The sequence below is a fragment of the Sphaeramia orbicularis genome, chromosome 6 (genome assembly GCF_902148855.1).
Source record: "Sphaeramia orbicularis chromosome 6, fSphaOr1.1, whole genome shotgun sequence".
NCBI classification, from domain to species: Eukaryota; Metazoa; Chordata; class Actinopteri; order Kurtiformes; family Apogonidae; genus Sphaeramia; species Sphaeramia orbicularis.
In genome coordinates this window covers 12,461,627-12,570,055 of record NC_043962.1, presented here as the reverse complement: position 1 = coordinate 12,570,055, position 108,429 = coordinate 12,461,627, and the positions used below count along the sequence as shown (strand labels likewise).

The 108,429-nt window shown below is 36.3% G+C and overlaps 6 protein-coding genes across 7 annotated transcripts; 1 reads left to right on the top strand and 5 right to left on the bottom strand.

The window, feature by feature from the left end:
• Positions 1-259: 259 nt before the first annotated feature.
• mmp15a (matrix metallopeptidase 15a) lies at positions 260-35,667 on the bottom strand. Its single transcript, XM_030137265.1, has 10 exons — positions 34,872-35,667; positions 30,080-30,228; positions 27,636-27,758; positions 27,223-27,545; positions 26,517-26,678; positions 16,784-17,196; positions 14,337-14,475; positions 10,328-10,478; positions 5,620-5,735; positions 260-1,291 (listed from the first exon to the last, which is right to left on the bottom strand). Exons 1-10 carry the CDS (start codon positions 35,010-35,012, stop codon positions 807-809), a joined length of 2,202 nt encoding a protein of 733 aa, XP_029993125.1. The 5' UTR covers positions 35,013-35,667; the 3' UTR covers positions 260-806.
• A 1,584-nt stretch (positions 35,668-37,251) lies between these two features.
• Positions 37,252-43,273, bottom strand: zpd (zona pellucida glycoprotein d). The gene is made up of 10 exons (XM_030137277.1): positions 43,143-43,273; positions 43,015-43,066; positions 42,829-42,936; positions 40,921-41,129; positions 40,633-40,790; positions 39,761-39,875; positions 38,066-38,199; positions 37,804-37,969; positions 37,551-37,656; positions 37,252-37,378 (listed from the first exon to the last, which is right to left on the bottom strand). Exons 1-10 carry the CDS (start codon positions 43,161-43,163, stop codon positions 37,263-37,265), a joined length of 1,185 nt encoding a protein of 394 aa, XP_029993137.1. The 5' UTR covers positions 43,164-43,273; the 3' UTR covers positions 37,252-37,262.
• Positions 43,274-53,478: 10,205 nt separating this feature from the next.
• On the bottom strand, positions 53,479-84,016 carry nup93 (nucleoporin 93). Of its 2 annotated transcripts, XM_030137263.1 has the most exons (22): positions 83,878-84,016; positions 82,111-82,294; positions 81,749-81,866; positions 71,748-71,810; positions 68,911-69,039; positions 68,061-68,135; positions 67,063-67,155; positions 66,430-66,569; positions 66,184-66,316; positions 65,470-65,627; positions 65,197-65,362; positions 64,956-65,049; positions 60,062-60,253; positions 59,844-59,970; positions 59,534-59,606; positions 59,269-59,313; positions 57,927-58,043; positions 57,724-57,842; positions 56,717-56,834; positions 56,465-56,548; positions 53,977-54,105; positions 53,479-53,826 (listed from the first exon to the last, which is right to left on the bottom strand). In XM_030137263.1, exons 2-22 carry the CDS (start codon positions 82,287-82,289, stop codon positions 53,716-53,718), a joined length of 2,463 nt encoding a protein of 820 aa, XP_029993123.1. In that variant the 5' UTR covers positions 82,290-82,294; positions 83,878-84,016; the 3' UTR covers positions 53,479-53,715. The 2 variants fall into 2 exon arrangements, with proteins under 2 accessions (XP_029993123.1, XP_029993124.1); XM_030137264.1 differs by lacking the exons at positions 81,749-81,866; positions 82,111-82,294; positions 83,878-84,016 and adding an exon at positions 76,207-76,515.
• A 4,625-nt stretch (positions 84,017-88,641) lies between these two features.
• On the bottom strand, positions 88,642-89,678 carry steep1 (STING1 ER exit protein 1). The gene has a single exon (XM_030137284.1). The coding sequence runs from the start codon at positions 89,533-89,535 to the stop codon at positions 88,858-88,860; it is 678 nt and encodes a 225-aa protein (XP_029993144.1). The 5' UTR covers positions 89,536-89,678; the 3' UTR covers positions 88,642-88,857.
• An 8,027-nt stretch (positions 89,679-97,705) lies between these two features.
• Positions 97,706-103,125, top strand: LOC115421395 (lathosterol oxidase-like). The gene is made up of 5 exons (XM_030137280.1): positions 97,706-97,915; positions 100,788-100,920; positions 101,032-101,132; positions 102,604-102,732; positions 102,820-103,125. The coding sequence occupies exons 1-5, from the start codon at positions 97,706-97,708 to the stop codon at positions 103,081-103,083; spliced, it is 837 nt and encodes a 278-aa protein (XP_029993140.1). The 3' UTR covers positions 103,084-103,125.
• Positions 103,126-103,845: 720 nt separating this feature from the next.
• Positions 103,846-106,407, bottom strand: anapc13 (anaphase promoting complex subunit 13). The gene is made up of 2 exons (XM_030137289.1): positions 106,025-106,407; positions 103,846-105,303 (listed from the first exon to the last, which is right to left on the bottom strand). Exons 1-2 carry the CDS (start codon positions 106,121-106,123, stop codon positions 105,178-105,180), a joined length of 225 nt encoding a protein of 74 aa, XP_029993149.1. The 5' UTR covers positions 106,124-106,407; the 3' UTR covers positions 103,846-105,177.
• Positions 106,408-108,429: the final 2,022 nt, after the last annotated feature.

Here is a 108,429-nt window from a genome sequence, read left to right as displayed (position 1 = left end):
ACGGTCCAGCTCTGGCCCAGCTCCGTTCAATCACATCTAGAATATACACAAGAATCATGTTGGCCTAGATTTGTATTACGATTCTGGTCCAGATCAGCATTACAACTTTGAAAATCTTGTCTTGGTTGTGTGATGGGAGACTGTTCTGGGCCGAATCCGTAAGCCAGCACAACTCCGGAACTGCTAGAGAGAGCTGAAAGACGGATCAGATGCAGATTTGGTCCAAAGTCAGAAAACGGATGTGAGCTATAAACGGATGTAAAGGCTTTAATGCGGATCCAGCCCAAAGGTAATTGCTATCTGGGTGTAGTTTTATTTACAAATGACAAAAAATGCCAAAAATAAAAAAAGAAATATCCATAACTTTTTATTTGTAGTGTATGTATGCTTCTGTATATGTGCATGTCGACTTTGTCTGCATTTAAGAATAGAAGTAAAACTATCCGCCCCTCCTCTGGACTGAGCGAACAGATATGGACATTCCTAGTGTGTCGTGCATCATCTTCAGTTTTTCTTTGTGGTGTTTAGGATTAGCGTGATTTTAAAGAAACATAGACACTTTTCTAAGGCACGCAGGGAGGGCACAGCAAATAAAACCTGCAAGAAACATAAACCGAAGCTCCACAGGCACCAACTGTAGGATTATTTCACTTGGGTAATAAAGGTTTCTCACAGGGTCCAAACGGTGAGGTAACCCATTCTCGGGTCCTCGGAGACACAGTGGCATGAGTAATTTTTTGGCGCCGGAGACTGTAGCAGACAGATGACACCCGTTCCGTCTCCTCTAGTTTCTGTAGTTCTGTTCTTTAAACCCAGTCCTGCAGCGAACGCTTGCAATGCACCAAGGCCCTCGGCGTCTCTTTGTTCTGCAGAGTCCTGAGGATGGCGTAGATGAGGATGAGGATGCACAGGATGAGCACCAGAGGAACAGTCACCATAATCAGGGTCATGACTTTGGATTCGTTATCGGCCACAGTCACAACCACGTTCACCTCTTTGTCCTCGTCCTCCTCTTCCTCTCTGCTGTCTGGCTCTGACTGATCCTCCTGCTCTTGCTTTGTGTCTTTGTCCTGACCTCTGTCCGGCTCTTTGCGCTCATCTTTGCCTCTATCTGAAGGGTTGACTGGTGGGATTTTGGGTTCCTGCTCGGTGTCGGGATCGGGCTTTGGGTCGGGGACGCCGATGCAACCCATGAAGTCCTTTAAAATGGAACGAGGGTAGCCTTTGTCTGCTTCTGTCCTGTGGTTGTCAAACCTCCAATAATTTGTGCCCTTGTAGAAATAAGTATAGGCTGCATAGGGGGGAGATACAAAGAGAGATTTGAGTCGTCTGATCGAGTGCTCAGCAAGGTTATTATCCTTAACGAAAACTAACGAAATGACAAAAACTAGAATTGTAAAAAAAATTTTCGTTAAGTGAAATAGATAAAAATTATAATTAAAAGAAAAAAATGATAACTAACTGAAACTGTATTGTGTGCTTATAAAACTAACTAAAATGTATAAAAATTACGGATAAAATTGCCTCAGTTTTTGTCTTTGTCAATGTCGGACTGATATGAAATCGATTTATTTCCCTCAAGCAATTTTAGCTGTTGGCACCATATGATATTTAACGGTCCGTCACTTCTCGTCACTTGTGGTTTAGAGTCGTCTTTTCGTCCCCACTCTACCTGGAAACATGGAGACTAAAGTTGGGAGAAAGCAGCAGAGTCCTGTATGGGATTTATTTAAATTTGACGGCGAAGAAGAGAAATGATATAAAAAAAACCTAAAACTAAACTAAAACTAAGCATTTAGAAAATAACGAAAACTAATAAAAACTATCAAACCTGCTCTAAAAACTAATTAAAACTAACTGAATTAGAGGAGAAAAAAAAGTCAAAACTAAATAAAACTAAACTATAATGAAAAATCCAAAACTATTATAACCTTGGTGCTCAGGTGCTGGTACTGAGAATAAATAACAGGAAGCACCAATCTCAGCATGGCAGAGGTTGGGAAACAGCAGTTCTGTCCGATTACAGATCGATGATGGGATGGAGGTAGTACTTTTGAAAGCAACATGAACAACAGCAACAGAAATAAAAGCAAGAGACAGTGTGGTGTCTAAGGCTACATTCAGACAGCAGGTGTTAATGCACAATCTGGATTTTTTTGGTGAAATCCGATTTTTTTGTGTGCGCATTCATATTACACATTAAAGGTAGGGTAGGAGATGTTTTCCTGGAGCGTTTTTTACCGTATTGCTTAAAATCCCCTTCACACCCCGATTGCAACCAATTAATTAAATGCTCTAACACAAAAATAAAAAATTTTAGTCACCTGTGGAACGGACAGGACTGAAAAAACACCATCCAATCATTTTAACCAGCCCATCAAAATGATTGAATGGTGATATGTCTATCAAATTCAAATGCCATTTGTCCCTCCCCCCTCTGCGAATACAATCAATACAGTGGAGGCGTGGCTTCGGAGGGAAGCCTGAAGAAAGTGGTTTGGACTTTTGAATTGGGTATTTTCAAAATGTAGCTCGCTCGAACCGTTTTTCCAGGATCGCCTACCCTACCTTTAAATGCGACTTCTATTAGTTTTGAGTATGAATTGAATACGACCCTGAAGCGAACCGCATGCGCAAAAGAGGTCCTGATGTAATACAGAACCACGTGTTTACAGAAGTAACACACCTAGGATGCAGAATTGTGACATTTGTTGCATTTCAATGACGTAAGAGTCTGATAAATGTGACCTGGCCGTTCAGACTGAAGTCGCATTGCAAAATATCAGATATAGGACCACATATGAAAGTGGCCTGGGTCGAATTTGTGCTGTTCAAACTGTCTTTAACAGATCAGATACAGGTCACATATAGGCAAAAAAAAAAATCGGATTTGGGCCACATTTGCCTGCAGTCTGAACGTAGCCTATGTAAGCAGTGATGCAGCAAACATTTAGTAAAGAGTAAGCATGATTAAAGGGGTGCATTCAATGAAACTACAAGAAAAACGTATTATTTATAAATACAGAATCTTCTACACAAGGGACACTGATACTGTATGCATGAAAATAATGCATGTAAATTACAGCCTACATATCTCTGTGCAACCTTTTTCAGTACTGTATCAGGAATTCTTAGTTATTATTATTTCTTATAATAGGGTGCTGTATTATCACCAACATTTCCCTGTGAATGTCAGCCCAAGAAAATCTGCCAACTAAAACTATGCTAACAATGCTAAGAGCAGCTAAGCCGCAGCTTCCTTAGCCACTACTTTAAGTAGTTTCATATTACTCCTTCCATAATATCACTAAGGTGGTAAAAATTAAGGGTGAAGCATCCAGCGTTTCACTCTCAGCTTTGTGATTTTTGTGAATATGTAACATTATGAGGGGTGTTCATACATTTTGTTTATCTTTAGAGATGTGTATTCACATTTTTTATTTCATTCTAGAGAAATAGAAACAAGTAAATATTAATATGCGCCTCTTAAAATACATTCAAAGCCATTTTAAATGAATGGGAAAAGGATAAATCCAGATGCAGATGCTTTTCTAATTGAATCAGCTTCTACTTTGAGATGCTTTTAAGGATCATTGTATCATCATCATTGTTTACATTTAATATCTTTTAAATTGTTGATGGTGTTTTATATGTATGTTTTTACTTTAGTGATTAATGTATGGTTTTAGAAATGAGTTTTACTATGTGTTTTATGTACATATTTAGCGTGAATATATGGATGAATTCATATTGTCTGTAACTTCTGCTGCTGCTGTTTTGGCCAGGACACTCTTGCAAAAGAGATTTTTAATCTAACGAGTCTTTTTTCCTGATTAATTAAAAGTTAATCGTAAAATAAAAAAAGACAGGACACTGTTGATAAGTGATCAAATGATAAGATACAATGATTTCATACAATACAAGTACACAAGTCAAATATAGAAGATAAGTGTTGTCATTTTAAGTCATTTAAACCAGTGAAGCTTCATTTTGCAGCTTTCAGCTTAGTTTTTCTCCAAACATCCATTTAGTTAAGGAGCATGTTAAATATTATTTAAACATATTATATTCCATCAACCCTTATTTTACCATGAGAGGACAGAGCAATGTGACTTGAAGTACCCTTTGGATCGATTACAGAGGTGGGTTTGGACTGTGTCTCAAGGGGGTTTAGGATACTTTATGGTGGTTTTTACTTTAATCTGTATGTAACAGTGAGAAGTTAATGTGTTAGTACAGCAGCAGACCAACATTACCTACCATATATATGTATATATATATATATATATATATATATATATATATATATATATATATATATATATATATATATACATACATACACACACACACACACACACACACACACACACACACACACACACACATATATATATATATATATATATATATATATATATATATATATATATATATATATATATATATATATATATATATATGTATATATATAGCTATTGATGTAAGAACTTAAGTGATTTTGGTTATTATCAAGAAAACCATGGAAAATGGTTAGATATCAGCTCTGAAATTAAACTCTTACGAGCTATTTTTGTTGTTATTATTATATTTGTCCAAACAAATGTACCTTTAGTTGTACCAGGCATTAAAATGAACAAGAAACTGAAGAAAACAAGGGGTGGTCCGTGATTGTATATTTGTGCAAGATTTGATTCAGGACTTCAAATGCAAAAGATATGTTTTTTTTATCTTTATCAGGATCAGTTTTGTTTTTATAGCTTTTGGGAAGGTAATACCAGACAGAATGCACATGGATAAGACTCTATAAGTATCTGCTTTTTATGTTTTTTTTTCCAGTCTTTTAATTAAATTGGTTTAAACTCTGCTTTTTGGGAAAGAGAATAAAGAGAATCAAGACTGTCTCGTTTAGTTTCCCATTTATCTTGACAAGGTAATACTAAGTTCATTTTTATTGTGCAAACTAAAAGCAGACTCAGGAATGTTTCTTTAGGGATCGTTTTAGCCTTTTCATTCTCCCCAGTGTGAGGAACATTCCTAGACATTTTCACAGTCAGGATTTACTGTGATATATAGGTACATACATATACTTGACTCTATGTTTTGACTTAAAGCTGCAAATCATGCCGATGTATTGTTTTCATGCAGTATGATTAGTCAACAATATGAAAATCCCCACATGCCATTTCCCTGGAATACATTTCTGGGTGTAAATGTGGCCATGCAGTGAAACCGAGGCTTGGAGAGCCATTCTAAATCTGGGTGGAGATGAGATCTGAGTGCTTTAAGAGCAGCTCTGCCACAAATCTAATTTCCAAAGGAAGGATGGGCCAACCCTCAAACCAGACCTCTCATTCCTCGTTTCTCTCGCTCTTATCCCCTCACCCTTCACTCTCTCTGCTCTGTTTGCTGCAGCTGAACCATTCTCAAATGCAACTTTTTTTCCTTCCCCCTCTCTGTTTTTTTACACACCCCATTTCACCCCAATATCCTCCTTTCATTTTTTCCTCCCTCCACCCTTCTTTCAATACCGCATGGACACATTTGGAGGTTTGTTGTGATTTTTGTGAGTAGACGCTGCCATGATGTTACGATACTGATTCTAAGTCATACATTTACCTCCGTCATCGCTGAGGAAGGCTCCTTTCGGTGATGGAGGGATGTTACCCCACCTGGTGAGGGGTTTGGGGAAGTCTGGGTCCGTGGTCCGAGTCGCCTCATTGTAGCGCCAGTATCTGCGGAGCCAAAATAATTATTAAAATCTTTAGATGCTTTAGGTCATAGTTTTGTGTTAACATCTACATCAAAATCTTACCAAAGGTATTTTTCTAATTTCTAGTCAAAATACGTCATCACACTTAAAATAAGACATAACCAACTAAAGAGTAACTTTTCAGTGAGATATAAGAACTTATTTTTAGACAACAGATCTCAAAAACCTTATTTCAGGAAATCTTATCAAGATAATTTTCCCTTGTCCCACTGGCAGAATTTTTTGCTTGAATTAAGCAAAAAAAATCTGCCAGTGGAACAAAGGAAAATTATCTTGATAAGATTTCTTGAAATAAGATTTTCAAGCTCTACTGTCTAAAAATAAGATTTCGATTTTTTCCAGTGTAGTTTTGTGTTAACATCTACACCAGAGGTTCATGGACTTTTTCAGCTTGAAGCCAAAATGATTATGTCTCCACAGGACATAAATTTATAAAAATGTCATAAGTTACCATAATGTCTACATATTTACTCACTATGTCAATGTCAAAATAGGAAAGGCGTATTTCACTGCAAAAATCTAAATCATACCAAGTGTATTTCTCTCATTTCTAGTCAAAATATGTCATCACACTTGAAATAAGACATAATCACCTGAAGGGTAACTTTTCAGTGAGATATAAGAACTTATTTTTAGACAATAGATCTTGAAAATCTTACTTCAAGAAATCTTACCAATATGATTTTCAATTGTTCCATTGGCAGATTTTTTGCTTAATTACCTCTGCCAAGGTGGTTATGTTTTTGCCAGCGTTGGTTTGTCTGTCTGTGTGCAAGATAACTTAAAAAGTTATGGACAGATTTGGATGAAAATTGCAAGAAATGTTGAAACTGGCACAAGTAACATATAAGTATAAATTTTAGTGGTGATTTTGGGGGCACTGATCTGCCTTGGCGGAGGTCTGTGCTCTCCGAGTGCTTTTCTAGTTCAAGGTTTTTTTTTTTAACTTAATTCAGTTTTTTTTTTACTTAATTCAATTTATTTTTACGTAATCCAAGCAAAAAATCTGCCAATAGAACAGATTTTTTGCTTAATTCAAGAATTTTTTTTTTACTTAATTCAAGATTATTTTACTAAATTAATTTTTTTTTTGTACTTAATTCAATTTTTTTTTTACTTAATTCAAGCAAAAAATCTGTCAATGGAACAAGTGAAAATCATCTTGGTAAGATTTCTTGAAATAAGATTTTCAAGATCTATTGTCTAAAAATCAGTTCTTATATCTCACTGAAAAGTTACTCTTTAGATGATTATGTCTTATTTTAAGTGTGATGAGATAATTTGACTAGAAATGGGAAAAATACACTTGGTAAGATTTTGATATTTTCCAGTGAAGTTTTGTGTTAACATCTAGATCAGAGGTTCATGAACTTTTTCAGCTTGAAGCCAAAACGATTATGTCTCCACAGGACATAAATTTATAAAAAATATGTGTCATGAGCTGCCATGATGTCTACATTTTTACTCACTCTGTCAATGTCAAAAAAGGAAAAGCACATTTCATGTACAAAACAACTGAAAGTGCTTTACATAAAAACCTGACTGCAAAGTAAAAGGATAAAAGAAAATTAAAACAAACTAAAATAGAATAGAACATAAGTCTGAGGGCAGGTAAAAGTGCAGTAACAAATAGAAATGTCTTCAACACTGATTTAAAAGAGCTGAGAGTTTCAGCAGATCTAGAGTTTTCTGGGAGTTTGTTCCATATTTGTGGAGCTTAGAAACAGAGCGGTGCCTCTCCATGCTTAGTTCTGATTGTTGGACAAAAACCAGACCTGTCCCAGATGTCCTCAGGGTTCTGGATGGTTCACACAGCACCAGAAAATCAGATATGTATTTTGTAATTTGGCCCCAAACCATGCAGTGCCTTATAAACCGACAACAGTATTTTGAAATCAATGTGGAATTAAATGCAGAAATGTTAGAACGTCAGTCACACAGAGGGAAATAATGTCAACGCTCACTTCTAACAGTGAAAAGAGACTGTTAAAAAGGCAGCAACACATCATCACTGACGTATAAGAGATGCATCAGTGTTTCCCATTAATGATGTAGACTGTGGCGCTAGGCCATAGGCTATTTCATTCCACCAGGGTCTAAAAATTATCTGAAAATTCTGTGGTCAGCAGAGTCAGAGTCTTGTGTAACCATGTTGTTAATAAAATAATTTTGAGATGAATTTGGAGAACAATGTTACCGTTACCCTCAGGGCTGTGTATCGGCATGAATGTGGCGAAACGATGCAAATCACAATACAAGAATCACAATACGATATATCATGATATATCATGATACTGTTAAAAAGGAAATTTTTTGTTTGTTTCTTTTTTTTTTTGTGATTATTTCCTGGAAGAATTGAATTACACCAGAAATATGCACAAATACTAAACACATTTTTATTTGATCACAACAGGATCTAATGCTGTATCACAAAATGTTCCTGTGTTCAAACTGAGATTCTGTTTTACAGACATTTCAGTTTAAAATCCTGTTCAAATGTTCATATTCTATTAGTTCAGAACTAATATCAGAACATTATTTTAGTTCAATCCCAACAAAGGAACTTACATTATTTAATAAAAGAGTGTTAAAGAATAATAAATAAAATATAAACAAAACAGAAAAAGAAAAAAACTAAAATGAACCTCCACAATATCTGCATTTGAATAAATACCTAAAAATATCGATACAGTACTTTTAATATCCATACAGTATTGTGAAATGAAATATCGTGATATATTGCAGAACCAATATCTTCTTACACCCCTAGTTACACTGGACAGCGATGGAAATAAAACCAATTACACAAAGTCCGTCTTCCAATAAACACATCCATCTGTTGTACATGCAAACACATACAACAGAACCAGACCCTGAACCAGCAGCTTCTGAAACCAAAAGAGTCACAGCAGCAATGGAGATAAGCTGAATATAAATGTAGATGGCAATGTTAGTGCTGTATGTTGTTTAATTGTTGAATACTTATTGTTGCTCAGTATCCAACAGTAGCAGCTAAAAAAACAATAGTATTCAGATTGCTTGTCTTCTGAAATACATTTATTTGCAGATAAATGTAACATCAACACTGCACACGAAAAAAAAAATCTGATAATATTGTATTATAGATTGTCTTCCTTTATGCCACTTTTATCTTGTGTCTTTTATGCTGTTTTATTATTATGTATTTTTCAACTGAGCCCTGTCCTTTAAATTTCACATGGCTTTAGTGAGGTCATTTCTAAACTCTTCTTTCAATCAGTTATTAAATTCACATCCATTAACCCATAAAGGCCCAATGCTACTTTTGTGGCAGCTCCAAAATATTTTTTTTCTATATTTAACTTTTTTTTAAGTGATTTATCACCATTTATTATGAAATTATCCTCTGTATTTTGCATTTTTTTCAGTTAACATAAGGTATTTTTCCATATTGAATTGGTCATGTGAATGTTCCTTTAAATCTCAGGGTAAATTCTAAGCTTATTAAATTAAAACATGCAAAAGTGAAGAAAAAGTGACTTTTCCTGAAAAGCAATGAATAATTGAATGTAAATTAAGTGTGTCCATCCACTGTCATTGATCCAACTCCATGGGTTTTAGTGGTGAATCAATGTTGTAGAAAATGACAGTGTTTCCATGGTAACTACAGAGCCTCTGAACGTCCAAATGGGTCATATCTGATGACCATGAAAAGATGACAAACTGTATTTTACACCAATTATTTACATGTACTTACAAGATTAGTGGATCAACAGGTATTAAACAGTTTACATCAGATGGTTTTGGTCAACGGTGGCTGTTTGGGCCTTTATGGGTTAATTATCATTATTATAAATAATAAATGCTTAAAACAGTATTTAGTATATTTATCATCAGAAACAATGGTAAATGTCCATGATGAAACTATTTGAGACTGCAAAAATAAACTTTCAACTATTTTACATCTGCTCAAACATGCTTTTTGGTCTTGAATATTCAGTATCCATATTATGACTTAATTTATTTATTTTTTTATTTTAATGTTGTGTAATTTACCACATATAACAGGGGTGTTAAACATGGGCCAAACGGTCCAATGTACCGCGGGACAAATTTGTGACCAGTTATAATGAAGATATTAACAGTCAAGAGTGTCAAACCTGTTTTAATTTAGGGGCCACATATAGAACAATTTCATTTCATGTGGATCGAACGAGTCTAATAATACTAAAATAACCTATAAATAATGACAACTCCCAAATTTTCTCTTACATTACATGAAAATGTGTATATCCACTGTGATCTGTAAGTTCTAATGCATATGTATAAATGAGAAGCTGAGGCATAACATTGTTAAAATTGCAATTTTCCTTTTTCGCACTAAAACAAAGACAAAAATTTGAGGTATTATTTATAGGTTATTATGCTATTGCTTTACTGGTTCAGCCCACTTGAGACCAAATTGGGCTGCATGTGGCCCCTGAAGTAAAATGAGTTTGACATCCCTGATATACAACCCAATCTAAACATCCACCAAGTTTAGGTGTTGCTTCCATTAGTGTGTCATAACTGTACCTGTCTCCTATGAAGAAATATGTGTGTCCGTTGGGTTCCCACCATATTGCTGTGTCGATGCCGTGTGCAGGAACTCCTCGTCCATACTCGTGTAAGGGCTGCGGGTATCCCGGCAACACATCAGCCTCCCTGAACACCCAGTATCTATCATCTGCAGAAAAGCAAAAGGAGCCGCACATTCATTACCGCCTTTCTCCGAAGCTTAGTGACTTGGCTAAAGGAAGGGAAACATGAGTGAAAGTTAATGAAGGAGAGAAACAGAAACAAAGAAAGAAAGAAAGAAAAGCAAGGGCACATGGAGAGAAAGCAACAGTGAGGACATATGGCACACAGTAATGTCAGGGGGGGTTTGCTCCCTCCAGAAGGAAAGCAGAAAGGACAGGCAAGGTAGGCATAACACTTATTTTCCAAGATTCCCTTCTGTAGGAGCCAAAATCTACCCTTTAGACACACTTGAACATTCAGACACTTTCCACCTCCACTGCCAGGGCACTGCAGCGACAAACTCGACTAGAAAAAAAGACAGATTTTTTTGCGCAGGAGTTTTACTAATGACAGCATTCTTACTCTGAAATGCAGTTTAACTATTAGGACTTGAGGTTTTTGCATCATCATCATTCATTTATCCATATAGTTGTGATAGTGTTTATTATATAGTTAAACAGATGGTATAGGTTTCTACTATTTGTACTAACAGTTGCAGTAGAGTATATCCGTTGTTACCCTGCTCCCCAAAAGGGAGGCAACGGGGATTATTTTTGGTTTGGTTTCTTTCTTTGTTTGTTAACACTTTAGTAGCAAAACTATTGGTTGAATTCGCACCAAATCGGGTTTATAGATTGCCAGTGACCCAGAATAGATGTCATTACATTTTGGGAAAAGTAGGTCAAAGTTTAAATTTTTTATATATTTTTAAAATCTTTTTTTTCCCCCATTTACTTACAGTCATGGAAAAAAATTACTAGACCACCCTTGTTTTCTTCAGTTTCTTGTTCATTTTAATGCCTGGTACAACTAAAGTTACATTTGTTTGGACAAATATAATAATAACAACAAAAATAGCTCATAATATATAAAACATTCACATTTGAAAAGTTAAACATGTCCAAACGATGGTATCTTACAGTTAAAACTACCTTTATTTATAAGAAGATAGACTTCTGTTATTCTCCATATTAGTTGAGATATATTGTGCTTGATATGCTTCTGTACCCATATAACAAATAAGCCACAATCTAGGTGATTTTGTTTTGTTTTGTAGGTGTCTTTCTTTTCTTTGACTTTTGTTTTCCTTAACGTGGTTATACAGTCGTGGAAAAAATTATTAGACCACCCCTTGTTTTCTTCAGTTTCTTGTTCATTTTAATGCCTGGTACAACTAAAGGTACATTTGTTTGGACAAATATAATGATAACAACAAAAATAGCTCATAAGAGTTTAATTTCAGAGCTGATATCTATCAATTTTCCATGTTTTCTTGATAATAACCAAAATCACTTCAGTTCTTACATCAATATCTATGGCATTGTACTGACAAAAACAGTGCTTTTAGGCATTCCATGTTTTCTTTTCTGTCTGTTTTAGTCACATGTTGCACACAAGAGTTAGTACTTGATTGCATAACCATTGTTTTTGATGACTTCTGATGGTTTAATAAGTTTTTCTGCAAGTGTATAATGGGCAAAATTTCACATGTATATAAAAACATCAATTTTGTTTTAATTTACATCAAACTTGGCACATATATACAGGATATTGATATGCTGACATCAGCACATGCATAGACATGCCAAAATAAGCTACAATATGTGCGAGGGGTGGGGTTTATTGTGCCTGGAACCACTTACTTGAATTGTAATACTTGTATTTGGAGTAGTAGTATTAACAGTTGTTCTAGCTATTGGTAATTACTAACACCAGCTGTTCTAGTTTTTAACAGTTCTAGTTCAGGTTACTGTGCATCCATGTGTGCCCCCCTATTTCCCCCCTTCTCCCTCCTCCCCCAATCTCGCTCTCTCTTCCTTTATCCCTCTGTCTTTAACCCCAACTGGTCAAGGAAGACGTCCACCCTCCAGGAGTCAGGGTCTGCTCCAGGTTTCTGCCTGTTAAAGGACGTTTTTCCTCACCACTGTCAACAACTATTTGCTCCTGAAGGATTCTGTTGGTGTCTGTAAATTGTCTTAAGAGTCTGGTTTTGACCGGCTCTATATGTAAAGTGTCTTGAGGTAACTTTTGTTATGATTTGGCGCTATATAAATAAAATTTGATTGATTGATTGAGTGATAAAGATATCTCAAAAGCATCAAGTAAGGTCAACCATGACAACAGATAAAGCCCCTAATGGACTTTAACCCTTTCATGCATGAATTATGAGAACCTTAATCAAGGTTTTTTTCCTGAGTGTTTTTATTCCTATTTAGGCATGAAAAAAAACAATGCGATTTAATTTTTTTTTATGAATCTATTTTTCACAGAGTTAAAAAAAAAAAGTCCACTCAGCTGGACAGCATGCATTTGATTTTTTAAGCAAAGAAACATATATTTAAAACCTATCATCATAAAGTGATATACTGTGTGTAAACAATGAAATATATATATTTTTTAACACAGCTAATCTCATGTTTTCACACATTTTATCATATTCTAATACTAGTTATGGAGATAATACACAAAAAAAAAAACCCAAAAACTTTTTGTTTGAGAAAATTAGCAGCTGATTTACAGTCAAACATGTTAGTACAGATCAGGTTTATCAAGAACAGCAAAGTTACAGTCATGGTCTGAATGTCAGTGTAGATGATGCATGAGCGTCCATGGTGTTGGTTGATATCCTCCTGAGACCCAGGAGAGTGAAAATTTTTAGCTTTTTTTTTTTTTTTTTTTTTTTTTTTTTACATTAAACAATCATCTTGATTGGAAACTGCATAATGCAACAGTTTTTTCAAGTACATTTTAAAAATTATTTTCATTTATTTATTTTTTAATGGAATGTCCTTTGCAATGAACTGCATTTTTTTTAGTGAAACTGTCAAACTTTTGTCACCTACAGAGGACAAAAATGCATTGCTGGGTCTCAGGAGGACATGGAACTAAAACAACTACACTCATGAACATACAAGAGAACAGCTGGAGAATAGGTGTCCACTGTAGTGACCAGTATGCATGAAAGGGTTAATGTGACTGACACCTCTGTAAATTCTACTAGTGCATGACAAGTCGCCTTTCATTCTGTTTGCAAAAGTGAAAGCGCTGCAAATATTCACATCTGGAGCAGCACAGCGCAGAAACTGGCTGATGCAATCCTCCACCTCTCTCCCTCTCCCTGTCGAGGCCTTCTGGGGCTCAGCTGGACTGGAGTCTTACTGGGCCAACAGCAGCTGCCACGATGCACTCATTCAAGACACTCAATGAACTCGGCAACATACTTTGATATACACTAACTCAGTGATGCAATATGATGCACATGTAATGAAAAACAGATTCACTGCTTCCAAATCTGTCTCTAAGACGTAGTTTGACAGTGTTTAAGTAAAGACTCACATGGACAGAAGAGTTGTTTTTTTTTTTTTTTTTACGTAACTACTAATGTTTTCAAGATTTCTGTGTTTGTGTGTGTGTGCGCCAGACACATAGAGTTATAGCTGTGTTGAATTATTCCCAACCTCTCGTAAATCATGCTGTGCAGGGAAAAATGCTGTGTTAGCACTGTTTCCTTTCAGTCTGACCAGTTCAAATCAAAGCACAGATTTGTGTTTCACTCCCCATTTTTGTTTATAGAGAGAACTTTTAAACAGCTCCATGCTGGCTTTTAGGTTTGCCTGGAGAACAAACTGTTGAAATGGAACTGAATGGGTTGCCGTGCCCTTGAGCAATGCACTGAAGCATAAAAACATCCTAGCGTGCTTTTCCGAGAGGTTTTTGATGCGATACAGAATCTGCTCAGCGTGTGGGTGCTCCGTTAGCAAAGTGAAAGGTTTTATTGATAATTAACTACTTTAACATACTGTACCTTTAAAGAAGACAAATTTGCCGTCGTGGCGCTCATAAGCAGCGTCGATGTCACTGGGCAGACCGATCCAGAAGACAGATATCGGCATGGGATAGTTATCCAACACCCGATTTCTACGGACCCGCCAAAACCAGCGACCCTGTACGAACATGTAAAGAAAATACACTTTTTTTTGACTGTTGTTGTAAAGTGTATTTCATAATAAAAACTGAAATTTAGACTGCAGGCAAAAGTGGTCTAGATCTGATATGGGTTACTTCCTTTTGTTGTTATAAATCAAACAGCGCTGCTAACAGGAAGCCAAATAGTCTTCATAATAATTGAATTATATTGTATTAAGTACAAAAATGTGCAAATGGGGTGAGAATATTTTGTTTGGCTAGACTCCTGAATAAAACTCTAGCCACTAAAAATGTAAAAATAAATGATTAATGAAAGACAAGTTCTCAGTTCTGCTTATTATGAATTATTATGAAATACTGTTTAAGAGTTTAAATTATTACTAAACTAAGAAATTGTGAAAACAATCTTTTTCTTTGCTCTGCAGTTTATCCTGTTACTGCCTTAAGTGAATTTCCCCATTGTGAGATCAATAAAGTTCATCTTATCTTATCTTATCTTATCTTATCTTATCTTATCTTATCTTATCTTATCTTATCTTATCTTATCTTATCTTATCTTATCTTATCTTATTTTATCTCTTGAAATAAGGAAAACAGTATTGTCCCTCTGATGGGATATTATGTAAATCATTGTTTTAATTTGTAACTGCTTGACTACAGCAGTGTTATATAGAACATGTTGAGACATGTTAATTTCTCAAAATGAGATCTCTTTTCTAATGAAAAACAAACTTAACATGATGGTTCTTTAGAGTAAAAAAAAAAAAAGGAACAATGAGAGAATTTAACTCTTTCACTTTTTCAATGCAAACTCAAAGTTCCATTGTACAGTTATATCTGAATTCATCATCTCATCCTGTTCTAGACCTTTGTTATAGTTCTGTTCCTGCAGGTATCACGTTATGGAAAAATCAAGCTCTCTGCAACTTCCATTACAACAGTGTTTCTCAAGGGGGGTAGTAACACCCCCCAGGGGGCGTTGGGATGACATTGGGGGGGGGGGGGGGGCGTTTTGAACGACAACGCTGAGAGGGGCGCACTCAGACACAAATGGGGGGGGCATTAGTGTTATTCACAGAATGTATAAGTATCAATATCAGAACAAATTTTGTTTATTTGAACATGAAATATGATAAAACCAGTATACCAGTGTATACCAGTGCTGCTTGTGCTCTCATTTTCCAACCCCTGTGCCCCCCCGGTTGCAAATTTCATTTGGGGGGGTGGGCAGGATGAGGCTCATGATAAGGTGTGTAGGGGGGTATTAGCTACTGAGCTATATAACCCTTGCACTCCACCCAGGTCTGTCACATTACTTACAGAGCTACATCCCCCACCCCCCGGTTGCAACTTTTTCTTGGAGGGTGGGGGTGGGGGGTGGCAGCAAGGTTATTATCATTAACGAAAACTAACGAAATGACAAAAACTAGAATTGTAAAAACATTTTTGTTAACTGAAATAAATAAAAACTATAATTAAAAGAAAAAAAACAATAACTAACTGAAACTGTATTGTGTGCTTACAAAACTAACTAAAATGTATAAAAATTATGGATGAAATTCCCTTCGTTTTCGTCTTTGTCAGTGTCGGATTGATATAAAATCAATTTATTTCCCTCAAGCAATTTTAGCTGGAGGCACCATATGATATTTAATGGTCCGTCACTTCTTGCCACTTGTCGTTTAGTCATCTTCTCATCCCCACTCTACCTGGAAACATGGAGACTAAAGTTGGGAGAAAGCAGCAGAGTCCTGTCGGGGATTTATTTGAATTTGACGGTGAAGAAGAAAAAAGATATAAAGAAACTAAAACTAAACTAAAACCAAGCATTTAGAAAATAACAAAACCTAATAAAAACTAGTAAACCTGCTCTAAAAATGAATTAAAATTAGCTGAATTAGAGAAAAAAAGTCAAAACTAAATAAAACTAAACTATAATGAAAAATCCAAAACTATTATAACCTTGGGTGGCAGGAGGTTGATGGTGAGGTGAGGGGGTATTTGTTCAAAAAAGGTTGAGAACCACTGCACTACAACTATAACTTATAACTAAAACTGTGCGCTCTAACCTCAGTGGCCTTCATGTTTATTTCAGTGTGACAGCGTGCTGCATGTGACGTCTTTGTCATTGTTGTTTTTGCACATGTGAGTCATTTAAGGACTGTGACCATTTCACTCTGGAATCTGGTACCAGCCACATTTAAAAACAATATGAACACCAAACAAAACTGATCTGAGCCATAAATCTGAAATGAGCACTACTACTACAGCCTTATACCTCCAATCCAAATCAAACAATTCTGATTAATGAGTCTCCTTTCTCACCTTAAAAACAAACATTTCCCCCCTCAGCATGGTCACTGTGTCAAAGTCCCCGTCACAGATGTCAGGGGGCTGGTTGCCAGGCTTCTTGGGCGGTTGTGGAGGGGGAGCAGGAGGCCTGGGCGGAGGTGGTGGAGGAGCAGGGACATCTTTTCTGATAGGCGGTGTGACAGGTTCTGTTTCACGCCGGGGTTGGGTCAGGGTGGAGGTGTGGAGGACGGGTGGAGATGTAGGGCTGGGGCTTGGATCTGGGACATCTGGAATACTGCTGGTGGGATCTGGAGCAGGAGGGGGGTCGGTGGGGGAAGAGGAGGTGGGATCATCTTCAGGAGGAGAAGGGTGCGTCGGGGAGTTGTGCTTTGGTTCGTCATCAGGGGAGGGAGATGTGTGGGGAGCATCGGTGACCAGAGGAGGACCTGAGGAGAGAACATGAAGAGCTTTAGTTTAGAACGGGGGCCACATTACAGACCAGTTTGATCTCAAGCAGGTCGGACCAGTAAAATAATAACATGATAACCTATAGATAATGAAAACTTCAAACTTTCCTCTATGTTTTAGAGTCAAAAAGTAAAATTACATAAGGTAAGGTAAGGTAAAGTAAGATAAGATAAGATAAGATAAGATAAGATAAGATAAGATAAGATAAGATAAGATAAGATAAGGTAAGGTAAGGTAAGGTAAGGTAAGGTAAGGTAAGGTAAGGTAAGGTAAGATAAGATGGGATAAGATAAGACAAGACAAGACAAGACAAGACAAGACAAGACAAGATAAGATAAGATAAGATAAGATAAGATAAGATAAGGTAAGGTAAGGTAAGATAAGGTAAGGTAAGGTAAGATAAGATGGGATAAGATAAGAGAAGATAAGACAAGACAAGACAAGATAAGGTAAGATAAGGTAAGGTAAGATAAGATAAGATAAGATAAGATGGGATAAGATAAGGGAAGATAAGATAAGAGAAGACAAGACAAGACAAGACAAGATAAGATAAGGTAAGATAAGATAAGATAAGATAAGATAAGATAAGATAAGATAAGATAAGATAAGATAAGATAAGGTAAGATAAGGTAAGATAAGATAAGATAAGATAAGATAAGATAAGGTAAGATAAGGTAAGATAAGATAAGATAAGATAAGATAAGATAAGATAAGATAAGATAAGATAAGATAAGATAAGATAAGATGGGATAAGATAAGGGAAGATAAGGGAAGACAAGACACGACACGACAAGACAAGACAAGACAAGATAAGATAAGATAAGATACGATAAGATAAGATAAGATAAGGTAGGGTAAGGTAAGGTAAGGTAAGGTGAAATAAGACAAGACAAGATAAGATAAGATAAGATAAGATAAGATAAGATAAGATGAACTTTATTGATCTCATAATGGTGAAATTTCACAGTTAGCAGCAAAAATACAACAAGCAAGTGCAGCGAAAAAGATGGGTAGAAAAAACTACAAACGAGGGAAAAAATGAAAATATAAAGAGAAAAATAACAAATTTGGCATTTATATAAATATTAATATAAATAAAGAATTAGAATTTAAAAATTAAATGTTATTTACATGATGAAAATGTTTGAATGTTTGAATGTAAACCAGAGTTACTATCACTATCTAAAAAGCAGAGAATGGACAAAACAAAGAACTGACTCCAGCAGGGGACTTCTAACGGGGTATTCAGTTGTTTATGATCTGCATTTTTACTGCATCTGTCACTAAATATTACACATTAAGCCAGATATGTCAAACTCATTTTAGTTTCGGGGTTTCAGGCCAACATTATCTCCAGTAAAATAATAACATAATAATATATAAATAATGCCATCTCCAAACTTTTCTCTATATTTTAGAGTGAAAAAAAGACAAATTACATGATGAAAATGTGTATATCTACCAACTATCCTTTCACAAACAATGTGAATAGCATAAACATCCATGAACAACCTGAAATGTCGTACGAAAAATAAGTGAATTATAACACTTTTATGCCTCAGCTTATGTGCATTACAACTTCCACATCACAGTGGATCTACAAATACACAGGACATTTAAGCATTTAGCTTTATCATCAATACAACTTGTCTAGACACAGTGACACCCATGACCTTCAATGTCTGTCCTGTGGGCCGGATTGGACCCTTTGGGGGGTCAGTTTTGGTCCGTGGGCTGCATGTTTGACACCCCTGGTTTAGAAGCTTTAGTTTGTGTCGTTTTTTTTTTTTAAATTACATTTGTTGTGTATGACATGCAGCAATTGATACACAAAGGAATTACATTTGAAATCACTTTTGGGAAGGTAAAAATTCTAACTAAATGCATTAAAACTAAAGTAAGAAGCCTGGTTTTAAAAAGTTAAGGAGAAAAAACTACATTAAAGTGCATATTTGCATAAAAAATAGGGTGCAAAAGTAAGAAGTTGGAAGATACAGTAACAAGTAAATAAACAAGTAAATACAGTAACTTGGCTTTGGTACAGTAATAAAGTATTTGTACTTTAATTTTGGATATCATCGTCTTTATCTCTCTCTCACATGAATAAAATGTCATTTTCCATTTTGCTCCGCCTCTATAAGCGCCGTTAATTGAGTGTGACTGTGCCGCTCTTTGGAAAAATCACGGCTGGTTGCTATGAGAGGAAAACACACTCGTAGTTATATAATACGTCCGGACATCTGATGAGCTTGAAGACGTATTGAGTTAAAGTGAGCCTAAAATGTGTCTCAGAATATATCAGTATGTGGAGGAATTCAATACACACAGGACTTTAGCATGTAATATGATCTATACAACAAACATGTTTTGTTTCCAGGGTGCTGCATTTGTCCGCTGAAGCTTTACGCTGTCTAAAAACAGCACCTCAAGACCCTTCCGAGATATTTTTATCCTTTAATACCACACTGTGATGACATCAACTGCTTTATTTTCCTTATAGGAAAAAACACCTCTTTGTATTGCAGCTGCCACAGTGGAACTATGTCCCTAAACAATGAAAAGAAATTAATTTTCGACATAAAAATCCCCCATTACTCCCAGTACTAAAGCAGAGGTAAAAGAATATTATCAACAGTGGATGTGCTTTGGTTCTACCGGGGGGTTCAGTTCAATTTATTGTCATTACTTGCATATACATAAAACAAAATCAGCACTCAGGACCGGCAATTTCTATAAAAATTAGTCTTATGTTAAAATAATAACAGTAAGACCTAATAATAAAGTGTCTTTTAAGCAGCTACATATTTATCATAGGTTGACTCTTATAATATATACATGAAAACATCTAAAAAGAGCTGAGAATTCCACATACTGCCCAGAACTAAACAACAGACAGAGAAATTTAGTGATTCACTGTTGAACTGTTTAATATTTAGGAGCTAAAAAGCCAGATATTTCTTTTAGGAGTCATTACACATAATAAAAATGACTTATAAGCACTGGATATTGGACTCATACGCTCTCTACCTCCAGAAGCATTACTCAAAATACATAAAAATGTTGTTCAGTGTTTATGGGGAGTAGTTTGCTGGCATTATGACCACAACACATTAATAAGCTGTTTTTTTCCATTACGCCAGCGGGCAAAAAGAAAGTAATGGTGCTTTAATTTAACAAAACATTAACTATATTCTTTCCAAGTCACTTTGTAATAGTGACTGGCTACTGTTTTACAAAAGTACACTGTAAAAAATGACTGTAGAATTAACACAAAAAAGTTGTAAAATTGCAACATAAAAAAAACTGTAAGTGACAATACAATGCAAAGTTGTTCATTTGAAAAGATTTTTGTGTTAACGATTAAATCAAATATAGCTGTAGTTCTTACAGGAAGAGTATGTTAACAAAACCAGATTTGTATGTAGAAATTATGTATTTCTATTGTTTTAGAAAATAAAACTATAAATTGAAATACAGTGTGGTACCATTTAAATTGCAAGACCAAAATGTTGAATAAAGTAAGTAACTAAGTAAGTAAGTAAAGCTTTATTTATATAGCACTTTTTAAAACATGTTACAAAGTACTTCACATAAAGGAGAGACAGATCAAATCAAATCAAATTTTATCTAGCGCCAAATCATAACAAAAGTATAAATAACGGTGTATTTGCTTTTTTTATGAATATGTAAAAAAGTTATAAAAAAGTAAACATTTAACAATGTAACATTTTAAATTTGTGAATTAATGGGTTGGTAGAGTTGGTAGAGTGACTCGTCCAATAACCAAAGGGTTGGTGGTTCGAATCCTGGCTCCGACTGTCCATATGTCAAAGTGTCCATGGAAGACACTGAACCTTAAATTGCTCCCAGTTGGACCTGGTGGTTTTGGAAAGAGCTTTGGACACCATGAAGGCGTATAACATATGCTAAATAAGTGCAGTCCATTTACCAGTTAAATCTACATGTTTAAAATGTTAAATCTACTTGTTACTCTGTAAATATGTTTACAGTTGGATGTGGGTTTTTTTTTTTACAGTATTGTTCTGGAAACCACAGCTGCCAGTTTTTTTTTCTGTTAAAACAAAAGGATATTTTTTTGCAGTGTAGCAAAGTGAAAGCTTCACCAAATACTGCGAGATGACCTTGCTGATCCTTCCCCCTTAGTTAAACTGTAAAATGTCAACAAATGACTGTAATGAGGAAAACTCCACCGGGTCTGCTGACAACTGCAGAGCTGCTTGTCCTTCACATGAAAACCTCTACAAAGGAACTTGCATGTTTGTTTCTCACAGGACCGTTTACGCCTTAGTCTCTATTTACAGTCTCCAGCTCGTATGTCTCATCCAATCATAGCTTTTATCCAACACAGTCTTTTAGATCTGTTTAATAAAGGAAACTACTGTATAATTTGAGCCAAAACATTTACCACACTGTATTTAGAGCACTTAACCAGCGAGACATTACTTTGGAAAATTAAACAGCCAAAAATCTGGTTTACTTCGAATAAAACGTCAAGTTTAGAGGGATCAATAGACCACTGTTGAGGGTGAGGAAAGATTAAACTGAAACCATAGAGGGGATTCCTAAAGGGAGTTTTGGATGTTTTGGTTATGTGATGTTAGAGATGTGATGAAGCCAGAACAATAAGAGGGAAATAACACATGGGAAAGTCCTTATTTTAAAGGGGTCATATTTGGCTAAACCCACTTTTATTAGTCTTTGGTTCATTTATTTGTGTATTTGGATCCTAATAGTGAAAAGTGTGTGGTTACTTTCAGTGACCTTGTATTTGTGCACTGATTTATTTATTTCTGTTTGTCACATTGCACTTAGGATGCAGTGACGTGCAGTCAGAGGAGGCAGGGGAGGCAGAGCCTCCCTTGTCAATCTTGAAAAGAAAAAAAAGTTAACTATAAAATATAATAAACGTTGATAGTTGTCAGCTGGTATGTCCTATAAACTCATTTTCCGTTCGAATCCAATTTTGTTATTATTATTATTATTTTTTTTTGTCAATTAGAATAGCAGAATTTCCGCATGCTCCATTCAAATACAGGGAGGAGATGCGCCGTGAGGCAGCGCTGTGCTGTGCCTCCAGAACTGTCTCCTCCCCTCATGAACTCTGCTGGTACCGATGAAAATATTGTGTCGCTGTCCCTCTGTATATCGCAGTTAAAATGCTTTCAAACACTCTGATTATATGCTCTATCCTTCCATAATCTGCATAACGTATGGAATGTATTTCTGTAATGTGTTTAGGCTCGCAGATTAATCATAAAACCACAGTGAAAAAGTCACTAGGGGAGGCAAACAGTACCCCTGCCTCATGATAGATGGCGCCTGTGAGTCCACAGATTCATGTGCTTATAATCTTCTTCGTTCTTTTTTATACACTTTAATTCACCTCATCAAAAATGGAGGATTACATTTCTGAGCTGAGAATGGATGGATTTCATGTACAAATAAAGGTAAGACCATAAACTTTTTTTTATTTTTAGTTTGAAATGGCTCTTTTTGAAGGTTTCCTGTTGAGTTCCTGCCAGTCTACCTATGCTGACTTGATGCAGAGCCCATATACCCAGGCCATTCTTTTTGCTCACTCTCTATTCCAGTTTCTCAGGCCACCATATATTTGTATCTGGCTCTGAAAGAGTCAGTGCCTCCCCAGCCATGAACCCCACTGCACGTCACTATTAGGATGTGGGCTGATGTCTGTGGTAAGCTGCAAATTAATTGCCCGTATGGGATAAATAAAATTTTATGAATCTGAAAATAAAGTTTGAATTTGAACCCTCCAGATGCTGCGAAGATATCTTTATATTCATTTTTGACAAAAATCAAGTGGATTTCTATAACCCGTTTAAATTCCTGTTTAAGCCTTTTATGCATCCTGGTCACTACAGTGGACAGTTATTCTCCAGCTGTTCTCTTGTATATTCATGGGTTTTGTTGGTTTAGTTCCATATCAGCGAACACCATGGCTGTTTACGCACCACCCCATTCACTGATATTCAGACCATTACAGTCACTTTGCTGTTCTTCATAAACCTGATCTGCACTAACATGTTTGAGTGTAAATCACCTGTTATTTGTTAGACACAAAGGTTTTTTTTTTTGCATGTTATTTCCATGACGTGAGTAATAACTAGGACTAGAACATGTTAAAATGTGAGAAAACATCAGATTTGCAGCATTAAAAATATTTTTATTTCATGGTTTTCACATTACTTTCTTACCGAACAGGATTAAGGCCACTGGACTTTAATCTCAGAATTCTGACTTTAACTCAGAATTCTGACTTTAAACTAAGAATTCTGACTTTTTTCTCAGAATTCTGACTTAAACTCAGAATTTTGACGTTAATCTCAGAATTCTAACTTGTTACTACGAATTCTGACTTTAATTTCAGAATTCTGACTTTTTTTCTCATAATAATAAGAAGAAATACATATTGGACCTTAGTTTATTGTATTTTTTCCCAGTGGCCCTAATCCTCTTCTGTACTTTCTGATATTGGGTTTTAAACACACGTTTCTTTACTTCAAAAATTAAATGCATGGACATTTTTGTAACTCCATGAAAAAAAAATTGATCGCATTGTTTGTTTTTCATGTGTAAGGAGGAATAAAAACACTCAAGAAAAAAATCTTTACTAAGGTTCTCGTAATTCATGCATGAAAGGGTTAATTTGTTATGTTTTATAACGTTACGTCACGACATTTGCACATATAAGGTCAAGACTTCCGACGAACATTTCTCTGAGTACGACATAACTGTTTATCAGCAGCAGCGGTTGTAGTAAAAACTGAAAATATGTCCAAACTTCGAGCCCATTGCCTAAAATGTTCAATTGTTCGTTGTATAAATGAACACAAGTGGTTGAACGAGACAGAGCAGCACAGTCAACAAACTGGAGGGGGTGGGGTGTGAAGTGGCTCATTTGTATTTAAAGGGCCAGTGCTCAAAATGACATTTCTGAGGGGGGGTGGAGGTGGCGGGTTTAGGAAAAAAAGAAAAAAAGACCTTTCTGGTGTCATTATTCATAAATAGGGTTGAAGATGGACCTGTGGAGTTGAATTAATGAAGAATTCAGACCTGAGCATAGCATTTTCAGTTTACGTAGACCACAGGGAAATGTTTTAAAATGCATAATTCCATTTAAAAAAAACAAAATATCACTCCTTTAAAGTACAATCTTAGCTCAACAATGCTGTTCTGTTCAGATTTCAGATCTGTAGGTTTGTTTCTATTCAGGGCTCCAGGGCTAATGCACCAGAACACATAAGCATGTTACACTCTGATACACATATGTTCTCTCTCTCTAGCCAACTGCACACACACAAAGATGCTATCTGTCAATTAACAATGCCATGCATTCACTGGGAGAAGGATGAGGACATCATAACGGCATGTGTGATAGGCTATTTGGAGTCAAGTCCACTGCTGATTATTGTGTTCATGTTCGTTACAAGGCTGCTTGTCTTTCCTTGACTAGAGCAGCGATACAAGTGCATGATATAACTCAGGGGTGTCAAACTTATCGCTCGTGGGCCAAAAGTGGCCTGTGGGAGGAATTTGTGAAAAGCAAAAATTCCACTGAAGACATAAACCTATTTGAAGACTGCCATTATATCAGGCCGCCTAGGTGTCTTCATGTTTTCTTTGCAATAAAAACAATCCGAAAAGTCTTTTTTGGCAATTCCTCTGCACCTTTGTTTTCAGGAAGAACTTAACTTTCAATTAACCATTAACTCGTAAAGACCCAATGTTACTTTTGTGGCAGTTCCCAAATGATTTTTTCCTCTCTATTCAACTTTTCTTAACTGATTTATCACCATTTATTATAAAATTATCTCCAGAATTTTGCATTTTTTCAGTGTAAATCATCTATTTTCCTATATTAAATTCAGTGATCATGTAAATGTTCATAAAAGCTCGGATTAAAGTTGAGTGATACTATGTCAAAACAGAGAAAACTAAAGAAAATGTGATTTTTTTTCAGCAAAGATATCAATATCTGAACATAAAATAAGTCTCTCCATCCGCTGTCATTGATCCAACTCTGTGGGTTTTACAGGTGCATAAATGTTGTAGAAGATGACGATGTTTCCACGGTAACTATGGAGCCTCTGAAAGTCCAAATGGGTCATATCTGATGACCACGAAAAGATGACAAACTGCATTTTACAGCAGTTATTTACATGGATTGATAGGATAAGTGGATCAACAGGGATTAAACACTTTAGATTAATAGATCCATTTACTTGTCAGAGGCTGTTTGGGTCTTTATGGGTTAATTATCATTATTATAAATAATAAATACTTCAAACCATTTTTAGCATATTTATTATAAGAAACAACAGTAAATATCCATAATGAAAGTTTTTGAGATTGCAAAAATAAACTTTCAACTATTTTACATCTGCTCAAACATGCTTTTTGATCTTGAATATTCAGTATTCATATTATGGCTTCATATTTTTTGCTATGTTTAGGCGTTTTTTAACCTGTGTGGAAGTCTCTGAAACAGTTCCTTTACACTTGTAATAGAGTCCCACATTGCTGCTGTAAAGCTCAGGATCTCAGCTTTCTGATGCCGTTTGAATTTTGTGGATAGCACAAATGGTTCAGATGTTACAGCGATGAAGTAAGAGATTGCCGTTGTTAATGGGTTAACAATCAAGGGTATCATTCAGGGGCCAAACACAGCCCAATTCAGTCCCAAGAGGGTCAGATCAGTAACATTTTATCATAATAACCTATAAATCATGGCAACACCAAAGTGCATTTTCCAATTAAAACATGTAGGATACATGAATCAGACATGTATATAGAGCATTCAGAGGCCAAAAACCAGAATAACTGTGCATGTAGTCAGTGAGAGGAAGAATGGAATAGGTATACTTTAGTATATTACTGTCCCAAAAATAACTAGGGAAAACTGTATACATGTGCAAAAACAGAAACGAACATGGCCCATAAATAAAAGCACCTGTCCAGCACTGAATATCCAAAACAGATATGTCAAAAACAGAATGACTACATGGTCCGACTCCAAACAAGTGGGCTAACTTAGCTGGTAGCCAAATTTCCTTGCACACATCACCCAAAAGTTATGAATAACAAGGATATTTATTTTTCCTGGAGCAGATGACTCACAAAAATGTTGATCTAAAATGTATATACAGCAAAATGTATATTAACAGCACTATTCTTTCTGATAACTGAAAAAAACTAAGTAGCATTATTGCAGTTGAATAAACCAAACACTGTTGGTATTGCATTTGCATTTTCTCACCATATATATACTGAATGCCTTTGATGTCATCCTCATGCAGTGTGAAGTTATGAGTGTGAATCCACTGGTAGAAAGGAGCCATGATGGCGCTGGGGTTATCCGAGTGCTCCAGACCCAAAGCATGACCAAGTTCATGGACCGCAACCAGGAACAGGTCTATACCTGCAACACAGAAACAGCAAATAGGGAACAGTTTTCAGACATAATTAGTTAACATGGTCTATTTTTGTAAATGACATAAAGCAAGACCATGTTGAAGATCCAACGTGTAGGATTTGGGGAGATTTAGGACGTTTAGTTGCAGAAATTAAACTTAATGAGTCAGAAGTAGCTCAGAATTCAACGTTGTATTCTATTTTATGGCAGGTGACATTTTGTGTTTAAGGGGTCATATTTTGCTAAACCCACTTTTGTTCGTCTTTGGTACATTCATTTGTGTATTTGGACCCTAATAGTTCATAAAGTTTGAATTTGAACCCTCCAGGTGCTGCAAAGCTATGTTTATATTAATCCCGGCAAAAATTTAGTGGATTTCTGATCATTTGTTCCTTGTGCCAGTATCAACATTTCCTGAAAATTTCATGAAAATCCATCCATAACTTTTTGAGTTATTTTGCTAACACACAAACAAACAAACCCTGATGAAAACATAACCTCCTTGGTGGAGGTAAAAAAAAAAAAAAAAAACTCCACCCAGCTCACTAACCTTCTGGGTTCTGGTTATCCAGTGTCCAAGGCTCATCTGCATCAAAGTGTGTATCTCCACCCATTCCTGGTCCGGGATAGTAGGCATGGGCCAACGACCCCCCCTCACCATCAAATAAGGACATGTCACCGTGGAAACCAGAGGCAAACAGTAACAGGATGTCAGCCAGGTCAGTGTGGTTGCCATTGTTCAGGATGGTGTTTACAGCAGGTAACTCCTCAAAGGTGAGCGGCGTGACCCGCCTCCACACGTCAAAGGCTTTACGGATAGCGTCATACGTTCGCTTCTCTCCCAGCGAGGAGGGAATGTGCTGGTTCACAATACTGAAACAAGAAAAAAATAGAAATTTGAGTCAGTACACTGATGTAAACTGCTTTACTGTTGTAGTAGTTCTAAATATTGGCTCAGGAAACCTGTAAGTGATGTGGTCTTTGCTCCACTGCTGTCCAGTGAGAGCGTAGCGTTTTTTTCTCGCTCCGTCATCCATCTCATCAGCTTTTCTGTCTGGGAGGCCACAACGAGGCCGGCGCATGGCACTACGAACCAAACAAATGCACAAAAACAGAATGTAAACAGTCTTTTAGCTGCACCAAATCACTGCAGAATTTAGTCTGAATGCAGTTACTATGTAAACTGACTGTATTAAAAGGTTCATCATGTAATCTTCTGCAGATGGCAACCAACTGAATACCCACTGTTACCCTCTCCTACATCGACCACAAAAAATGTGAAAACACTAATTAGAGGAACTTTTGTTTAGTCAGTTTTGTAGTTAAGGGGATGATAAATCTGCAAGAACAGGAGGTGATGCTAATTACCTTAACACTGTAATCCGCCCATATTAAACAGAAAAAAGGGAAAACAACAGGTCAGTTCTGAACTACTGTAAAAACATGGTGGTGCAGTTTAATGTAATAATATAATCATGAATATTATGTGCAATTACAGCTTCTTAAATCCCCCTAAATCTTTGGACCTTTAAATTAACCCTTAAAGACCCACAACTATTTTTGTCACAGCTTCCAACTAACTTATTTTTTGTCTTTCCTAAGTGATTTATGACCATTTAATCTAATACTATGCTCTGCATTTTACATTTTTTATATATATTTTCCTTTATTTAATTTACTGATCCTGTAGATGTTTGTAAAATCTGAGTAGATTCAAAGGTTATTAGATCAAATCCGAAAAAAAATGCAGAAAAATTTGCTTCTTCAACAAAATATTTCATTAAGTGAATATAAAAACAAGCATCTCCATCCACTGTCATTGATCCAACTCCATGGGTTTTACTGGTGAGTCAACGTTGTACCAGATGACAGTGTTTCCACATTCTCTACAGAGTCTCTAAACGTCGGAACGGGTCATATCTGATGACCACGAAAAGCTGAGAAACTGCCTTTTATTTGAATTATTTAGATGTATTGATAGGATGAGTGGTTCAAGAGTTGTTAACCTCCTGAGACCCAGGAAATGTCAGCAAAGTACAAGCTTTTTTTTGTTTTGATTAAATAAGTGCCTATATTGGAAACATCAGGATACAACAGTTTTTTCAGATGCAGTTTTTAAAATTTTTATGGAATGTCCTTGGTGGTGGACAGTTTTCTTTTCTTTCTTTTTTTTTTGTATGAAGTTGTGAAACTCTTGTCCACAAATGTGGACAGAAAACCCATAGCTGGGTCTGAGGAGGTTAAACGTGTTAAATCAGTAGATGCTTTTGGTCAGTGGTGGATGTTTGGGACTTTATGGGTTAAAAAAAAAAAGAAAAAAACATACGATAGAATGCATGAATACTCCACGGGATCAGTACATTTTGCTTCAGGTCACTGTATGTACAGTACATTAAAGGGGTCATATTTTGCTAAACCCACTTTTATTAGTCTTTGGTTCATTTATTTGTGTATTTGGACCCTAATAGTTCATAAAGTTTTAATTTGAACCCTCCAGGTGCTGCAAAACTATCTTTATATTCATTTTGGCTAAAAGCAAGTGGATTTCTACAACCTGTTTTAATTCCTGCTTAATTTGTTGCGTTTCATAACTAGTTACATCACGACATTTGCACATATAAGGTCAAGACTTCTAACGAACATTTCTCCGAGTACGACATAATTGTTTATCAGCAGCAGCGGTTGTAATAAAAACTGAAAATGTGTCCAAACTTTGAGCCGATTACCTAAAATGTTCAGTTGTTGGTTGTATTAATGAACTCAAGTGGCTGAACAGGACAGAAAGCATGGTCAACAACCTGGAAGGGGAGGGGCATGAAGTGGCTCATTTGCATTTAAAGGGCCAGCACTCAGAACAACTTTTCTGGTGTCATTAGTCATAAATAAGGTTGAAAATGGACTGTGGAGTTGAAATTAATGAAGAATTCAGACCCAAGCATGGCATTTACAGTTAATGTAGACCACAGGGAAATGTTTGAAAATGCATAATTCCATTTAAAAATGCAAAATATCACACCTTTAAGAGAAGTCATTTTACCAATATTCTGCCTGTTACTAAATGTTTTGCATATTTTTAGATCCACTGTGATCTGTAAGTTGTAATTTCCATGTGTAAATGATAAACAGAGGCATAATATAGTTAAAATTGTACTTATATTCCTTAAGACATTTCAGGTCGTTCATGTTATTCACATTTTTAATGAAACTTGAAGATGGACCTGTGGAGTTGAATGAATGAAGAATTCAGACCCAAGCATAGCATTTACAGTTTATGTAAACCACAGGGAAATGTTTGAAAATGCATAATTCCATTTAAAAAAGCCAAATATCACTCCTTTAATACAGTAAAGTTTCTGACACAGATCCTCTGCAAAGCATGTGCAGATACAAAACAAGAAGGAACTCACGCAACAGTGGCAGCATCCATTTCACCCGTCACCTTCAGGCCGTAGAACTGCTGCATGTCGCTGATGGCTTTGGACAGAATCTGAGCCGACTGCATGGTGGACATCTGTCTGCTCGCTTGGGACAGGTAGCCAAAGTTGCGAAGCCATGACTGTGAGGAGAAAATGAGAAGTCGGTTAATACATGTGTGACGAATGGCGTATGCATCGTGTACGTTAATCCGGGAACAAGCCGCTGTCTAATAATGCATCTGAGGAGTTAAAAGAAAAAAGAAAGTAGAGACAGAAACCAGATGGCTTCTATTAACATCGCAGCATTCCTGTGCCTTCTGCTCACTGACAGCCAAGATGAGGAGGAGAGGAAACGAAGAGAGGAGAGACGTAAACTACATTTCAGTTTGACCCTAGTATCCACAGTAAACACACAATCCTGCATTTGTTTGTGCATTAAATGACAGGACTGGCTCACAGTTTAGTGACATATCGTGAATTTTCCCTCTTTATTTCATGTTCACTGACAGAGAAATTGAGCGTACGGAGCCACGTAGCCAGGAAAACAGGAGGATGGCTCCTGAGGGGGGAAAAAATTCTTCTGTCAAGTTTTTAGGATCTGCCCTTTTAAGAAGCCTCAGCTCAAAAACAACCCCATGGGCCCTCTCACACAGCTGCATCATGGGAGTCGTATACTTTCAAGCCTGCGCAGCAACGTGCACAATAATAGACTGTCTATGAAATTCCTTAAAGGCCATCTGCACAGCATGACAAGCCACAGCTAAACTAATGCATAAGCAAGATGATTAGACGTGTCATTAGTGTAAATGATGACACTGCAGTAATGCTCTTCAATCAAGTCTGCACTAGTTGGCAAGGTTTTAAAAATACACCATCATTATGAAAAATACTACATTGTTAATGAAACTAAGGATCATTTTGATTATTAACTAATATTCTTTAATAAATATATGGTAGAAATGAATATTATTTCTTAAAATGATGTCAAATTATTCCCTGGTGTTAAGAAAAAACACCATATTTACGTATAAATTGGACTGTGCTTGTACTTAAATGTGATGCTTTTCTTTACATTCAAATGCTAAATCAAACATGCGCCAAATGGGCTAAAACCAGCCCACCAAAGGGTCCAACCCAGCCCATGGAATGAATGTTTGAGGTACAAAAATTACACTGAAGATATTAATAGTCACGGGTGTCATTTTAGTTCAGGTGCCACATACATCCTTGTTTGATCTGAAGTGGGTCAGACCAGTGAAATAATATTCAATTCAACTTTATTTATAGAGCACATTTCATGCACAAGGCAGACTCAATGTGCTTCACAACAGGTATATAACTTAAAATATGGATATGAAAACAAACAACAAATAAACAGTAGAAGAAAGGAATCCCCCGTCCTTAGACCCTCCTTCTTGGCAAGGAAAAACTCCAAAAACCCAGAGGGAAAAGATAAAATAATAGCATAATAACCTTTTTTTTAGTGTGAAAAAGTTAAATTACATGATGTTTACATTTACAAACTACTATTTTACAAAAAAATTTTAATAATCTGTAAAACCTGACATTTGTTTCAAGAAAATAAGAGGAATTTTAACAGTAACTAGCGCGTTTCTAAACATGGTAGTTTTTATGCTAAAGAGAGCTGACTTTTGGGAAAAAATCCCCTGGCATTTTCAGTTGAACAACCTCTCAGCTGGCATGTCAGTTTCTGCACATGAAATCTGACACCATGGCAATGTGGTCCTATTGTTTATCTGTTGCTAGGTAACCCAGTTCAATGATGATTCTATGATTCTGGGCATAGCAACGTGATTGTAAGGCTGTTGTGTTCCAAAATTACTAATATCTCCCAAAATATTGGTCCTATCAGCTTGCTGTTTCCGTTAGTCTTTGCCTTGACCAAAAATATATAAATCTGCCAAACTGCAGCAGTCAGCTCTGTAAGCCTTTTGTGTGATACCCGAGACACACACACAAACAGAGTCCACTTCCCTTTTATAATATACAGTCGAGGAAAAAATTATTAGACCACCTATGTTTTCTTCAATTTCTTGTTCATTTTAATGCCTGGTACAACTAAAGGCACATTTCTTTGGACAAATATAATGATAACAACACAAATAGCTCATAAGAGTTTAATTTCAGAGCTGATATCTATCCATTTTCCATGTTTTCTTGATAATAACCAAAATCACTTAAGTTTTTCAATATCTATGGCACTGTACTGACAAAAACAGTGCTTTCAGGCATTCCGTGTTTTCTTTTCTGTCTGTTTTAGTCACATGATACACACAGGAGTTAGTACTTGATTGCATAACCATTGTTTTCGATGACTTTTGATGGTCTAATAACTTTTTCCCCGACTGTATATCCCTATTTGATCTCAGGTGGGTCAGACCAGTAAAATAATAGCATAATAACCTCTCTTTTAGTGTGAAAAAAGTAAAATTATATGATGTTTATATTTTCAAACTACCTTTTTACAAAAAATGTGAATAATCTGTACAACCTGACATTTGTTACAAGGAAATAAGAGGAATTTATCAATAAGAAGCGCGTTTCTAGACGTGGTAGTTTTTTTTTTCCATTGTTTTTGATGACTTTTGATGGTCTAATCATTCTTCCCCGGCTATAGATATGCCTGTCACTAAATATTCTTCCACTGAGATTTATAAGTTGTAATGCACATGTAAATGAGAAACTGAGGCGTAATATTGTTAAAATTGCACTTTTACTTTTACTTTTTTGCCCTAAAACAATAAGAAAATGAATATTTATATGTTTTTATGCTATTATTTTACTGGTCTGGCCTGCTTGAGCTTAAACTGGGTGGTATGTGACCCCTGACCTAAAATAAGTTTGACACCCCTGCACTAAATCTTATTTTATACATTATGTTTATTGCTTTTTGAGTAGCTCATATGTGTGCCACATGTGCAGTGTTATTTGGAAACAGGTCATAAGGTCAAACAACACCTTCCTGATGTTCTGATGTTATGGAAACACAACAAAGATGAGGTAAATCACTTATTAAAGACTATATTACACTAAATCGCAGGTGTCAAACATGCGCCCCGGGGGCCAAATTCGGCCCTCCAAAGGGTCCAGTCCGGCCCTTGGGATGAATTTGTGAAATGCAAAAATTACACTAAAATATTAACAATCCTTTGAGTTCAAGTTCCATATTTAGACCAATTCAATCTCAAGTGGCCAGGACCAGTAAAATACTATCATAATAACATATAAATACTCACAACTCCACATTTTTCTCTTTGTAAATGTAAATATTTTCATGTATTTACACTAAAACAAAGTATAATTTCGCAAAAAATGTGAATAGCCTGAACAAATATGAACAACCTGAAATTTCTTAAGAGAAATAAGTGCAATTTTAACAATATTCTGCCTGTTACTCAATGTTTTGTGTATTTGTAGATCCACTGTGATCTGTAAGTTATAATGTACACATGTAAATGATAAACTGAGGCATAATATTGTTGAATTTACACTTATTTTTTCAGTTTTGTCATGTTATTCACATCTTTTGAAAGGATAGTTTGTAGATGTAAACCTTTTCATAATGTAAATTTACTTTTTTTGCTGTAAAACACAGAAAAAAGTTTGGTGTTGACATTATTTATATATTATTATGTTATTATTTTACTGGTTCGGCCCACTGCAGATCAAATTTAGCTGAATGTGGCCCCGGACCTAAAGTGAGTTTGACACCCTTGTACTAAATGAACTGAATGCATGCAAGAAAAAGGATCTTCACGGTCTTAAGATTAAGACAGGTGTCAAACATCTGGTCCGCCAAAGGGTCCAGTCCAGCCTGTAGGATGAATTTGTGAAATGCAAAAATTACACTAAGGTATTAACAATTCTTTTAGTTCAGGTTCCACATTCAGATCAGTTCAATCTCAAGTGGCCAGGACCAGTCAAATACTATCATTATAACATTAATAATGACAACTCCAAATTTTTCTCTCTTTTCTCTCTTAACTCTCATATAGTTGATAATGCCATGATGTTTAAAGTCTGAACCGGTGGCCTAATTGAGAAAAAAAAACAGCATAGGCAAGCTACGACATCAAGACATGGAGGTGTGAATGAAAACTTGATAAAACAGAGATTATGGCAAAAATCAGAGGTTCTAATAAGCTAAATAAATTATTAGGCTATTGTTATTGAGCTAATTGGGCTATTAAATTAAAACACAAATTATTATTAAATATAATATAGAGTAATTACAGTATGATATATAATAAATAATGTGCTAAGCCTAATATTTTAACTATAATTAGGCCTACTGTTCAGTTCTTCTAGCCTATAGCCTATTCTCATGGTCTACACACATTTTTTAATGCTGCAGGGTACCTTATAGTACAAATTTGTACTTTACATAAAGCTCAAGACCCACTTGTTTACTCTGTGTTTTATGTCTTGATTTGTTTTTACTGTTAATGTTTTTAGTCTTTATGTTTTATTGTGATTGATTTTATATCTGTACAGCACTTTGATTGAAAGCGCTTTACAAATAAATTATTATTATTATAACTTTGGACCCTTTTTCATAGTCTAAAGGTGCAATTCTGGCCTCCTAAAGACCAATATTGTACTTTTGAGAGAACATTCTTAAAAAATTATACAGGTACATAAATGTTCTGATCTCGAACCTCTATTTTTGAGAGTGCACTTGAGATTATATTGGGGTGAATGTGGCCCCTGAACTAAAATGAGTTTGACAGCCCTGTCTTAAGAGGTTCTTCAGGTACTCTACCTCTGCGTTGAAACCCTCCTCCTCCTCCTGGACGTCTGCTACTGCGCCGGACAGGATCTGGGTCAACAAGGACGCTGATGTGATGGTGATGATGATGATGGTTTGTGTCCAGGGATGCTGCGGTGCCATCTTCTTCACCATCTGCTGCTGCTTGTGGTCTCAGATTTGTGGAGGAAAAAAAAATGAAGATGCAATGACAACAACAAGCAGGGATACAGGACACAGCGCAGGATTGGATTTCCTCCCTTTCTCTCACTTGGGAATTTTACGCAACAAGTCAGTTATCTCTTCATTTTTGGTGATGCGCAAAAAAAGTGCTCCAAAGGCAATACACAAAAAAAAGGTGCAAGTAAAAGAAGACAGTGACAGTAACAAAGTGACGCTAATCCATTCCTGGCTGCAGACAGTCTGATGTGCTCCTCTTCAGCCTCATGGCACATTCACACAGCCACCACTCAGCTGTTTCTTCATGCGTACTGACAATATAATACTGGGGATCTGGAGGGTGAATCCGACCTCACCGCTCTCCGCCGTCCGAAATGGCTGATCAGGAGCAGAGACAAAGCTGCAACAAGTCTCCTTCCGCTCTCTGCAGACCCGGAGCGGCTGCGCGTAATTATCAGCGCATAAAAAGTGCCTGAATAGTTGGACAGTGAACTTGATCTTGCGCACGTTGCGCCTCTACAACCGGTGAATCACTGCTGATTTTCCCCTTCAGTCCACAGAAACGTGTTGTCCAAATATTCTTTAGATCACACAGCTGTGTGGCCATACGAGAAAAGACTTTTTATTGTTTCCTATGAGAAGGACCCTCCTCCTAATAAATCAGATCCAGAAAGGCAGTGACCAGTGCGCCATCTGCTGCTCCTACAGAAAATTACACATATAGAAATTACAGAGCAGTGGTGTCAAATGCATTTTAGTTCAGGGGTCACATACAGCCCAATAAGATCTGAAGTGGGCCGGACCAGTAAAATAATAGCATTTTAAACCTAGAACTTATTGGTGGTTCTTTTCAGTTCAACTGGACTGGTTTAGCTCTTTTTCAAAAAAAAAAAAAAAAACCCAAAACAACCCCCCCCCCCCCAAAACAAACAAACAAACAAACAAACAAACAGAGCTAAACCAGTCCAGTTAAACTGAGAACTATGAAGAATGATGACCTGGTCAAAGAAGAACCTACACAGATATAAACCTGGAACTCATGACAACTCCAAACTTCTCTTTTAGTGCAAAAAAAGTAAAAATACATTATGAAATTGCAACTACAGGAAGCTCAAATGGACAAAAAGTGGAACAAATGACTGTTTATAGAGCTCAGAATGGTGGAAAGACTGGATAATGCAAATATATTGAAATATGTGTAATGTACCAAAGCAATGTTGGTTTGTTTTTTGTCAAATATATGTGCAAAAATGTTGACAAAAAAAAAAATTATGAAAATGTTTGCATTTACAAATTATCCTTGCACTTAAAATGTGAACCTGAAATTTGTTATGCCTCATTATAGCATATATGTACACTAGCATGTTGACCCATGGGGGATGTACAGGTTCTAGACGTGTAGTTTTTATGCTGTTGTGTATTTGTGCATGCTGTACCGCATTTGTCCTGCAGTCACCACCAAAGCATTCTGGGTATAGCAATGTGATTGTAAGGCTATTGTATTCAAAATTTACCAATATCTCCCAAAATACTGGTCCTATCAACTTGCTGTTTTCACTAGTCTCTTCTTTGACTAAAAATACACAAGTATGACAAACAGCAGCAGTAAGCTTTTTCTGGATTTTGTGTTAATCCCCAGACACACACCACTTTGCTTTTAGAATTTAGATTCCAACCCAGTGGTCAACAAAAAAAAAAAAAAAAAAAAAAAAAAAAAAACAGTTACAGACAGGCATAGTATTACTATAATTGCACTAACTTTTCTAGATGAATTTCAGGGTATGAAAATTTTTGTGAATATTTTCACAAAATTTCTCTTTTGTAATTTTCCCCAAACAAACAAAAATTTAGCTGTCATTTATAGCTTTTTACACCATTACTTTACTGGTGTAGCCTGCTGGAGATCAGATTGGACTGTATGAAGTCCCTGGACACCCTTGATCGTTTACATCTTCAGTGTAATTTTTGCATTTCACAAACTCATCCCACTGGCCGGTTTTAGTCAGAGGATAAATAAACGGATTGCTCCTTTTGATGAACCCCCCCCCATTCAATTGAAGATAAAACTAGAGTTAATTAAGGTTCAGATTCATTTCCCTGGGACTGTATATGCACAAGTAACTTAGGGCCTTCTTGAATACTACTGCTATATGTAGGATGTCTTTTAATGACAAGAGACTTCATTTATACAAATAGAATATTTATTCAAGTTGCAGATGATATTTATCAAGTCTCTATTTCTACAATCCTCTTCTTGCCTGCCTTTGCCACGGCGACAATGACGATGAGTGAGATGATGATTATCAAGACACAGGCTGCAGGCACCACCACCGTCCATATGTCTGAGAAAATGGAAAAGTGATTTAGTGGCAATATACACCGCAAATGCAGAGAAAAGCCATAAGTTAATGGCAAACATGAAAAATCTTCAACATGAACGGTGTTAAATGCCAGTGTAGCATTGCAATGTAAGAATCTGAGGTAATACAAGATGCTGTAGCAGTGTTAATAAACCTGATTGAGGTCTTTCTGGTTCTCCCAGTAGGATGGGTCCATACGACACCAGGGCTTGGGTATAGTCTGTTCCCACCGCTTCTCGCTTACTGATGGAGTTACAGTTCTGTTATAAATAAGAATAAAGTCAGACTACAGAGTGAAAATACGCAAGTGATGCAGATAATCAATGCAAGCAAACTCCAATGACATGGCTTATACATAAAATTCCGAATTGCATGATAGACCTCTAGTATTAATATTATGATCTCACAGGAGTGCAGGAAATGGTGTCTTCCAGCTCACAGAGTTGCACAGTGCAATGCAGATAAATTTTAGGTTCCGTTTTGAAGCGAAACATGTCAAAGCTGTAGCGAATGGTAGGACCCTCTCCATTTCGGCTCCCGTTGATGAAGGAAACCGTTTTATCACTAGCACACCTGGGTGAGGGGAAGAGGAGAAGCAGGGGCTTTAATTACACAGTTCATTTGATATGACAAATAGGTCATGATGTCAACACTGGGGTGTGCTCTGACCCGTCCAGAAGCAGAGCGTAGGCAGAGTCCTCTGTAGTGTTAGCCGTGGTCTGAGGAGTCTGCGTGGCCCAACACTCACTGACGAGAAGCCGAAAGGAATCTACAGGCTCCGTCTCTGCCACCTCCACATAAACCTACAGACATTTGTAGAGAATTTAGGCGATAGTGTAAACTGCAGGCAGGAAGTTTATATATTTTTTAAGTTGGATGCTTATGACCTTGTGTTACCTTTAAGGGTGACAATGAAACATCTGTCCTGGGACTTCAGATTAACAACAGTCACTGTGGTAAATATGAATTAATGTAAACTGTCCCTGTTAAATAAGCCAATAAAATTAAAAAAAACAAAACTGAATTTCTCCATAGAAAACACCTGTAGTTTGAGTTCTTTAGTGTTGCTATAGCCATTCAGTAAGCTATAGGGAGTCTAACAGGTGCTTTTTAAAAATATTTTATTTTGCAGTTTTCAGTTACGCAACACACAAAAAACAAAACAAACAAAAAAACCCCACACAGGCTCAGATGTGTAACAACTAATCAATTAACTAGCCAGCCCTTTTTCAAAGAAAGAGGGGCAGGAGACAATCAATGGTATACAGATATAATCCTTAGTCCAATTTAACTTCCTCCAAGTATGTGAGAAACAGTCTAAGCACTTGGAAAAGTGTTCGCAGAACATGTCCTCAAAGACCTGAGCTTTTCCATCTGTATTAATAACATATCCTTGTCCCACACTTGAAAAAGATGGAGGATTTCTTTTAATATCAGTCTCTTAGCGATCATCATTCCAAGTTTAACAGGTGCTTTTAAGGGGGGGGGGGGACCGAATACCAGAAAAACTACTTAAATCTTTGTTTCAGCCAACTGTTGATTTAAAAAAAAAAAAAAAAAAAATCAAAAAAGGATAACACAACACCTAAAAATGAGGTTAAAAGTTACACAAAAGGCCTGTGGAAACTGTAAAACTGCCCTCCACCTCCTGGACACATTTAACTGAGCACTGATTTATTCATTAGTACAGTTGTGCTCATGCCATCTATGTTTTAAAAGCAAAATAAAATTACTTAAATGCAGCAACACAAACCTAAGGTAGGAAAATGAACTGATTAGTAGAATTAAGTTGTTTAAATGTAATTTGTATATGAATGTTTCTTTCCGACTCTTTGGCTTTTTTTTTTTTTTTTTTTTTTTATTAAAAAAAATCCATCTACATCAGTTCTGTATTTGACCAGTGTATTTAAGTGACATTCCACTGGACTTCTGAGACTCCTAAATCCAATAGGTTAAATTAACTGCAACGTCAACGTAGAGGCACTGAGGTGGTCAATATTTGTTGTGGAGTTAATTCACAGCTATCATTTGTCATCTAGAGTCATAGTAGCAGTTTCTGTATTGTTAAGAGACATTTTTAGGTCAGCTGAAAAACCACACCTTCACTTCATGTCATTAGGATCACATCCAGCATTTTAATTTATGACAATATTTTTCTCTGCAATACTGCCTAAACTAACAGTCCACACTTCCCTGAATCTCATCTATTCTACTATTGACTGTGACATACCTTCATGCAGAACAAATCTACCTACAGGTGCCAATCAAGTCACTTTGACCTCTGAATTTTTCCTCAGTCACATGGTTGCAGACAACATTACAAACCACATGAGTGAACTGGCGATTACCTGCACGTTTACTAACCTTCGCTCCTAGTTCGATAGTGGGGGCGCTGGTGTAGACCTCAGTGTACGTCTGGTCCGTGTACAGTGTCATCTGTATTTTGGCGTCGACGTCATCTACATGTATCACGGTCTCACTGTCCAAGAGTGTCCAAGTGTTATGAAAACTTAACAGTGATTAATGGTCATGACTAAAAGTGATAAATTCACTACCATCACCTGTGGTCTGTTATAAGAGTGACATTTTACCTTTTAAATGGAATTATGCATTTTCAAACATTTCCCTGTTGTCTACATAAACTGTAAATGCTCTGCTTGGGTCTGAATTCTTCATTAATTCAACTCCACAGGTCCATCTTCAACCCTATTTCTGAGTAATGACACCAGAAAGGTGGTTTTGAGCGCTGGCCCTTTAAATGCACATGAGCCATTTCAAGCCCCACCTCCTCCAGGTTATGGACTGTGCTGCTCTGTCCTTTTCAAACAACAACTGAACATTTTAGGTAATTGGCTCGAAGTCTGGACATATTTTCAGTTTTTACTACAACCGCTGCTGCTGATAAACAATTATGTCGTACTCTGAGAAATGTTCGGATGTGTTGACCTTGTATGTGCAAAGGCCATGATGTAACTAGTTATAAAACATAAGAAATTAAGAAGGAATTAAAACTGGTTGTAAAAATCCACTAGATTTTTGCCAGAATTAATATAAAGATAGCTTTGCAGCACCTGGAGGGTTCAAATTCAAACTATTAGGGTCCCCAGTTACACAGATAAATGAACCAAAGACTAATAAAAGTGGATTTAGTAAAATATGACCCTTTTAAAGTGAAAGCCTCTGCAATTACTGTCATTATATTCTGCTTATACTTGAATTTTGAGGTTTGCATTTACCTAGAAAAGGGGAGGATTGGAAAACCCAGGCTCACATTTCCCATGAAGGGATAGACACAGGTGTAGTCGATCTCCATGACTTGGTCTCTGATGATATTTTCATGCATCCGAGGGTCTGACAGTAGACTGAGCGAATACAAAATATGCGTGGAGTTGACCTGTAGGAAGGAAAATTGAATTGTTGTTACATTAGTTAGTTAAAATGTTAATTTGCTTCAGTAATATCGTCACTGAATTGACAGTTTAATTCACTTCCATGTGCTGTGGGTGTGAACGCTGCTGTTGTACCTTGGGTGGTTTGCCTCCACATTCCAAATACTGTTCCCTGGATACCCTGGACATGTAGTACGACACACCGTGGATCTTCACTTTTTGTAGATGACACGATTTGTTCGGTAAATGCAGGGACTCCAGCGGTACTTTGTAGTATTTGAAGTAGTCCTCTAAAGCTTGGATGGATATGTAGTCCTTCCCACACATGACCTTAATGTGTGCATCTAAAACATTGAGGAGATGAAGAGGGGAAATGTTTGGTCACAAAGTCCAAAAATGATCACACATCAGCTTAGCAGTCACTGGTCAGGATGGAGAGACATTTACATGAAGACATATGGGTCAGATCAAAGGAAAGTAAACATGTGCCAGAGCTAATTGTTTGACACCAGAACCAGTCTACTGAAGTGAACAAAGGCTGAGTTCAAGAATGGGCTGCAGAAAGTCACGTTTATAAAAAGGTTAAAATCATGATTTAAAAAAAAAAAACAAAAAAAAAAAAACACTGAGCCAATCAGATGCTGTATGATCAACTTTTGAAATAATCATTAGGTTGTCAGTAAACATTTGAAAGATGAACCATAGTTGGAAGATTGAGGCATTGTTACTGTACAGTATATTGTTCATTATATCAAAATTAAGACCAAAGTGTGTGTGTGTGTGTGTGTGTGTGTGTGTGTGTGTGTGTGTGTGTGTGTGTTTTTCTCCTTCAGGTTAGATTATGTAGCAGGTGGAACTAATGTTTTAGCATTGGAGCACCCTGGACTCATTTTAGGGACGTACAACAAGCCAATCTATCGCCATGGTAATCTATCACTAGACTAGACAAAGAATTTAGGTTTGGAGAATGGAAAGGAAAAGAAACATGCACAATGTTCCTGTTTTTGCACAGTTTGTCCTTTAACGTTCCGAGATGTGCAATGGAAACAGGCTCACTGCAGCCACCGATAAGAATACTACATTTTATTTGTGTAGCACTTTTCATGGAACTCCAAGACACTTTACATACAGCAGATAAAAGCAGAAACCAAACATTAAAAATATTAAAATGTTCATCTGTTAACAAAATTTGTTTAAAAAACAAACAAAAAAAACAACTTTATTGTCATAGTTGTAAGATAATTGCACAGTTCCTATTTTTATTTGGAAAATGTTGTCTCAGGGGCAGTCTGGTTGAGTTTATTTGTGTTGTTAAAGCAAAAATTTAAGTTATTTTTAATTTGGAAAAAAAACAAAAAAAAAAAAACAAGCAAAAGCAAAAAATATTGTTACTATATTGATGTTTCTGTCAATAAAGAGTTATAATTGCTAATTGTTACAATGTTGTTGGGGTTGAGGGGGGCCTGAAGATTTTTGTCCCCCAGAAGAGGGCAGGAAGGCAGGGGGTGTTAAAGACAAAAAAAAAAAAAAGTAACTTTATTGTCATAGTTGTAAGATAATTGCACATTTCCTATTTTTATTTGGACAATATTGTCTCAGGGAGCAGTCTGGTTGAGTTTATTTGTGTTGTTAAAGCAAAAATTTAAGTTATTTTTAATTTGAACAAAAAAAAAAATAAAATTAAAAAAAATTCAAGCAAAAGAAAAAATATATTGTTACTATATTGATGTTTCTGTCAATAAAAGTTATAATTGCTAATTGTTACAATGTTGTTGGGGTTGAGGGGGGCCTGGAGATTTTCGTCCCCCAGAGGAGGGCGGGGTGGTGGTGGTGTTCGAAACAAAAAATTGAGAACCACTGATTTAGAGTTATGGTGGCGTTCTTGATCTACCAAAAAGTGACCCATATTCACCTGATCCAGATGAGATATGCCTTTATTTGTCCCACAAGGGGCAAATTCCAACTAATAAAGGGAGGTTTAAAAAAAAATAAATAAATAAAATTTTAAAAAAGCCAGTTTTAGAAGCAGAAACCTGTGCCTACTTTTGTCGCACTTGTCCCCATAATAACCCCTGATGCAGCGGCAGTTCCTTCTGTCCGTGGACAGGACACATGTCGTGGGGTCGGTACAGTGCTTCACACTGCAGCGTCCTGGACACACACAGGCTCAGAATAAAACACAGATCCACAGACATTTACCGCACAGGTGCAGACATGTGGTCCACTTACCCAAGACACTGTGGAGCGTGAAGCCGAGGAGGAAGACCAGGGCCAAACTCAGCTGTGGGTTAGAAGGAGGAAGATGAAGCCTGAGGATAAAGCAGGAAATAAACAGCAGGATCTGAGTCCAGACTCACCTTCAAGCCCAGTGGGATCATGGTTGTTCGGTTTGGGCTCTTAATACTGACTTTATATGCACTTTGTTTCTATCAAATGGGGTCGTTCCCGCTGATGACGTCGTTATGATCACCTGCTGCTCTGAAATTAAACCCACCTGGTACCAAAAAAAAAAAAAAAAAAAAAAAAATTCAACCCATAGGGACTATCTGCGCGTTTTACACAATCCGTTCTTTTTATTTTTATTTTATTTTAATTAAAAAATATATTTGTGTGTGTTTTTATCCCAGCTCAGCTCCTACAGTAACTCATAAATAACCTGTGTATGAACAACGTGCAAAAATGTGCCATTGAAACCCATTCAAATCAATAAATGAAAATCACATTTTTGTATGAATATATTCAGATAAAATAAGATTAGATAAGACAGTCAAATGCATTTATGTACCTGCACCCAATAGTAAAACAGAAAAAATAGAAAATGCTGCACACAAGTTTAAAAAGTAGTCTGCATATATGAATACATATATATCCTGTATTTAACAAGTTAAAAAAAAAAAAAAAAGCCTCATTCAGATTGCGAATCTCTTTTTCAAGAATGACTTGGCCAAGAAAAGCAGCATAACACAGTTTCTGACAAGACAAGACATAATCAAAACAATATAAATATATACATAAAAAAGTAGCTATAGTTTGTATCAGCAATTTATTTGATACTGCTCAAAAAATAATTATACCTTAAAAAATCAAAAATGAAAAATCAATGTTGCTGCTAGTCATTGTCAAATAAGAGCAGGGGGCCACCACAGGTTTGGGGCCCCGCCAGTTCAAACCACGCAAACCCTAAAAATATAACACTCTGGATCAATATTTTGCATACAATAGAATTTGCAATTTCATACAAGATGGATGAGAAAGAGTTAACTCTTCAATTTATATTTATTTTATTATTATTTACAGAAAAACTGAAAAAAAAACAACCTTTCTTTAATACAGGTATGCCTACAGATAACCTTTGTTAATCTCTAAGTTTACAAAAAAGAAAACAGAGCATAACATAAGTCAGTTTAAAAAAAAAAGGGAATGGGAATTGCATAAATTAAATAGAAAAATATGTCTTGTCAGTGATATTTATACATATTTTATCTCCCATTTAACCTGCAAGACAAAAAAGTAGCAAATGCACTTTATTTTTAAATATAATAATTAAAATTCACAAAATAAATTTTTGTAAGTAGATATAGATGTAGATGTAGTATATACTGTGTTGTTTGCATTCAATAATTGAATTTGAGAAAAAGCACATAAGTTGAAAACAATTGGACCTAAAGCCTAATTTATGCCTTCATTATCATCATTATTAAATTTCAGTTAAGTGTATTAATTAGTGAATTAAAATTCTACGTAAGCTATGACTTCTGCTAATGATCTGACAATAAGCAAAACAAATTTTTGAAAGTTGTGTGAAATTCTATCAAATATTTAATGTGATTAAATATGTGTGTTATTGCAAACCAATAAATCATATTTAAGCATAGTGCAGAATGTTTGCCTCATGTTTCCATTTTCTCTGAAAGAAATTTTAATAATTTTTTAATAATTGGTAATTTTAACTCATCTGAAACAAAAAATGCACAAAAGGCGCTGACAAGGATAACTCAAAGTGTTCAAATGCTTCTTTTTTTTTTTTTTTTTTTTTTTTTTTACCTTCAGTCATAACCATATTGATCATCTTAAATCATACAGGCTGAACTGACATGAGTCGACATCATGAAGGGTTGACGGTGGGAGGGGACAGTGTCTGTGGGGAATGCCTTAACTGGGACAGTGTGTCTCCTCCACTGCCAACTGGTCTCACCCTGAGGCCCAACGCCATGTTCTCAGACGTCATCAGGACCAGGACCCCTCCTGTTTGGGACAGCCATCTGTTTTTAAAGGATAGAACGGAGTATGTCCCTGATGATGGACACTGATGAGACAGGCTGAAATAATGATCAATCTGTTTTATTGCATGAACATTTTTAATCTATTCTTGTATTTTGTTTTTTTTTATTCTTCTGTACAATACTGATTTTAATTGTACAGCTGTTTTTATATCTTTAATCTATTCTTGTATTTTGTTCTTTTCTTCAGTCCACTGTGGTTGTTTCAAAGTGCTTTACAGATAAAGTAGAGAGAGAGAGAGAGAGAGAGAGAAAGAGCTTAACTGTTAATCTTCCCCCTTTAAGTCACTTTGGAAAAAAGCGTCTGCCAAATGCATAAATGTAATGAAAATGTAAATTAATGTTTTGTTTTTTTTTTTTTTTTTTGTTTCATTTGATAAGGTTAATGCCCACTATCCTATCTTGGACAGATTATATGTTAAATCAAGGTAGTCATGTTTTTTAAAGCATAGAAAAGCATAAGAATAAGTTTTGTTGTCCTATTCATAATGATAATGATAAACTTTATTTCAAACGTAAGTATGATTTAAATTTAAAGGTGAATAAGAGGCAAAGAAAAATTACAAATTTAAATGGAACGCTTCAGAATGCTGAAGGTAATAAATTAATCAAAAAAAGAAAAAAAAAAAATTAACACAATGTACATCTGTTTCATTGTGGCTCTTAAACACTTTATGTCCAAAATATAGAAAGAAGCCCAATTTTATATGACTTGGCTAATCAGTGAGAAGACAAGTGCCAAACATTTGAAACCGACCCATCAAAGGATCCAATTTGAATTCGTGAAATGCAAAAATCACACTGAAGGTGTCAAAATCAGTGTCAATCGAAGATGTCAATCAGTTTAGTTCAGGTTCCACATAAAGACCAATATGATCTAAAGTAGATCAGACCAGTCAAATACAATCATAATAACTTATAAATAATGACAAGTCCCATTTTTTCTCTTTGTTTTAGTATAAAAAAAAGTAAAATCACATGAAATTGTTTAAATTTAGAAGCTATCCGATCACAAAAAATGTGAATAATCTGAACAAATATGACCAACCTGAAATGTCTTTAAGGGGTCATATTTTGCTAAACCCACTTTTATTAGTCTTTGGTTCATTTATTTGTGTATTTGGACCCTAATAGTTCATAAAGTTTGAATGTGAACCCTCCAGGTGCTGCAAACTATCTTTATATTCATTCCAGCAAAAATCCAGTGGATTTCTACAACCTGTTTTAATTCCTTCTTTATTTGTTACGTTTTATAACTAGTTACATCACAACATTTGCACATATAAGGTCAAGACTTCCAACGAACATTTCTCTGAGTATGACATAACTGTTTATCAGCAGCAGCAGTTGTAGTAAAAACTGAAAATATGTCCAAACTTTGAGCCGATTACCTAAAATGTTCAGTAGTTGGTTGACAGATCAGCACGGTCAACAACCTGGAGGGGGTGGGGCATGAAGTGGCTCATTTACATTTAAAGGGCCAGCGCTCAAAACCACCTTTCTGGTGTCATTACTCAGAAATAGGGTTGAAGATGGATCTGTGGAGTTGAATTAATGAAGAATTCAGACCCAAGAATAGCATTTACAGTTTATGTTGACCACAGGGAAATGTTTGAAAATGCATAATTCCATTTAAAAAAAGCAAAATATCACTCCTTTAAGAGAAGTCATTTTTACCAATATTCTGCCTGTTACTAAATGTTTTGTGTATTTTTAGATCCACTGTGATCTGTAAGTTGTAATTTCCATGTGTAAATGATAAACAGACGCATAATATAGTTAAAATTGCACTTATATTCCTGAAGACATTTCAGGTCATTCATGTTATTCACATTTTTAATGAAACTTTGTAGACATAAACATTATTATTAAGTAATTTTACTTCCTTCCACTGTTATTATTCTACTCGTCCGGCCCACTTCAGGTCATATTGGGCTGAGTATGCAATTTGAACTAAAATGAGGTTGACACCCCTGAGCTAAAGTATACAATCCATAAAAAAAATCATTAGTAATTAATAAATTGAATAGCTCTTAAAAGCACATTATTGTTCCACACTTAGTTTCCCTCTTTACACTTTAAAGAAGTTGTATTACAGCAAACAAAATGACAAAAAAGAGACGCATTAGCAGTATTTTTTTTATTAAGTGATGCATGTGGTGTGAAGAATTAACTGATTGGGTTTGTGCTGGTTAAGACTGATGGATGTTCTTGCAGACATGTCCTGATATTTATGTAAATGTGACTTATTTCAGATGCAATGAACATGTTTTAAACATACATACTACAAACAGGTAGTAAAGACACAAAATTACAGAACAGAAGCTACACCCTGATTGGTCGGATTATTCAGATTCCTGTGTTTTATGATCGTGTTCAGAGATAAAAGATGAAACCCCGTTTTTCTCGCAGCATCTCTCTTTGCAGCTTCACGCCGTCCTCCGTCTCATCTCGTCGTCAGTGGTGGAATGCCACCCTGGTGTTGTGAAATAGCCGGGTTATTGGAGGTGTCTGTCATCGGCCTGATTCACAACACCAGCTGCAGCACACACACCTGACAGTCTGGTCTTCTTCAAACACACACACAATTTATGGAGTTGGAAAACCAAGCCTTTTTTTTCTTTCTAAACTTGTCTTGTCCAGCATCATAACAGCAGAGTAGTAGTCTGGCTGCCTTTTGGTGCTGAACAAATTTGCTTTGCCAAGGGAAACTTCATAAAGTACAGGGTGTCCCAAAAAATGTATACACACTTTAAATAATTGTAAAGTAAATTCATTTAATTTTCAAAATGTAATAGAATTTACAAATGTTATTTTATTGTTTTGTCTGTTCCGCCTGTTCTTACACTGACATCCATTCTGGTCCAGACACTGCTGACAACACCAAGCAGTGGAATCACACACATCACCAAACATTTCCCTTGGTATTTGCATGCATTCACGTTCAATGGCTGCTCTCAATTCAGCCACTGTTGCAGGTCTCATAGAGTAGATTTTGTCTTTTAGGTATACCCATAAAAAAAAAAAAAAAAAAAAAAAAAGTCTAGTGGTGTGAGGTCTGGTGAACACGGAGGGTATTCAACCAAACCCCTCCGTCCAATCCACTTGTTTGGCAGGTTCATCAGACCTCACACCACTAGACTTTTCCAGTGTCTGGATGGGAATGGACATCAGATTTGAGAACAGGCAGTGACAAAACAATAAAATGATGTTTGTCAATTCTATTACATTTTGACAGCTAAATGAATTTTATAAACATCTACTTTACAAGTATTTAAAGTGTGTATACATTTTTTGGGACACCCTGTATATGAGGCTCCCCTTGATATCACTGGTCTACAAGGAAAATGCTTCCAGAATAAAAGTAATGAAATTTTACCACATGAGAGTCACTGATAAAGAAAAATCAGGTAAAAAATGCTGGTTGGCTGAACTTTCCAAGATACAGCCTTGGGTCAAAATGTGAAATTCAAGAATTAACGAGAGAATGGGTTTGAGTCAAAAGGAATATTTGTCTCAGAGCTACAAGATCTACTTCAAAACACTGTCTGCACATTAGAATACATTCACTTTACAGGTTCTATTTAGTGGAAGATTTATAAAACTATTCTATAAATGTACATAAACCAATATATATGTGTAATAACACTTAATCATATACCTTGAAAACATCAGCAAACCGGCACTTTTGTCATTTATTTTCCAATTAATCTTATTAAAATACATAACATTTAGCACATTTAATCTCTGAAGCAAATCATTTCTAAAAAATTGTAGACCAGTGTATTCTACTGCACAGGTGTCAAACATGTGGCCCGGGGGCCAAATCCGGCCCACCAACTGGTCCAGTCTGGCCTGTAGGATGAATTAGTGAAATACAAAAATTACACTGAAGGTATTAACAATCAATGGTGTAAAAATCACTTTAATTCAGGTTCCACAAATGGATTTCAATTGGGTCAGATCAGTAAAATAGTATCATTATAACTTATAAATAATGACAACTGCAGATTTTACCTTTGTTTTAGTGAAAAAAACTAAAATGACATGAAAATGTTTACATTAACAAACTATCCTTTTACAAAAAATGTGAATAACCTGAACAAATATGAACAACCTGAAATGTCTTAAGAGAAGTAAATGCAATTTTACCAGTGTTATACCTGGTACTGTATGTTTTGTGTATTTGTAATTGTAATGTAAGTTTTAATGCACATGTGTAAATGATAAATTAATAAACTGAGGCAAAATATTGTTAAAATTGCACTTGGTTTTCTTAAGACATTTCAAGTTGTTCATGTTATTCAGATTTTTAAGGAAACGTTGTAGATGTAAACATTATCATGATGTAATTTGACTTTTTTGTTATTATTTACTGGTCTGGCCCTCTTGAGATCATATTGGGGTGAATGTGGCCCCTGAACTAAAATGTGTTTGACACCCCTGTTCTACTGTCTTTATTTTGAGTTTCATTGAGCCACATTTCGATGCTGGACCTGACATGAAAGGATGAGAAGGGGGAAGGAGAAGAAAGGAAGAAGATGGTGAAGACCCTGACAAGAAAATATCAACAATACTAACAACAACAACCATGGTGGTAATTATAATGGGAACAATAACTAGAACCAGAACTGAGTAAACTGGGTGGAAAAAGGAAGAAATTACAATGAAGTAAAATAAATAAGAGAGTTATAAAAGAGGAAAATACCAAAAATAACAACAAGCCTTCCAGCCATAATCCTGTAACCAAAAAAAAAAAAAAAAAATAAATAAATAAATAAAAGCAGCATGGATCCCATAGTACTGGGCTCAGCTCTGTCTGTGGCCCCAAATAAACTCGACATGTCTGTACAGTATGTGGAGCAGCCAAGACAGAATGAGCCTCCATCTGTGTTCTCTCAGGCCAGACTGAAGGACACACAGTGTTGGCAACAAATGTAACACACAGGGGATGGTGGGTGATGGCGTTTGAAGATTGGCACATGTGTCTGCTGGGGCTTAAAACTCCTCAGCTCAAGTCATCTTTTACTGTTAAATGTCACTGGTAAAATGGTTGCAGTGGTAGCGGTGGTGATGTTGGTTCCCATTTCTCTGGGTTTTTAATATGATTTAAGCTCAGTTTAACTTTCCTCTTGTGTAAAAGGGTCGGTACTGACCCATTTTAGGGTCAAAACTTGGTATCCGAAATTTCTCTGATGGGACATTTTTATAGACCATTTGACAGATTAGTGTTGCTAAATGACCCACATATTTACTTTTAAATTTATTTTTGCTTTAGTTGGACCATAAGGGATTATCCAAAACAAGGAGCTACTTTATATTTTAAAAAATATATATTGGAATGGCAGTTAATCAAAGCTCACTCTCTGACGGGATATTCCTGTGTTCTGACCCTTTAGGTTTTTTTCTTTTTTTTTTTTTTTTTGGAATCAGCTGTTTTTATTGATTTTAAATTTCAGTTTGCAAAAATAAACAAACAAATTCAAGATAGTTTTCACTTGTTTCATTGGCAGATTTTTTACTTGAATTAAGCAAAAAAAAAAAAAAAAAAAAAAAAAAATCTTGAATTAATTAATTCTGAGATTAAAGTCAGAATTCTGGGAAAAAAGTCAGACCTTTTTTTTTTTCAATGGCCCTAATCGTCTTCCCTATGCTGCTGTGAGGTACACTGCAAAAATCAAAATTTGACTAAAAAACACTTATTTTTAGGCAGCTTTTTTTTTTTTTTTTTTTTTTTTTACTTAATTCTAGCAAAAAAAAAAAAAAAAAAAATCTGCCAATGAAAAAAGTGAAAATTATCTTGGTAAGATTTCTTGAAATAAGATTTTCAATATCTATTGTCTAAAAATAAGTGCTTATATCTCACTGAAAAGTTACTCTTTAGGTGATTATGTCTTATTTTCAGTGTGATGAGATATTTTGATAAGAAATGAGAAAAATACACTTGGTAAAATTTAGATTTTTTCAGTGTAGTGCACATTGAGGGGTATATTGACCAAAAAAAAGGCCCAGAGGCTCAAACCAAAAATATCAAAACCAATATTTTCATAGATAAGGAAGCCTAACAAGGTAACCAAGAGATGAGAAACAAATTGGATGATTAGATAATTGTTTTTGGTGTATTTTACAGCTGATTTAACACATGGTTAAAGAAAGAGTGCAACATGATTATCCATGACTATCCTGATCACCTATCTATTTATATCTACAAATTATATTCATTTTCATCTATATACGTGTATTTGTTTTTAGTGGTTTTTGCATTTTGAGATCCAGGTTGGGTTGGTATGGGGGTCGCCATCACTTCTGGGGGGGGGTGTTACTTTGTGTGTCACAGAATTTTGTATCATAAAATGTGAATTTGTTTCTTTTTCTTCTTTTTTTTTGTATTGTACTTTTGGAGATGTACAATGAAAAAAAAAAAAAGGAGGGGAGGTGACGGGCACAATAATATAAATCCTGATATGGGTAAATGAAATCAGGGACACTTTCAGGTGTTCTTTCCAGCTTATAGCGTATATGATCCTATGGGAGGGTGTTGAGCCTATTAAATTTTTTTTTGTTTTTGTATTTTTCATGTTTAGTGGTAGTTTGTATGTATGAGGGAAGGGATTCGGTTGGTTAAACTAAGAAAAATAATTCAAGACACTGAATCTAAAATGTATTATATATTGTTTTTCCTTTCTTGAATAAAATATATAAAAAAGGAGACGCACAATGTAAATAAATTTAAAAAAAAAAAAAGGGTCAAAACCGATCCGTTACCATAAGAGATGGTAACAGAAAGCTAACACAAGAGGAAGGTTAATGAGAATCAGAGACAGTTGAATAAACAGTAATAGATGTGGTTTTTCTTTACTTCCCTCTACAAATGTAAATGGAAAAAAAGGGACAAGGTTTCTAATAACATCCCCAAAATAAGACGCATATGCAGCACTCTACTGTGAAATATTGTGAAAATACAAAAATACCTCTCTGATATAGAATAGAGACAGACAGGAATTCCCACCTCCTCCCTATGTTGTATATCTGGGTTGAAGCCAAACAACCATCTGCGGGAATGTCACGGATACTGCACCACAGCCTGTGGAAACAACATGCTACAGCCTACAACACTCCTTCAGTGTAAACACTAACTCGCATATGTTAAGAGATTAAAACACCCAAAAGTACTTTCCACCAACGCTGGGAAAGATAAGCTCAAGAAGTCTGAAGATGAAGGATGGCGTTAGTGTCATTGTATCGTATTAAACTAAATGTTTAATGTGTAAGATGCCTCTGTAGTTTGTCTTTAAAGGATATGAACAGAGGCTTATTCCTCTGATCTAATAATACAACTGCCTACGGCCCCTTTGAACATGTTTATGAATAATGCAACACAAAACTGTTTTCGTATTAGCTGTGGTTTGTTTATCACTTAAAAAAATAAGACTTCAATATCAGAAAGATGTCATCTAATAAACAGGAGTTGATATTAAAGCATTAAACTGTTTCTTTTTTTTTTTTGCTTAGATGCTCTGACTAAAGAAAGATTGAGAAGAAAAATACTGGAGATATGACTTCTATTCAAAGGAAATGGACATTGAATAAGGTTTTCTTAATTTTGTCTTTTTTTTTATTCTATTGCTGTTTCCATCATTACAAAAAAACGTATAATCAACTGTGCCATTACTCATCTCTTTGACCTCTTTGATGAATTACAAAATTGTCACAGGAGACAGATTGTGTTGAAGCCGATTCACACATGAAGGAAAATTATAAAAACCATATTGAATGATATATACATGATGTACTGAATGCGAATATCTGAAACTGAACATCAATAAAAAAATTAAAAAAATTTTTTTAAAAAAGTGAATTAATCCATAAAGACCCATTGCTACTTTAGTGAATTTTTCTCTATATTTAATCTTTAAGTGATTTATTATTATTGATTATATTATCTTCCTTATTTTGCATTTTTTTCAGTGTAAATCATCTATTTTTCTATATTTATTTAATGATCATGTAGATGTTCATTAAAGATCAGAGTAAAGTTGAGGATTATTACATCAAAAACAGAAAACTTAAAAAAAAACAAGTGTCTCCATCCACTGTCATTGATCCAACTCCATGGGTTTTACTGGTGAATCAATGTTGTAGAAGATGACAGTGTTTCCATGGTAACTACGGAGCCACTGAATGTCCAAATGGGTCATATCTGATGACCATGAAAAGATGACAAACTGTATTTTACACCAATTATTTACATGTATTGACAGTATTAGTGGATCAGAACTTATTAAACATTTTAGATCAGTAGATAGTTTTGGTCGCTGGTAGATATTTGGGTCTTTATGGGTTAAATAAATAATAAAAGATGTTAAATAAAACACATTGAATGATAACACATGAAAATAAAAAGACAACAGAAAACTGAAAACTTATTTTTTTTATTCCAAATGATTTAAGATACAAACATGAAACAACCAAAAGGGGAAAAGAACAAATCAAAAGGAAAAAACTGACGAGGAGCAGGAATGGACGATGAGAAGATATATCTGTTAACAACGATGAATGCGATGGCGTCCGCAAAAAATAAAATGGCAAACGAATGAGTTAGTCAGTGTTTTATGTCTGCGATGTGTTTGTGTGTGCGCTGTTGGGGGTCTCAGTTCATCAGTAATTCCATCTGCACCAGTCTTGCGTTGGTGTCTCCGGCCATGTTGTAGGGAATCATGCCCGCAAAGGTGATCAGGGCTCTGGCCTGGCTGCGGAGTTGCTGTTCGAAGGGGAAGTGGCGTTAAAAGTCAACACACAGACACTATATGATGGGACTTGTTTGTGTTACGTCAGATCTTTTCTTTTAATAGAAATATGTGTTTAAGCTGTTTTTCATCTGCCCCTCTGCTAAAGTCTTTCTCTTTCTTACCGTGTCTCTGTCGTCCATGGTCCTCTGTGGTCGTCCTGGGGTTCCCGCCGACGCCCCCTTCAGGCGCTTGTACTGGGTGAACAGGATGTTCATTGTGGCCAACAGAACCTCGGACAGGTTGTGTCGCACCTGGGAAATGCACAAAAAAAAAATTATACAGTTAGAAAGTGTTCAAAAAAAGTTTGTCTTTTTCCTTAAAACTGGAAAAAATTTACTCGTTGAAATCAAAACTTTGTATTTTGGGTGTATACCTACAGTGGCCCAGAGGTGCAACAGCCCAAAAAATTGTCCATTATAAGAAAAAAAAACAACATCCACCTTTTCAATAACGGGGGCGCTGTTTACCCAAAAGGTTTCTTGCTTTAAAATTAAGGCCACCACAAAAAATAAAAACATAGGCTGAAAATTTTTAAGGCCTTCAGCTAATGTGGCTAATGTTAACGAAGTAACCCACTGGAAGTGGAGGTCGGTGTGCTAAAAATAATGTTATTTAAAAATAGTGGCTAATTTTTTGGGCTGTTCTCTTTTTTTCTTATAGTGACTAATTTTTTAGGCTGTTCTCTTTTTTTTCTTATAGTGGCTAATTTTTTGGGCTGTTCTCTTTTTTTTCTTATAGTGGCTAATTTTTTGGGCTGTTGCACCTCTGGGCCACCGTATATACCACAAGAATGGGGGAAGAAAGACAAATATTTAATTCATGTGTTGCTGATCGCCAGTAAAAAAAACAGTGACTAAGAAATGGTTAACTCAAGAAAAGCCCTCTCTGTCAGCATGGATGGGCATAACAGACATTTACGAAATGGAGAAAATAACTGCCTTGATTCATCATAGATTAGAAGTTTTCGCTTCATATTGGGAAAAATTGGTTCAGTTTATGATAATCCAGAGGTCTGGTTTTATTTTATGTAAATGAACATTCTTCGCTACACGGTCACTCCCAAACGTTCATTGTTCCAGATGTGTGTTTTGGTTTTTTTTTATTTTGTTTGTTTTCTTCATGCTCTTTCTGTTATTTCATTTCAACCTTTCTGCCCATTGACAGTTGAGAAAAGGATACATTAGAGATACAGACTTGTGAAAATGAGCCTTCAGTACACATGTAAATACAAATGAATGTACAGTGTATTTATGAAAAACTGTAACTACCTAAGAAATGCATGTCAATGGAAAATTATAAAAGGTAATAAATAAATATAAAAATAAATATATAAAAAAAGGAAAAAATTAGAAACTCGCTTCCGCATACTACTGCAAAGTTTTACAGTGTATGGCGCCCTTTCTTAGACACATTCCAGAATCCTTAGTGTATTCCGACTCATGCACCTTTTATCAATTTGCACAACTGCATCTTGACAGGTGAGGGACTGTGTTGGGCCTGTGACAGTGAACTTCATGGGGATAAATGGGATTACTTTGAGAGGATCACTTTAATTATTTTTTTTAGGGATTCTTTTGTTTTTTTCTGCCTTTTTTTCTTCTCTTTTCGATAATGCACAGCTCTGTATTGTTCGGTGTCATTATTGTTTGCGTTATTTGTAAGAAAAACTTAATAAAAAAATAGTTTTAAAAAAGTTTCTTTTTATAATGACATGTTTTGTAATGTCTATAAGTTTATATATGTACATACTTTACACATGTTAATATTTTGTTTCACTGATTGATTTCTGTTTATTACTTTTCATAAATCTAAGTAAATGGAATGTTTTTTGTTTTCTTTTGCTCTGTTTATTAATACCCCTCAGCCAAATATAATGTAAGATTCTGTTGAAAGTTACTGCCCTATAATTTACATTTGACTGTCTTTGTGTAAATTTGGTGCGAAAAAATGCATTCTTCAGATAATAAGATTACGTCGTTACGCCATCATTTGACCTTGAAAAAGTAGGTCAAGGTGACCTGTTTTCAATAGGCTTCTGTTCCACGCCAAGCTGCATCCCCAGGATAAATTTGGTGCAGATATGTCAATGCATTCTTCAGATAATGCGATTACATTGTTGAACAGACAGACGGATGGACGGAACGACGACAAAATGAAGTTGGCCGAGGGGTAAAAATAGCCTGGTGTAATTTTTACTATTTCTATTACTGTGTTAAATCCTGGGCCATTTGTTACTAGTAGGAATCATTTCAGTGTAACACAAGCCGACAGCAGAAGCTTCATTCGTATAAAACCAAGTTATGATCAGAAAACAGCAAAGGTAAAACAAAACTATAATCATTACTTCATAATGCGATCTTTATTTTTGCTCTTCTTTGTCTCTTTCGGTGAGATTTTAACAGCAGACAAGTAATATTTGTACAGTACTGGATCTACTTAGTGTTAGCTTAGCGAAAAACTTGATAAAACCATGTGTACAGTAGCTGCCACAGAAAACATTTAAATATTTACCAAACACAAACCTAAACTGAAAGACTAATCAAAAACTGATGAGCATATAACTCAGAAATAAGAAATAATAGATCTAACTGGTTCAGGACTTGATCCCACCTCATCACTGAAGTTCCTGAAGGCAGCCACTCTCTCCTCCACACTGTCCTGACTGAGAGGAAGAAGCTTTAAACGCTCGATCACCTGAAGACGAAAAAGGAGAAGACATTAACAGAGGAGCTGCACATAACGCAACAAACACAGCATCATCTTGCTGGACGAATTGACCATGAAATTTAAGTTCATGCTCTACTCAACACAGAGAATTTTTGGTCATTCTCATTCAATGTCTATTATTAAAGTGCTACTTACATCGTAGGCTCTGTCAACGTGGCCTCCGTGGTACTCATCAAAGAATGTCATCAAGTCTAACAGCAGGTAGAAAGTACTATCTACTGACTTTTCTCCTGCTATACCCTGGGAACGATACCTGCAGTGGCAAGACAAAGGGATGCATTTTTACAACAATACTGAATGGACCTGATATGAGGAAACTGAGCAAAAGAATCATAACAATATTAAATTAGATTAGATTAGATAGAACTGTATTGATTCTTTGAGCAGAGCCCTCAGGAAATTGAGGTTCTAAAAGCAGCTCAACACGGAATATAAACACAAGAAATACCACAAGAAAAAAACAATAAAAAAGCAATGCAATAACTATAAAAAATAGTAGTAAAAAATTTAAATTGCACATTAAAAAGTACAAATAAAAACAAGTGGCAACGTAGTATATAATAAATAAAGTAGTAAATAATAATAATAAGCAGCTTATTATGTTATAATATAATATTATAGTATGCACAATATGTATATGTATGTATATAGTTTGATGATCACAGAATAAAAATACTAGTAGAAACAAGTGGCAACGTAGTAGTAAAAAAAAAAAAAAAAAGTAGCTTATTATGTTATAATATAATAGTATAGTATGCACAATATGTATATGTATGTATATAGTTTGATAATCACAGAATAAAAGTACTAGTCTATCATTTTGCTTTTTATTCTTCTGTATGACATTGTTTTAATTGTAAAGCTGTTTTATGTTTTTAATGTATTCTTGTATTTTTCTTTTATTTTTGTTTTTTCCCCTGTAAGTCGCTTTGGAAAAAAGTGTCTGCCAAATGCATAAATGTAATGTAATGCAAATGTAAAGTAGTAAATAATAATAATAATAATAATAATAATAATAATAATAATAATAATAGTAAATTCATCATCTGAACCTACTTTATCCTCTCTAGGGTCACTGGAGCCTATCCTTCAATGTGAGTTCTATTTGTACATCTGGACAAGTGCACGATGTGTGTTCTTACCTCTCAGCGATGGCCACTGCTGTGTTTTTCAGCCTCTCCTTGTTGGACTGTGGAGCGCTGACCTGTGCGATGACTGGACTCAACAGCCTGGTCATCAACTCCAACACCTTATCTGGATTCTACACAGAAAATTCAACAAAACAAAGTGATACAGAGCCGCCCTGTAAAAATAAAGCGTATGGATGAGAGTTACTGTAACTCACCCTGGCGAGTTCGTAGAGTCTGACTGCCTCCTCAAACAAGCCCTTGTTCTCAGCCTCTAGGGCCACTTTACTTATGATAGCTCTGGTGTCTCCTGCAAACTTATCTATGACTCCAGGCTGGGGAGAGAGGGAAGAGAGGGAATATAAACTGTATGTTACAGCTCTGGTGATAAAGCAGTGGATCAAACAGCATATGCCTCAAGCACAATAGTTAACGCCGTGCTACCATCACCTGGACGGTATGTGGGAAATAAAACCACACTGTAAATGTACAAGGGCACACAGCCTGTCTATTGTGGAGGTGGGATGTGAATATGACAAGAGAGAAGCATTAAAACATCACAAAGTGCTGAAGGCATGATGGGAAATGTGAAGAAGTAAAAACAACAATGGCGTTTCCATATCATAACAGTCCAAACCTTAACTACATTGCACTTTTTGTCTTATTACTAAATTATTGCCTGTTTTTTTTATTTATTTATTTATTGTTATCACTGATATTTTAACCTGTTTTTAATTACGGTATGGTGTGTGCTGCTTGATCTCTTGGCCAGGTCACCCATGTAAAAGATCTTGATTTTAATGGGAGTTTATCTGGTTAAATACAGGTTAAATTTAAAAAATATCTGTGTAGCGTTATCAGAAGGTGTTGGTAGAGGTTATAGAGGAAATAAACAGAGTAGAACAAGTAGAGAGGGAGGGAGGATGGATGGATGGATGGATGGAATGGATTAGTGAATGGATGGATGGATGGATGGCAGAATAAAGGGTGTATAGATGGAAGGGTGGGTGGGTGAGTGGATGGATGGATGACGGAATAATGGGTGCATAGATGGATGGGTGGGTAAGTAGATGGATGGATGGATGGATGATGGATGGATGGATGGATGACAGAATAATGGGTGCATAGATGGATGGGTGGGTAAGTGGATGGATGGATGAATTAGTGGATGGATGGATGGATGGATGGATGACAGAATAATGGGTGAATAGATGGATGGATGGGTGAGTGGATGGATGGATGGATGATAGAATAATGGGTAGATAGATAGATAGATGGGTGGATGGATGGATGGATAAAGAAGAACCACTATGAGAAAATAATGGAAAAAGAGCATCCTTCGGAGGGTCCTTGGTTAAAAAAAAACATCTGTAATTGCGCGTGTCAAATTAATAACATTTTCACCACAGAGTGTTTTTTTTTTATTTGTTTTTTTTTTGGAATGGAGTGTTGCTTTCCGCACAGACTACACACACAAACAGTGACAGCAAAGAAGAGACAGACATGACTCTAGGGTTTGGTTAGAGACAGGGAAGATAAAGTGGTAAAGAAAACACCAACCTTCCTACTTCCATCCTTTTCCAACCTCCCCAACAGCATGTCAAACTGTAAAAAGAGACAATGTCAAATTCACCTGAACAGCAACGTGGACATAAAACACTGAAATATGAGGGCAAAATAAGAGCTCCTGATACACTACATCATCAAATATAAAAATCTAGTCCTGTAATAAATGCATAAAGCTTAGAGGTGGAAGTTGATGTTTTACATTTAAATAGACTGCAGTTTTTTGACAAAGTGCCCCATGTGTAACGTTATCACTCACCTCCCGACTCTCGATAACAAGTTCGCTGACACAACGCATAAACATGTTTTCGCCCTGGCTGTCCTTCTCATTGCTGCACAAAGACACATTATATAAAATATGCATTAAACACAAAGACAATACAGTGAATATCACATGATACAAGAAGAACCTTTTAAATATGTTTTCTTTTCTTTTTATATTAAATTTAAATTTTTTTTGCTTTGGTTTTAACGTTATAATCGAAATGTGTCAAATTATGTCTCCTTTTTAATTAACAATCCAAGACAAAACAAGCCATGTATCTGAGTGACAGTGTAGGATATCTTACCGCAAGAAGTAAAAGTACTGCAGTGCTTCCCGTGGATCAGTGGACTCAAACTTGCGAGTGTAAAGCATGAGCAAACGGATAAAGTTGAGGCGTCGTACCATGGGAGGGTCCCCGGGCTCCTGACTGACTGTAGAAAGTAAACGACAAGGCATGTGGTTCCATCAAAAACTTCATCAGGTGTCTGCGCATCCAAGCAAAGTGAAGGTGATTGTACTCACGCAGCTGAGCACTTTGTCCGGATGATTTCAGCAGCAGCCGTAGCTCATAGAGGACCAATGCTACGTGCACGGCATGACTCCGAAGTCTCTCAACACGAAACAAGAAAGCCACCGCTGCCTCAAACTGAGCTGTCAGGAACAACACCTGGAAGTACAGGAAGGGCTGCTGGCTCGCCGAGAAATGAGATTCCCCTGTTGGACACAAGTCAAGACAGAAAGGACATGACTTACACAAAAGGTAAAGAAAAAAATTGTAACTACGTGCATTTAAAAGCTTTAAAAACTGTGGGTGAATGAAAAATCTTTATCGAGCCAGTTCACACCAATGCAACTAGGACACAGCATATTGTTTCTACAGCAACGACAATGTGTATTTCCATTCCAACTACTGTCTTTTTAGGCTTTTTGTAGCATGGTATAATTTGTCATGTCTTAATAAATGAATGATGATGGTGACAGTGACTTATTTACCATAGTTGGATTTAAGGAATTGATGAAAGAGTGAAAATAAAAAAAAAACAACCCAATTTTACCGCTAAAATAATCATGTTTATAGCCTAAAATAAAGTTGTTGGTCTCTAGAGTTCATGTTCACTTTTGTGAAAACAGGGGGTTGAATTTTGATATAATTCACCCATTTACATTTATGCATTTAGCAGATGCTTTTTTCCAAAGTGACTTAAAGGGGAAGATTAACAATTAAGCTCTCTCTCTCTCTCTGCATTTTAAAACAACCACAGTGGACCAAAATTCTGTAACGAAGAATAAATAAAAACCAAAATAAAAGAATAAAATACAAGAATAGAATAAAGACATAAAACAGCTGTACAATTAAAAACAGTGTCTTACATTTAGGGTACTTAATTTAGGGAGTGGTTACTGTGATTGACAGGTGAGTCTGCCTGTGAATGTGTGGGCTTTGATTGACAGCTAGCATGAGCTGAGATAGACATTCAGACTAGTTTGGACTAGTGTAGATGTGATTAAGGAGTTAAACTAATAATACTGTAATCCAGGGGTTCCCAAAGTGGGGTACGCATACCCCCAGGGGTACTTGGAAGAAGCCCAGGGGGTACTTGAATTTTTTTGGGGAAAATTTTTTTAAACAAGTCATCATGTACCAAATACAAAATAAATAATGAAAATTAATGCTGAAATATAAAACACAATAAATACATTCATATAATAGTTTTATTGTCAATCATCTTGATTAAGCTTTAGTGACATTTTAAGAACATTTCTCTTTTATATGATTCAAAATGAGTTTATTTGAGTTGCTAAGTAATTCTTTTTTATTGATGAAGGGTTAATTTATTAATTAATGACCAATTTATTTATTTTTCTTATCAATGAAAGAGGGCACTTTTCAGTTTATATTTTGCACGCAAAATTTACTTTAAAAAATTTTGAAAATATAAACAGACACCTTTGGCACAGGAACAAATTTTGCTTAATTGTTTCCAATCAAAAATGCTGAAGCGAGAGTTGGGGGTACTTGGCTAAAAAAGTATATTTCAGGGGGTACCCCATTGTAAAAAGTTTGAGAACCACTGCTGTAAGATAATTCTTATGTGACATTTACTGGTAATAAATACGTGTTGTAAGTTACCGTAGCTGAATTAGCTGATTAATCAAAATTGAATTATATAGTCTGTCAGCTAACCTGCTAATTCACTAATGTAGCCATAATTAGTGTAATTATTTCACAACTTTGACATCGCAGCTATCAAAAACAATTATGTGTGTTAATATTTGTTAGGTAGCTAAAATTACATGATGGCGTCAACATGGTTGGTGTTTTCACTAAGTTCTGGTTTCATTCCCGTTACAAGACATGACACTATTTATATATAGTCCATGGCCAGTTAACACTCTGCAATGTCCTGAAACTGTCTTATAGCAAACCTCTGGTCTGAAATGGGCATTAAGGATGCTAATGTTGCAGAATTATATTATTGTGTTGAGTAAAGTATTCGGTGATTTTTATCATCTGAGGTACACAATTTTTTTTTTTTTTTAGTTTGGGAAAGGTCTTCTCTGCACTGATTAGTCAGTCTATCTGTACTCTGTTCATAACTATACAGCCCTGAGAACATGTTGAGTTTGAGAAACTATTAAAATGATGCACATGGGTTCACTATGGAACAGTTTCCAAACACTTAAGACTGAAAAGATGTGATATATTCAGCATGTTTAAATATATGTTAAAGTTGAGTAGCTCCATCATTACTGAACATTCCTGAATGGCGATACGGCAACAGCTTTTCAATGATCCCACTTTAACTCTGGCTCTATACATCGACCTCTTACAGTCACTATGGCAACCAACATGTGAAAAGAAATGTGAAAATATTTTGTTGAGCGCAGGTACTTAGTCATCAAGTTTACTTTTTTAATTATAATCCTTAATCCCCTTGCTGGCTAAAAGTTTGAGGAGTAGAACAGGGTGGACCATGTCAGCCATTTTATAGCCTTATCTCAGACTTCCAGCACTTTAGTTCAAAAAGCAGCAGCGTATGAGAGGAGAGAGGGAGAGAGTGATGAGGAGAAGAAAAAGGATGAAGGAGGAGAGATAAGAGTGTGGGTGTGTGGAGGCTGCAGTCGAGTGTGCAAACGCCAAATGAGAAAGAACAATTGCACAGGACAGTACGAGTTAAATAGGGTAAAACGCAGCGCGAGGGAAGAGGGAAAACAAGTGCAGGTGTGAGGAAAAACAGGTACGGAGGATAAGGAGAGAGGACAGACGTGCAGAGAATGAGCGACGGGGACGGAGGGGCTGAGAGAACAGACGAGGCTGGCGAAGATTGGCAGTGTGTGAGAAAAAATGGAGAGAGGCTTTAGGCTTTGAGTCCTGCTGTGAAGCAAGATGGAGGACAACAAGGAACACTGTGCCAGACAACTGAGGGAGCTGGGCAGCAGAGAGAGAAAGCAGAATGAGGCTGCAGGCTGTACTTCCCACTGAGCAGAGGGAGTGGGAGAGGGGAAACGGGAGAGCGTGAGGGCGACTGAGAGAGCAGAGACGAGCGCAGTCTTATCTTTACAGAGCAGGAACGGGCCCATGGAGAAGGCAACACCCAGGGGAGAAAAGTGCGCTTTCTAAATCTGTGGTACAGAATACAGAAGGCCCCATACCCCTGTGCTCCCCCTTTTTTTGTGTGTCAAGGGCATGCGGTTGTTCAAGTGGGTACTTTTATTTTTAAGCCAGTTTGGGGCTTCTTAATTGAAACAAGAATTAAAGTCTAAGTGTTGTGTCGTATTGTGAGTCTTCGAGAGAGTTGCTCTTGGGTTTTTATGGGTGTGGAAGTAACATTAAACCAAAAGGCTTCCCTTAATCCAATCTGATCTAAACACAATCACTGATTCCACGCAGCATTTGAATTTGCATCTACTGCTGTAAGGACACAATATACTGGGAAGTTTTTTGAGCTGATGCTGTTTCTTTTGACTTTAACATTAGATGAAAAAGACAAACTGAGATGAGTCATGCAGATGGGTAAGTGCCACTCGAAAACACTTTAAAACACAAGATATCAGTGTCACATACACTCATAAGTGTCCACTCAAAGAGCATCAAGTCTGATCGTTCAGATTTCTGTGTATTTATCATATTGACCTTGGTTGTGTCAGGATTAATTGTCAAGTTGCTACTTTTTTTTCTGTTTTTACTATGACATTAATATTTTTAAGCTTAATACAATTATTTTATTTCTGCACATGCAGTACATCAAATGAAGAGGAGCTGCCACTGAACACTAATGAAAATGTACATAAAAATGACATTTCTTTTAGCCTTTTTGGGCAAATCTGATCGAATATAGTAGAATATAGACAGTAATTACTGATAATGGCAGGTGCCACAAGAGGTTCCATATGTCAAGGAGAGCAGGGCTCAATGAGATGAGGTCATGACAAGAAAAAAAAATTAAAAAACTGTAAAATGATGTGAAAATAGTAACTGAAATGTAACAGTTCTTTCATCCAGTCATTCGTATTCAAATGAATGGTTATGCCTGGAGGAACATGTTCACAATTTGCAATTAATAACAATAGCAGCCTTAATATTGACATCAATTTTCTGAATACAACAATGCCAGGTCCCAGATGAGATCAGTCATTTCCAATAGCCTTAAAACTTTAGAAATTTCCGCATATAAACAGCTGAGAGTGGAATTTATACCACAGACTGAATACTCACCGTGTAGAAACTCTACTTGTTAACTCACTTGCACAAATGATGAGAAACTGTGCAGCAATGTTCATATTTGGTAGTCAAAATTATAAAACATTTTAAAAGTGATATAATCAAATGGGCTATCTAACAACTTTAAATATGTATTACATCAACCAAATTGCTCAGATACTATCAAGGGTATTGTTTAGTATTTTTTCACACCAAAAGTAAACAACAAAAGAGTAATCTAATCAGTATCAGTGATCAGCATCATCATACATTAATTGCTTTTATACATATTTTAAATAACATAACTTTGAATTCAGATAAATAGGTTTCTTTTACAATATAAGCTAAAGCTTTGTGTTGTAATGTGTATTGTAATTTTCTTTTTGTTAAAATGGGAAATTCTGTGTCTGCAAGAATGTCTTAATCTATTGTTTACTTTAAAATAAAGTCCAATGAAATAGTGCCAGCCACCTTCACTTTAAACGCAATTTGTATATTAGAGTAAATAGTTAAAACAAACACTGAGGCAGCAGAGTATAATGAGTATTCAGGTCACAGTGTCTACAAGTTAAACAACAGAATTTTAATCAGTATCTGTGCTGATACTGACCTGATTATGTGGATCAGGTATTATAATCAGGTAAATGTCAAATGGCTAAATACTTGGTAATATTAAGAGCTGAGAGACAAAGTGAGAAAGAATCAGTTCCCTACCGTAGTCTTCCAGCAGCTGTTTCTGCAGCTGTGGCAGGGTGAGTCTGTCCTGTGGAGAGTTGCTGCCGTCATCATCAAAACACACCTGGTTTAACTGCAGGGAGACAACAAAACATGGCACAAACAATGTGAAAACTGACTCTAACCAGAAATGAATAATGTAGTAATTTCTGGTCACGTCTATCCTGGAAAATATGCTCATACTTAAATATGCAAATAGAGCAAAACAATCACTCCGCACCTTAAGCCAGAGGTAGTCCTCAGTTTTGTCTGCCACCTCTCCATGGTTATCACTAATGTCACATTTGCCGATCAGACAGTAGACGGCTCTTTTGTAGGGGTCAGCGCTGTTCCTCAGCACTCTGCGGTAGTGGAGACGTAGCTTGTTCTCTGATGTTGGTGAAAGGCTAAAAAGAAAAGCATCAAAAACAGGCGTGAGCAAAGTCACATATAATATAATTTCTTGCTGTACAAAAGGGAAGTAAATTGGAACAACCTGCTAAGGCGTACTCACCGTCTGTCTGGGCTGTTCATGTACTCCTGAAACCAGGTCTTGAAGTCTCCGAGCTGATGCTGCACTCTGTTCACCACCTGCATGGCTGCATTCAGGTCTCCACAACGTAAACAGTAGTAGATCACAGCCCACACTGGATGGCCCTCTATCTCACCATCCTGGTCAACACGCAAATATTGGACTTTTTTCTCATTGTGTGTTTTTGGCTACATATAGGGTATCACTTGTATTGTTTATTTGTTTAAAATGGATTTCCATTAGTTGCTACCAAGGTAACAACTAATCTTCCTAGGATCAATCAATTAAAATAGCATATACATCATTTTAATGCATATGTATAAAAAGAAGTTTACAAAATAGGCAACAGTGCCTTATAATAAAACAATTGAAATGTGTACAAATGCATTGTTTGTTATTGCTAGTGTACATGGCAATTGCTATTTTGTCTTGATCACATTTGTTTATTAATGTATTTGCTCTGCCATTACTTCCTTGTACACAAAAGATGTTTGATTTTTTCTTCTGCTCAAAACAAATGAATGAATAAATTGTAACTCACAAATGTAAATGTCCACAATTGTGTTATAACTGTAATGTCAATGAGGCCATTTGTCAAATAACTGGCGTCCACAAGCATCAATATTATCACTCATTCAGTCTTGGTTACACCTCCAAACATGAGATTTCAATTGCAGGTGTGTTCATGTGTGTTACCTGCATGCCGGGCAGTGGTCCCGGTAGTTTAATGTTGAGGAAACTGCGGACCAGCTGATACGTTCCTGGCACCCCTCCCAGTTGGGCTTGATGGAGGTTTCCAAACACAGTCACCATGGTGTACTTTTTATAACTGCAAGACATTAGACACACACATCAAACCAAGACCTCTATATTTCATGACTAACTGAATTTCACAAAATGCTTCATGTGTTTACTAATAAGACTGAAATTAGACAGACTTGCCTGTTTTCCAGGAAGGTGAGCGCCTGCCGTACGAAGGCCATTTGCATTTCAACAGAGGTGCGACTTTTGAGTGTGTCTTTGGCTGGAACCAGCAACACGTCTGTCATCTGCTTCACCATCGACCACAGGTCTGACACATTCTGAGATTAGAGAGATGATAATGGTCACAGATTTAGACATGTGAGAAAGAATGCTTAGTTCATTTTATAGCGACAGCAAATGTGATAAATGTAAGTTAATCAAACCTAAACCGACGTGTGACACTATCGATAACACTCTGGAAGGCTTGCTTTCGACTGCAGCATGTTTAATCTCATCTAATTCCTCCAAAACACCCTAAAGGTTGTGGAGCATTAATCAAAACTATCAGACCACTTCAATTTATAGAGCAGCTCCAATCAATACTTTTATATTAGTAACACAGTCTGTGTCTATGAAAGAGGTCGCTCTAAGTAATACACTACCTACTGCAGTATCCCTCCTCCCAATCATCTAGCACTAATTTTCGTTGTACGTTTACAGAACAATCCCCTCATTTACATACTTATTCTGCAGTGTTTCACTAATGATCATCTCCAATGAAACATACAGTACAGTAAAAGGTTCAGTGAGATCAACATCCCGTGTTCTTACCTTGTCATCGAGGCTTTCAGCTACAGAAGCACACAAGTCACCTAGATTTGGCTGAATGTGACCGTTCACTATCTTCTCATTAAAAATATAGATCTGGAAGAAGAAATCAGAAATGAAGGTTGTGAATGATCAGAGCAGTGACTCGATTTGTCAAATTCTCACTTCTAAAGTCTTCTAAACACTTGTAAAATCTACCTACAGCCCCATCCTCAATGCCAGAGGTAAAACGAAAGCTACGACCACCGAGTAAAATGGTTCACAATGAGAAACAACAAAAAAAGAATCACAACATTTAAAAGGTCGTCGAAGAAGATGACAAAAAGTAAACACAAGACGCCACACGCAATGTGACGACACATGGTCCGGAAAAGCTTTAAAGCTCTGTGTCACAAAGTGGATCAGAGACAAAAAGAGAAGGTCAGACAGGATGTTGAGGGCAGAGGGACAGAGTGACACAGATAGAGAGAGAATTACCCAGAATTCCCCTCTACTACCCAATTAATCAATATGTTCGATCTGTCACTGGGTGCCTCGCTATGACCCCGCTGAAGCTGAATAATCAGACAGTATCACAGATGCTGAATTCATGCTTGTTTTTGATTTCATAAAGGCAGATTTACACAACTTCAGCTTTTTTACTTGAGTATTGCTTTTAAAGAGCTATGCTAAAAAATATATATTAAACAAAAAGGAACCAATAAAAGCCAAAAAAGCCATTTTTTGTTTGAGCAAATGAAACTGAAAATATCTTCCCACATTTGACGACAATTCATATTTTTTTAATGTTGGAATAGACTTGAAAACTCAAAAATGATTTTCACATTGTCTTCAAACACTGCCTCTCAAACTAAAAACATCTGAACATTCTACAAAATGGTGTGCAAAAAAAGGAAAAAATTGGCTTCATCCGTGTAGACTCCTTGGATTTTGTTAAATCTCTGATTACATCACAATGTTTAATGTACAATCTATGACAAAGTGATCTGACGCCGACTCACCTGTCGTCCATAAGCCACCTCTGTACTGTCCAGTGCACTCCTTCCTGGGGCTGTCACTTCACTCACAAAACTGGGCTACATGACACACAGAGGCCAAAGAAGACTTAGAACATTAACATTAAAGTCAACATTTTTTAAATATTTAAAGCCCAGATAGATGAACAGTTAGTATTGTATTGCCCAGTGGATGCTGGAATAAACTCAAAAAGGATAACACAGAGGATGAAAGTCTTCAAACTAACTCATGAAGATGATAAAAATAGTGTCGACACATCTCAGATGATGCAGCGTTTCTGGTTCATTCAGATGAGAAGGTAGACAGCTGCGAGCACATGGTGTCAAGAAATCTGCTTTAGAGACTTAAGACCTGCTTTTAAGTAGACATATTCAGTCCAAGAAGTTAAAATACATTCAGCTAGGTTTTTTTTTGTGTGAAGCTGTGTTTTGTCAGGGCTCATAAAAAACTGCACCAGAGTGCTCTGCTCTGCACAGTGTAATCAACCTGGTCTTGTTTTGTTCTGCTAAAATATGATGCCAAAGATGTTTTTTTCTCAGAACATAACAGGGTAATGTTAATATGGATATCTTCTCGACATAGTAAACAACTGCTTGATGTAAAAATCACGTCAGTATATTTTGATAAGTACTGGGTGGTAGACATAAAGCCAAAAATAGACTTTTTTTCATTATTAAAAAGTAACTGCTGTGAACCTGCCTTTTCTGTTACATTTTTTATGACAGTTCTTGTCGAACACGGGGCCTGTGCAGGCTGCGTTTTACAACCAGATCAACCACTTTACATCACCCCTTACAATGTGAAAGTCCTAAAACCAGCTTGTGTGTCCTGTACCTCCACATCTTGACTGAAGTCCAGTGCATCCTCTCCTGCTCCAAGCAGAGTGTGCAACACTCTCTGCTTAACCTGCTCCCACTGGACCAACATGGACTCCCGATGGTACTCTTCAGCCAACAGGAATGTCTGAAGAAGATAAAGAATACAGTCAGCACTAATGACTTTAAACACTGTCCTTCAGAAAAAACAAAACTGGCCTCATGCAACATTTTTATATGTTAACTTTCTATTTCTCCTTTTATTAAGGTGAGCTTGTGTAAGTGTGCCACATCAGCAAACACTTGTAATGTCAGATAACTGTGTAGTTGATCCATGGACTCAGAGCAGATGTGACGAAGAAAGAGGTACTGGTGGTCTTACATGACACAAAGTAATTGTTGTATTGGATGCATCTGATCCACATTTTTGTATCGGGTTAAACTGTAAATTAATTCATTTAACTCTCATGATAAAGTTTACAGAACATCAATTTTGTTATGTCATGCTATTTCAGTTGCATTAACTCTAAATTCATCGCAGTTAAGGAAAAAGTAAAAATTAAATGTAAGCAAACATCTGCAGATCATTTGTATATATTCTGGTCTGAAACCTTTGACATTTGTTTTAAACTTTCAAGTATTTGAAAACAGAAAATATTAATGTGAAATTACCTGTTGAATACCACATATTCACTTTAATAATCTATACATAGAGGTGGGAAGTAACTAAATACAAATCAGGCATCTTTACTTTCCTTGAGCACTTATATGCCTGATGATGTCTTACTTCTAGTCTCCACATTATAACACAAACATCTGTGTTTTCTGTCTTGTAACCTCTATCTTGCAACTTACTCCATTTGGATTCATTTAAGGGGTATCATCAATTATTTTTTTATTTGCTTTTAGAAATTGCCTTCTCAACATGAAGACCTATTTCAGCTTCCATGGATGGTAGAATGACATAGAAAGGATAGCCCCTTCATGTTCAGAACGATGCACATAATTCATGACACATATAACAATGGTAAAGTAGACGTAACAAAACAAAACAGATAAAAGAGGTAAACTTTGACTTGAATGAAGCGTCAAAAAATGGGCAAACATACAGACACGGGTGGTGTGAGTTTCAGTACCTTTGCACAGGCTTAACCCACAGAAATGTATAAATACTTTTTACTTCAATTCAGTTTGGGTTGCATGATTTGGCAAGGTCATATTGTGATTATTGTGAAGAAAATTGCGTTTGTGATTTATGCTTTGATTTGAGTCTATTTGCTTGGTCATCCAGGAAAATGCAATTAAAGGTCATATCAAACATAGAACCCAGCATTTAAAAAAAAAGAAAAGAAAAAGCACAAAAAAATTTGAGGCACTGTGGGAAATAGTATATTTCTGTTGAGTGTCCCTGAATCCAAAATATCACCATAAATCCTCCTCCCACATCTACATGCTTAAATCATACCCTTTTGATCCTTTTACAATTACGTAATTGCACAGGCTGATACTGTGATTCCAATTCTATTCATCATGGAGCCCTCAGTGATTCTACTCTTGCTTTCTGTACATTTACTTGAATAAAAATGTGTATACTTTTGCTACCTCTGCTCGTACTTTGCATTTAAGAGACCTGTTTGTACCAGTGGTTGTTGCATGAGGTCCAATGTGTTACAGTACACAGAGCAGTGCGTTTTACATTTGTATGTGCAGGTAAAATTACTATCTAAATGCAGTGTCAAAATCACAGTAAACTATATATGGCACATGCCTTTACATGTACTGATTTAAGTTGTCCCTCACTTGGACACACATATACACCAGATTTAGCAGACCCCTGTCAAGATTGTACGGCTCCACTAGGACATACTGTGGTCTATTTTAACCCTCCACAGAGACTCAAAGTGAGATAATGGGATCGTGAGATAATTAAATCCGATATCCAGCTCAGGGAGATACAAAATCTAGAGTGGAGGTGTCATTTACTAGGTTAACATGGTCACTACCTGGATGCTTAAACTCCTACAGAAGAAGTCAACCTCAAAGACGTCAAACAAAGCACCACAGAGTACCACAGAGACAAAGTACCATCTTTTGTCATTTTATAGTTTAATTGTCTTTTAAATAAGCACTACCTCTTGTATTTTTCATGCAGGTATAAAAAAAATACACACATTGACCAGATTCCACTATGTAGATTTAAATCAGTGAATAAATCATCCTGTTTTTCACATACTTTTTCAATAAAATCTAAGGTGTCCTTGTAAGGAATGCTCAAATGATTACATAATTTAAGAAAAAAACCTTGTCCAATGTGCAGCACTACTGTCACATTTTAAAAACTCAACCATCAGAGCTTTTGGTTTTTCAGCCCTTGCACACAAGTCCTTTTTCCTCTCTCAGGGAGCAGACGATGATAATGGGAACGGCAGCTAATTAAACGCAGGGCCTATTAGCTCTGCACATCAGGGAAGCCATTTCAAAACCATTCCCTAAAGATTCACACCAGAAGGACTTTTAGATCACAGCGAGCACAAATTGCTTAAAATTTGGTTTGTAAGTGTTCTTTAATTGTGATACACTAATTCTTATAAATAGTGCAAAATCTCATTTTGTCTTTATTTACTTGTTTTTGAGATTTTTATGCTTTTATTATGAGCAAAATGATCAGGAAATGAGGGTCAGCACTACAACCCAGACCAGAAATTCAACAAGGAATGATGCAGCTTGTAGTCGACTACCAGTGAATTTAATACGATACATTAACCTATAGGTTTACTGTCTAATTCAGTAAGTGTTTTGAACTGGACTCCCAAACTGTAAGATTTACTTTTCAGACACTGTTAGGCAGATACTGACCCTGCGGCGTGACTCCTCGATGGCTGACAGGAGGGCGTTGTCCCTTTCGTTCTTCAAGAAGCCCTGTGGACAGACACGGAAGAGGAAAAGACAGACGAGGCAAGAAGGAGGAAGGAGACGCCACAACAAACAAGAGACAGAAAAAAAACACAGACAAAGGGAGAAAAGCAAGAGATATGAGTTCATCTGGTGATGAGATAAACTGTATGCAGAGAGTTCTAGGCGGACAGCTTCAGCAGCCGCACCATCATTTGCTCGGTGGGAGATGGGAGCTGCTTCTCAATTTTCCATCCTATTTTCTCAGCCTGTTTGAGACATGTGCATTCCTGTGCACTCTTAGTGTTTTGCACAGATGTATAGTCAAGTCACAAGCATGTCCATTTTAGGAGCCATCTTCATTTTTAACAGCCATGTTTGCTGGGAGACAACGTGGCCTCCATTTTGCTGTCATCTCAAGATGGCTGCCTCTCTGTGCAAAAACCCCCTGTCATTCATATTAAAACAACCATTATTCTAAGTGTAATTTACTTACGTTGAACACAAAAGCAAAGCTATATAGTCAGTAAACAACTGGAGCACGTCGATACAGGACTGCAGGCAGATGTCTTAAGAAAAATACAAAATCATGGCAATGCTTAATCATTGCAATTTGATGATGACTTCATTTGTAGTTCAACAGTATTAACATGAGTGATTGTATTGCTTTCATTACAACACTTAACGAATACATAAACTATTACATTTTCAAATAAAATGGGGAAAACAGTAAGTGGTCACACTAGCAAAGCAGATGCCAAAAAAAGTAGCTCAGTGATTATAAAATTGATTAAAATTAAAGAATAATTTAATTGACTATAATATAAAGGAAGCAATGTTGGACAAAAGAATATAAACAGTACCATTATCTTATGTTAAGTCTTCATTTCAGATTGCAAAACAGTCTGTGTTTGATTTTCTCTTCACATGACATGCTTGTACGCAGATTTAAATTGCTTGTCTTGGTTCTTTGTTAAATTCATTAACTTGGAGGTCAGTACACTGCTCTGCGCAACAATTTTTCTTTTGTAGGATTTTAAGTATTGCTGTGATAAGCTGTGCTCATCGAATTTCAAATAACCAGGGTCCTTCTTTTAATGGCATATTAATTTACTCTTGACATTTTCCTTTTAATCATCTGAAGCGTACAGGACAGTTTAAGCAAGAACAACAGGCACTTTGTGTCAGACAGATGAATTCTCAAACCTGACAAACCTATCTCTCACTATCTCTCATTAGTCCTCTTATGTCCTTATACCCTCTACCTGCTTATTGTACAACTTTATTCTGGTTGATTTTCTTTTCTTTCTCCAAGCACCCAGCTTCACCTCCATCTGTTGTTGCATTTCTGTCCTGTATTTTTATCACTCTGTCCTGTTGGGATGCACTATAATTACCAAATCTACAAGATCTGGCTTTTATTTATGATGTTTCACAAAACTATCTACCAAGTTATACTGATGGACTAATTAAAGCTTTAAGCCATATATATTGTGCAATAATCTAATTTGCTCAAAATAATTAACTAGTTCCCAATATGTTATTTGAACAAGTTATGTGTACTACGGAAACAAGATAAATAACAACATAAAACAAGAAAACGTTACAATGCAAGAACAAGATAGTTAATCTACTTGAAGAAGATAATGATGGGTGTACTCAAGATTTTAAAAAAAGCACCTTTTAGGACTTTAGAGGCTCTATATGACTTAGAGATTCAGTTTAACAGTTATCCACTACAAAATTACTAATATCAAAGATGGTTCATTTCTAACTGGGCTAAAAAAAATTATTCAGGTGTTGATACAAGCCCATTAACCAGCCATCAGCTCTTCTATAATGGAATTTAGAAAATACACCACCAGCCAACCACTATTATGCTCTCATATGTTCAGCCAGGTAATTTTAGTAATGACTTTAACCCCATCCATTGTAATTCCACAAAACACAATACATGAAAAAATGTGTCACGTATAACACAATTAGGAGATAAAGTAAAGCAGCTATGATGCATCAGGGAAAAAAGAAAGACCAAAAAGGCTATGCTGCTGCAGAAAATAGGACAGAACAGTCCTGTGCTGCAGCAAGATTGCTCATATATATATAGGATATTATGTTCTCACTGGACCAGTTATATGCCTTAAAATTTGAGAAACAGCAATCATCTAACGCACTCAGTATCACTATGAGAGATAGGAGACAGACTCATGCTTCTTTACATCTGTGCAGAAGCTGCTGAGAGCCAGTCCTCCTGTTTATGGAGAACAGTTCTGTCTGTGCATGACATTATCTGTTATTACCCAGCCAAAACAAATAGGTTTGACTTTACGCGTTGGTAAAGGGCTAAAAGAGTCTATTTGAATCTCTTAAGGAGCATAGTAACGTTCTCTCTTTCTCTCCCCTCAACCTCATACCCATGGTCTGCCACCACCTGCCCCCCCTTTCTTCCTCCATCCTACTTTTTTCCCAGGAGAGACTGAGAATAGGTCTATATTTAACCACTCTAACCAGTGGAGAGCTCAGGTCAACACTCACTGGAGAGCCGCAGAATAGAATAGAATAGAATAGAATAGAATAGAATATTTGTATGGGTACAAATGTATGTGCTGAACAAATGGGCTAAATTTACAACAGGGAAAAGCAGAGTGTATTAGTCATAATGATGACTCTGATTATTATTCCAGTAAATTAGACAAGGCCAAATTAAATGAACCTGAGAGGGTTTCTCTTCCCACTATCTACTGGATAACTCTGCTGGACAGCTGCCTCTGCGTTTTTTGCTGTAACTGGAAAGCAACAGGAGGCAAAAATTTTTCATTGCTGTCATTTTGTTGCCCGCTGCCAGCTGTACTTGTGCTGCCAAAGATTTTGTCTATACAACATTTTTTGTGCCAAATATAAATGGAAAAGTTAGCCAACAGCTGTTGCCAAAATTCACATTTGTCCAAAATGCAAACATTTGAAAGTCTATTTCCTTCTACGTGTTCATGGCAGTACAAAAAACATTCTTAAATCAAGAACTTTTTATTCATTTAATTTGCATGGATCTGTGTTTGATAAGGATTTGGTTTCAATCAGAAATCAGCGGCACATTACAAAAGCAAGCCTGTTTCATAAAATTGCAGAAAGCTTTCAAAGGTTTATCAAGGACGAGCATCTTTTTACCAAGAAGTTGTATGGCTTAGACGACCATTAAATAGCTGAAAGTGTAAGTATGTTATTTAGTCTGAGACACACTGTTCCCAGCCTTTAGCATATCCTTAACACCAACAATGCATTTATTCCCAAACGGTAAAACAAACATAACAAAGACATTGCTCCACACAGACACATGAAGACCACAAATGAAACATATTATGGCACAAAACAAACGGGTGATTATCAGGTCAACAATCAGTGAGTCCTTGGGAAATAGGGGTATGAGATATATACATTTTATATTGCCCCACCCCTGTATTGTGTGTTCTCACAGATCTGCAATCCGCTATGAATACCTATAGCCAGCTGCCCAGACACCCCAGAAGCTTCTACACAAATTAAAAAAACAGCCACAAAAACTTAATATTCGTAGATATATCAGGGGAAAAAAAGGAAAGAAAAACTGCAGACAGAACTGAGGACAAACCTCTCTTAAAATGAAGATACAGCTGATGTAAGTTTCATTCATTTTCTCAAAATTCTGATACATTGTCCAGGAAAGAAATATCTGTAGATATCAGACCGTTTCCCAAAAAATCCCTTTCCCTGGTCAATGTGACCAGGTAAGCACTGAGTCTCTTCTATCATACATGTTAAAATGCACATACAGTTTGTGTTCATGTTCTGTGCCAGCGCCCACAGGCCCTTTTTCTATTAGCCTTGGCCAAGATAGTCACACTGTGTGCATCCGATTGTCAGTCAGCAAATCTGATTTCTCACTATTTCAATGTGACGTTTAACCCACAATGAGATATCATAAAGACATATCATGCAAGGAATTTACATGCCATATAAGTTAAAGGAGAAATGAAGGGACAATGCTTTCTGTCTGGGTTAGGAATCATAGAAGGAGTGGGAGGCTTTCTGTCCTCATTTGCCATGACACAATGAACCGACCAGTGCCTGTATGTGTATGTGTATGTGTGACAGCAACCCCACCCTTCACGCCTTCACTTCCTGTGTACAGAAATCTTTTAAGTCCTATAGAAGACAACAAATACGTCATATGTGTTTAATTACAGCGTTTTTTTTTGTTTTTAATCCTTCATTTATTTACTATCAGTTTATACAATCTTCATTTCCCTGTATAACACATTGCCACAAACTATGTAGCATTATGAGTAAGACAGACCGGTGGCAAAAAGTCAGACAGAAAAAGCACATGCCTGTCTAATACTGTGTGTATGTGTGTGGGTGAGTACCCATGTGTATAGATAATACTCACTCATGCTACAGCTCCCTGCCTGCCCACCTAGCAGGCTGACAGACAGATAAGAAGACAGGATGAGATGAGGAAGAGCAAATAATAGTTTTTTGTTTCTTTGTCTGTGCCTAGGTATCTGGGCTTTGACAGCCCATGAGACCTGCATCGCCTCCACTGCTTCTCCATTCCTCTTGTTTTGCTGTGCCAGGGTGGCAGCAGCAGTGGCCGCCATGCTGGGGCGTGTTCCCTGTGCCCTGTCAAGCCGGCATGAAGGTCCGCTTGCAGCCTTTTCCCAGTTTGAGAGCCAACCGGTGACTCTTGTTCATGAGCCAGAGAACCGGGTAGAAGTGCCACATCAAGACTCTCTGGAGGTGGTTTTATTGTCGGAGGGATGTACCAACTGAGTGCTCAGACACAGGGGGAGATGCATGGGAAGGAACTATGGATTCATATAGAATATCAGTTCTTACCATCAGGTGACACCCCCCTCCCTCAGCCCTTATTCTGCATCCTTTCTCTCTCTCTCTCCTTCCTTCACTCCATCCCAGCATCTCTGACGACCCTCCGCCTCCTCCCTCCCTCAGTCCCACTCATTTTCTTCCCTTTTTATCCATCCATGCATCCTTTCTTTCTTCCCTCCCTCAGCTCAATGCAATTATAGTAATGGATTTTTCCCCCCTCAGTTGATGGCTTCCGACATCCTGTCTTGAAATGAGGCTAATCATGCTCTTAAGGGTCATGTTTAGTTAATGAAGGGTTTGGGAGGCACATGGGGGGAGATGAAGGGAGGGCCCTCCTATATGCAGACTGGCTATAACTGCTCACACAAAGCAGCCGTGTGAATATACATACCTCCACTTAGTCTTATCCACATGGCACACACCCATTCACAAACAGACACTATGAAGCCATGTCCATATTTGCAGTCGTGCACAGACAAGGCTGAAAAAGCATGCCTCCACGTGCTGCCAGATCTACACTACACACACACATTCATTCATAAGCACACGGTAAGACACTGTATATGCCAGCAATTGATTGCAACCGACAAAGATACAGGCATGAGAACATGGCACAAGAAGGCTGTGTTCAATACCCACACCCTCACACAAACAGCACACATCCTGTGAAGCTATGTCAGTAGTGTTTGTCTGTCTTAGCAGATGCTCTGGGCTTAGCCAACTGCATCCGCTGAACACATGCCATCACTGCTGAAGGATACATGTGTGAATGTACAGAGTTGGCAGGGGGCAGAAAAAAAAGGGAGGAAGAGCAGGGATGTAAATGTGAAAGAAATCTGGTAGGAAAAGAAAATAAAAGACAACAGACAGGGACCGTAAGCAAAAGGAACAGCTGAAATAGAGAGAAGAGCCCTGCCAGAGACAGATGGAACAGTGAAAAGTGAGACGAGGACACAGAGACAGATAAAACTGAAGCTAGACGCCATTTTTCTGTCAGCACTGCTCTCTGCTTTTGAGACCGATTTCTTAAATATAATTTTTATCCTTTGATTTGGTTGCAGTTTTATCATTCGTCAGTCGCCTTTTTTGTTTACTATTTGCGTTTTTTAAGACAGAACAAATAGCTACAGTATAATATGAAATGGAAGAGCAGAGTACCAACACACAGTGATTAACGATTTTTACAGACACATAGAATATAATGTACTGACATACTGACAAAGCAGAGGATTGACCAGACATCAATAATTGATCATTGTATATTATTAGTAATCACAGAGACAAAAATTGATTTTTTTAGCTGATTTAGAATAAACACTGATAATAGTATAAATGCTGAATATCTGATTTGATAACTGACCAGACTAATAAGTGTTAAGCTCCTATGATGTAGTATCAAGAATTATATTTAATATAAAATGGGGGACTTATTTTAAAAAAAAAAAAGCTTTTCTTTAAGAGTTTCTGATTTCCAAATCTACCATCTACTCTAGTTTAGTCTATGCATGTGCACTCGGTATAAACATGAATGTGAATAATGCAAATCAGAATCTCAGTTCTGTAATCATTAGACAATTGATGATGCCAAACCTGAATAATCATTACTTTCTGAACCCATGACATTATAACTAGCAACCACAAAATATAAATACAGTATATTGCCTAGCAGTAGCAGAGACAACAAAATGTTCTGTGTCAACACAGTGTGTGAGCCGGAAATAATTATTTCTTTAACTGAGTTTTACTGTAATGGGAGCTTCATCTACAATTTCACATTTTAAATAAAAAAATATATACTCAAATGTATGAGGTGGACATTTATTCCCTTATTAAAAAATTTCAGTGAGAGAAACAGGAAAACAACCCCCTGTAATGGAACCCAAAACCATCTCATTAAACTGTAAAAAGTCGCTCTCTGTACGAGTGGTCTAGAGGCTCAAGCAGCTCCCACATACAGGAGGCAGAAAAGTAGGACTCTATAGGCTTCTATAGTGAGGTCCTTGCTAGTTCGCATTCAGGCATATATACAGAAGCATCATTCACACACCAATTCCCTTTGTATCAGTGTGTGTTTCTCCTCAGCAAATGAAGACGCATGAATTAGTTCACTCATGCGCACCTATACATGACAAACACACACAGACAGCATGTTTGCATTCCTTTGTGTCCTATGTGCCAACCTCCAGCACTTCCCCCAGTTACATGGCCTTGGCTACTTAATGGAGCAAATCAAACACAACTGGCACAATTAGTCCTTTAATCAGCAACTCAATATATAGAAAATAATTATAAGCTTTACTGACAGTGGAAAAACTGTTTCTGTTAAAAGACAGCCAAACATTTCCTAACCTCATGACTGGGAGGATGACTTGCTATTTGCTGCTGTCATTCAAGATTACTGGAGATTTATGCCAATTTAAATACAACTACTACGTGATGAAAATGAAATGCATGACTGTTTACATTGTTAGGTGACCTAAAGTTGTAATAACAACAGACATCATGATAATCCCTTGCCTCTTTTTCAGTTTTAAGTAAGTATTTAAAAGGATTTCACATTAATAATTCTTCATGAATTATTTAGTATATGCATTTATAATGTAAACCATTTAACTAGCATAATGTACACCCTGTAACCAGTTCGTTTTTTTTTTTTTACTAGGAGTCATAGCCTTTTGTCTAACACCTACTGCAAGTCCAATGTTGTGTTAGTACCTTGTAATGTCTCATCACCAATTAACCTCTCTCTAATCCTTTTTGTGCTTGGTGAAGTAAAGTGACTGCAACTGTCCCAGCAGGATGTTAAACAGGCATCTGTTGAAGAAGAGAAATGGCTGCAATACAGCTTGATGTTTATGAGACCTTAGCTTGGTTTTCTGTTAATGGTTTTAAGTACAAAACTGCATTAACAAGAAGCTTTGTTGTTTTGCTTTTTTCTGCCAGACTGTACGAGGTAACTCTCCTTAATTTTTTGGCTCCTATAAGAAAACTGTCAACTTAACTGAACCAATTTAAAAAAAATTATGATTCTGTTCATAGATGAAGGCAGTACTGAATTGGTCACTGAAACAGAGACATGAAAGGAGAGTGTGAGGCTATGACCTTGTCTCATCACCTGGGAAACACAAATCTATGCAAAATACCATCTGTGTCTCTTATTGTGTTCATTTATGAGTCACATAAAACCAAGTAATTACACCAAGTTTTACTATATTTCTGTCCGACAAAACCCTGCAATTACAAAATACTGTATGAGTAATACATGCATATGCATATAGGTAATATATATGGATACCAACATAATACTTTCATTTTATTCTCACCGTATCCCTAGTATCTGGAAGCCCAAATGTACCTTTGCTTTGCCTCCAACACTACCAAATGAGATATTCCACATTTCTTCCAATATAAGACTTTGTAACTTGTCTTCTTTTGAGCAATTAATGGGAAAACAGCAAGAACAAACCAGAGGAAACTGTGCTTATCTGTGTGTGTGTGTGTGTGTGTGTGTGTGTGTGTGTGTGTGTGTGTGTGTGTGTGTGTGTACACCCTCATGGTGCCAGAAGCTAAGTGCTCTTTCTGTCAGCCTGTCAGACCCACCCAGGCCAGCATTCATCCGGCTGACCAAGAAGAAAGAAAGAGACGTTAATGAAAAGATGGGTAAATGCAGCTGACTGTAAGCTGGACAATGAGTAGGAAAAGAGAAAATAAACTTGTAAATGAAAACTGAGGCATGGAGCTGCAGAATGATCGACATCCACTACTGTGTCTGAAGAAGTGTGTGCAGAAAACAAATAGACAGATATGAGGGGATTCACTGGGAGAGGAAAAGAGGAATGAAGAAACAGAAAGCTCAGGCAAAATTACCAACTTTTCTAAATCAGGAAACAATAGAATGTATGTCAGATGTATATCAGAATGCAGGAATGAGAATATGTTCATAAGACACAGTGTACAATGTAGACTTATTAATTAGAGCACACAATAAGCTTTACTAGGAATCAGTACGTACCAATGCTGGACATAACAATGAATATGGATATGGCTTAGATTTTCCAGCATTTAGTGTTAGTCTCCTCTATGTTCCACATTGTTCCATGTTAACAGTCCCACTCATCCTGCAGTATATAGGTAGATGGTTTCAAGAGTCTCACTGTAAATCAGTGCCTGTTTTTTGGCAAATTACTGTTACCGCATGAAAGAAACGAAACTATATTGAAAGTACATTTTTCTAATTTACAGCAGATACAAACAAACAACCAAGCATCAACTAATCTCCATCAGCATTCAGGTGATAATCCTACACATTTATGGCTGGGTATTTTTGCAAAATATCAAACATCTTCTGTATGATCCCTATCAGTACCAATTTTTTCAATTTTAACAAAAATAACAGTTACTTATGACAGTCAAAATTCATGGTATTATTTTTCTGCTTCTCTGCAATTTTATACATTTAAAACAGTTTGATAAAATAAAAATATAAACCAATTTACTACAATGTGGTTTAGCTTGCCTTCTCTGTTTCTTGTCTTTGATTAGATTTTTCTGGGATTTTTGCACTGAAAGCAGTTTTGTTTAAAAAAACAAACAAACATTTACAATAAAGATTGAAGTTGTCTGTTAAGATAATAGCATTTATAAAAATCTACCTAACTTGTGTGTTCCACATGCATTGATAATAACAGGATTTACTCCCTGGATATTTTGTATGAAGTTTCAAGAAAGATTTTTGATACTCAATAGTATCAAAGCAATACAGTTATTGCTTCACAAAAGCGTCTAAGTTCAGTACATATCCCTATGCATTGTACATTTAGCTCAGTCTAGTTACTCCCTTTGAAATGAACATACTGGTTAAAATATGGGCATTTGTTACGCACCAATAAAAACCACAGGTCCTACAAAATGTCCTCATGACTGCAGTTTGTTCAAACCACATTTTGATATACACAGTTCAGCACAAGGTCTACCCCTGTTAGATTACTAAACATGTCTACGTATGCAAATAAAAAGTACCTTTCAAAATTACAGACTTTTCAAACTTTGAAGTTGTCCTAAATGTAAAAGTCATATTGATTGTTGGTAGATTTCATTCATACCTGAATGTCAGTATCTTTGACTGGCTCCAGTGGTTCAAATGTGGTAGCAGCACTTAGACTTTCCAACCTCTGAGATATGTGGAAGATGTCTAAACCTCTGGAGCCAAGGAGGATTGACCTGATGGTGAGACAGAGAAGTAAAGTGAGACACAAGCATCAGACTACTAGACAAAGAAATGCAGTTGTACATGACAGCCACTAGAGAGCGTAATAAGCTTTATTATTTAATGTGAACTCTGGATAAGGATGTCAGTCTTCACGAAGTTCACATCAGCTACACAAAATTACACAAGGTTCATTGTATTTTAAGACCATTTCTGAAAACTAGCTGTTTGTAAGTGTGTGTGGGACATATTACTTACGCCTTTACATCAGCTGCATCCTGGGATGTGCGGGTGAGGGTGCGGGATCGGAGTCTCTCCCCAGCCTGCTGGATTTCCTGGAGGTTCCTCTCTACATGAGGCAGCTCTGATACTGCTTCTGTCTCAGCAGCCAGCTGCTCTGCCTGCTGCAGTAGCTCCCCAAAACCCTCTGCATCCATACTCTCTATATAGAGAAAGGAAGAACTTTTAATTAGTAAATATAAAAGGCAGCACATTAAGTCTAATTTACTGTACATCTAACTGGATCTGAGAGATACACACAGTACATTTAGTAACTGATTTGAGAGACAGAGATTCTTTTGCTTTCACTGATATGAGATTAACTAGCAAATTTTCACCTCTAGTTTGAGGATGTCCATATTGGATAACAGTAAAGGAATCAAATGCCAGAACTCAGTTGCCTCTGTTTGCCTTGAATTGTCTGCAACTTTGAGGCAATTGGATTTAGAGAGTGAAAACTCTGCACAAAGGTTGCTTTACAGCAATATTTAGATTTAATGCATTGGTCCGTCAGAGTAATGATGCATCATTATTTGTCAGGTGTTAAAGTCATGATAAAAATGTTTGTGAGCTGTTGATTGTAATCATAATGATAAAAAGAATGAGAAAAAACCCAGAAGCATTTTGTGAGTTTTTTAGATGATAATGTGACCAAAACTAACCTTAAAGACAAAAGAAAACTTATTATTACAGTGATATTAATTGAAATAGAAATTTTAAATATGACATTTGTCATGATCATTTTGTATATTAGCCCCTATGCTACCAATGAAATACCTAAATTCAGTTTATATGGGTTAATTATCTATAAATGATCCCCAAGACAGTTACATGAGTGAATATCTGTGTGCTGTAACTATAAGATTCTGCACATAATTATTTTAAACAGGTAACATGAGTTTACATGAAGTTATAATCTTTGCTTAGCTCATAAAAAATGAGGAACTACAGTATGTGGGAGCTATGCCTAAAAATGCTCCGATTCCAGCCCCAATATCCAAATCTCAGGACCTCTGTATAATACGGGACCTCTGCCATTACCAATATTATGTTTTTCTCAAATCAGTTTACATTTTGAAACGATGTGAAACAAAGAATGAATGTGATAGATAGTGCAACACATCAGATAAAAATATATATAGAATAAACCCACAGAAAATGACTGCAAACAATTCAAGTTAGTGATCTGTCAATATCAAGCTCCATCCTTAAAAGTATGTCTTCCCCATTTCACATCATGTTTTAGTGCAACAAGTATAGAACCTACCAACAAATGAAACATTAGCTGAAAAATTGTGAATTAATATGAAATACTGAACCTGTAATAAGTACGGAGGATAGTACCATAATATCATTTGACAGCTGACAAACATAAACAGCGCGCGCACGTAATACCATGTTATATTAGCTTAGCTTTAGCACAATGCTAACACCAGTTAGTTCAGAAACTCGTCGTAGTTGGACCCCAAACCGCGGCAATTTGAATGACAATATTAACTGTTCAGAGGGACTACTTATATACCCCTGACTGCGATAAATACAGCATGTTTCGGCTGTCTTCTTAACTTTTGCATTACCGGCCTTGCCTCCTTAACATGCTAACTGCTCTAACACTTTATGCCAAAATGAATGGCATCCCGGTTAGCTAGCAGGCTAAAAAGCTAATATCCTCGCATGCTCGCAGTTAAGTCAACTTAAAATGTTGATATCTGAGGTTACACAAGTGCAGACAGACGGGTTTCATACCTGTGGAGTGGGCCTGATCTAAAACGGGTCCTTCCTTTATTCCTCGTGTGAATATGACACAGTTATAGCCGTTTATTCTGTTGTGTTCAATACACCATGCATCTGCCCATGAAAGTATATTATTTGGCCCGGCACTTCGGGATTCGATGGTAATTGGACGAAACGCAACCCATACCGGAAGTCTTACTTCTTCGTTTGTAATCAGGATGTAACAAACTCCGCTGCTCCGCCAGTCGGATTGGAGGACCACAAAGACCACAGTCTAACGCAGGGGTGTCAAAATCTTAAATTCAGGGGCCACATACAATCCAATTCTGTACAGTAATATACAGTAAAATAATGGGCACAATAATCTATGTATTTTCATCAAATTTTCTTTTTGTTTTAGTGTGAAAAAAATAAAATTACAGTATGAAAATTTGAAAAACCTGAACAACCATTTACTGTACAACCTGAAATTTTTTGAGAAAAATAAATGGAATTTCAACAATATTATGTCTGAGGTTATTGTTAACAGAACTTACAGATCACAGTGGATCTACAAATGCACAAAACATTTAGTAACAAGCATTTTTCTTATATCATTTCAGGTTGTTCCTATTTCTTCAGTTAATTCACATTTAATTGTGAAAGGATAGTTTGTTAATGTAAATACTTTCATAATGTCTTGTACTTTTTCACATTAAACCAAGAGGAAAGTTTGGAGTTGTCATTATTTATAGTCTATTATACTATTATTTTATTTGCAATCACATTAGGCTGTATGTGGCCCCTTAAGAAGACATCCTTGACTGTTAATATCTTCAGTGTATTTCTTGCACTTTACAAATTCATCCCATGGACCGGATTGGATGCTCTGGCAAGCTGATTTTTTCCCACGGGACATATGTTTGACACCTCTGGTCGAACGCTAGACTGGAGGTTTACTGGAGCACAAAAAAATCACATGGGACAACAGTAACAGACCTGTGACTGTTGAGATCCACTTTTTTCAGATTGAATACACTCTTTAGGAATGAGATTTGATATAACAATGCATGTAGCACAATTATGGTGCTTTGAAGCATTTATGATTAGCCAGAAGACTGAACCATACTTTTAGCCATTTCAGGATTGCACTGTAAAAAACTGCAGGGTGGATGGACAATAGGGAGGCATTTCATTTGACCTCAATAAGGTGTTTATTGATGTTTCCCAGTATGAACAACCTTGTATGTGCAATTCGCTAATTACTATCAACATGTGTCATGTTTGGAGAACCACCAAGGAATGCTGCTCCACTCCCTTTGAGGTCAAAGAGCTTGGTCATTTGCAACATCGCACCCTTACGGCCAAACAGACTGAAGTCCCTGAGGTCATTACAATGTGAACAAATCAATATGTAACTTTGAACTTGTTTACAAGCGACGAACCTGCTCTTTATTGAAGACAAAAGTGATTTTCATGCAGGTTTTCAGTTTGATTGGTGTCCACGTACGCCTCCTGAAAGTAAGTGTCTCCAGATTAGGCTAAGCATCTTTGTGCTGTGGGCCCTGCCACTCTCAGAAAGGGCTAGAGGCACTACTCACAAACGGGAATTAGAAAAAATGCTGACATCCTTTGGTCTTTTGCATTAACCCTTACTGTGGCAAGAAATACTGGCTGTAGCATGAATCACAAAGCCCAGATGGCTGCTGAATTGCTGCTTCCACGCCACGGTGTGTTGCTTTGTTAGGACAGATCTAGTCATGTGGAGTCAAACCGCCAGACCTACGTCATTATATAATGCAATATGTGCAACTGTTACTTTGCTGTCATGAAACACGGAAAAAAAGCTCTGATTTTTTTTTTTTAGAAAGTCTTGAAAACTAGGTGAACCCTGAAGAAAAAGATGGTAGATATGCTTTTAACCACTAATGCATGTTAGATACTTAAAGCTGCACTTTGCATCAAAGAAAAACCGAATTTTTCCATTTTACATATTATACAGATCAACTGAGTTCTTTCAGAATGTGTTAATAACATAACTAGTTCTGTTTTGAGAAGAAATAAGTTCATACTTTGCTATGATAGTTTTCCTACACTATCTTATGCTCATAAGTATGTTAAATATGTTGGTTAGATGGGGTTAAAGAATGACAACGTTTTTTTTTCTTCCAGGTTTGGCTGATATGCACCCATCAAATTTAATTCAATGTTTTTTTGAAAGTATAAAGTGAAGGTAAGGGAGGATAATGAAGGTAAAAGCTGAAAAAATCAGCTCACTGCCATGATATTCACTCAGCTTTCATTTACAATTATTAAATATGATGTTACAGTATTATGAAGGTGTTCTGTTTAATGTACAAAGTTTTCAAAATAACATGCATTTTGCACACCAATTGAATGTGCAAATTTTGGTCAGTGCTTAGTGCCCCAAAACATCATCCTTTTCAGGGAACAGTCTTTCAATAAAGTCAGGTCTCAACACTGTTTCTTGGTGTTGAAGCCCTAATTGTTGTGAAACAGCAAAACATAAAAACTTTTAATCTTAAACTGACTGATTCTGGTCTCAGTTTGAGCATCTTTTATCCTTGATTACCCTCGTGTTTTCAATCAGTACATAGGAAGATGTTTTTTGTGGCACATCAGGATTTCAGGTTTAAAAGATGTGCAAATTTCTTAGAGGCTTTTTTTTTTTGTTAGATATTTAAACTGTCACTGAATACTTCTGTTTTAAAACATTGAGGCATGGACTTTTGTAAAACTTGACCCAATTCTTATATCAATTCAAATACACAGTTTTTTTTTTTTTTTAATTATTATTTATTTATTTTTATTTAGTAGCACTTGACACTGTTGTAGGTGAGAAAAGCTTCTTTTCAGACTGGATCTAAGCCATTTTTGTGAAATAAGACCCTGTTGCCACTTAAAAATTGTACTGTACTAACTATGCCTATTGGTTGAAATCAGGGCGGACGAAACTGAAGAGATTCAATAACAAACACAAAATATAGTTCATGGAAATTTTGTTACAATGCAGTATTCAGTGTCAACCCATCAGTTCACTGTTTACACAGAATTGTGGCCAAGTCACAAAGCACATTGTTCGCCTAATGTGTCCTGTATTTTGTGACCCAATTTAGGGATCTGCCAGTTACATTCTGGCCTATATTTATTCATCTTTTCCGCTATCTGTCTGACACAGAAAAACTCAAAGTACACTCATTTTAAATCCTCAGCATTTTTTAAATTGAATATTTCATCTCTCATGAAGTTTTCACTAATTCTGTGACAAATACATGAAAAATTGCAACTTTTACATAATCCTTAGAGAAATTACTACAGTTACTTTCAGTTATTTGCAGACATAACCGAAAAAGCAAGAACATCTGAAAACATAAACTAACTTGTCTAATATCAAACTGCACATTTATGCATCCAACCATGTCTTAAAACAGCTTTAGAGTGAAAGCACCTTTATAACAGTTCTGAATTTGGTCTACTGGGGTGTCACGCTGCCTTGGATCACAGGTCATACTTTTTGCAAATTATCTCACAGGTTATATGGACACAGTAAAACAGAAAACTATTACAAGGAAATGCAAGTTATGATCAGCCTTAATCATTTCAACCGACTACACTGTGCATGAATGTGACTTTTCAAGAGTTTTAAACCAGATCTTTAATTTTCATTAGCCTCGATATGAGGACATTCCATGCCAATTCAATAAGATCCACCTAATGCATGTCATAGATTTTCTTGGAAAAACGTCACTTCAAAATTTTATTTGTCCTGTGCATGAAGTATATCTTCACATCCATCTTTTTTAGCCTATATATTGAATTGTGATAATGAACACTGAGACTTTCCAACAAAAGAGGTTTGAAACTTATTCAAATCATTCTTCTTGGGAACATATTCAACTGAAATATCTTAAGTGTTTAATTTAGCAAGTTCTGTGACAGGTTTTTTTTTTTTTTTTACAAGAACAAACAACTTCTATATTTCCAGAAAGCTAAAATATTTCAACATAGAGATATTTTTCATTTGGTAATAAAATAATCTATTATTCACTTGAGTACTTAATAAGAATTTACACTGTATGTTATTTGATTTTAAGAACAAATCTAAACTAATTCAAGTACAAAAAAAATTGGGAGGGTTGAGAGTACACATACAAGGAATCACAAAAAGGAAAAGGGCTAAAGTTAAAAAAAAACAAAATCATTACCGAAAAGGACAGCAAGATTCTGCAAGGTTGTGTACATTTTAGATATTTTTTAAAAATGTATTTTTTTTATCCATGACATGAAGTTGAAAACATTTATAATATGAAATGTGTATACATGGAACGGACTTCTGTAGTGGAAAAAAAAGTTTTTGGACACCATTAAAATTCTACACAATCTAAAATATTATCATGAAGCATTTACAGAAAAATCAGTTTTCTGTTTCCAAAGGTGTGGCTGCACCAGACAGACACAAACGAATACAAAAATGTTTTTGTGTATTATTAACAAGAATAACAAAACTAAATTCTTGACAGGTTCAACATGTCATGCCCTGAATGTGTCTGATTGTCTTGCTGAAACATCCAGTTTTGACCTCAGTGAAACAGAGCATGTGCAGAAGGGGGCATGTGGCTTTGGAGAATGGAACAATACTTGGCAGAGTTCAATGACTCAAGAGTGACTCTCAGTGCAATATATCACAAATGCTTGGTTGTCCAAAAACTGTTACCCACCACAGTATATGCATGTAACCCTCCAGACACTGTGAAGAAGACTGCACCAGACAACTTATAAAAAACACCAGACTTGTTTATTTCAACTCAAATCTTTGTACAAAATAACACTTTTAACAAACATAATCAGTTCTGTATTAATATGTCAATGTCTTGTCCAGACCCTCCACAGAAGAGGGCTTCAGTAGAGATGCAGCACCCACTGTGGGTGAGGGTCTCCACAGGTGAACAGTCCCTTTTAGTCCAAGACAACCCCTGCCTCTCTTTGTATTTCCTACTTGAACTGGTTGTCAATGAGGGTACCCTTCATCTTTGCCTTCTTGGCCTCCAGCTCAGCCAGCTCCTGCAGTCTCCTCTTGCTCATACCCTTCCTCTCCAGCTGCTTCTCGATCACCTTTGCGTTCTGTGCGTAAGAGTCCGCCACTTCCCTGGCCTCGATCTCCTCTTCTTCCTCGTCGATGGTGGACACTGTGACGGAGCTGAACTTTCCCATGTCTTTGGTCCGCTTTGTCATCATCACACGGACCTTCTTCGGAGCTTCCGGCTGCTTCTGGCTGTAAACGCTGGTGTTGCCAAAGCCCTGGCCGAATTTAACCACCGATCCGTCCACGATAAAAGTGGCCGGGTTGTTCCTCTCCTGGTGCTGGTAGAAAAGCAGCAGTCCGCATTTGCCGCATTTCTTCCGGTACTGCCTCTCGATGCCCTCGGCTCGTTTAATGTACGCGTTTTCATCCTCTTCCACATTGCAGAACTTGTGGGCATGTTTAGCCCCGTCGATGACCCTGGCTCGGTCTCTGGGTCTCATGGGTAACTTCTCCAACTGGCAGTCCAACACCAAAACCATCTGACCGCACAGACAGTAGTAGACATGAAGAGGCTTTTCTCCGTCGTCATACTCTTCTCTGTCTCTCGTGTCCGAACATACAACGCTTCTTGATACAACCTTCGGCATCTTCAACGACTTGTATGGAGTTCAAATAAGGTTTGGTAAGTTTAGACGTTAAATCTGGAACGCCATTCGGAGAGTATCAACACTTCAGTTTGAGATGTCTTAAACACAGAAACGCAACACTTCCTGTGTACGTCACCGATACTGTCCCCTCCGGAAACTTAGGCGGCATTTTTGTTCCGCCTCATTAGGACGTTCCGCAGAGGTCAAAGACTGAAATTTGCAGCTACCATCTGCAGATTTAAAAATCTAGAATGAGCCATTGTTGTCCCCAGAAAACCTACAGATCACGAGGACTGAGTGGGCGTAACCGTTTTGGGTCCTTTCACATGGACTGGCCATCCACTGTAAATATTTTATTGCCCCAGAATCACTCTAGTTGCTTATTTTATTGCACACTAGTTTTGCATCAGTTGCATAGTGTGTTTCTGCAGGCTGCCTCCAGCTTCTTATTTGGTTATCATCAAGTAAGAAAACAGACTGCCTTTGCACTGAAGCCAAGAACGTTATCTTCATCTGATACCATTAATGTGCTTGTTATTTGACTTCAACACCATCACAGATTCAGCTCTTGTGGCTTGAAACCCAACACTGTTTGAATAAAGTGAAACCAAACCACAGGGTACAGTATTCAAAGGAAACATTTATTCACTGAAGACAATACAATGAGGAAAGGGGTATCTCTATACAAGTGCAATTAAATCATGTTCACACAGGTTTCATCACAAGGATGAAGGTCAGATGTTGCAGCCTCCTCACTGACAGCAGCTGGTGTCACATGTCTTCCCTTTGCATACGCAGCCAGAGGCACACTTGCTGCAGCCAGATGGACAGCATGAGCAGCAGCCTGTGATAGAATTAAAGCACATTAGTGACAATGGCTGAACAGTATTGTTATTATCAGACTCATTAAAGACCTTACAAACTGGCATTGTTGAGGCCAACAATACAGAAGATTAAAACATAATGAGAGATCCGGTTTATAAACTTAAAACCAGCTGGAGGGATTCACCAAAACATAATGCAGCTCCTGGAGTCTTAAAGCCATTCTTTTGTGGCATCTAAAAATTCACCCAGTTTAAAGAGAAAAATCACATTTTTGAACTCACCTGAAAGCACTAGTGCATTTCCTGAATTTACAGAGTATGATTGATCACATTGTCTGTTGCACTTGCCTAATTAAGCCAATTAGATTCACCTGAGTGGGACTTTGAGTATGAAGGCCATTTTAAGTTACAATCATTGATACATATACCACATTCAAATGTTTTACAGAGTAAGTGAGTTACTCTTACTTGTATCTGTAAGACCTTTGAGACAAATCTAGAGAATGCCTTATAACCAACAGTCTCCATCTTTTATGGGATAATACTTAACCTTGTCATGCTGTGAAGGTAAACACCTCCTGTAATAAGCAAAACTTACTCTTTTTGCAGGTGGTGCAGGAGCAGTTAGTGCAAGTGCAGCTTCCTCCGCATTTGCAGGTTCCAGCTGAAAAATAAATTCAAGTAGTTATTTCACTGTACTATAATTGATCAAATATAACCTAACTTCAAAGGGGTAAAACTTAATTAAGGATGGAGTATAAACTTACTCTTGGCGCATTCGCAGGGATCCATTTTCTCTCAGGTGATGGCTTTGCCTCTTCTAGGAGATGCAGCTGGTTGTGGTCTCTGTCTCAGTTGAGTCAGTGTTGTGACAGATAGTGAAGGGGTGGCCTTTTTATAGCGCACGTTGGACAACAGGACCGGGTGCAAAAAATGCGTATGTCACGCTGCACGCAGGCACGTAGTGAATGATTACAAAGGAGGTTGTGCACACGAGTTAGTCAACCACCCAAAGCGGGAACACAGAGGTTCCCAGGGAGGACGAGCTGGCTGTGTTGTCTGCAAATTACATAAGCAGCACCTCAGTTCTGCTCAGGGGACACAAACAACACCCGGGGGGATTTACACACGGAGCATGACATCATTCTACAAAGGAAAGTTAGAAAGGAGTGCATAAGGATGAACCCACATGCTTTTTTTGGGTGCATATTGACATTTTATTTTTTACATTTTGTGATCATTATGGCTGTGTTACAGTTTTTGGCATGAATTTCTGCATTTTTTTGGGACTTTTTTTTTTTTTTTTTTTTTTTTTAACAGAATATCAATTACTCTCACAGGTCTATATACTACTGACACTTAAGACAAAAATGAAAAATATACAGCTATTAAATCATCATCAAAGTTTTTTCCTGCATAAATCTATTAAGTTTAGCTCTGCTCAAAACTACCTAAAAGTTAGATGATATTCAGGATTTTAACCCTTTAAATGCTAGTTTGAATACGTGATGCCACTTGTTTCTACTAAAAAACACAAAATATGAGATATTTTTCATATACTAGAGGGATGTGGCATTGTAACATATCAGTCTTAGACATGTCAAAGATTACTCTCACAGGTCTATGTACTACAGACACTTTTAAGACAAAAATAAAAAAAAAATACACAGCTAATAAATCATCATTTAACAATTTTCTGCATTAATCTATTAATTTCAGCTCTGCTCAAAACTACCTAAAAGTTAGTAGAAACACTGATTTCCTTGCATTAAGTTTTCCGTGCCGTGCGGAACCCTCACTGGCTTACACTGAAACATTTTTAAATCTCACATTAAACATGAATGCTGATCAATGTTGTTGGTACTTATCGAGAAACCCAAGACTCCCATTATTCATTTATATAAAAAAAACATATTTTTTCTTCGTAAATAACGTGACATCCGGTGATTCAAACAGGCGTTTAAAGTAATAAAATCATGAAAATGATCGAACATTTTGTGGTTTTGAGCAGAGCTTAAGTGGTTAAAGAGATTTGTGCAGAAAAAGAAAAAAAAAAAAAAATTGATATAGTTTTATTTTATGGCAGTTTTTGTGCATGTGCATTTTTTGCTGGTGAGTTGTAAAGGGTTAAAATCAAATAAAAAACAAAAAACAAACATCAATTGTCTAGCTAAAACGGTCCGTAACTTCAGAAGTTAATGTGGCGTAAAATGACCCAAAATAACAGGTCAGATTGGGTCGCGTCACGTGTTTTCCCGGTGTTTTGGAGCCTGTGCACACGGTACAAACGCACTGTTTTGTTGCCATTATTTGACTCCTCGCGCTGCTCTGCACTCGGTCACTTTCGCGGCGCTCGTGAGCAAATCTCAGTAAACAGACCATTGTAAAATGAGGCCTTTATGTTCCCCCGGAGCGTAGGATTTATCACTTCTACCAATCAGAAGCGCATAACAAACGAGACATATCTGGTAGAACACCCAGAGGCAAAACAGTACAACACTTTACTATAATCACAAGAGTATTATCCGTGTTAAAAAGGTTAAACCGAGTTTGTTTGAGGTGATAAATAGCTTCTGATACACAACGTCTTTTTTTTTTTTTTTTAAATATACTCTGTTTTGTAACAATAGGAATTAAAACATGTTTATTTCCTTAAACACTTCATAGCCTACTTTTATTCACTGTTTTGTATTATATTTATTTTTACACTTTCAGTTAGTAGGTTATCATTCTGTTGGGGTGTTTTGGTATGTTTGGATATGAGCTCGTTGCAGCCGGTCCCTGAAGGTTACACTCCCTTTTTTGCACCCGTTACCTCTGATGAGGAGTGTGTATTTTCCCATTATCATGTTGTGGGTTTTTTCCACACCAAAGGATGTGACTAATCTAAACCACAAATAGTAAGGAGTGAAGTAAAATATTTAGGGCCGAGTGCACTCCAAGTCATAGGGATTATTTCACAAAAAAAAAAAAAAAAAAAAAGAATAAAATCAATAGTCAATCTTTATATACTGAATATCGACACAAACCTATGCTTGTGTTAATCTCACCATCACTTTAATGTAAAAAAAAAAAAAAATTTGAGATGTGAAGTGAAGAAAAAAGAATTATTATTTCTATCAACACACAAAGATTCCTTAAATGTAGCTTATATTTAATACAGTCTTGCTTTATATTATGACAAAAATTTTATAGGCTAAAATACTCAATTTTCTTGCTGAAAGAGGCTGAAATACCGTGTGGAATGAATGAAATACCGTGTGGAAAAGAGGTGGACGGACCAGTTTCTCAATTAAAGCAGCCTAATGACTTGAGTTTAACTGGAAGTGTCCAGAAGTTTCTTTCTACTCTGGAAATCTGTGATCAGTGCACACGCATCCAGTTCCTCATTACATTTACCTAATTTAATAGTCATGATGATGATAAGATAATGTTAAAGGCAAAACAAGGGTTAAGCTCTATTGACACACATTTAAGATTCCCTTATAGTTTGTGCTCATCACAGCCTTGCTTTATTTTGGGACATAAAAGTATATAGGCTACAATCTTCACACGTCTCACTGAAAGAAAATTCCACAGTAAATGAAAAGTAATGACTCAGGTTTAATTGGAAGCATCTTGCACTTTATTCTTCTCTGGTAATCTGTCATAAGTCTTTGCGCTTTCACTTCCACATTACATCTATATAAGTTGATAGTGATAATGATAGTAAGACGATATTAAAGGCAGAACATGGGCTATGTTTCAGTCTGCCCTCAATAAATCATGGAATCCTGAAACTCCAGTGACATTTTGTGGAAATGGGCAAACACACATTTAAGATTCCCTGAATGTAGCTTGTGTTTATCACAACCTCGCTTTATTTTATGACATGAAAGCACATAAAAATATATGGGCTACAATCTTCACACTCCAAGAAAATTCCACAGTCATTGAAAAATGACTCAGGTTTGATTAGAAGCATCTAGAAGTCTCTGGAAACCTGTAATCAGTGTGTTCACTTTCCGCACTACATTTACATATGTTGATAGTGTTGATGATGATGATGATGATGATGATGATAAGACAATATTAAAGGCAGAACAGAAGTTGAGCTCCATATGTGTTATATGTTAGTGTTCTTTAGTCTCACCTTATTAAATCAGAGAATCCAGAATCTTCAGTGAGAATTTGAAGGAACTGGTTTGTGATTTTTTAGCTAATTTTGAATTATCAGAGCAGTTTTGACTTTAAAGTAGTGAGTGAACATATTTGCCAAACTGTATGAGCTACAATACAGCTGAACACTCATTATCACAGGGAAAAATAAGTCACCTACTCACCTCAAAACACCTAAGGCGGTGGGGAAAATAGAAGGTTTGTTTAGATTTTTGCAGACAAATTCAGTGTAATCTTTCCAGAATAATAGATCATCTATCATTACACCCATCTATAGTTACGAAAATACCTGCTTGAGCTTTTTCAACTTTATGAGAGCTAAGTGTTGAACCAAATATAATCTCTTCTGTTTTCTTTGTGTTACTATTAAGAGCGTTGTCAACTACTTTTTTCACACTGTGCAGCTCAGGATTATCTGAGTTACTTAACTCAGATATGTTGCATAGTGGGAGGCCTTCAAGAAAGTTGTGACCTCCTGCAATTAAACACAGTAAAACAATAAACTGATATTAGAGGCAAGAGTGGAGAGTTGTCCCCTCCTACTGGAAATGGAAAATCAGCATGACAGTGTCAAACTGTACAAGTATGTTTCTGATGAGAGGTTCAGCTGTTTAATACACAGAACTGCAATGTTGTTTTTTTTTTTTCTTTTTGAATATTTTTTGTACGTTTTTGCAAATGCAACAGATAATGATACATAAGGAATTAAATATGAATTAGGGAGCCAAATACATTATTATTATTATTATTATTATTATTATTATTATTATTATTATTATTATTATTATTATTATTATCAATCAAAACTGCATTAATTCATATTCTGGGATGTCTTATAAAGCCAAAGGTGCTGCTTAAAATAATGGACACTAGAGGGAGACATCTACACTTTAACAGAGACAAAGTGGACTTCAATTCTCTGTGTTTTTCTTACACTTTTTATAATTCTTTTGCTCTGTAACATCTGTGGCTACAATGAAACTCACAGGTTTCACATTTGTACAACATATTGTTACTTGAAAAAAGGCAAAACCTATTTTTGTTTCCAGCAAACATACAGTGTCAGTCATTTGCACTGAAAACAATATATTAATTAAATATACCATCCACATAGAGAAAGGTTAAAAAACATCTGACATGAACGATGATAGTCTAAGTTGTTGTCCTTATTCTAACCAGATGACTGTCCACTTAAAAATTAATGTTTATGAATGTCAATGTGCATTAAGACTTAATTGTGTCCTTTCAGCAATTCAAACAGATTTGATAGGATGTTTAATGGATTTTTATTTCTGTTCAAAATGCACCTCTTGCTGTGAGATGTGCTGGTTTTGAGTGCAAAGGGCAGAAGAGCCAAGCAGGGAATATGATCCTGCAGCCCAGCATGGTGCAGGGTACATACACTGCAAAAAAAAAAAAAAAAAAATGCATACTTCGCCATGAAAGTTATTTTTGCCAGTATAAAACATCATTAAAACAAGTACCTCAGATAGTTAGATTTCAGATTCTGTTTTTAATATCACCATGGCTTTAGACACTATATTGCATGTTTTAAACTAATATCACACTATGATCAAATACATTTCTTTTTGTAAGTGAAATCACCTGCCACAAAGAGATAATTTCACTCAAACTGCAGTAACATCAGCAGTTCTGTATAAAAGGACGAGTCATGTTCTGTCACTGAGCTCCTTGTTATTTGCTGAGCATGCTGGGATCTGGTTCCACCAGTGCTGAGTGCTGACCTGTCTGTGTACCCCAGGATCCATGCCACATAACTATTGGCTCATTTCAGTGAAGCAAAGCTAAACTTCCCTTCAAACGTTCTCTAATTTTGAGCAAATAGTATATTTGTGCTTAGGAAAACATTTGAATGCAGACTGAATTTACCTGTGCACAAGTGTATGGTTTCATGGCTCATAAACAGTTTGCAACACAGTCCACGTGCTCTCTACGATTCATCTTACCCTGTTGGTTTCAGTGGCTGCAGAGAGAAGACAACTGGAGTCACTTTCTAGGAAGGTGTACACATGTGTGACGCCAGGTCCTGGTCCTGAAGCAGGTCAGTTCAACAGCTGTAAACACTTTAAATTTTGACATATGGAGAGCATGAAATGGCTAAATACCATTCTGAACACAAAATGCTCTCCCACTGCTGCCTCTCGTTGCAAACATTGTCATGAGGAAGGTGTATGTCATGACCTCCGTGCACTGCTTATGTTCTGTGTACAAGTTCCTGCAGCCCTTGTTAAGTGTGTGAACTTGCCATAAATTGCATTGTCCAATTTTTAACCTGCCTTTTTGCTTTTTACTCTGTTTTATGGCTTGTTGTATACTCTCCATACTCTATACTCTACACTCAGATCAAGAACAAACAGACTCAAAAACAGTTTCTATCCAACAGCAATAACCACCCTCAATGCCTTAAAAAAACAGTCTCTAACACAACGCATATATACAGTGATGGGATCATGCAATGACAGAATGAATGGCTGTGCATTTGTTTCTGTATTTATTTTTTATCATGGTGTTTGTGTCTGTGTTGTTTATTACTGTGCACTGATTGTTTGACACTTTTTTAAAATTCCGTTGTACATGTTGCATGTTACAATGACAATAAAGGACTATTCTATTCTATTCTATTCTATTCTATTCTATTCTATTCTATTCTATTCTATTCTACTGTTTACTGTACGGTGTCCTTGAGTGCCAAGAAAGGTGCCTATAAATAAAATGTATTATTATTATTATTATTATTATTATTATTATTATTATCATTATTATCATTATTATTATTATTATTATTATTATTATTATTATTATTATTATTATTATTATTATTATTATTATTATAAATGTTACAACTTAAACACTAACTTTTATTCCCAATCTTCATATGTCTTGGCATCTTTTGACAAAGCTGCTACCTTTGTGGAAAGTTACTGGGAGTTCTAATTTCCAGAAAACTCAATCAATTACCATTAATCATGTTAAGGAGAACACATTTGTGACATGTCTGCTATCTTCAGAAACAAACTCAACACTTTGGTCTAATCAGTGAGGCGTTTACTGTCATCATAGACAATCAGAGCAGCCCACAAGACCAGAGTCAGTCTTTAGTAGGTTCTGTCATGGTGCTTAAAAGCAAGCAATGTCCATGACTACTGTCTTTATTTTCAGATTGTGCCATGGATCATGTGCTGAACTCCGCTGACTATTACATCTTCACTCCATATGTCTACCCCACCTCATGGCCTGAGGATGAGGCTCTGCGCCAGATCATCAGCCTGTGGGTCATGACCACCCTGGGAGCAGAACTGCTTTACCTGGTTTTTGGCGCTCTTAACTTCTATTTTGTCTTCGACCACAAGCTCATGAAACATCCGCAGTTTATTGAGGTAGAGTGTTTACAGATTCTATTTTGACTCACATGTTAAAGATCACTCCAATATTTCTATTTCAAGCAACTTTATCTTTCTACTTTTCACTCCTTTACATTTATGTGGCAGCTTCCTTTACTTAACCCATAAAGACCCAAACATCCATCGTCGACCAAAAGCATCTACTGATTTAAACTGTTGATCCACAAATTCTATCAATATATGTAAATAACACTGGGTTACAAAAAAATGTTCTTTGCAAGCTGTCTAGGTTTTTTCAACTGAATTAGGACCATTTTGCACCGCTAAATCCAAAAATGACATCTGTTTTCCTCAATCAGGTCAGGTTTTTTTGCTAATTTGATTTTGAAAAATTTGATCTTCTCACAAAATTGATTACATTTTTGTGACTTTATCAGTTGATTTTTTATATAGTTCTCACCCAAAATAGGTTTTAAGAGAAAAAAAAAAACATTTTCTAACAGGATGTATTTATTAAGTGTAACAAACTTTAATTCCTGTAAATTGAATAATAGATATTGATAAAGGTAAGTACATGTAAATTGAACATTAAATCGTCATTGTGCAAAATTCAGGGCATGAACTTTGGTTTCTTTGAACCCCTCGAATACTCAGCAGCAGGGATGTCTCTCTTCAGAGTCCAGCAGTAATCAGCCATCATGACTTCATCCCAGCGTCCCTGATACCTGGCCTTGCATACCATGTGTGGCGCCCAAACTTTATCTTGGTCACCAAGTTTAATACCAAAATAAGATTGGTAAGCACACTTTATGAAACTTGTGACTTAATTCCTGTTAGGTACAATGGTGTATTCACCGCAGATGTAGCAGAATACGTCAGGCTTATTTTTGCAAGATCTTCTAGACAAAGCCATTTCATTCACCTGTAATATTAAAAAAAACATTAATCATAAATTGGCAAAAGTAAAATCTTCAGAACTCATTTATTGCAAGAAATATGAAAGAATTTTGTATCATATGATGTGAAAATGCCCATAAATGTAAGCAAAAATGTTAAAAAGCCAATATGTAGCATAGTTCAGAAAGCTGACCTGACTGAGCAAAATTAATGTGATTTTTGGATTCAGCACACCAAAATTATCCTAAATCAGCTCAAAAAACTTAAACAATAAATTTGTTGTTGACCAGTGTAATTGGTGTAAAATGCAGCTTGTCATCTTTTTGTGGTCATTGGATATGACCCATTTGGACATTCAGAGGCTCCGTGGTTACCATGGAAACACTGTCATCTTCTACAACATTGATTCACCAGTAAAACCCATGGAGTTGGATCAAAGACAGTGGATGGAAGTCTTGTTTTACATTCAGTTAATGATATATTTTACTTTAAATGTCACTTTTCCTTCCCTTTTTTCTGCTTTTATATAATAACCTTTGAATTTACTCTGAGCTTTTATGAACATCTATATGATCAGCCAATTATACATAGGAAAATAGATGATTTTTCTGAAAAAAAAAAAAAAAAAAGCCAAATTCAGAGTATATAATAAATGGTAATGAATCAATTAGGAATGGTTAGATACAGAGAAAAAATCATTTGGGAACTGCCACAAAAGTCCCACTGGGTCCTTATGGGTTAAAGTTTAATATCACCTTTCTGTTCAGTGAAAACCATGCATCTCCAAATATGATGACAGTGAATATTTGTGATAAAATGAGGGATGAAGTGCTACTTTTAGAGTTGAGAAATTTCCCATGAAACACAGAATAGTAGCAGTATGAACATATGATGATCTCATAGAAAATTATGCATTGTTATATTAAATCACCAACACTAACAGTATAATTGGTTAACAGCTTAACTTTAAACATCTGCTGCAGAAAAATGCCACATACACATTAATACAGCAGTAATATGAACCCAAAAACATTATATATATTATGTAAAACACTGACAGGGACAATTTTACAACAATGGGGTGATTGTACATTTGCTGTTGCTGCACCGAAACTGTGGAACTTAGTGCCACCTGACCTGCGAATCCTCACAGACCTGTCCCTGTTCAAGTCCAAGTTAAAGACACACCTGTTTAGACTGGCTTTTAATCTTTAGCGCTGAGACACTATTAGGTTTTAATGTGTAGTCTTTTTTATCACTGCGTGTTATATCTTATTGTTTTATGCATATTTATGGTATTTGACTGAACTGTTTTTCTCTTATAATTTAATCATGCTTTTAGACGTAAAGCACTTTGGTCTTCGTTATGTTGATGTAAAGTGCGATATAAATAAACTTTGACTGATTAATTGATGGGTGACACGGTGGTGCAGTGGATAGCTCTTGTGCCTCACAGCAAGAAGGTCCTGGGTTCAATTTCAATTCAATTGGGACCTTTCTATGTGGAGTTTGCATGTTCTCCCTGTGTCCGCATGGGTTCTCTCCGGGTACTCCCACCATCCAAAGACATGCACTGATAGGTGAACTGGTTAATCTAAATTGCCCATAGGTGAGAATGTGAGAGTGATTGATTGTTTCTATATGTTCAGCCCTGCAATGAACTGGAGACATGTCCAGGGTGAACCCCGCCTTAGCCCGAAAGTAGATGGGATAGGCCCCCGTGACCCTAGTGAGGATAAAGCGGGTTCAGAAAATGAATGATTGATTGATTTTACTGCGCAAAGACTGCTATGATTCTTCATACTTAGAGTCCTCAGTGAAGGATTTGAACACTTCTTTCATTTGTGGTAATAGCAATTTGAGGAAAGCTACATGTACAAATGCAGGTTTAGAATCCCAGGTTGGTGTAGCTGATTACTGTCATGATTAAGTAAATATTTCCATTAGACCTGGAAACAATCTTAAGACTAATCCATCCTTAAATATTTATCTTATTCTTTTAAAACCACAGAAACAGATGAGAAAAGAGATTCAACTAGGGACCGTTTCCATCTTTTGGATGAGCTTCCCCACTGTGGCTCTTTTCTACTGGGAGGTGATGGGATACAGCAAACTTTTTGATGACGTCAGTGGATCTTCTCAAGGTGAGAGAATTGTTTCCCTCCCTTTACGTCCCTGATCAGGAACCTTACATACTGTAGGGGATATAATGAAACAAAATGTGGAGTAACTCATGCAACTTATTGCTGTTTCAGGCTGGTCTTTTATGTTCCTGAGCATCGCTGGTTTCTTGTTCTTTACCGATATGTGTATCTACTGGATACACCGCGTTATGCATCACAAGAGCATTTACAAGGTGAGAATCAGTATGTCGCAGTGAACTATAAGTATTAAAACTTTATACAGTAGCGGAAAAAATTATTGGACCACCCTTGTTTTCTTCAATTTCCTGTTCATTTTAATGCTTGGTACAACTAAAAGTACATTTGTTTGGACAAATATAATGATAACAACAAAAATAGCTCATAGTGGTTTAATTTCAGAGCTGATATCTATCCACTTTCCATGGTTTTCTTAATAATAACATAAACCACTTAAGTTCTTACATCAATATCTATGGCATTGTACTGCCAAAAATAGTGCTTTCAGGCATTCCATGTTTTCTTTTCTGTCTGTTTTAGTCACATGATACACACAGGAGTTAGTACTTGATTGCATAACCGTTGTCTTTGATGACTTTTGATGGTCTAATAATTTTTTCCATGACTGTGTTAGTGTCAGGTAGATTCCTGTAGATCTATAACACTTTTGTAATTTTTTTGGGTCATATTTACTTGATTTAATATAGTTCCTCAATTTACCTTGAAACTTAAATTTAGTATTCGTTCATTGTATTCATTCTACATCTATAGTGTTTGTATCTGAAAATGACTTTACAGATACATTAACTTTTTCACAATCAAGCTATCAATAAACTAAGTCAATAAGATATAGCAATTAAAGTCTGAAATGAAAATTATGATGTCTTCTTATTCTTTCATTTTCCTCTTTAAAATGTAGTCAACATCATATTTCTAATGAAAATGTCTCAAATGTAATGCAATTAACCCATAAAAACCCAAACAGCCACTGGGGACCAAAACCATCTACTGATCTAAACTGTTTAATACCTGTTGATCCACTAATCTTATCAATACATGCAAATTATTGGTGTAAATTGCAGTTTATCATCTTTTCATGGTCATCACATATGACCCATTTGGACATTCAGAGGGTCCGTAGTTACCGTGGAAACACTGTCATCTTCTACAACATTGATTCACCAGTAAAACCCATGGAGTTGGGTCAATGACAGTGGATGGAAATGCTTGTTTTTACATTCAGTTATTGATTTCTATCTGAAAAAGTCACATTTTCTTCATTTTTCTGTTTCTGATGTCATAAGCCTCATCTTTAATCTGAGCATTTATAAACATCTACGTGATCTGTGAATTAAATATAAGAAAATACCTGATTTTCACTGAAACGATGCAAAATACAGAGGATAACATGAGAATAAATGGGGATAAATCACTTACGATAGGTGAATTAGAGAGAAAAATTAATTTGGGAATTGACATAAAAATAGTTCTGGGTCTTTATGGATTAATGCTGAATGTGATGTGTAATTTAAAACTTATGTATCTACCTTTAAATGAATACTGCTTTTAATTCATTTAAATATTAATTCATCCCACTCTCCACTTTTATGTCTTTACATTACTTGTAAAACACATTGGTAGTGGCATCCCAACATTCAGACCATTTGTATTGTTGTTCCTCTTCAGTATCTGCATAAACAGCACCATTTATTCAAGATCCCCACGCCTTTCGCCAGTCACGCCTTCCACCCACTCGACGGCTTCCTTCAGAGCCTGCCCTACCACGTCTACCCTTTCATCTTCCCCCTCAGCAAGGTACTGAGATAACTGGTTGGAAAAGAGGGTGAACATTTCAAAAACTTTCAAATACTTTCAATTAAATCTGTAATATGTGCATTACAGGTAGTCTACCTTTCGCTCTTCATCTTTGTCAACATCTGGACTATTTCCATACACGATGGGGACTACCGCATCCCAGGCCCCTTCATACACCTGATCAACGGTGCAGCCCACCACGTGGATCATCACCTCTACTTCAACTACAACTATGGGCAATACTTTACATTGTGGGATCGTCTGGGGGGGTCCTACCGCTACCCCTCGGCCCTCCTGGGAAAGGGTCCACATGACCACATCAAAAAGCTCATGGCAGAGAAGACAAAGTGATGATGCAGTTACAGTCCTGATATTTTTGATGACTGTTTTTCTTTAAACCTATGAGGTAAATCTGTGTCATCAGATGTTGAATAGTTGTATTTCGCAAAAACAATTCTTTTGTTGGAATTGTATTTTGTAAATTGAATTTTGTTAAATAGTTGAATTTCAAATGTTTTTTATGTATAGTTTCATAATCTGAATTCATTTATTAAAAAAAAAAAAGTTTTTTAATTCAATATTCTCAAATACAACGCGCTTGCACCACTACTTGAGTGTCACATGATTTTCGGTGTAATGCATGATTGAGTGAATGTTAGATTAACTGGCTCGTTACTCCATTGGTTTTGCCTGGTCAAGGTGTCTGTGCTATACTGAATTTTTTTATACTGAATTTGAAATGCATTGTATTTGAGAATATTGTTAAAAAACTTTGTTTTAAATAACTGAATTCAGATTATGAAACTTTATGTAAAAAAATCTTGAAATTCAGCTATTCAAAAGAAAAATCAACTATAAAAAATTCAACTTACAAAATACTACTACAACATCTAAAGGCACAGATTTACTTCCATATATGAGAAGTTTTTATTGAGTGACTGTTGTATTTGTTGTTTTAAATGTTTTAATTTACTAGTTGTATATGAAAGGATTTAAAGTGTTTTAAACCATGCAATTTACTTGTTAGGATATTGAACTTTGATATATTTGATAATGATATACCTGTACAGTGAAGTACAGGTACAGCACAATACTGTGAAAATGTTGTAGGTTTCCATTAGGTGTGTTTTATTAACAAAGATATAAAAACAACGTGAACTGGTGACACATCCAGGGTGTTATCTGTCCTAGCCCACTGGTTGCTAGGACAGGCTCCAGCACCCCTGTGACCCTGTCGAGGATTACGCAGAAAATGAATGAGTAATGACCACTGATATGCAAATCTCAGTCTCTGTACTAAGATACAACAAGGATATAAAGGAAACATGTACAGCATTAAAAACAAAGATTTCAGGAGGAAAATCTCTTCAGACCAAAGTGGAAAACATTTAGCATAACCTTCCTTTGCACTTAACATGTTAACGCTTTTGCTTGACAACAGGACAATGAATGCACTAAATTTGAGGTGTTTTTCACCAGGTTCAATGCATTCAATACATGTCAGACATTTCTTCTTAATTGGGCTTCTTCTTGTCAAGTGAACAGAGATCACACTGTAGAAGCCATTTAGAGCTATTTTGTTTTGTTTTTAATCTCCTGTATTTGCTTGTTAATCAAGATTTATCATTGTGTATCATTTCAATGCTACAAAGACAATAAAGATAAATGTAGCTGTGTGTGTTCACTCCACAAACTTCGGTTTCCTCCTACCATCAAAAGACATGCACCTCAATATGTTAGTTGGTAGCTGGTTAGTTGGCTATGATGAACTGGTAATGCTTCAAGGGTGTATCCCACCTTCAGCTGTTGGTAGCTGGAATAGCCTGCATAACCCTCCGAGCGATTAAGTGGTCCAGAAAATGAAATGAATGAATGACCATACTTATGCAAATGAAAGTGCGTCTTCAAATGTATGCATCAAACTTTTTATAAATCACTACTTAGTACTGGTCATCACTTTTTATCAAAGCTAATTATTTTTTGTGTGTTGGCATATGTTCAAGACTTAAGATGAAATGTCCCATGCAACATTACAGCTGCTATTGGAAATCTGAAATAACTGTAATAATATTGGTGATTTTTCAATGGTATTTAGCCTCACTGTCAACATGAGGACCTATATTTACATACAGTTGAGGAGTCAGCTGAAGGCAATTTTAAAGGAAGCCCAAGAAACATTTCCATTCCTGCAGCTATTGTAAGAAGTTTGGCTGTAGAAGCAACAATTCATTAAATTTTTTTGTAACTCCAATGCTTCTTTTATTATTTTATACTGAAAAATGCAAAATACATATACAGATATTTTATGTTCCTCTGAACTGGTTCAGATCCTTTTGAAAGACACTGACAAATTAAATTATATGAAAAAAGCATGCATCTTAAATGTGTCAGAATGTATTTCCATGTGTGCATTTTCATTCAACAATCATAGTCCAGGTGCGTCTTTCAACTTCCAGTGCTTGGTGTGTTTTCATGAAGGCTCTGCAGTGCCAGGTCTGTCCACTTCATCTCTTGTTCTTTCACAGACTCTGTGGATCCTCCATTGTCCTGCTCAGCCTCAGGTAGCTCACTCTGACAAAGAACAAGGACAGAAGATGAGAAGCTGTGAAGGGCAGATCATAAGTAACCTCCAACTTCCTTTACTCTAATATCAAAACAGCATCAAAAGATGAAACCACATTTCTTTTAGCAACCTGATGAAAAACACTGTTTGTTTATGACACTATGCGGGTAATTAATCCTTATTCTAAAACATGTAAAAAGATCTGTAAGCATTTTACAGACAATGAAAGTAAAGTCATAACAGTCACATCTATAACACTAGACATTTTGAACTTATGAGACTCCCTGTGTCAGCAAGTAGTATGCTTGCTCACTATAATGTACAATTTCATTTTTGGTTTGTGTATCACACATAGTGCATGAAGACTGAAAGCAGAACAAAAAGCATTAGTTATGACATATTAGCTGTGTACATGACTGTACGTGTGTCCTGTTAAACCTTGCCAGGCCAAGAATGACACTGTAGAGCTGTCCCCTCATGACAGTGCTTCACCTCCTGGACACACTATGTCAGAATTCCTGTACTCAGATTTGACTAAAAGTGATCACAGATATAGGTTGTTTTGTAGTTTGCAGTCATCAGTACGCACCCATGCGATTTTAACTAAAGGAGGTCTTCAGGGCAAATCTCTGGCAGTAAGATATCTAGTTCTGAAATGTTTAAAACGGCAATGAATTATATTTACATCTGTGTAAAAACAAAGTGTGAAAGTTGTCAACATCCATTTACCAGAGGGATGGTGACATCCTCATACGGGAGTCTGTCCTCCCTCCAGGCGTCATCGGTGAGATCCAGGACTCTCCCATCTCTTTGGATTTCACTGTCCATCTTCTGTGCAGAACTTAGTTAAACCACTCAGGCGGATCCCGGTGTTTGCTTCAGGTTCACCGCTGCACTTCTCACAACTTCTCACAAATACTTTTCTCTGCTGCCCTCGGCATGTGTTTCTCAGAGAATTTTAGCTGCAAAATCAGAGCGAAGATGTAATTACAATAGATTTAAGCTCTCTAAGCTCTCGGTTTAGCACGTTTATTATTAACTTTCTTAGTTCTGCTCTGAAAACTATGGTCTGAGACAGTTGTCGCGAAAGTCAAGCGTCACCCGCTGACGCGTCATGATGACGTTTGATGCCTTCACGAAGGTTGGTACAACTGAAAATTTCCTCAATTATTTCATCACGGTCACAAAATAATGGCACAGCAAAAATAATACACTTTGTATTTGGCTCTAAAGAACAAAATAATTTAATGCAATTTAATTTAATAATAAGAGTGAATTTCGGAAACATCTATAGATTTTTTTTTTCATCCAATGTAACTCTGTAGTAACTTCTTGACCTGCTGACAGGTAAGAAATCTTCAAGAAGACTCTAAGATGGTCCAAGAAACCCCCAAATTCGCTTATTGTTTTTTTTTGTTTTGTTTTGTTTTTTTTTTAACATTTACTGTCATTTCACCCACTGTTTCGCGGTTGCCATGGTAACCACACTTCCTACAACACTCGGTGGATCAGATACGCAAACAAATCGCTATGGTTGACGGTGTTAAATAACTATATTAACTATAGTAGTAACACTTTTTCAGTCATATACCTTTGGGTGAGTAAGGTGGCTTTTACTTTTAAACAAAATTTCGGTACATTAATGTTAAATAAGCACCTTAGGTTAAAACTTGGTCTACAGTTCACTTCATTATCATTTAGTTAACTACTTGCTAGTGTTAGCGTGAACAGTTAGCTTTAGTTAACATTTAAACATATGTTAAAAATAATTATTCAATGGTAGTCATTAAGCAAATTACATTTATAACAAAATAATGTCAAAGCTTCATATATATGTTAATTTATGGGTTTGATGCTAATGTTGCCAGTGAAAATAATAATCTGCACTATTTGTATGAGAACATACGGTCCTGTTGCATTACCAGGCTTCTGCATAATAACATACAAATCTCTAAACAAGACCAGTCTACACTCTGCATTAGCCACTGTAGCCATTTTTTAATATTACATAGAAGTATCTTAATTTTGCTATGGATTTGGCTCTAATATGAGTTTTTCAATACAGATATATCTTTTTATAGGTACTGTGATGATGTCAGCCTCTGAAGAGCAGCAGATACAAGATACAAGAAGTTGTGCCAACCCTGGGAACCCAGTGTTTTCCTGCATGGTGACTCCAGCTGTAAAGGATACGCTGAGTGGTCTTTTGTATAAGACCACCTCCAGAGACTATGGTCTTCTCCCTTCAACCTCGTTGAGTTCACAGGGTACTCTTCACCCCATGTCACGAAGATTTACTGAAGACTTGGCCAGGAGTGGGATGTATCGGAACACCTCATTCAACACAGCCCTAGATCGGAGTAGGGTGTATGACTGTCCCAATCTACAGCATACCACTTAATTTTAAAATGAATGAATGACTTTTTTTTTATATTTCACTGTCTGAATCTAGATTTGTCAACTCTGTTTAAGTCATTATTTTCTGGAAAAGAAAATCAATGTTCTTCTCTGTAAAATAGGACAAAATAAATACATAATAATGAACATAATATAAAAATTCTCAGACAATGAAGTTGGCCATATTTGGCAAAGCACAGTACAGAATGACAGTGGATGACAACCTGGATCAGCTACCTCGACCTTGCAACTCATCATGCCCCGTTCAGTTTCCTCTGATGTATTCTTGTAATTTCCTAACCTCAAAGAACTGTGTAATTAAAGTATTATCAATAAATTCCATGATTAATAAAGCAGTGTTCAAACTCTCTCTGTATTCCCAAGTGCAGATTTGCCCAAGAACTGTGTTGTTTTGCTTTATAATTTCCCAGTTTAGTTTCATCTTCAGTAGAAATAACTTACTTGAAAAACACCATGCATATTATGGCCACAAAAGAATAAAAACCCTTATTTTTTGAAGTCTTTCTCTTTTGTGTAGTTTTCTAGGGATAATTAATGGCCAGTAGCTGCCTTGTGCTTTGATCCACCTTTTAAATACTTTCTTCTGTTGTTGTCTGTCATTTTGTTGATGTTATTAATGTAGATTTCACTTATATGATAGTAGTCTATGTATGAAACAAAGTAGTACCAGAATAGTTTAACATAAATAACTGTATAACTTTGACAACAGCCATTAT

Bases quoted from the DNA above. Each gene is read 5' to 3' on its own strand.
- steep1 (XM_030137284.1), bottom strand. From the start codon at position 89,535: ATGCCGAAGGTTGTATCAAGAAGCGTTGTATGTTCGGACACGAGAGAC.
- mmp15a (XM_030137265.1), bottom strand. From the start codon at position 35,012: ATGGTGAAGAAGATGGCACCGCAGCATCCCTGGACACAAACCATCATC. The intron at 27,759-30,079 runs GTGAGTTCCTTC...TTTGGTTCGTAG, and splicing joins ATGGATGCTGCCACTGTTGC to TGCCATGCGCCGGCCTCGTT. The intron at 26,679-27,222 runs GTTAGTGAGCTG...TCTGTGTTGCAG, and splicing joins GGATAACCAGAACCCAGAAG to GTATAGACCTGTTCCTGGTT.
- nup93 (XM_030137263.1), bottom strand. From the start codon at position 82,289: ATGGATGCAGAGGGTTTTGGGGAGCTACTGCAGCAGGCAGAGCAGCTG. The intron at 67,156-68,060 runs GTGAGTCGGCGT...TTCTTCTTCCAG, and splicing joins AGGTGGCTTATGGACGACAG to ATCTATATTTTTAATGAGAA. The intron at 57,843-57,926 runs GTGAGTTACAGT...TTTTCTGTGTAG, and splicing joins GACTCTACGAACTCGCCAGG to AATCCAGATAAGGTGTTGGA.
- LOC115421395 (XM_030137280.1), top strand. From the start codon at position 97,706: ATGGATCATGTGCTGAACTCCGCTGACTATTACATCTTCACTCCATAT. The intron at 101,133-102,603 runs GTGAGAATCAGT...GTTCCTCTTCAG, and splicing joins ATCACAAGAGCATTTACAAG to TATCTGCATAAACAGCACCA. The intron at 102,733-102,819 runs GTACTGAGATAA...TGTGCATTACAG, and splicing joins TCATCTTCCCCCTCAGCAAG to GTAGTCTACCTTTCGCTCTT.
- anapc13 (XM_030137289.1), bottom strand. From the start codon at position 106,123: ATGGACAGTGAAATCCAAAGAGATGGGAGAGTCCTGGATCTCACCGAT. The intron at 105,304-106,024 runs GTAAATGGATGT...GTTCTTTGTCAG, and splicing joins AGGATGTCACCATCCCTCTG to AGTGAGCTACCTGAGGCTGA.
- zpd (XM_030137277.1), bottom strand. From the start codon at position 43,163: ATGATCCCACTGGGCTTGAAG. The intron at 43,067-43,142 runs GTGAGTCTGGAC...TCTAACCCACAG, and splicing joins TGATCCCACTGGGCTTGAAG to CTGAGTTTGGCCCTGGTCTT. The intron at 40,791-40,920 runs GTACAACAGCAG...TCCTTCCTACAG, and splicing joins GTGGAGGCAAACCACCCAAG to GTCAACTCCACGCATATTTT.